This window comes from Magallana gigas, chromosome 3, assembly GCF_963853765.1.
Source record: "Magallana gigas chromosome 3, xbMagGiga1.1, whole genome shotgun sequence".
In the NCBI taxonomy this organism is placed as follows: domain Eukaryota; kingdom Metazoa; phylum Mollusca; class Bivalvia; order Ostreida; family Ostreidae; genus Magallana; species Magallana gigas.
The window spans coordinates 52,836,325-52,965,838 of NC_088855.1; the positions used below are offsets into that span (position 1 = coordinate 52,836,325).

Genomic DNA, 129,514 nt, shown 5'->3' on the forward strand with positions numbered 1-129,514 from the left:
AGATCATAAAGTATGATTTTCATTTAATATGATAAAGGTGGTCTCATAAAGGTGAAGTCTCATAAGGGTGATGTCTCGTCTCGGTGAGCTTTGTAATCTGTGATTACCTATGTTTATATAATGAATAGAGAAAAATCTTCTCACAAATACTAAACAACAAAAGGGGCTTGGTATTTACCATGAAATATTTGGATAAAAAATGGACAGATTTTCAAACTTTTGTGCATGATATATTGTTCTTATTTTTTAACATATTTTGAATTTTATACTGTAATGCAAATTTGATCAGCTTTTGTTGCTAAGGTGAGCGATGTGGCCCCTGAGCCTCATGTTAAAGATTTTCTCTAACCAACGGCTAAATCTTGATCAGAAGAAAAAAATAAATGGATGACTTTTGTACACAAATATAGAACAAACCCGTTGTTCATCACTTAGAACTGCGCAGCTGCAGACGAACTAAAGAACTTGGAAGAACTAAAAACCTGAACAATCTAAAAGATGGTTATTTGTGTCAACTTTACAACCATTTGTCGAGCAAAAGATTGAATTTTGCTCATTTATTTTGTATAGCTTTGTCGCAAAATTGGGTACCATATTTTTACCGCAATGGATCTGTTTTTAAAACAAGAAACAGAACTCCTGTGTCAATGGATGCACATTGACGTTATATTTTCATAAAAAAAATATTTGTCAATTCAAAATAATCTGTGTTTTAAAATGTGACAGACATCTCTATACCAGTCCCAATGTTGTTTTTTTTCAATCCCCTATGTATAAATTAAATTTTTTTCAGAAATAGGAAAGGGGGTGAAAAAAATTGTCTTGAATAAAAAATATTCCTATATTTTCCACTGATAATATATTTTTAATGTACCTCCGTAGACACAGACAAATAAATCTCGCACCAAATTTTGAGACAAAGCTACAACTTTACTGGGCATAACTCTTTTTCACAAATGGTTGTAGAATGGACACCATTATGACCTCCTTTTATATTTTTCTGAGATTAAGTCTGCAGCTGCGCAGTTCTAAGGGATGAAAAGGCATTGTTCTGGTCTTGGTTGCGTAATTTTCCTACAAACAAACATCTAAAACCATAAAAATGTATGTTTACATTTTGTTCCTTAAACGTACAAGACCCTTTAGTATATTGAAATGAGAAATAAGGTTTTAAGAGACTATGGAATAGTTTATTCATTTTATTGGTCCGTTATTTTTATCCATCTGTGTCCCACTACCATTGATAATATTGAAAGGGAGAATTTGTTTTTATAGAGCTGTATATTCGTAGTACAGAGGTTTTGCAGGCTGCAATCAGTCGTATAAAAATAAAACAACCGGCTTTTATTTGAAATAGGAAGTCCATAATGTATTAAACTTCATATTTAAGAAAATTACTATTGTTGATGTAAACTTTGTTGATAATATTGTTGATAATAATTTTTAACAATAGCAATAATAGGAATCTACATGTAATAGGAATGTTTATTGGTGATACGGAATAGTAATCCACATATATCCGGGGGCGTTCGTCAGCGTGACGTACTGGTACAATGGCCGCAGGTTGTCATAGGGACTGCACCCCGAATTACAGAAATCACCAAGGCAACAACCCCCGCACATCTGGTGAACTTTACAATCCTAATCAACAAAACAAAAATAAAACTGAGAAATATACAAAGCTATTTTTTTATGTTCAAAAAGATGAAATAAAAAGATTTAGGAAAAGACATCGTAAAGCAGAAATTGATTGTACGGCACCTTGCTACGACTATAGATAGCATTGATAATAAGAAGTGTAATGAAGGAATATAATTATATGTGTATTTAAAGAAAGTAAGTGTAATTATAAAACTATGAATATACTGTTTAATTTGATATTCACCTATTCTGTCATCTTCCCAAGTCAAGGGTTTCTGATCCACACCTCTCCCCTCCTTGTTGGGAACAGAGTGGACCGAAAACGCTTGGCTAGCGAAGATGCTATTCTGTTTGATTGTTGAATTCATTTGTGAGATTATCTCGTTATCCATCTCTTACCATATTTTTACTATTACAATAATTTTTCGTTTTATTAATTGCATTTATTCATATGAACCGTAATACCATAGATAGTATAGTATAATGAAGTATTTGTAAGTCCTGTCGTGTTTATGCGAGTACTTTATAGTCTAATCCAATGTTTTTTGGGGATCTGTTTTTAATTTTGCTTAAAATGCCAATAATTCCGTGGAATTGTTTTTAGGCGAATAGAGTTCTACAACTTTTTATACCAAAAGGTTACAACATAAAGTTGCAACTTTAGCAAAAGAAAAGCAAGTCGCAACTGATCTGCTCGTAAACTGTAAGTCAGGACCCCTATTAAATGTGTATAGTAAATACTTTGTACTTAATATTAGGAATATACATGTCCAAGTTAACAAGTCTATAGTACTACCAAACGGTGACGTGGCTGCATTTTAAATATAGCGTGGTCAATTTAGCACTAGTAAATCAATAGAGTACACATTCAAGTATGGCGTGGTGAACTGAGTATAACGGCGTGTTTAAATGAAGACGGTGTCCAGAAATCTTCGGTATCCTCAATAGAGTACTAAACAATTATGGCGTAGTCAATTCAATAGTACTAAATAACTATGACGCAGTCGATTAAGTACTAATAAAAGTACCACGTGGTCAATTGGGTACTAATATAAGTACGGCGTATATATACAGTGGGTGATAAGAAACCATTACCGTCAATGACCGGCACCCTGAGTGGTAGGAGACGCCTTGAGCTTGCTGTGATTCCTCAAAGTAACAGACCTACAACAAAGAGCAAGCAGTACTAATAAACACCTCCCCTAAAGTAACAGACCTACAACAAAGAGCAAGCACCACTCATCGTTGTCGGTGACAGACACAGGGTAGGTGAGAAGAACACCAACAAGTCGAACAACAGACAGATGTTATAAGGTATGCCCTTCACAGACATTTTGTCGGTAAATCAGCCTCTTACAATTTAATTCCCTGCACTAATAGTTTGTCTACATGTATTCAAAGAAAACTTAGTCTCCCAGGGACAAATAGATAGGATTACACGTGTGGTATACGTCAATTAAAATATTATCTATTTAGAAATTATTTTTTTTTTTACGTTTGCGTTAAATAATCCCATGTTTAAAGAACTTTATTCACGAAGTGAAATGAACGCACGTTAAATAAACTGAATAACTGCTTATTGTAGAAAAAAAACTATCGAATCTGGCAAGCAGAGGAAGATCATATATGATTGAACGAGCATTAACTGTATGAACTAAAATTTAATCAGACCGATAGATCTTTGACGTTTAAGGTGGTATGAAACACCTGTCGATATTAACAGATAAAAGTTTATTATAATCAAAATACATGTACGTATGTACTGTCATCGATTTAGATATTTCAAATTTTACAGTGTTTGTCCAAAAAAATATGTTTAATTTTCTTTCTTGGAAAAGTAACAAATACAAAAGCCCTAGCGGGATTCGACCTCATGTCCCCTATCACCTTAAAAATGAAGTACTTGGTACCACATATTAGGTATTCAGAATTTTTTCCGACAGAATGATACATAAAATAGAATTGTATGAAATTTTGAAACGAAATTTTTTTTGCACCCAACTTTAAAGACAAAAAGATAAACTTTATAGGATGATTGGAATGAAGTATATACACACATATATATTTATTTTACAAAGCTTTATCTATCAATAAAATGCGATCTTTGGTGGTTTATGCCGCACTGACTGCAGCGAACATTGCAGCAAAGTACATAACTCGTGTGCAGGTTACGTAATGTCACATCCCTATCTTCATTGCTGCATGAACCATGTACTAGAGAAAGCATTTTATTGTTTATATTTTACATCTTTTTTCTAATCTCTCTTAATTTATTCATACAAAGTGAGAAAAGTACACAATCGTTATTGTCGATCAGTGCGTTACATGGAAGGAATGGCTAATTTAGTTGCTATTTTAAACTGTGACCTAAGAGCATGGATTTTGTTGCTAAAAGTTTCGATTGATCATAATGAGTACCCTCAAATCATGTTAATATCAACCGTAATAATAAGCAATTGTACATAAAGGCTGCAACTGAATCCACCACACACTTTCTACAAATGGTGCGTTTGAGGACAATAAAATAATCAACGTCTAATATGTATATTCATATTACGCGTTTGGTAACTATTAAATATCAAGATATAAATAAACATTAATTGTTGCTAGCTACTGGTATTACCTCGTCTTTTTGGCATGTTGCAACATGAGAGCAGTTGGATGGCGATTTCATATGAACGCAGTTAAAGCAAAGGTTATTCCCACCAGCAGGAAATCCTACAAAATTAATGTAGTTTGAATAATTGATTTTTGTAAGTTGTTTGTAACAGTTACACTGTATGGTGTATTATGTTTTTTTTTAAAAGATTACCGGGAAATCCACATCCGTTCGCATTGCAAAAGTTTCCATCACAACACTCGGAGCACGTGACTGTGACGTCAGCAGGCGAACTTCTCTTTCTGCTCACACTGCATTCCTACAAGAAGGTGAACTGGCATAAGAGCAGGAACCACCCGATTCAATGAAATTGTCTGATGGGATAAAATCTTCTTTTGAATTGAAATACAGCCAATTGGATTGAGGTGACCTCACCGTTTTGGACTTACAACCTGACCAGAAAACAACATCATCCAGGAGATCTAGCCCCTTTTCAATCGAACACACCTTTAGAAAAGAACAATGCTAATGGGAAAATAGAATTTTATTTTTTAATCTTAGCATTAACTAAATTTAAAAGATAGCGTCCAACGATCACATTAACATTGGTTTTCTTCCATTGTTAAATGGACACTAATTTATTTTTAAAACACAATATTAGGTTAAAATCAATTAAGATTAAAATCACTTTGTATTGATTAAATTCTCTTTGTTTAAAATCAATGTACCTGTTCGTCATACCTCATGTGGACCACACGTGACGACGTTTGAACACGTGGTAGGAAGCGCCTCGCGGTCACACTGGAAACACGTGGGGCCAACGTTCTTAAATCCAAATAAAATTATTTGAAAATAATAAGAAGGTGGGTTGGTCAGTAACCCATCCAAAAAATATACACATCTCTAATATAGGTTCAACTGATCTGCAAAACACTAGCATCCTTTCTTGAAAACTGCTGGAGGAATTATCCGAACAATAGGGATACCCTATATGCAATATTATGAAATAAAAAATACTAATTTCAACAGGTGGTATTTTTATCATTAATGATAAAAAATCAAATTCAAGTAATATGCTGATATTTTCTGATATATCTACAATTGATCTGCAAATCAAGAACTTCCTATCTCGAAAACTGTAGGAGGAGTTATCTTAAATATGGGTACCCTTCTGGCTGCCGCCCGCCCGACTGACCGTTTTAAATCCGGTTATAAATCCAAAAATTTAGTATAGAAGAACTTGTTTTACAAAAAAAAGAAGAAGATTTTTTACGTATTAAATATAATCTATATTCCAAGTATTCAGGGTGTTTGCATACATTATCATGTAAATCACAAAATATATAGCATTTAATTTCTTGCTATGAAGATTTTTAAATATTTTTCCAATGTAAAAAATTCAACCCCCATTTGAGCCCCATCCTACTTTCGGGGATCATTTTTAAACTGACTTGCACTGAATCTATCTACACTTTCAGATTATCCTTTCACACAAGTGTCAGAATTTCTTGAATAATGTTTTTTGAGAGGTTTTTTTTTTTTAAAGATTTTTGTCTATTCATATCTATGTAAAAATTCACCCTCTACTGTGTGCACACTCAAAGGAGTCGGCGATTTTATCATTTGTTGTAAATAAATGAGAAACAAGCAAAATCCTACCAGTGAGCTTCGCGAGCGCGCTCGCTACGCTCACGAAGCTCACTGGTAGGATTTTGCTTCTTTCTCATTTGTTTTCAAGAAATTGATAAAATCGCCGACTTCTGTGGCACACTCTACCCCCAGTAATCAAGATATGAACAAATTTATTTATACTATACCTACCTGAGGATGCTTCCTCACAATTTTTAATTTTTGGAGAGGAAGAGTTTTGAAAAATGCCAAAAAGTTACATTTCTAATCATCTCTCTTTGAACCTTCATTTCAACAAACTTAAATCCCCTATACCCAAAGATGCTTAGAGCTAAGTTTGGATGAAACTGGCCCAGAGATTCTAGAGAAGAAGTCCAAAATGTATAAAGATTACAGTCACAAGGACGCCAGACAGAAGGTTTCTTTATACAAAACTTAAAAAAAGCAACAACATTGGAACTGATTGTTTTGTTCTTGTATGCGTAATTTGCATACAAAACAACATATAGAACCTTATATTTATTGCTTTTACATGCATTTGACAACAGTTTGGTCAGTTTCAGGCAGAAGCAAGCGAGTTCAAGAAATGGTTTTACACATTTTTATTCTCAAATGTTCAAGATGGCCGAACACTATCTTTAAGTTATTCAACAAATGTTACATGTTTATATCTGTGGAGTGAATTCAATCGCGACGTGTCCCTATCAGTACATTTTTACATACATGTACCAGACTTTACACGTAACACAGCACGTGTATGAACTTTAATAAGCCGTCATATAGCTAACCTTTCACGATTCGTGATGGAATATGTGCTTTTGTGAACGTTAGACACGTAGGACAAATAAACATTCTATATCTGTCATTTAGGGTAACATGTACACAAGTACTATGTAACGAAACTTCACTGGCCTTCTTGTCTTTTAATTTGAGATGTTTACCTTTCAGTTCTCTTAACATCTTACCAAAAATTGCTAAAATAAGAAATAGAAACTAAACACTGGACAAAGCTCTAGCTACTCAAACAAGGACGAATAGAGTGGTACAATTTGACTTCTTGCCCGATCTCCTATGCAGAGTTGCTGTTCGTTACTCTCTCAAACAGAGAGTTGATATACTAGTAATGCTTCTGACCTGGGTAGAACCTCTTATCCATTAGCATTAGACAGAAATTAACAAATACGTCTTAATTTGAAGTATTTAATTTAATTCAATTTAATGGAGTTCTCATTTACCAAATACCTTACCTTATCAAACGTTTGACAGACATGCATTATACTTACCTGAATTAGACAAAGAACATGCTACTGAGTCAAAGACCAGGATATTATAGGTGACAGGGGGGTAAATTTAGGAAAAGATTATCCCTGATATCAGTCTCCGCACAACCCCCAGATAATAAAGTACAAACATGGCACTTTCTAATGGATGGAGTTCATTGTGTATACCTTTTAGCGTGGTCAAAACCACACGGACATGGTCTACATGTACTTAAATATTATCAGTCTCCGCATATTTCCCTTGATAAAAAAACAAAAACACAGCATTTTTTGATTGACGTAGTTCTAAACACTGTGAACCGTTTAGCTTGGTCAAAACCACATTGACATAGGCTAATAAGAATAAACCCGGACTGGCGATTTCTAACCCGTTAACTGGTTATTCGGTCGAAACGATGGTAACCTGTTACAAACAGTACTAGGTTAGACGTAAATAATATAATAAAGTTGTATATTCTGACGCAATTTCATTGCAAATTTCTTTTTATTTCTTTCTGAACATTGACGTCTGAAGTTACATGTGAATTGAATACAGTTAAGGTGCAGAGATGATAGAGGGAAGTTAATTAATTATAATGACTGCTAACATGTACATTCATTCTAAACTAAGGATAATAGTTTTAAACAATACACAGCTTTTACTCTTCCAAACCAGTTTTCTCTGTTTGTCATCTTAATAGTAATTTACAATTGCACAATGAAAAGTTTCCGGCATGAAAATTGCACCTCATATCGCTTTAGTGAAATAAAACATTATTAAAACTAGATTTTAAAAAAAAATCATCATAGTCTTCGCCATCTTAGCATTTTGTAAACAAAAAAAATCATCAATTTGCAATACATACTCACTGAGATGGCATCCATACTGTTCACCATTACCAGCCAAACAACCACACCACGTATCATATCTGCTGGAGAATATTTGTAAAAATAAAAACTAATTGTAATCAATCATAAGCTTAATATCATCAACTAGGACATGTTTCTTATTATGAAAGCCACCAGCTTTGGAAAATATGTTAAATACATCACTAATATGCAGAGAATTTATTTTTGGCTTTATCAGCGAGAGTACAAAATACATGTAGGTAGCAACAGACGGAAAGTCGCCATTCTACGGTTTTGAAGAAATATATTTTTTCATATATCTAAAGAAAAATTAACCTACAATGGCCCGCCCTTTTTGCCTTGTCTTTTCATTTTCAAGGTCGATGCTACATGCCTGTTAAGACCGCTAAAACTGCATATTAATTTAAACACATTTTATTGAGTAATCAAATGGATTTGGCAACAGGCAAAGCCTATATAAACCCTCTCCAAAATAAAAAGTCAAGAAGTGGTGTTATAAAATAATCATAGAATATAGTATATAGTATGTAGTATAATTTACCAGTTTACAGAGTGATATATTATTGATATATTTGTATACAAGACAAAGGATAATTGGATAATAAATAATAAGCTTGACTTTTGTCATATGATGATAAATTAACTTGTTGTTTAACATACACATGAACACATTCATTCCTAAATTTATAAACCCATCACCTCATTCATTCATACCGACAGACAGACATAGAATATTGGTGTCATGATCCAGCCCATTTGAAGAAAAAAAAAATCAAAAACGCTTAGAAGCTATAATACAACTATGAACATAAGAAACAATTTTACAATTTAAGTTGTATGAAAATTCAGAACTACCATAAAGAATATAGTTAATATGAAAAGGTACACTAATGTCATTAAATTGATTAAAAAGTTTAACTCTTTGTTGAGTGTATCTTGGACACTCAAGGAAAAAATGTTTATTACTTTCAGATTCAGATCCACAGTTTGTACATCGACTATCAGCAATTAAAAAATCCTTAAATAAATGAGCATTTAAATTGCTAGCTTTATTCCGTAATTGACATAAAATAATATTTTCTTTCCTATTGCCAAAGCTGTAGTGTTTGCAAGTTTTGGGTATATTTTGGTTTTTGAGTTTTGACTTAAAAATAGACAAAGATGATGAATGTTTTATTTCTGCATCAAGATTATTCCATAACTCAATTGTAGACGGAATAAAGCTATTGTAATAAGAAGTAGTCCGACATAGTGGCAGAGAGTAAAAATGGCCATTAGACCTAAGATTATATGCATGTTCAGTTGGAAAGTATGGTTGAATTAAGTCTAACAAGTACTGCGGTGCTAAACCATGAATTATTTTGTAGAAAAGAATAAGCTTATGTTTATCCCTTCGAGATTGAAGGGTTTCCCAGCCAAGTTCGCTATATAAAATACTTCTAGATGAGTTAACTCTCAACCCTGTTATTATTCTGGCTGCTTCAATTTGTACTTTTTCAAGCAATTCAGAGTTTTCTTTGCTACAGTTACCCCACACAACATCACCATATTCCAGTATAGGTCTGATAAAAGCCATATATATTTTAACCAGTGTTTCTCTATCAATTGTATGCTTGAGCAATCTTAATATATTCAACCTTTTGCATGCTTTTTCATAAATACCATTAATATGATTGGACCAACCACCATCAGACTGTAGATGCAAGCCTAAGTGTACATGACTTTTTTTATTGTATATGATTTCACCATTATATCCAAACAGAATTGCAGGATAGTTTATATTTTTTCTCGTAAAGTCAACATTTACAGTTTTATTTGCATTAAAATCTACAGCCCATGTGTTGGACCAATTTTTTATTATGTCAAGGTCATTAGTAATTGATAAAGTTTGTTGTATGGCATCATCATCAATAATAGCAAATAGAGAAGCATCATCTGCAAATAATCTAATATTGTTTGAAATGCCATTAGTAATGTCATTAATGTAAAGCAGGAATAGGAAAGGACCAAGTACTGAACCCTGAGGAACCCCAGCATCTAACATCTGAAATGTAGATGTAAATCCTTCTAGTGTTACTCTCTGTTGTCTAAGAGTCAAATAATCTTCTATCCAGCCTAATATGTTACCCCCAAAACCTAGCCCCTTAAGTTTATGAATAAGACCAAGATGCCAAACTCTATCGAATGCTTTAGAAGTATCACAAAAGATAAAACGAATATCTTTTCCTCTATATGATATAATTTTATCATAAATTTCTACTAGTTGGTTTACAGTTGAATCCCCAGGCTGGAACCCTGACTGAAATTTTGTAAGTAGCTCATTGTCTTTAATGTAATTAAACATATATTTGAACAATACTTTTTCCATAATCTTACACAATGAGCTTGTTAAAGAAATAGGTATATAATTATTAAGACTATCAGCACTACCCTTGTTCTTAAACACAGGTGTAACATTAGCTTGTTTCCAAATATATGGTAGACATTTTTTAGTAAGAGATAGATTGAATAGTTTGGTTAGAGGTTTATATATAGAAGAAGAAGTTGCTTTGAGAATTCTTGGAGAAATACCATCTGGTCCTGGAGGTTTAGTTACTGCATATTGCTAGGCTGCTAGCAAATGTAAAGGTGAGGGTTATCGAAAGAAGTCGTAGAAATTACTTTTTCAACGAAATTCTTAATGTATGTAGAGAAACTGTTGGGCTACGCGCAAAATTGCATCCATGTTAAATTCTAGGAACTGGTACATAGTCTGATAGTACTCTACGTATTTAAAGTTAGGTACCTTTGTAATTTTTATACTTTGAGGTAAACTCCATCGCAGAAACAATGCACTGTAAATATGATATCTTATCTATGACTTTCCTTTCCGTACTCTATAGAATCGACATGAGGTTAGAGAAGAATGTCTTGTTTACAGAGATTTTCTAAGATACACTTCTGTTGTTGGAAGTTTGAATGTTTCACACACGAAGAGATTCCTGTATCTTTTAATATTTGAGGTGTTTTAGTGACTTAGTTTTAGTGACAAAATTGTTACCCAACAGCGTGGCGCAATAAGTTAACTACGAATTTGTAAGTCACGAGTTGGGACTTTTATCATTTTTACCTTTTAAAACACGTTTTTGTCAAATGTTGGAAAATATGAAAATTTTAAACTGGTAAAAGAATTTAATAATAATGTACTTTTATCCAAATTAATATCGATAGGTGGCGTAAATGGATTAAAAATACGGAGATTGGATCTTACAGAAAAAAACAATGATAAAGGAAAACGTTCTTGCCTGCTTTTATAATATATATGTATATTTATACAGTGTAATATGAAGCAAACAACCTTAAAAAGTTGTGACCAGTTACGGCCGAAGAAAAAACTTCTTGTGCACCACAGTTTTACAATAATGAACATTCTGAGTCGTTAGGAACGCCAGAAAGCAAGACTATTGTTAAATTTAATATAATAAACACCTTTAACCAGTTTATTTGAGCTAAAATCCTTACTAAGTTGTGTTTACAATGTTTACACGTCGATCAATTTGATCGTTATTGCCGACTTCATCGTCGCTTCTTCGGCTACATCATCGTTTTTTATCAGTACTGGTGGCTCAAACATGTACGACTGAATAATAAGATTCTTTTAATTTAGTCAGCATGTAAAAAAACAAAACAACGTACATAGTGAATAAATGTCAAAGATAATTTGTTTACAATCAGCTGTTCGAAGAAGGTCGCGTGTGACGTTACTGTACAACGTGACAAGCTATCTAATTAACGAGTTTTTAAACGATCGGGGCTATAATTTAAATTGATATTATGGCTAATTACCGCTTTTCTACCGTTAACAAACTGTTAGAAGTAATTATTTGGTACACAAGGAAGCCAAAAAATGTAAAATGTCCCATACTTTAGAAACATGCGATATGTCCTTCAAGCTCAATATACACAGGAAATCAAAGAATTTAAATCACGTCAGAATTCGCACCCTGGTTGATAAGTATTACGTATGGCAGTGTAATATCAAGTTGAATTGTGCATTCTATGATGAAAAATGCGAATTATACTTACAAATCATATTGGAAGGTCCACTAAACCATCTTCGTAATTTTTCTTATCTATATTATAGACACATAGAGCTCAGAACAGACTATCTTTATCGTATCTTAATCCTACCGTTTATGTACGAGAAGTTTCCAAGACTCGATAGATGCAGGACCATCAATTTTCGCCCATTTTCTGTGAAAATACTTTTCTTTATAAGAATGAATAATATTGAGGTATATTCCAATATCATGTTTAGGTTTACAATATATATCATAGCTGACAAGAGGACCATGGGCCACATTGCTCACCTGAGTAACAATAGACACTATAAAATCAGCTTTATGGAGTCATATGCAAAATAATTGGACATTGTAGTATAACAGATCCTGTATTTAAAAAAAATCAACTTTCCCCCGGACATTTCATTAATCATTGAGCTTCTTATGTCACAGGATGATTTTATAGTCATATCACATAATGAGCAATCAAGAATATTTGAATCAAATGGTATATACACCTACATCAAACTTGTAAAGCCCAAGAATTGTTCAGGGGCCAAAGTCAGTTTTAAAGAACCAACAATATTTCAAAATACTTGCACATAAGTAAACCATGCATTATAACATTTGAGTTTTTGTGAATAATTTAAAATGTTTTTCTTTGTTAAAGTGAACCTCTCAATGTGGCCTCACACTACTCCTAAACATATTTCTCACGAATTTGAATCTACATAACCTGGGGTTACTTTCACTATGGTTGCAGGTTTGCTAGGCAAATGTTTTCTTTCTTTTCTTTATTTATACCTATGTAAAAATTTGACCCCACCCTACTCCTGGGGGTCATGATTTGAACAAACTTTGATTAACCCTACCTGATGATGCTTCCAAACAAGTTACAGCTTTTCTGGCAGATCGGTTTCCGAGATGAAGATTTTTAAAAGTTTTGCTCTATATATTCCTATGTTAAAATTCGACCCCCCCCCTATTGTGGCCCAACCTTAACCCCGGGGATCATAATTTGAGTAAACTTGAATTTACCCTACTTGAGGAAGCTTCCACACAAGTTCAGCTTTTCTGGCCAAATTGTTTTTGAGAAGAAGATTTTTGAAAAATATCAACACATTTTCAATTATTTTTAATCATCTCCCCTTGAAAAAGGGTGTCACTGCCATTCATTTTGATCAACTTGAATCCTCTTCACTTAATGACGCTTTGTGCCAAGTTTGGTTAGAATTGGCTTAGTGGTTCTGGAGAAGAAGTAGAAAATGTAAAAAGTTTACAGACGAACGGACAAACAGACGGACGCCGGACAAAAAAGTGATCAGAAAAGCTCATTGAGCTTTTAGCTCAGGTGAGCTAAAATGGGTGCTATATGACAATATAGGAATGGATTTTTGAATTGTTTTAAAAAGAATGCAAACAATTTCTCTAGGTTGTCTTTCTTGTTTCATAATATGATACCGCGTTGATTAATTATTATCAGTAAATGAATGATAGTACAGATGTAAATATATAACTGTTTATTGCATAAGCAGTGTGATAAAAATATATAACATTGTTATATAAACAACATTTTGAAATGGATTCCTTGCAACAAATATTCAAAACATGGATTTCATCTACACAGTTATTCCAGCAATAAAAATTTCATGGAACAAAAAGTAATTGCTGGTGCAAAAAAAAAATCATAAAAACTCGTTATTCTAAAATGGATTTCATTTGAACTATTGATTAAAATTTTACTTTATCAGCTAAGAAACTGAGTTGTAAAACCAATGTAAAGTACAATATTCTATGGTGAAATAGTGACGTCTTTTACACCAACCATTATGCATGTATTCAATAACAAGACCGTTTTGATATGAACGGTCGGGATTTCACCGATTTCTCACACACGCTCAGTTAATGTTACACGTTCAAGCACTTAATTATCACTCTTGAGTATGAGATGGTGATGACGTAACAATCGAGAGATCGCTATATGATAGGACGATGATATTTGGCAGATGAGCTCAGAGGTTTTTGCTAAGGAAGGCGACGAGTGTCATGGCAACCAGTGTGAGAGTATTGCATATCACCATGGAGACGCCCTGCGTTCGGCATTTTATGGAGTCAAACCTACAAAATATAAAAAGGCGTTGCAGTGATTCTTAACAACTTTCCAACTTAATTAAATCAACCAAGCAACTCTGACATTTTGTTAAAAAGTTTGAATTCTTTATTACCCGTACCAATATATCTTTAATATAATTTTAAACTTATATGCTTCTTAGAATTGATAAAACGTAAATTTGATACATCCGTATCAAAATATGAACTCATATTTGACAGAATAGTCTTGTCTAACAATTCTTACAGGTTGAAGAGGCCGGCCATTTTCTTTTCGTATTCGATGTCTACCAGCGACCCCTGGAAGAAGTTCCGTCCGTCTCTGAACGGGTACTCATAACCTTGACGACACGCGCACTTGTAGGCACCCCGGGAGAACTTGTATCCGGCGATGGGAGAACACTGAATTTGAAAAAACAAATAGATTTATGATAAATGGACAACTAGCTAGTACGTTTGTATGTGGAAAGGGCCTAGATTGTGTTACATATGGATCGATGGGAAACCAAGGCCAAATGCCAAATAATATATATGTTACATTAAAGTTTTAAAACTCATAGAATTTAAAACTATCTATAGGCCTAACAATTTAAATTATTATAGATAGTTTCAAATTCTCTGAATTTTAAAACTTTAATGTAACATATATTCAAGAATCAATCGATTAAAAGTGTGTTTGAATATTTGTATATCAGTTCCAAACACTTTTCTATTTTATTTTCAATATTTGATGAAGCTATTTGACCATAGCAAAGTATAAAGCATGACAGTATCTTGTAAGTAAGCAATTTATTAATTACCATAAATTATCATGATATTTTAGATTATTTTTTCAAACAATACTGTCATTTCCTACATCAACAAGGTTAAGCTTATAGATGTTTCTTACAAAAAAAAATTTTGCTCTTTAATCTTAAAATTCAATAACATTTAATTCATTGAGTCAAATAAACTCTGATTTTTTAGACCCTCTTATTTAAAAAACGGTGTATTGTCCATGTTTCATTTGATTTCAGCGTTTATTTTGTATTGCTGCCTCGCCTGCCTTTAATAAAATTGAGTAGCCTGTCTCGTCCTGCACACAATAAGAGGGTAGTCTAACAAGTTCATTTGTGGTACTCAGAGTTCAAATCTCAAGGCTAAATTCGAGTCAAATTATGCCGAAATGACGCGCTATATCACCAACAGACGTTCAACGTCGAAAAGATCAACACAATTGAGCCTAATACTGGGTAATAATGTCCGGATCAAACTGGTCGCAAGTATCTCTTTAAGAGCGGACCCCGCCCCACCGACCCCTCACACCTCTCCGTGAACCTTTGTATCCTAGCTCATGATGGCCCTCTAAACATTGATGACTCCTCAAGCATACACGACCACATGCATAATTAGACCTAGTGTCTTGATGACTATGACCTATATAATTTATTATATAATAGAGATAAACCGCGCTACGTTGGACCTCTGAGTGACCAATACCCTCGCACTATGGATAATTTAAACCGAGTGCAAGCAGACATTTCTTTTGTATTTGTATCTAATGCTAGCTATGCGTTCTTACAGTGTAAGTGCAGTACAGCAGACTCTCTGTAAGTTTGTACCCAGACACTAGTGCAGGTAATGTAAGAGACTTAGTGGTCAACAAAGTAACTATCAGATTTACCTAAGATTTTAAACCTGATATTTAAGCTATTATAAAGTATTATATGGTTAAAGAAAAACTCCCATGTAATTTAGCTCAGAGTCTAGTAATTGAATATTTTGGAATATTCTAATATAGAGCTCTTCTTTTCAAGGAGAATAATATGGTCTAAAAATGGCAATGAACATTCGGCCCTCTTAACAATCAAGTCCTAAATGACCTGGAAAGCTGGATGTACATTGTTTACTTTAAAGAATGGTAAACTCGTTGGCTGATAAACATATGCGTATTTGAATAGCTGTTGGATGATAAACAGCTAGTATTTCTTATGAGACCCAGTACTTTGGTTGGTATACTGTAATCAAATAAGCGAAATATCGTCAGAGCAATTTTCATTTCTAAATTTAATTTTGTAATGAAATTTGAAATGTAAATGAAACAGAGTATTGTTTTTTATTTCTTCCACGCACTACATGTAACCTTGGCTTGTTTTGTGCTTTACCTCCTGTTAGGTCAAACTTGAAGTTTCACCCACCGGAATTATTTTCTCTATTTTTAACTTAATTGCGCATAATTTGACTCTTTTATTTTATTTTAATTATATCAGTAGCAAGAAACTTTTTCTTTTGATATGTATGTATATAGTCTGTCCCAAGATAGTTATTCTGCACATTTGGACGATTTTTAAAACACACATACCTGTGAAAGAAGTACAATTGGAATCGATGAAAGGGAAAATTTCCAAGATAGCTTCATTTACACATTAACATTTTTCCCTCGTAAAAATTTACAGGAAAGTAAACAGATTTCCTACGGAGATTCATAATGGGAAATGTTTACATCTTTTCTCCATTGGGAAGTCACTCGGATTACCTCGCACAATTTTTCAACATTATCATCCGGGCTGAATTATGGCTGATACAATGCAAAATCCCAGTAGACTTTCTATTTTTAGCCGTGTATTGAAACCTAACAAGTTTGAGGGGGCGTTTCAAAAGTGATATAATTGATATTTAGGTTAGATATCTTATATTTAGAATATACATGTACTTTTTAAAAGGATTTACGGAAATGTTACTGATAAACTTTGCTCATACTTGGTGATATACATGCTCATGGTTTAGAATCTGTAACTTAAGGTATAATGCAAGAATTGCAAGTTTTGTGTGATGACTTAAGGATAACTTTTTGAGGAGGGAGGGGGGGACTTACTGTTTGTGACGCGTAATGACACCTGGCAGTGTTTTTGAAGGCGTTCTGGATGTTGTAGGACTGGTAACACTGATTGATCTCTAGTTCCTGCAAAGGCACGTCCACCGTAACCACGCCCCTACAACGGTCAACATTACCGAAATAAAGCCTCGCTAAACACAGCAAATATACAATCAATTCAAATCACTTTCTGGATCCCGAAAATCTATATCGTCAATAGTTTCCACACATTCAATGAACACTTACTTGAACTGGAGTTTTGTTCGCAAGCGATCCATACCAATGAATGGCACCGCATATGTCATTACCCATGCGTCCACGCGGCCGTCACATCGGAAGTAAGGCTGACTCCATATTCCGTGTGTGACACTTGGCGCTTTGTATCCCATTGGGTAGTACTCAAAGTTGACTGAACTGGATCCTTTAATGTCAGAGCGCACCTGCCAAAAACAGTTAGTTTTGCATTGATACCGAAATATAGACAAATGCAAAAGAGACCAGAGAGTAGTGAAGTAGTTAAGGTTTGTAAATATTGAGTGATATTTTAGATGTGAATACATTAGATGCTATTGGTTGTGAATATGGAGTGCGGTAATTGACTGGGACCTCATCATTTCCACTCTGTCACTGTGAACACTGTACCTTTGCCTTCATTCTGTACTTGAGAAGACCCGCCGTGTTGGTTTGCCATCTCTGTCGAATCTTACTGTACCAATCCTCATCCGTGTATCTGGTTTTGAATCCGGCTGTATCAATAGCAAACGCATTATTGTCCCGCTTGTAAGCAAACGGACCAAAATACTCCCGCGATTTCCCGTCCCAGTCCTCGAACACGTGTGGTTCAAAGTAAATCCCACTGGACAAGACCTTGTAATCGGCCATCACGTTGGCGAGCACCTCGCCGAACATCAGCTCGTGGTGGATCCTGTTTCCTCCTTTTAGGTAACCAAAGTTTTCGCCAGGAATCACGTTCTGATACCAGTTACTCAGCAGGTGAGAGATTCGAAGAGCGAACCTTGCCTGGGGGTCAAACTGTGTCTCCACGCCATAGCCCACATCCCCGGGTAGGAGCCTGGCGCGGTTAGAAAACGTTTTACAATTTTCTTTGTTAATGTTTTTGATTTTACGAAAGATGGACTGCATTCTATCAAAACTTATTTGATCAAACTGTGCTTCTCGCCTCTTCCTCTTCTTGTTCTTCTTCTTCATTGGTTTCTGTTTCTCATTGAATTCCTGATCAATATAGTCTTTCTTGACTGGCTTTCTTTTCACTGTTTTGACCGGTTTTTGACTTGTTTTTTTACTGGTAGGTCCGTTCATCTCGCTCGCGTTGATGGATTTGAGCTGGCGTCCGGTGTAGGGGTCCGTCAGGAATATATCGGATCCGGAATCACCCTCCACGTTAACCTTGATGGAACTCGTGTCAACAACAGGCAGTACACGAAGAACTAGAAAACGTGTTATAAGTACATAAACGAAAAAGTCAATCGATGCTCATTCAAATAAGGAATATTCATTTGAATTATTGGGGGAGAATAAATAACGATGAATAAATATGTAAGCTGATTTAGATCATACAGTAGTTCCGTTTGATTTGCGAGAAGGGTATAATTATATAAACATTCTTCCACGAACAAACCGTTCAGTTAAGGTGCATTACTTACATCCAGTTGGTCTGCAGTTGTAGCCAACGTTGATTTCGAATTCAGTCGCTTTCTCATAATCTCCACCTTTCCAAGGAGGACCAACCCTTGGGGGGTAACTGTATCCGGAGTTACAAATGCACACATATGCCCCTCGCTTGAATCCTTTCCCGGATACATGCTTACACTGCGACAAAAAACGTTTATTTATTTTAGATACACGTGGTATGGGAGATACTGCAAGCAGGGAAATTTCCAGATGAGGTGTGAATTACACCAAATACACAAGGAGAAATTATTTACTGTCATAGGGGCAAGAAATGACTAGCTTGCATATAATTTCTTATAACATACAACATATAACATAACATATAACATACTTTGAAATGAAATATAGGTATGATTTCTCTACTCTGGATTAACGTATTCAGTTGAAATATCCACGTTTGCAGTATAAATTATATGAAGCTATTTTCATTCATAAGACTTACTTGTGTGGTCTTGGTTTTACATTTACTGACTCCAGACAGGAAGCTTGGGCCAGGGTTTCCAATACTGACCGGGCAAGCGTTGAAGTCTACCTTAAGGAAACTGATGTCCATCACTGTTACACCGACAAACCTGCAAATATTTAACAATGTTGTGTCATTCAAATCATTTTTTTATAAAGGAACATATTGGGTTACGTTCCTTTTGATTAAAATGGTGTATTTACCAATAGCTGTGACGAAGAAAAAGATAGAGACCTACCTTGGTCTCCTTAGATGGGTATAGTTAGAATATCTCGGCATAAAATCTACAATCGGAGCCACGGCGCTTAGAATCCATTTGTTGGACATTTTACAGTCATAGTAAACGTCCGTAAAACGGACAGGCATGTATTTGTCATCAGTGTCCCCGATACCAGGAGAATTTGGTCCAAAAAAAGGCGTGGTCTGAAATTCATCGTGGAGGAAGCGGCCGGTGCCATTGGCGTACTTCACGTTCCACGCGTAGGTAAATTTTTGCACTGAATCTAGTGTAGGTTCGTTATCTGGCAGCCAAAAATTATACCAGGGCGCCATCTTATATCCTTTGTGCGTATAATTTCCGATAGCACCTATATCTTGTACTAATGTTGTTCTTCCCGTGGGTTCACGTAGTATAACTCCCATATCGAAAGTATCGTCAAACCGGAAAGAGTTAACGCCGAACAAGGGGAGCGTTGTGTTGAAGTCAAGGTTCGTCATCCAGTTTGGATAGTGTGTGTGGTTGTCGAACATCACAGCGGAGCCGTTAAAAATGCCCTTGTTGCCGTTAACGTCGGCTGTAGTGGACACGTACATATAGAACCAACCCGGCTGGTACTGGAAGTCCGACTGAGATTTGTTCAACTTTTGAAATATGTAGCTAAAGAAATAAGCCCTGTTCAGCGCCATGTTGTGCATATGAACAAGAGAAGATCTGTTTGAGTACCAGATTTTGTTTAACAGCTGATTGGCTCGAGGAATCTGTGAGACGGTGTCTTTGGGCAGAGTCATGGATTGTTGGGTTTTACCCTTGCAGTCATAAGATTTCTGTATGTCGGTCATCAGACCGTTTATTTTACCGTAGTTATCTTTCGGAACCCAGTCGAACACACTCTTATCACACAGCGTGATGGTCGCCATGACGACCACGGCCAGGAACACTACCTGATCCAGCCTCCAAGTCATGGTTTGGATTTGTCGCTCTCCCTGTAAAAATAACAGTAGATGTTAGCATTGGCCACTGATAAAACAAGGATTATGAGTATTAATAAGACCAGCCGCATTGTTTTGTTTTTGTTTTTGTTTGTTTGTTGTTGTTTTTTTGGTTTTTTGGTTTTTTTTGGGGGGGGGGGTTGTGTTTTTTAAAATATTGCTATGTAGAAATATAAACATTCCTCACCAAGTAAATTGTGTTTAACAAATAATTTCATTAGATCTATGGTATAACTGGGATTTAAGGGGGGGGGGGGTCAGAACGTTGCACAGTAAAATTATGTATCAATAAAATGTTCAACGTAATGATATCCTCTACAATAGTATTTTCGTGGCCCCATTTCTTGTCTTTCAGCGGAAATATTTTGATATGACTTATCCCCTTTCCTGGCATTATGATCAGAATATGTCAGTCAACTAAAAGAAGAACTGAAAATTAGTTTTTGGGAGTTGATTTTAATCAACTCTCCTATGCAGTTACTCACACAAACCGAAAGTGAAACAGTGTTTGGACCTCAGCACAAATCATCACCGCTGACAAGACTTAGTTCTTAAAAATAATCGATAAATTCAATGTAATGTATGCTGAAGCATTCTTTTTCAAGGAAACTTATTTATAAATAACCTGAAAGTAGTCAGATTTTAAATGGTACGAACAATTTAAATATTTTTTGAAGTCGTATGTATTCCTACGCCAGAATTCAATATTATTTAGTCTCGTTCAACTCGACGCTCGGCTGTCCCCGTAAATCCTTGTCGGAGGTTTACGGTGTCAGCCGAGCGTTTGGTTGAACGAGACTAGAGTTCAATATTGCTTGGATCAATACAATTTTCGAAAAACATTTCTATTACTGATATATAGTTTGATTGAATAATTTTATCTTTAAATATTATTTAACATGATTCATATGGGGGTTTCTCGACATTCTTGTCGAAAAAGTCCAAAAATTCATATTATAAAAATGTGCGTTATTCAAATTAGAAACTACATGCAAAATAACATATCATTGATTTTCAAATAAATAAACATCGACAAAATCAACTCCCGTCAGTTCTTCAGTACTTTGATTTAAGTAGGGCACAAATCAAAATGGAGATGTCTTCTTTACATATTGTCTTCCCACAAATGTTTATTTAAAAATAAAAATTTGGTATTATTACTGTTTAAACAACAAATTTTATTTTTAAATAAACATTTGTGGGAAGACAATATATAGATTAAACAAACGATTGAAACAACTTGACTTCTACAATTTTTATTAACTGCCATGTGATCAACAAAAGTCACGTGAATAACGCCTTGTCTCTCCTTGTGTTGAAAAGATACATCAAAGGGCTAGACGGTCAAACAGTTTACACGTCCAGTCTGCCTGAGCATTTTATATGTTTCAATCTTTAAACTGTTTAAGTAAAGAAAGGTATTTTTTTTAACTCAGATAAAATATGAATAGTTCCTTTTATCTCTGTACAAATCTCTCCATCAAAAAAGGTATAAATACAGTCTTAAAATGGCCGCTCTCCTATTTACTGGTTCTGGGTTAAGGTTACTCTCGACATGAAGTGTAAATTAAAATGGGGATACTGAGGCTACAAATGCTATAGAAAATCGCACACACGATATCAGAAATAATGGCCTTCAAAACAATCTTTTAATGTCCCAATATACTGAAGTTTGAGTTGAATGACTACATAATCGGCGAACTGTTTGAATATTTCCATATATTAATGAACTGATTCTGATATTAAGGCGGCGTCTGAATGTCACTTTCACGGTTGGTTTCCTGGGTAATTTGAGTTGGTTCCCTGTAATTTGAAGACTCGGATAACACATTTATTATTCATCCAGCATATTGCTAACTTTAGGCGAAAATGGACGAGGCTATAAAAAATGTTAGATAGCAAACAAAAAAAATGTACCCACCTTATATTACAGAGAAATTTTTAAAATGAGAGCCATCAACGAAAATTCTTTAACTAGGGTGTATGTGTATTTGTATGTGCACATGTATGTGCTGAAACAAATTTGTGTAATACTTATATTTAAGGTGAGAAAATATAACATTTTCTGAACTTATTTGTTCACTGTGAATGGGATGTTTCTCATTCATAACCACGTTTTCCTGTCCCGAGGACGGCCATGTGGCTGATTCGGCGAAGGGGGGGGGGGGGGGGCACCTGTTATTTAGTCGTGGAGATACTGGTTACTGCAACAACAAGTTATTTGTGTCATGCGCGTGGAATTGCAAAATTGTCCGGTTTTGAATTAATTTACAAAGTCATAAAAAGTCATCAAATTCAGATTTTCTTTAAACGTACGGAAAATTGTTTGTTTACATTCTGAAATTCTTTGCTTTTTATCTTTTAAATTCTTTAACTTTTATTCATTAAGAAGTTTTATCATTATCAAATCATGAATTTTTATTTGTGTAGCTTACAATTAAAGATGGTTAATCTCAAATTCTGGGATATTTTCGCCTGTGTTGGATCCATATACTTAAAGTTGGTGACCCTTTTCTAAAAATTGTGAGACGTTAATTTATGAGGACAACTCATACACGTATTTTAATGATATGCATACTTTTTTTTAAAGTTCCAGATCGTATCTTTACGGTAAATGGTTCTATTACACCTTTTCCGTGCATTAGTTTAACATGGAACCTCAGATATAAAACCATTTACACTTTTTGATCTATATTCTTTTTTTTTCTTTCCTCTGATTATTTTTCTAGGTCAATATCCCCGGGACAAACTTTTTTTTTGAAGTGCGTAGAATGTTGATCATTTTTCACAGCTTTTAAACAAATTCTAAGTTCTTTAGTAATTGCATGATATTTATTTGACCCTCAGACGTCACATAACAGACAGGTCGATTAAAGTCAATCTCAGCTGGAAATCTAACCTTGATTTTGCGTCGGGCATCTTTTTAAATAAGTGTTATTTTTATTTCAAGAAACTAACACTTTGTAATAAAAATTGATTGAAATACTCGAGAGATGTAGGGAGCACTGTGACAATGATGGCGAGATAGTGCTGCATGGTAGCCCGGGGAAACATTTTTCGTGTGAGATAAGAGGAGTTTTGTGTCTTGTCCGAAAGATCGGTGATTTCATCGAATGTATAAACCATGGAAATGTTAAAGAGGACAATTAACAATTGAATGACCTTGGTATTTATACACGAGACGCAGTAGCTTTATCATTATAATCATGGACTGGTGGTTAATTGATATTCAACCCTACACTTCCCTGTAAAACAAACTATTTCAAAATAAAGGAGAACACCATCATGATTCATATTTTGTGAGGGAAATAACAAAATAATGACGAAAATAAACAAAGTGTTTTATTTGGTTAATCTGAACAATAAACCAGACAGCTAGAAAGCTTCGTATCGAACAATATAATGATGAAGTTAAATTATTGAGCGAATTGGCCAAATTATCAATTCTTAATTAGTATACATCTCCATTCATTCTCCGAAGCATTCTTGATTTGGTAAACTACATGTATACAACAGACACGACTGCAAACTTAATCATGATTTCTGCGGAAAACTGGAAAATGTGTTTGATTTCTTTTCTTAGTTCTCTTCTCTTTTTCCTTTGTAAAATTATTATAATGTTTGAAACAGTCCTTTTGATTGAATGTTATGATTCAAGGAATAAGGAATCATTCTTTGAGTATTATGATCGAGTTATCAAATACGGTCGGAGTGATCAAATCCAATAAAACCTGGCGGGATTTATGATAGATTTGATAACGCGCGACCGTTTTTGATCACCTCATGCATATTCAAAGAATGATTCCTTATTATTTTTATTTATATAATTTTAAGCAATCATGCCATAAAGTATTAAGATAAACATTCATTACAAAATCGATTCGTAGTGTTATCACAGACAAACACACTGGAAAATGTAAATATTTGAATTTCAATTGCTATAAACTTGCTTTTATGTGGTAATGGCGAACTTCTTTTAAATATAATGATAACATTTTTCGATGCTGTTCATAGATTGATTAGTTAACATGCGTAAATTTATAAGTAGTTTTTTTTTCGGCTAGAGGTATACGTACATATATGTAAGTGTGCATTAGCAATTCCTGTGATCATTGTCTGACCCAAGCCGGCCAATGAAAGCCTCGGGCCCACTAAAAGGCTACTGTAAAGTTGACTCACGCTGAATAGATTTCTATAGGTTTAATTGACACTCTTTCAACTTTCATTGTTCGCGACTGACCAGGACTAGTTTATTCTCACTGGTTATTTCACACAAAAAGGCGCTTGTGTGTTTGATTAAAAATATTCAAAAAATTCCTTAATCAACATACGAGTAAAAAAACCACCTTTTTAATCTTGATTTTTTAAATGCTATAGATTTGGTTTCAAGTGGTTTCATTTAAATTAGATGGGGACAAACTGGGAATATTTAAAACCTAAGATTATGTAATAATCCTGCAGATGGTTTTAAATTAGGTTGAGTTATTTAATAATGTAGTTCTACGTGACTGATATCAGAAGTTGAAAATTCTTTTTCAAATCTAAACATACACTAAGTTTTAAAAACTAAATATACACTTTATTTTAAAAACTAGATATACACCATAGTATCATTTGGCAAAATTTTAAATACAAGGTAGATTACTTTTAGGGAAAACCATTTAGATTTGCCGGGAATTATACTTTTTTTCAACAACAAAATGAAACTACATTTTTTTTTTAATTACGATGTAATTAAAATTTAATTTATAATGTTTCATATCCAAAAGAAACTAAAAATAATCCTCAGTATTGAATGTAATTAAAAATAATGGATTGGATTCTAAATATAACTTACCTTAATTCAAAATTAACATTCCTGAGTCTAGAAAATCAAAATTTTCAGACTTTGTAAAATTCTGATGAAAGAGGTTCAAACACACATTCTAAGATTTCTTTTTTTTTCCTCCGATTTTAAATGAAGAGATGTCCAGCTGAAGATTGGAAATGCTGAGGAATTGTGGGTAGGCGCTGCACGTCTGTCTTTGGCTCTCGGAATCTACCCGTCACGCTCCAGCAGTTAACTATAATACTTGCTAAGCTTGTAACAATATACTTCAGAGACCCAAACAATCGTTAAAATAGAAATTTAAACTCCAACACAAAGAGGCAGATTTCAAGGTTATTGGTGGGTTTAGATTTTGGACAGAGTATGCAAATAAACCCAGTGAGATTAAAGTTTATATAGAATCTTTCGCTAATTGACACCGCTGAAAGAATTCACTGATGACACTTAATTGAGGCATATGTCGGTAATTATTTAATCAGTCCACCCGATGTCAAATTCAAAGAGTGATAGTGTTCAAATTGTAACAGTTGTTTTAATCACAACCTAAAATGTTATGTGAAAGTCAACTAAATAAAATAAAATTCACGGGTATTTGACATTTTATTACCAATGGGTTGGACTCAGAACAAAGAGAGCTGAATAGTCCTCTTTTTGTTGTTACATACAAGTATATACACTGTGTATCAAACCTTCACATCTGATCGATGATAAAGCAATGTCAGCAAAAATATAAGTACATATTATCAGATATTTTGGTTTTTTAAAACTAGAAGTCAACAAATCTATAACAAGGTTCTTTCGGTCACATTTTTAAAGTTAGATGGTACTATTCAATTTATAGTGCCAAAAGTTGGAAAGATTTGATCACATTTAATAGGACACATGCATACATTACACCACAGACAAACAACCACTGGTTTTGGTTTTTTTTAAATTTAGATGAGATTTTTTACAGCACACTTTCATCAATGAGAAAAAAATGGTTTTTGATATCATCGATGCAATAACGTTCAACAGATTTTGTACAAAAAAAGCTTACTTGACATGTTTTTTTAATCTATTGACTTTTATAATGATAACATTTCTTTAAACCCCACAACGCAGCTAGCGTGAAAAAAAAAGCCGTACTTTATGCACAGTTCGCAATGTATCTGAATCAGTCGGCCGAGAAATGTCTGGTATAACCGTGCACCTTGTGTTACAGATTACGCAGGCGGGTGACACTGGTGTGGGCCGGTAATTCACGTTATCATGTGCAATAACATTCCAAAACATCTACAAATACACACACATGACACAAATAAAATCTACAATACATACCGTCAACAAATATTGTTTGAAATATATGATAATAGAAGGAACATAATCACTCACAATCTTGAAGTAATTAAAAATTGTTTGTTAACTTATTACATCGTCGAGGCGTATATTATTTATAATGAACAATTCTAAATTAATCAAACTTGTTAGGAAATCTAAGTAATTAATTTCAGATGATAGAGAAGGTGCATGGATGTTTTTGAAGCAGGTTAAAACTTTTGGTAAAGGTAACATATCTAAGAAACAACAGGTCCTAACCAAGTTAGGTTTGCATGGTTGGTGTATAGATCTATAGCTTTGGATACGAAGATTCATCTCATTTATTCGGCTGCCAGTCATATTCAAATTATTTAAGCAATCCAAGGTTAAAGTCTTGTAATTGGTTACACTGAAGTGCCTACTGGTCTTAACCAACTTAGCCTTGCGTGGTAATTATAACTATGGATATCTGATATGATCTCGATTTTTAGGATGCTAGGGCATTTAAATATTTTTGAAACATTTCAGTGCAGGTTTGAGTGTTGTAGCTGTTAACATACTACAGTATATACATGTCGCAGCTCAGGAAAAGCTGATTGCATGAATTGCATGAAACTCATTCAATGTATTTAAGAAACATATTCTTTTATATGTTAACATATGTTATAAATTTATACTATGCCTTAGTTATGTGTAACACTTGTTGACTCAAAACTGTATTTTCAATTTGCATATAATTAATACATTTAACTTACTACATGTAATGTGTGGAACTGTGAAACACTTGATCATGGGTTTCACCCCCCACCCCCCCCCCCCCCCCTTTTAGACTCCAAAGAGTCTAATGTTTATGTTATATTGTAATATGTGAATTTTTGTAAACTGATAGGCTGTATTGCCCAAGGTTGAATTTCTGAATAAATATAATAATTGAATTAAATGAGGAAGAGGCCCAAGGGCCACATCGCTCACCGGAACAACAAACGCGATAACGTTGATTAAATCTACATCATTGTATCAAATACAAATTATCTTAACAACTTAATAGAAGATATCTTACTTAAAAAGAGCTTTAAATTTTATCTGCACATCTTCCAATGTTAAATATCAAACCCCTTTTGTTTTGGTTTTTTTTTTCAGTTTTTGATTTTAATAGTTTTTTTCTCTATTTATTCCGATGCAAAAATTCCCCACTGTGGCTACAACCTACTCCCGGCGACCATGATCTGAGCAAACTTGGATCTACACTACATGAGTATGCTTTCACACAAGTTACAGCCGTTCTGGCCAAAAAGTGATAAAAAAGCTTACTTGAAGTTTCAGCTCAGGTTAGCTAAAATCCTTCCGATTTGAATGGTTGATGTTTCTATGAACCTGATCTAAATTTTTTTGATAGTAGTTTGTGAGTAAAGTAACTAATGTTAACAACAGGTCTTGCCTCACTCAAACTTGCTTCCTTGATTTGATTGTTAATGTGTGATATATACATCATATGATACCAAATTGAATGATGATGCATTATGGAACATGTACGTATATGCAATAATTATACAATGTGATATATCATTATTACATTTAGTTTTCACATGACATTGGATCAAGTTGCTAGTATAAAATATTTCAGATTGAATACGAACAAAAAAAAATTAAGTTAAAAGTTATTCTTAGTGTAAACCCTCTATGTATTTATCAATGCCGGAGAAGGACAATTCACGCACTGAGGCACCAACAATTGCTTATTTTTGTGAGGAGATACCAGTATGTTTTATTTGTTACACCCATAGTTCTGAACAGAATTTGATTAACATCTGTGCTCTCAATCAAATTCCATATGTTCTACTTTTTCATTTATTGAATAATTGTTGCATTATACAACATTTGAGACAGCTGTTATTTGACACATTTTATTTTGATACCTGTATTGGTCGGTACATCTTCGCTAGCCAAGGGTTTTCGGTCCACTTCGCTCCCCATAAACCCTTAGGGGAGCAAAGTGGACCGAAAACCCTTGGCTAGCGAAGATGTGGTCGGTAATTACTGTGATAGTCAGGAACAAATATGATCTTTATCACGTCTGTAGGGCCAAGTTTAACATTGCCTATTTGTGCCCCTGTAAATTGCATGCACTTATTTGTGTAATAATAATGAAGTTTAATGAAAAACAAAAGCAAATCGCTATTAACGAATAGATAATAATGTCACAAGATGATGAGAAATCTTCATCAAGACAGAAAATTATCGGCTACCTGCAGTATACATGTACATTTTGAACTCAAGAGCAAAAATATCCCTTAATATGAAATACACCATGTTTATGATTAACATACTTTATTTTTTATTTTGTTCGACGTATGTGGCCAAATCTTTTTGAAGATAAATATGTTGTAAAATAACTTTTAGCAATTTTAGGGAAAATGTCGGCGACAGTTCCTATTTAAATGCATGGCATGCCAAACTCACAAAAATGGGCTAGACATAGTTTAACAGATGGATTCAAACAAAAAATGACGTATCATTAAAAGGTGTTTAGTTAAATTGTCATTTCTCTTGCAATTGTACAAACATTTTTGAGAAAACTTATCAGGGGCCAAATAACGCTATATTATATACGTGACACTATAGTTCTTCGAGAGTCTTGGGTTAAGGTATTTCACTCCTCATGTTTTGATTTCATTGCGCAGATGATCATTATATTTAAAATGAATATGAATTTATTTATTTAATCATCACAGATAGATTATTATTTCATAATTACACAACATTCATAAAGAAAAATCCATTTGAATTCAAGAAACAAACAAGTTTTTTGGGGAACTATTTTTTCGTGCGGAAGGTTTTTTTAGACGAAAATGACAGAAACAAGCAATTTTATGAATTTTCAATATACTTTTCTTTTTATTATACTTTATTCATTATTCACATTTTTAACATTTGATAGGTTTGTAACATATTTTATAGGTTCTGTGTGACATGTACAAAATCAAATCTTGAGAATGTGATAGCCGTTTAGCATAAAATCATGCAAATATATAGAACATGTCTGAATTTTTTAAGCCAAATTTTGCGAGAATTTTACCTTTGAAGCCCTATATCTAAAATTTGACATCACTGACCCCCATGTTATATTATGTCAAAATGATACTGAATACATATCTAAGCAAACTGGATTAATCTTATAAAATTCTTGATATTCAAAAAGTTTTTATTTCAAATCAAATTGTAACTATTATAGAAATTGTCTATTTTAAGTGCAAAAAGGTCACAAAAAAATTTATGCAGCTTCGTACAAATTTTTTGTGTAATCCCTCTATTCAGTGTGACCATTGTGCATAATTAAAAACAATTTTTGAAGAAATAAGTTTGCATAATCAAAAATACTGACAACAAATCCTATTCAGGATGAAATTGCATTTAAGGTGCGAAAAGGTCAAATTAAATAGGCCATAACTCAGATGGATGGATACTGACCCCCCATTATCTTTGTATTTTTTAAGTATGTTTTGTCTACAGATTTCAATGATATACTTCTCAAGAAAATCTTGATACAACAACATTGAGGAGTGGGATACCTTAAGTTGGGTTTTTAATGGAAACCAAAGAAACCCACGTGTTTTAGTAAAATGAATACTGAGTATTACAGATACAGGGTATCCCAGAATATCTGATGCCATTTACTCTTTAAATAATCTTTGATTAAATTTATTTATCAAAAAGTCAAAAGCATTTTCATAACTGTATATGATGTAAATTTTCACGCAACGTAAGTTTTGACGAATTGAGCATTGTTTTTTTTGGTTTTTTTAAACACAACAATAAAGAGAGTGCGTCAAAATGACAACGTCAATTGAATGAGTAAATTCCTCACAACAACCACGGTAAGGATCCCATTTTCTCAACTCCTCTCACTATTTAAAGAATCTGTTGCTTGATGGGGTGTTTTTCCCCAGGGTATTCATTTTTCATAATTCATACAACTATATCTGGAGTCTGTGTTTGAAAATACAGCTTAAAAGAAATATGATGCAATTTTATATCATTATTCAATGCAAAGCACGTTTTTCTCCTAAACTGTTTTATAGGAAAAAATTGAACTATTTTACTTTTTATTTGAATCACAATTTTACAAGTTTTTGCCAAACTTTATTTAATTCATTTGAATTTTAAATGGTATCATATATTCTAGGACACCCTGTACAATTTTCCAATTCTTTGATTTGAAATAAATACATATAAGACATATTTTAAATTGTTAGAAAAAAATTACAAGCTATATAAACTACATGTAATGCTTCGTTAAGTAAACCCCCCACAAAAAATCTAGCTTTAAAAACTGAATATTTTCTATACCTTCCCACAGAGTTCTTATTTTACATGATTAATATTGTCTGAAAAACGATTATTCAGCCCTTTTATGATGAATTATGGTCAGTGAGTTGAAATTTGTTATGACTATCATTTTTATTCTTTGTTTAATTCCTGTCACACGCATCACATGCAATTTTGGGTCTAAAGAAAGATAACCCGTTCTTGACAAGCGAAATCGCCAGGCGTATCATTTTCATAGTGTATTGATTGAGGGGATTTCTCGGCAACCTTTCGAATCTAGGGGCGTCTTTAAATCACCTTGACCAAAATATCTTCATAGTTGCGATACTTCTACAGCTAAAACTAAAAATGTTGGACTTTTATTATTTTCCAGAGCGCTGAAATATTTTTCTTTCCTTATCATATCTTTACGTTATCAAAAATACATTTTGTGTTCTGTAGTGTAGGTGCATAAATAATCTGTTTTAGAAATGTTTGTTCATCAGTAAGTTTATCAGGTGCGGTGCTCCGGAGATGGAGCTGATGGAAATGGTCGCTGTAGAATGGTACAATAAATATATATTTAATAAATTCTTCGTATAAAATACAGGGTTTTTGCACCCTCGCCAATATCAGCTCTCTGGCCTTCATACTGGAGTCTCGGGTTGGTATGGAGTTTGATACAGATTGTGCCATGTATTATTCTCTGCTTGCTTATTGTCTGAATAGTCAGTAAAAAGGTATTTAATTATACCGAAGAAAACTTTAGATAAACCTGGATACGTGATTCGACACTTCATTTACGGCTACTGCACCTTCTTTGTTGAGGATCATATAAAAAGTATTCACTTACTTAGAACAGGAGAAAAAAAATTTCCGAGACAGAAATTAAGTTAAGTCAAAGAGAGACAAATGGTTCTTGTAACCATTACATCTAAGCACGAGATTCGGTGCACGGCACTGCACGCAATGTGAACGCATTTCTGTCCTCTCCTTCTTGTATGGAGTTTACTTATTTGTTGAGCACTGGACTAAATAAAATGTAACACATTAACCATAGGACCCCATTTCCATCTCATCACTAACTAGAAAGGAAATAGAAATTGAGAGTTTGCTTATCATGAACTGCTTGGAGACTGCCCATTGGTCGCATATGTATTTTCTTTTATCATTAGCTGGCAATTTAATAATTGGAAAAAGCCACATTAAAATCAAAGGCCGGAACGGCCACAAAGGCGTCGAGCTGACATTTTCTTTTATAAAGATTGAAAAAAATGATAATCAATAGTTTGAATTTTTGTACTAATAGTCGTATATCAAATAATATATATTAGAATAAAAAAAAGTAAATGAATTATGTTTTGCGTTCTTTAAAAACAAAAATCACTATATTTCCATATAAAATAGGTTGTGATGCGTTTATAATACAATAACTCATCATAGTTACAAAAATCAAAGAAATTTCAAAGTTAAAAAACAATTATATTTTCTTTCTGCTTTAAACAGTCTTTGAACATTTTTCAAGGTGAATACATTGATTACAGTGTGTCTCTAATTATAATAATAAAACATACTTTTATTTATTTCAATTCCCGTTTGAAACAAGATTACCTATGGTATGGTTGTTTACAAACAAATCCACAACACGTGCTATATTTTGCTCGACCAAACCGACTGCATTATCGTGTTTATTTATTGCAACAAAATCACTAGATACGTTTAACGCTTACATTCATTTTGGAGGCCGTGCCCGATAACAAATAAATTTACATATCAAATTTTATTTCTATCGGGCACGGTCTCCAATTAAAATGTAATCGATAAACTAAAATAATATTTAGTGAATGTTTACACCTTTTGTATTCATCCGCCATTCTTGAATATTATGCAAAGAGTTATCAATAACCAGGGAGGCAAAGTTGGATTTTTTGTACACAATGTAGTTGAATTAGTGGAATAAAAATCTTGTAATACGTTTAATACTTTAAGGAACTTATTTTTTGTGCGCATTTAAAAGGCGGTGCAGTGCATGAATTTTTGGACGATTGCCAATCCAGACGATCGCTAGAAGGCTGCCGAGCATTAGCTCGACGCCTTAAAAACCAACATTGAACCAACAGTATCAAACATTCATAATTTATTGGAATTGGACAGAAATGAGAATAAGTATGACATCATGACAATATCAGATGATTATATACATCTATCACAAAAATTAAAATGTTTATCAATAGGAAACCATTACTAAAAATCAACAATAAATATTAACCAGGACAACAATGGACTTGCCATAACAAACATGTATAAATGCAAAAGAAAATCATTTAGGATAAGACATCAGTTGTTTCCAGTTGAACAAAGTGGTAAACAATTTCTGTCCCATCCTCCTGAAGCTTGGTGAGGGTGACTGGCTGAATACTCCCCCCAGGGGTCTGCATCAATAATCCCTCCCCCTCATTCTGTCGCCCCACTACCTTGGTGCCCTCCACCTGGATCTGGAGAGCTTGAATGGTGGACATAACATCTACATCTACAACCTCCGATGTCTCAGATACAGTAGGAACCATACTTGTCACAATTTTTGAATTCTGGGCATTTTTCATAATAAACCCCATAGATTTGGAGAGATCTTTGGGTTTCTTTTTTGTATCTTTCCCTTGACCATGCTGTTTTTTCAGGTGTTCCTTAAGCTTGTCGAATCGAGTGGTGCTGAAGGTGCACTGATCACACTTGTAAGGTCGATCATTGGTGTGTAACAGCATGTGTCGTTTCATGTTTTTGATGAGACTGAAGGACTGTCCACATATCTCACACTGGTGAGGTTTCTCCCGAGTATGGGTCAGCAAATGGTATTTCAAGTTTTGTCTTCGTGTCGCTTCAAAATTACACTCTGGACATTTAAAAGTCTCCCCAGTGTGGACCAGTTTGTGTGCTTTAAGCTGACTTTTGTGAGCGGTGGCAAATCCACACACGTCACACAAATGTTCTTTCGTGGTGCTGTGGGTCACCATGTGATTTTTTAGCGCATGCTTCCATTTAAATCCAGTGTCACAAATTTTGCATACAAATGGTTTTACCTTAGAGTGTTTGGGGTGATGAAAATTCAATTGAGTTTTAGTTCTGAATCTCTGATCACAGTATTTACAAAAATATGGCAGTGGATCTTCATGCTTTTTCATGTGATTTTCAAAGTCCTCCTTAGTTTCACCATTATACTCGCAAAGGTCACAGTGGTATTTTTCATACAGGTGCTCCTTTTTGTGAATGAGTAAATCTTTTGCTTTTTCACAGGTAAATTCACAATTGTCACATGTGTACTTTTTTGTACTTTTCTCGCGTTTATGGGACTGGCTATGGCGCTGATAATGAAACAGAACATTTGTTGTATATGGACAAAACACACAATGATACCTATCTCTGATTTTGTCAAATCCTAAATCTGAAATGGGATTGTCTTTGGACTTGGCAATAGATTTGAGTTCTTTCATTTTGCTTGTAAGTTTTCTTTTTCTGCCACTTCTTGTTGGAGATTCTGTAACATGTATTTCATCCTCTGTGTTTTCATCATTCATTTCTTCATCTGACTGCTCCATAGCACAACAGTTTTTCTCATTCAAAGGTACATCTTTTTCTGCTTCACTTTCAACAGCCCTAATTATCTTTCTTGGTCTACCTCTTTTTCTTTTAGGCTGGCAAGATTCACTCTCATCTTCAGTACACTTTGATACAATGGGCACACATTTGTCAACATGATTCGCTACTGCATGTTCTTGATTACAATTTCTTTTCTTCTGAGTTTCATCAGTTTCAAGAGGTAGGTGTTTTTCACTCACTTCCGATATATCATCTTCATTTCCCCCTTCTTTTTGAAACCACTCACAAAATGCTGTTAATTTGTATAAACACATAATTTTAGATATTTCAGCAATATGATTTATAATGTTTGATGTCACCGTGATTTTTCCTGAATAGAAGTAATCTACAATAAGACAAACAGCTTCACCATAAGAGTCTTTGTCACCAGTATTGTCAATATGGATTTCTATAATTTGTGGCGTGTTTTGAGAGAAAGCTCTTGGGTCATCTTCCCCCTGACCAAGGAAAGCGTGGAAGTAAGGACTTGCTGCCGCCAAGATGTTGGAATGCACACGAATACTGGTATCGCAAACTTTCAGAACAACATCACAAAACCTACTGCACTTCCTTTGCTCGTCTAATCTATTCATAAGCTTAGAAACAAAAGAATTTTCAAAAAATCTGGATTTTTTCACCTTGGACGCCGCCATTTTGGTATGCTCCCCAAACTTTTCTCTTATAAATCTGTAAAGATTAAACTAATCATCTATAAACTACGCCGAGAAAACACACTTGCAAATAAAATAAATCATAACAGTCAAATTATGAACTTTACCTTCAGTTATGCTTATTTTGCAAAAATAAATTGTTTAAAAAAAATGGCTGATCCCGTTATAATGTTCGTACATCGTTGCGCAGACGCAATTATCCTTTTCTGAAAAAAAAAACCCAACAACAACGCCGCGCTGAACTCTGCCTGGCACGCGTTTGAAAGTTATCTATTTATACTTATTAAGCAATATTTTATACATTTATCACGTATCAACGTTTCATTTTTTTTCTTTAAGGCTTAATCACCAACTTGAAATAAAAAAAAAAGTTAAGGATTAATCGAACGAATTATCAAAACATCCGTTGAGAAAATGAAAGTAGACAATCAAAACAAATAACGCGCTGATACTAAAACAAGTCCCACGGGGAAAACAAGTCCCACGTAAGTCCCATGTAATCCCCACGGCAAATGCGGCTATATATCGATATAATTATGATTGATTATGATTATATGTGATAAAATAATATTAATTCACACAACAAAATATTTTTATAAGCTTTTATTACGGATTTATCTACAAAAAATCAAAGATGTTGGTAAGGTAGATAACTCGTACGTAGAATTCATACGGTAGCAGAAGAAATCTATATGCCCGCCGTTTAATTGATGGATAATTTTAATTTTCTCCAACAAAATAAAATCTAATAGCAGTAAAAAGTTGACTTTATATTCATTAATTAACACAAACTAAGTAAAAATCAGGTAAGTAGACAACTCCTACGCAGAATGCATTAGCCCGCCGAGAAAAGAGCACTCCTGCCGCTTACCTGATGAGTTATTTTAATATTTTATATTTTCCAACTTAAAAATGGTCATATTAATAAAAAAAAAAATTATTATGCCTGTCACTGAGGCTTTTATGATAAATTATAATACAGTGAAAGATTTAAGAACTAGTCTATACGAAACACACAAGCCTGAAGGAATGTACATGTGTACGCTTAAATTACCTTTGTCGAATACCTACCTATATTAATGGATATGATTTTTTCATTACCTTAGTTTTTATTTTTAATCAACTGTACGAGGGTTGTCAGAAAACTTCGCAGACAGTGATTTACGGCAAAGTTACTGTGAACTTTGTAGGATGGCGTATGTTTTATTAAATGACTACCATTTGAAAATAAGTATGCAAAAAATCATATGAATTTAATTTTTTTTCCCCAAAAGATACAGCGATTTTTACTTTGCGTGAATTAGATTTACGGAGCAACATTTCGTATTTCCACGAAGTCAGGTAACGTCAAACAACTGAAAGTCAAACATGTTACTCTTTTTCAAAGTAAACACCTTTCAGTTCCACACACTTTTTAAGACATTTAACCGATTTATAAAATGCACGTTCATACCATTATTTGTCAAGCTTTTGTATAATGCCTTTTGTGGCATATCGTAGATCATTTAGGTCCAAAAATTTCTGTCTACGCAGTTTCGACTTTAGATGAGGTAAATAAGCGAAATCTATAAGTGCAAGATCGATCCGGCTGTGGGGGGGGGGGGGGGTGCTGCAAGGGCTAAAAAAAACCAGTTTTTCCATCTGTAAACCTCTGTGATTCAAGTTGTAAACGTTTTTCCTATAAAAAAAAAATAGTAGCATTCATAAGAACCCTTTGGTCTCCATCGGAGATTTTCCTGCGTGTTCACAAAATTAAATGACGGCCCGGTGCTCCAAGATGTCCATAAATAGTTTATGACTCATTTTTCAAGCGTTGTTCGTCCAAGTTCGGCGATAAAACGGTCAGAAATTCTTCAACTTAAAACTTTCATAAAATGACCCTCATAAGTTATTGTGATGTCATATGAAATATCGTTTATTTTTATGCACTTCAACGGTACATTTTCTTAATAAGGAAAAATGCGTACAAAATATGAAAAGTTAAAAAAAAAACAACTGACAGGCTCCGTGAAGCATATTCATCAAATAATTAAGCTGTATATTTTTTATGGTGCATTTAAAACAAACAAATCGTTTCATATTTCTTAGAAAATAAAAGTTAAATCTGAAAAGTTTCGCTAGTATTATGTAAATAGTCCGCTCACAATTTTTAAGTCAACTTGTCCGCGAACTTTTCAAATAACCCTCGTATACATTAATAAGAATTCAATAAGAATTATTGTGTTTTAAAAAAGTATACTGTTAAATATTATCATAACTTTTTTGTCTGACGCGAAAATGCGTGATCTTGATATCATTTAACTAAACCAATTAACGATTCAACAAATAACTATCAGATTATTATTAATATTAAAACGTAATAAAAACCATCCGTTCATCCAGAATATTTTTGAGGGGTATATTCAGGTTTGTTAAGGGAGGGGATCGAGGAAATCTAAGAAATTTGATTTGTTCCACGGGGGCGGAACTCCAACTCCCCCTCCCCTACCCCCGAATCCCATCTAGATTCAGCTCATGAAAAGTATGTGATCGAAAATCATCTACAAAGAAAAATTCTTACATCTTCTCCAAGTTTTTCAAGATGTAAACAGTTACTAACATTGTACAGAACTAATTATGTATATACGAAAATGTGCGTGCACTTTGCTTTAAACGTATATTCTTCCTCCATATAAATTTACTAAAATTATGAATTTTGGAGAACAAATAATTATAAAATCTGGAATGCTTACACAAGTACGTTAGCCTGTTCTTTTTCATATCTAGATCTAAGACTTTCACTGCCTAGTTCACCAAACTATATGTAAATCTTCAAGTCCTGATTTTGTTTCTAAAAACAAATATTATATACGTCATTCATAAGATTGTAGCAAAATTTTACATTGCATGATATCAGTGTAACCATTTTGGTTTCAATTTTCAATGGAGGTAAAAAAAAAAAAGCACCCGGTTCAATGTTTAACGTTGTAAAATGATTTAACTCAATGACATGGCAATCTTCTTGGTTAATAGATGTCTGGTCTGTTTCGTAAATAATAATGAATTATACTTTCCTTTGCAAAAACAATTTTGTTTTTCTGTATTTTATAAGCTTCTCGAAGATAGTAACACACATGTTTAAATGTTTACGGTTATAAATGTACTATAAAAATTATACTTAAGTTTGACTAGTTAAAACACTGATGGCTTATAATATTTTTTTATTAAGTGTTCAGTGTAAGTGTACATGAGATATATAAGGATTGAGTGTTATTCGTCTTCAATTTCATATAGATTACATAAAGATTACATATAAGTTTTAATTGGGTGTCAGAAACTCTGATAATCCTGTTGCATGTAGCGACCTTGCTCTATCAACGGGACTAATAAAAGTGGACTGCATAGTATTTTGAAACATAACTTTTTTGTGTTTCGTAGATCTACTCGTTCATAACTGTTATTTTTCCTAGTCACCTAAAACATTAGAGAGAGAGAGAGAGAGAGAGAGAGAGAGAGAGAGAGAGAGAGAGAGAGAGAGAGAGAGAGAGAGAGAGAGAGAGAGAGAGAGAGAGAGAGAGAGAGAGAGAGAGAGAGAGAGAGATGGGGTGGGGGTTGTGTACACGGTGTGCTTCACGGTCGTCTCCCAATATACAGGTAGGTAAAGGTCTATTGTTTCCTAAGCGACAAAAAACCCGTTCAATTCACACAGAATATACAAGAAACTAACACGTGTATATATACACGTGTATATGTAGATCCAACGATCACCAATCATCTTTGGACATGTAGCCCCCCCCCCCCTTCCACTAGCCCCACATATTATAGTAAAGTAGTAAAGGAAATAATGAGCAAGTTATTTTGTAATTAGTACATGATTTATAGAGATAAAAAAAAATACATTAATCAACGTGTTCGTGTTCAGATTGTGACAATGGTCCCGCTTCTTTTTTTTTCTTCTTTTTTTTTATACAAAACTCTGCGTGTAACCGTTTGAGGGAAAGTGAAGTGAATGATTGTTTGTCGTATGAAAAACATATGCACATGTCAATAAATACATGTATATACATTAAAAAATCAATTATAATTGGCAATGCAGCAATGCATTATTCTTACATTATTCTTGACTTTCTTTTTATCAGGGACGTATATACTAAGAATATACGTCCCTGTTTTTGTCAAATGTAAAACATTTCTCGACCTTCGATTCATTCTGTTCAATGTGATTCATTAAAATTGTCGGAATGACATTTTGCGTTTCGAACATTTAGAATGTGAATGTTGCAGTGGAACTCTTACCGACTCGCTACAAAAATATTAAAATATGTCTATCAGTTTGAAAATGATTGATATATTGGCACAGATTTTTTGTGCATGTCCTATAGCTATTTATTTTCAATCCCGTTTGCTTGATAGTTTTCTCAATAAATGCATTTTAATTGTATTGAATAAATACATGTACTAGAACAGTTAAACGCAGGTTCATCTACACACACACACACACACACACACACACACACACACACACACACATATATATATATATATATATATATATATATATATATATATATATATATATATATATATATATATCTCGATGTTTGTATGGTTTTTCCGTTCATGAAGAGAGAAAGAAAGAGAGAGAGATGAATGGAGAAGACGGAGAAAGAGATGAAGTGAAAGAAGGAGGGAAGACAAAGAAAGAGAGAAAGAAATGCATGTTTATAAATATACATACTTGTATACATATACGCTTGTGTGATTCTAGCAGTTATTATGAATAATTCGATAAAATAAGAAGTCGAAAACATTTATTTCAGTAGAAAGTTACTTTTAACATATGTATAGATTTCCATAGGTTTCCAAATAAATTGGGGGAATATAATGGAAATCTCGAGAAAACAGCTTGATTCATTGCTGAAAATTGACAAGCAAACAACTATATATTTATACATGTTTTCAAAGCCTTCTCTTTTATCATAAGGGTTTCGAAAATATGACGATCTCTGCTGGTTTCTATTTTTGAAACACGATTTTTCATTCATTATGTAGAAAATCCCCCATTTAAAACAGAGTTGGTCTTTAGACCCAAAGATCGTGGATCAGTCTCGTGAACGGTAAGCTGCCGTGGACTAGAATGTTCTTGCTGACAATAACAATTTAATAACAATACATGTATATGTTAGTATAACTCATGAACTTCCATCAAATATTTATTTCAGTCATCATTCTTTTTTTTTTTTTTGGAGTAGATGCAAGATCTTTTCTTTGACTTTTAGGAAGATTTTCACCACTACTGACAGACTTTTCATGAGCTGATCGAGATGGGATTCGGAGGATGTGGTGGAACCCCCCCCCCCCCCTCCCCCCTGGAAAAAAAATCTAATTTCGTAAATTTTCATCGTAAAATGACCAATAATATGCCTCGACCCCCTCCCCGGACAAACCTGAATACCCCCCCCCCCAAAAAAAAATACTCTGAATGAAGGCATGGTTCTGTCATGTAAATTTTGAATTTACTGGGTGGGTGTGAATACAAAATTTCCAACCTGTGTAAATTTTGTATGTAAACCCACCCAGTAAATTCAAAATTTACAACATGACGGTTCTTAGAGAGAGCAGAACTGGGTCAAACTTAAAAGGAGTGATATACGGACTATATAAAACTCGTATCACCCAACTTCATGTAATATAATAATTTTTTTTTTTTTAAACCTTTTATTGTCCCATCACTTAATATAAAGCAATATGTTTGGTGCCAGGGTTGGGGCCCTGGGATCACCAAGTACTAAGTTACATACAGTTATATATAAATATATAAACTTGTACACTTTCGTGAGAGGTTTTTCTCTTTAACATTTATACATCATTCATCCAAACACATGCATATGAAAATATGTAGACAACTATATTTTTACGTTAATCTTGCTTTTGCAATAGATAATTGTATTACATCATCTGTAACTGCATAAAAAATAATGATCCTTTTTCTTAAAACATTATCAGGTTCCATCGCTTGTTAAAACTTTCCATGTCACCATTTTTTTTATAAATATGTTTCTCACAGTGAAAGTAATAAACAATTTCCTCTTTAACCCTTTCAAATGAGGGTTTACAATTCTTGCTCCTACTTCTATAAATATGTTTTTTAATTATGCATATTATTAAATTAAATATATTGTAATACTTATAGTATTTTCCTAACAAAACATCAACTTTGTTTAGAGATATATCTATTCCAAACTGTTCTTTGAACCAAATCAATGCATTTTCCCAAATATTTTCAACAAATTCACATTCCCAGAAAAGATGACACAGTGTTTCTGGATATATCTTACAAAAACTACATAAATTTGTATTGGTAATGCCAATTTTACATAAGAATGTATTCGTTGCTAAGATTCTATGTATAATTCTATAATTGAACCATCTTAATTGTATATCATTGGTTATCTTAAAAAACAAAATATTTTGTTTTTTCCACCAAGAGTTGTCAACATTTAAGTTTAAAATATTTTCCCATTTGATTTCACTTTTTGGCTTTCTGTACTTCTGATTAATAAAAACATCATAGAAATCTCTACCACCTTGTTTGCTTTTTGTAATCAATTGTAAGAATTTTGGGAAAAAAGGTTGACTTCTTTGAATATTATCATAGTCATAATTCAAATGTAATTTTCTAATACAATCAATTACTCCAAAAAATAATGTAAATGGTGTTTTTAAATCAAATTTTGTACAAAATTCATGATATCCTAGCAAGGTTCCGTCCGTATTGTAAAAATCAAAAACAAACTGAATACCCTTTTTTAACCATGATCTATAACAGACACTTTTGCTGTTTATACATATATCTTGATTATACCATACTGGACTTAAAACAGATGTCAGATTATCAATGCATAGCCTTAAGTCTGATAAAGCTGAGAAAACATCAATCCAAAAAGCATTCTTGACATCTTTCTTAAACTTTCTATAAAAATCTACACCATATATAGCTAGATAACTTATATCTGGAATTAAATCCTTTATTAAATGCTTCCATTGTGAACTACAGGAATTATCAAAATATCTGCGAATCCATGTGATTTTTAAACTTTTACAAAAAGAGTCAAGACATGTCATTCTCATGCCGCTGTATTCATAACTTTGGCATATAATGTTTTTAGCTACCCTTGCTGTTTTGTTATTCAATATATAATTAAACAATAAGTTCTCAATTTCTTTGAGTTTTTCTTTAGGTGGGCTTGGTAGCGTCATCAATAAATGACTGAATTTGGGTATAAGCAAAGTCTTTACTACTGTTATGCGGCCTGCAGTAGTTAAAATCCTTCTTGACCATGATGATATTAATTTCTTAACTAATTCAATTTTTGGCAAAAAATTTAAATCAAACATAGTATTTGTATCTAAGTCTATGCAATATGTAACACCTAAGACTGTAAATGGTTCCTGTGACCACATTAGGTTTTTGTATTTTTCATATAAATTATTGCCAGTATAAGCAGTAGATCCAATCTTTATACATTGTGTTTTATCATAGTTTGGTTTCAATCCAGAAAATTTGGAATACTGGTTGACTAAAGATAAAGTTGACCTGATGGAGTCCTCTGACCCATCCATGAATAAGACAGTATCATCAGCATATTGTAATAATTTGTATTCCTTATCTTCAATAACAATTCCCTTAATTAGATTATTATTTCTAATCATTATACCCATTATTTCTGCGCAAAGTAAGAACAAGTATGGTGAAATTGGGTCCCCTTGTCTACAACCTCGTCCCATATGAAAAAAATCAGAAAAAATACCATTTTGAATAACACATAATTTAGGCTCTTTAAACAAAATCTTTATCCACTTTATAAAATTTTCACCAAAATTAAAAAAATGCAATACTTTGTAAATAAATTTCCAAGAGATAGAATCAAATGCTTTTTCAAAATCGACCAGAAGAATAAGACCAGGATTATTATATTCCTTACAATAGTGCATAATGTCATACAATAATCTAGAGTTTTCTCCTATGTATCTACCAGCAAGAAAGCCCTTTTGATTTTCGTGAATTATTTTCGTTAAAGTTGGTTTCATTCGATTCGCCAAGACACTAGAAAGCAGTTTATATGTAATATTCAGTAAGGTGATTGGTCGCCAGTTTTTTAGAGATTCCCTTGGCTTATTGCCTTTTGGGAGAATAGATATAATTCCTAGCTTTTGATTATAAGATAACTGTCCCATTTCATAACTATAATTAAAAGATTTGAGAATATAAGAATCAATATCCCTCCAAAAGAATTTAAAAAATTCTGCAGTAAAGCCATCTGTTCCAGGTGTTTTGTCATTCTTAAAATTTTTGAGGGCTTGAAGCACCTCTTGTTTTGTAATTTCTGCATCTAAAATTTCTTTTATTTTATTATTTATTTTGGGGACCTCTACTTTTTGTAGTAAATCTTTTAGGTTTACATCATCAAGATCTTGATCTTTATTTGCATACAGTTGTTTATAAAACTTTTTTACTTCTTGTAATATTTCTTCTTGTTTATTTATATGTTTACCCTCGATATCCAATTTGCTAATATTTTTGTTAACATAATTTCGTTTTTCTAAAGCACAAAAATATTTTGTAGGTTTTTCTCCATCTTCTATCCACGTACAATGACTTCTTAGCAAAAGCCCCTTTAGTTCATATTTTCTTATTTCTTCCAGATCTCTCTCAAGGTCGTTTATCATATCTAAATATAGTGGCAAATGGTTATCAGAATACATATCATGTAAAATTTTTAAATTATTACTAATATTTACTTTATGTTCTCTCCTTTCTCGTGTTAATTTTGACGACATTTGTATTGCCATATCCCTTATTTTCATCAATAAAACATCTAAAAATAAGTTGTCTGGAATTTCCAGTGTTGATTCATTAATACGGTATTCATTATCAGTTTCTTTAATAATTTTTTTAACATTTGTTACAAAGTCTTTATTCTTGAGTAGTGAATTATTAAAACGCCAGAATCCCTTTCCCTTTTTAAAGTCATTTATAGTGATGTCTAATTCAATAATAGAATGGTCAGTCCTATAACCGGGTAGTATGTGTACATTATCAATAATTGATAGGAGTTCCTCTGACACAAGGAAAAAGTCAAGTCGAGCTTGCTTTACAGGATTTTTTCTACTCCATGTATATTTTCTAACATTTGGGTTTTTGATTCTCCAGGGATCTACTAGATTGAACTTTGATTTTAGTTTTTCTATTTCAATTTTATTTTTTGGATTATTTTCTCTTAGATAATTAAAACAATCTAATTGGTAATCTTGCACAACATTCCAATCCCCACACATAATTATAAAGTCAGTATCAAAAAAGTCATTTATTTTATCACTCAACTCAGAATAAAAATTAGGATTATCCCTATTGGGCCCGTATAAATTAACTAGCGTAATTGAGTACTTGTTATCTATCATTATATTTGATATAATGAAATTTCCTTCATTATTGCTAAAAACTTTTAAAATATTTATTTCATTTGTGTTATTAAATAAGGTTAATGTTCCTCTTGCATCCGATTTACCCGGGCTTATAAGCGTCTCATTACCCCATTGAGCATAAACTGAGTTTTTATCTAATTCCGTACAGTGAGTGTCTTGTAAACAATAGATGGATGATTCATGACTTCTTAAATAGTTAAGAACATCTTTTCTTTTCATGGGATCATGTAACCCTCTGCAGTTTACAGAAGCTATTTTACACTTAGTCATTGATAAATTGTAAACTGTATTGCAAGTAAGCACCTATGCATGATACATTCACTCAACCCTTTCACACATGCGTCAAAAAAGACAAATACTTCCTGTATGGTAATGTAACAAAACATGTCATGAAAAACTATATAATGTACAGATTTGGGTCTCGCTAGTTTAAAGTATGTTATGAAATTCTAATTAAGATAGTAAACCTTATCTTAAATACATTGAAATGAGAAAACCATGTAATTACTTATATAAACTCATACACAGGGGGACAGAAAAAAACAAAAACAAAAAAAAAACAAATGTAAGTCCCCATGCGTCGTTACTACATATCAAAGGGTATGTCACCTTTATTTTAAACATACTTCAGGGCACAGAAAAAAATAATAACAAGTGTAAGTCCCTATGTTTAGTTACATTATACTACATATCAAAGAGAATACCTGTAAATCTTAGTTTAATAACCAATACCTTGGGACTTGTAAACTGTGTAATTGCTTATATAAACTCATACACGGGGGACAGAAAAAAAACACAAGTGTAAGTCCCTATGCGTCATTACTACATATCAAAATGTATACCTGTAACCATTATTTTAAACAATCATACTTCGGGGCACAGGAAAAAAACAAATGTAAGTCCCTATGTCTTGTTTCATACTACATATCACATCCATGAACACCGGAATATTACATCTGTAAATTCATACTTTGAGGCACAGGACAAAGAGTATACATCGTTATAATGAATAACGCACTTGCAATAGATTTCTTCTCTTAAATTATTTGGTATTCTCTACTCACATCCATGAACACCGGAATATTACATCACAAAATTATCACGTTTTGCGTAACTAAACAGAAGCCTTATAATATAATAAATTAATCACAGCAATACGTAAACTTCTCTTCTGAACATAATCATAAGGCAATATGTTAACATTACAGCCACCTGAAATAATTTACAAATAAAATGACATAACTATAAATGGCAGGCGTGCATTTTCAATCCACAGTCGTAAGAATTCTGTGTAGAGTTTTCCCTTTATTTTTAAGTCATTCGCGCTTTTTTTTCTAAATTTGCGTAAAGAAATTAATAATTTTATCTATGCATTTTTTAGTACAATGAAATAAAAGACTAACATACAAAAAATAAATAAATAAATAAATAAATAAATAATAAATAAAATAAAAAAATTAGCAATTAGTTGTTTAGATTATGGATTCTGCGTTATTTTTTTTTTTACTTTCATGATTTTTACAGTGAGTGTTAATCAATAAATGTGGTATTTTTTTTTTTATCAATATTAATAGCGAGCGCAGCTCGCCGGCGCTCAGCGCCGGTGAGCGAAACGAGCTCTAAGAACCAGTGTGCGCGGGAAAAAGAACGAGCTAAACTTACAGTTCTTCAAACAAAATTTTTTGTCTACGTCCCATAATGCTCTCTAATGTTTTCACCCGTGGTGCTATGCCAAAAATGGCCGACTTTTAACTCGTGACTTAAAGTTTGAAGACACGTTTTGAGTGCCGCATAAGCTTTGGCGAGACCCAAAGGATTTGTTACATGCTTCCATACCCTCGTATTGAGTCGAGAAACGTGAACAAAGACGAACAAAGTCATGGATGACGTCACAGTGCACTCGTGCTATATTTCCCGCGATAAATTTAGAGGCGGATCAAACATCTGTAATGAGTGTACTAGCTATTTCAGTAAAGACTGCGATACCTGCCTCATTGACATATGATTAATTTTGTTTTTAATTTGTTTTAATATAGAGATTATATAAATATATACTAGCAAGAGCCATACTTTACTGTCATATCGATCCATTTAAAGCTTATTGTACATGCATGTACAGTAGGCAGGTATATATAAGTATATGAGAAGGGAGGAAATAAACAATGGGACATTTTGAACTAAATAAAAAGGAATAAAATGAAAAATAAATAAACAGTTAAAAAATTTATGTAGATATTGCATATAGTCAGGCCATTAAATTTAAAAGTGGGAAATTACACACCTACAAACAGGGACCAGGCTCTCTCTCTCTCTCTCTCTCTCTCTCTCTCTCTCTCTCTCTCTCTCTCTCTCTCTCTCTCTCTCTCTCTCTCTCGGGGTAGGGGTTTGCGCTGTATATGTATCATAACCATTAAAATTAATACTTTAAGCATACCTATTGTAGAGCAATACTCTCTCAAAAATTCTTTAACGTTCGTTGATACCTAAATAACACTAGGTTGACAATGATGCAAGGTATTTGTAATTCTTGCTGCGCTCGCCAGAACGGTAGCACCGTAACACATATTATGATCATTTTTTAAGTTAGAAAATAAAAGTAAAACATTAAGATCGCCCATCAGTTAAGCGGCAGGTGTGCTCTTTTCTCGGCGGGCGAAAGCATTCTGCGTAGGAGTTGTCTACTTACCCAACTTTTACTTAGTTTGTGTTATTCAATTAATATAAAGTCATTTTATTTTATTGCTATCAGATTTTATTTTGCTAAAGAAAATTTAAATTATCCATCAATAAACGACGGGTATACAGATTTCTTCTGCTGCCGTACAAATTCTACGTACGAGTTATCTATCTTTACCAAAATCTTTGATTTTTCGTCGATAAATCCGTAATAAAAACTTATAAAAATATTTTGTTGTGTGAATTAATATTATTTTATCACATTTGATCATAATCAATCATAATTATATCGATATATAGCCGCATTTGCCGTGGGACTTACGTGGGACTTACGTGGGACTTGTTTTCTCCGTGGGACTTGTTTTAGTATCACCCCAAATAACGAGAAGTTTGAATGACGATATTGTTAAACCACGGATGCTGTGATGTAAGCGGAGAATGAGTTTTATTCGAGATAACCGTATTAGTCGTGGTTTAAAGCAGGCTCTTGACTCTGTTGAGGATGTACAGGACAGGTTCTTAGCAGAGGAGGAAGAGGAGTTTGAAAATTTCAGCGAAAACTTAACTCTCAAAATAGATAACCAGGAAGTACCAAAACAAAGTATAATGCTTGTTACCAAGTAACATTCTAAAAGATAAAATTCAACATAGTAATGGGTTTAGTGACGAAATATACAATGATAGCTGGTATAATAAAGAGAATCGTAATCTTTGAAAAAAGATATCATCAGTTCTTTATATAGTATATATATTATTGATTAATCATATGTACACCCTTTTTCATCAAAGAGTCTAAAGTTCATTTTCAACAACACTTGATTATTTTTAATAGTGTTGATAAATGTTTAATATTAGACAGCTTGTTCCAAAGAGAACAGAATCTTTACACTGTAATTATTGATTTGATGTTTAAATGATAAACCGAATGACATTATCATTTAACAGTTGGACATTCTTTCTATACTCTGTCCCGAGTTTTTGCTTCCACCACTTTTTGCATGATATTTCAATAATAGTATTAAATACCTTTGTGCTCAAACTACGTTCATCCACTAATATAAAAAATGTCCAGATTATCTGTTTTGAAACGCCCCCTCTACCGCTTCAGGTTTCAATACACATCCCGAAATTGAAAGTCTACGGAGATTTTGCATTGCAACAGTCATTAATAAGCCCGGATGATAACGTTAAAAATTTGCGCGATGTATTCCGAGTGTATTCCGAATGGAGAAAAGATGTAAACATTCCCCATTATAAATCTCCTTAAGGAATCTGTTTTCGTTCCTGTGAATTTTTCTGAGTGGAAAGGGATAATTGTTCAGTGAAGATATCTTGGGTAAATTCCCTTTTAACGATTTCAACTGTATTTCTTTCACAGGTATGTGTAATTTTATTAAAAATCATCAAAAAGCGATGGAAGCAATAACTTGGGACAGACTATAATAACATGTAATTGTGGAAGTTTTCCAAACTTTCAATAGATGTTATTGATTAATTAATTACCAAAAATGTTAACAACCATGCATGTATAACACTCACATAGAAATTTGCACTCAATTAATATGTAGATATAAAACTACCGGTATGTAGTCATGGACTGTTTTGTAGGTCAATATTCTATGAAATTACTTTAACATTACATTTGATATTATTTTACAGAGCATGAGAAAAATTCCTGCATTGTTAATGTTAAGGGAGACAACCCAGGAACAAGAGCAGTAATATTTGAGGTGATCAAAGCAGAAAAAGTGAAAGAAGGAAGATCTTCTTTTGTGGTACTTGTTTCTTTTTTGATATTTTATATTGAAAAGGGGGGTGTTGTGAAAATTATATTAACAATTTCATTTTTTATACAAATTAAGAGATTATTAGTTATTTGTTTGTTTGTTATTTCAGCAATATACACTTTCCATTGGTTCAGAGGGAGAAAGGGACAGCACTCCTGGAACAATAGAAAAAAGATATTCTGATTTTAGTGTTCTAAATTCTAAACTTAAGAAAAAGTTTCCAAAGGAAATGGAGCATATCTCCTTTCCTGGAAAATTGGTAATTGGAAATTTTACCAGTGAAACAATAGCACAGAGAAGCAGGGCATTTGAGCAGTACCTTACTCACATATTCACAGTAGATTGTCTGCGGTTTTCTGATGAATTCAAGGATTTCCTTTACCAAAGAAAAATCCAGGAAGGTATTGAAAGGTTGCAGAAAAATGATTTCTCTCATTGTGTAAGCATTATGGAAAAATACCTCCCAGTACAGGAGAGCATACAGGGCAATCAGCACAGCGATGTTGTGTGCACACTCTGTGTGCTTTCACTGTGCCACCAAAAACTAGGAGACAGAGAGGCAGCACTAAAATATGCAGAATCCGCATTGTCCTGTATGAATATCAGCAGCACTGACTGTTTCCTGGTGCCCCTGCTGCACCACACCATCTATCTGTGTTGGTTGTTGAGTCGTGAGAAGTCGCACCTAGAGGCCAGGCTGGCTCATCTAGGGGACAAGGGAGGTAAATCTGAAGAACTCATTACTGTGATTTTAAATTATACAAAATTTGATTCGGTGTGGTATGGTGAAAACTGATTTTTTTTTCTGTTGTGTTGAAGGTCAAGATCTAGTAAATGAGTTGATACTGTCTTGTTTATGATACATTGTACAAATGTAGATCCATTATGGTAATGTAATTGACTTGTCCAATCTTTACAAGCTGTTAGTGATATAAGAAATGAAATGTTTTCTTGGCAACCTATACACTCAGGAAGACCTTGATCATGCCAAGAGGTAAAGGGAAAGTAATTGATGCACATGTCTTTGATATCTTTGTTAGTTTGTAGATTGATCACATTTTATTATATAAAAATTTCTAAACTATTCATAATTTGGTATTAAAGAACTTTTATGAACTTTAGAATTAGACGTTGTAAAATGACATAATCTGAATATACTAATAAAGGTTTTTTTTTCAAAATACTGACATATACATATTATCAGAAGATGTGAAATGCTATTAATGGTTGCTTTCTAAAATACTCTCAGCAACTTACCAGTTTCTTTCCAACTGTAATGAAAATGCCAGCATAAAACATTTTTTATCACCTTTACATAAAATTTATGCTTTGATATAACTTATTTGACAAGGTATATATTATTTTACATATATATTCATATCTCAGGTTGCAGAAACCTGTAGGCACGGTACCTTTCAATGACTAGATCTTGATCGATATAGTCTGCAGGCCATGGAAATGGTTTAGTATTCTACATCAAATGTGTATGATTGTGCAAATTACATTTAAATTTTATATAAGTATTAAACTGGTGCATATTTTTCTTCATTGATATTTGCTTATTGAAGTACAAGTAATACATGTGCATTATGACATTCTTACGAGGTGGTTGCATAATATACATATTTATTTTATGCATGGTAAAATTTATATTTTACAAGGTTTATTTTAATTCATGTGTGTACAAATATATTACAGTAGTATTTTTGACATGTTATTTTTTTTCTCAAATCATACAAACTCTTCAATATATATATACACAGGTATACATTATTTTTCATTGCCATACTATAGAACATGAACAAATTTTTATTGTAAGTCTAGGATATTGTTACGTCTATTATAATCAAGAAACTGCAAGAAGTATGAAAACAGTAGATTTGTTATACATGTAAAAAATATTGCTTAACATTTATTGTACATTTAGAATTGATCTAGTACATGTTCTTAACACTACATGTACTACACACTACAAACACTGAAATACAGATCTGAAAGAGTCTACATGTAGTATTAATAAATTGGGTGAAATGCAATATTATATTATTTTATTATTATAATTGTGTTGACTCTTTTTATGCATTGTATAATGTTTTGACGTCACAATGTTTTGACGTCATAATCACGTCTTCAACAGTTTGTTTGTATAACGTTGCCTACCTAACGTCACGAGATTGACGTCATAATGTTCTTGTTTACTTTGTTTTTAAATCTACTGAAGAGCCCGGTGGGGCGAAAGCGCTATAGATAAAAGTTGTTTGAGCATTGGACTTATATATATATATATATATATATATATATATATATATATATATATATATAGAGGATATCTATATTGTGTGATTTTATATTTGCTTTATCTAACGAGTTGAAATGGTGTACATATATTCGCGAGGCTTGCCGAGCGAATATAACCATTCAACGAGTTGGATAAAGCAAATATAAAATCACACACTTATAGATGTTCTATTTATCTCATACAATTTGATTTATATTATGAAGCTTTTGAGACAGTCCCTTATGTGACCCGAATTGGGTTTTTTTTCAAAGATAAAAACGATGATGCAACGTTGTGTTATGCGGCTATTGTGACCTTGCGCAATACAATTTTGTACGTCATTCCTGAGATAAATCTAACTGTTTTAATGTAAAGTTTCACTGAAATAAACCTTAAAATAATTTTTTAGCTCTAAATAATTTTTCTTAGAGCTTTTTCACTTGATTAAATTGAAATTCCGATTAGAAGACTTGAATAATCAAGTTTGTTTACATAAACAAAGTTGCGAATGCTCGTTAGTTTGAATTGACTCGAACGAAGAACAGTTGTTGATGTTTAATAAAACAAACACTAGGCTAGCCTTATGATTCGAAATTGAAAATAGTGAATAAGGATGCTTACTGGTGGTGGAATAAAAGTCTTATGAAACATTATTTCGGTAAGTTATTGTATATAAACACAACCAGAGCGCTCTGTTTTCATCGCGTCGCGTCGTCAGGATGTAGCCTAGCTACTCCTTGATAGTTGTTTTATTAACTTCACAAAGCAAATTGAAAGTTGGAAGTGGGCTAAACTTATCAAAAATCTTGAAAAACAAGAAAAAAGGGTCTTGTGGTTACGGTTATGAATAACTTTGCAAAAAAGGTGTGTGTGTGGGGGGGGGGGGGGGGGGCTACTCAATTAAACAACGTGAGGAAAGCAACAATACCAAAATTCCTTTTGTTCTCACCCACAACCCGAGGAATCGCAACATGTTTAAATCAGCCAAACAGTTTTTCCCTATTCTACAACAATTGGAAAACTTAGAAGAACTGATCCAGCCTAATGATATACTTCACAGCAGACGGCAACCTCCTAATCTGAAGAACATTCTTACCAAAGCCAAATTCACTTCAAACCACGTAAAACCAACTGTATCTAAATGCGAGGATCCACGATGCGGGACTTGTCCTTTTCTACAAACCGGCCCATCCATAATGTTCAAGAACGGTATGCATTTCAACGTTAATTCAACAATGAATTGCAAATCCAAGAACCTGATTTACTGCATGACGTGCCCTACTTGTGGTGACAACTATATAGGACAAACTGGAACCAAACTGGCAGATAGAGTGCGCGTCCACAAGCAGCAGATTAGAGACCCATCTGTGAGGAACACACCATGCAGCGGCCATTTCGATATATGCGGAAAGGGAATGTTTTATATTTTCCCTTTTTATAAAGTGAAAGAAAACAATGAACAATTGCGTAAAGCTAAAGAAAATCATTTTGTTAAACTGTTTAAAACTAAGTTAAATTCTTAATATTTTGTATTTTTAACACCTGCATAATGTATATAATTATGTACAAGAGACACTGGACTTTTATTATTATAATTGTGTTGACTCTTTTTATGCATTGTATAATGTTTTGACGTCACAATGTTTTGACGTCACTATGTTTTGACGTCATAATCACGTCTTCAACAGTTTGTTTGTATAACGTTGCCTACCTAACGTCACGAGATTGACGTCATAATGTTCTTGTTCACTTTGTTTTTAAATCTACTGAAGAGCCCGGTGGGGCGAATTAAGAAATGAACTCAATGTCTACCCAAGTTATACTCGTATAACCTGGGTTGGGGCAATTTACGCTTTATAATCCGCGAAGCGGATTATAAAAAAGCGTAAATTGCTCCAACCCAGGTTATTTAAGAAATGAACTCAATGTCTACCCAAGTTATACTCGTATAACCTGGGTTGGGGCAATTTACGCTTTATAATCCGCGAAGCGGATTATAAAAAAGCGTAAATTGCTCCAACCCAGGTTATACGAGTATAACTTGGGTAGATATTGAGTTCATTCCTTATAATTTAATTTTCTGGAATTTGCTGTACAAATTGAGTCCGTTTTACTTTTAAAAATGATATAAATCTGTTCAAAATTCAAACGTAACGTCAAGTGAATTAGCGTTGGTGCATTGTGACGTGTCTTGTGACGTGCAAACCAGGTTATACAAATTTAACTAAATTTTTCTATCCAATCAAATGCCGCGTTACAACCAGAATTAAATTATACGAGTATAACTTGGGTAGATATTGAGTTCATTCCTTATAATTTAATTTTCTGGAATTTGCTGTACAAATTGAGTCCGTTTTACTTTTAAAAATGATATAAATCTGTTCAAAATTCAAACGTAACGTCAAGTGAATTAGTACGTTGGTGCATTGTGACGTGTCTTGTGACGTGCAAACCAGGTTATTTAAGAAATGAACTCAATGTCTACCCAAGTTATACTCGTATAACCTGGGTTGGGGCAATTTACGCTTTATAATCCGCGAAGCGGATTATAAAAAAGCGTATATATATATATATATATATGTAGATAAATAAAGCCTTGGTACAGCAAAAAATACTTAAATAAATAAAACAGAATGCGACAGTACTTAAATAAATAAAACAGAATGCGACAGTATATATATATTTATTTATTTATTTATTTTATACTTAGGTGTTTGGCTTTATATAATATATGACATTGATTAATTTATTGTTATATTCAGTAGTATTTTCTCACTATATAACTCTATATAGATGAATAGTTAATAATTGTAATATAAGCTCGTCCGAAAAATATTGACCAGTCAATATTTTTTTGATATTGACCGGCTAGGAATAATATCTAGAGAACATTCCCTCTATTTCAAATAATCGCCTCTGATTTGTTGATTCGTAAACGATGACGCGAATAACTCTTCGCGACTCCAAAACAAGGTGACGTCATAAAAGACAGTCAGTCAAGGCAAGTAAACAACGGAGGCGCAATGCGACGTTTTGCTATCATAACGGATATAAGGATTTGCGAATTACTGTGAAGTAAAATCAGGTAGAACATCAGTATGTTAATTCTTACGGTCGGTGGAATATCACCAGTGGCCGTTTGATGCTGAGGATATTTGGGAAATGAACTTTGCACAAAATTGAATTCGTGAATTCTTTGTTGAGCTGAGAAAATTACGGCGATCTGTTTTCAATTAATTTCTTAAATTTAGGTTTGTTTCTTCATATAACAAAACAAATGTTGACTGTGTTTTCGGGCAACATTGATTATATTAGCCCCCTTGGGACGAAAATATTGCCCTCCGCTTCGCGTCGGGCAATATTTCGTCCCTCGGGGGCTAATATAATCAATGTTGCCCTCAACCCCAGTCAATATTTGTATACTGTTATAGATTTCAATGACCTATCCCCTATATAAAATTTTCAAAGTACTGTTATATCTTATAATTAAAACCATGTATTGACTTGCAGGCACGTAGCATCGTTTTTGAAAGTGGGGGGGCCAGACTCATCCAAAAAATCTTGACAAGCCCAAAAAAAAAAAAAAAAAAGAAGGAAAAATTTAAGTTTTTCAAAATCCTAATCCGGGGGGGGGGGGGGGGGGGGGGCTGGCGTACTATATAGCTTCAATTTCACTACACATTTCCTTATTCTCATATCAATTTTTTACATACTCCAAAAAAGTGGGGGGGGGGGCAAACTCAATGATAATTCCATTTTTCATATGTAAATTTTAAAAAATTTGTTGCTGCGAGAAAAAGTGGGGGGGGGGGGGGGGGGGCAGGGGGCTGGCGTACTATATAGCTTCAATTTCACTACACATTTCCTTATTCTCATATCAATTTTTTACATACTCCAAAAAAGTGGGGGGCAAACTCAATGATAATTCCATTTTTCATATGTAAATTTTAAAAAATTTGTTGCTGCGAGAAAAAGTGGGGGGGCCAGGCCCCCCCCCCCCTGGGCCCCCCCCCCCCTGATGCTACGTGCCTGACTTGTGTCACCTTTATGAATATAAACCATTCTTGGAAGTGAGTTATGTATTGTTGTGAATTTCAATTTAACAAAGAAGGTGCGGTAGCCGTAAATTAAGTGTTGAATCACGTATCCAGGTTTATTTAAAGTTTTCTTCGGCATGTTTTGATCATTAACAGCTGGATGGTCGTGGCCATTTTTAGGCTATATTAATCTCCCTAAAAAGAAGAGCTCTGTATAAGGATAGAACAGGATATTAAATTTTCAAAACTAAAATTTATGGATTTATCTTTACTAAACGATAGTTTATAGTTAAACAAATCGTATATAAAATCTAAGGAAGATCTGATGGTAAGTGTGTTGACCACTCGGCTTCCGTACACATGAAAATAAATTTATATCTAATGAATATTTCTCCGCGTTTTCTTAGAATTCCAATTGTATTCATACAGCTACTGACGAAATCGAATCACGATAAAACCACTTTCAACAATTTTTTCCGGGTATGAACATAGCCTACGCAGTCCTTGAGTTTTAAAAACGTATTATCTAGCATTATTCAGTTATATTACTTATTTATTCAGTGAAAATGTTATTCTAAATACATGATAGATAATACGTACATCGGTCAATGTTGTTTAGATTTAACTGTCGGGGTCAACTATACATGGACTTCTTTGTGTTCAGTCGAAAATTAGCCGAATTGAAGTACGGACTTCAGTTTTATCGCGCATATACATGTAGTAATAGTGTATTAAGTAGAGTTTATAACATATATACGTCCCTATACATACGTCAGATTTAGCCGTTCCTTCTGTGCAGTTTATTAAACGTACTAATCAACAATAAATTATGTACATGTGTATACACTTTATCAACACTGTTCTGCTATGTTTCTCACGAGAAAGATCCTCCAAACATTCTACAGATAGGTTAAAGTCCGCCCTTCAAGTCATTTCCTAACCGCCAAGGTCCGACTGAATTTCTGCATTAATTTCTGTAAATTAACTGTTATAACCTTTTCTGTCTCATTCCACTTCATCAGCGACTGTAGGTCACATAATGATAATAAACACGAATATCATTTACCAACTTACTTTCATTCTTTTACTGGTGACATGTCGTTTAAGTTTTAAACAAATGGAAGAAAGATAGAATCAGGTACATTCAAATCGCACTTTGATTACAAGGCTGGTTTTACAAAAGAAATTACAATTTCTTAAAATTTTAAAATGATCTTCATCAATGTACAAATGTTTACAAATTCATTTATTCCGAACTTACTAGTTAGTATTTAATTGCCATTAGAATATTTTACCGGCTTATAGTTGAATCTTTTTGTAGCTGATGAATATTTCCCATTTATAAATTCGGTCTAAGGTCATTAGTTGTCTTGCAATTGTACGCAGCTTAATTTCCACAAATCATCTCTGAAGTTGTGCTGACTGTCCTCAAGAACTTTCCAAAAGTGGCAAAGAATCTAAACTCGTTAAAGATAGGCAAAAAATATGATTTATCGCAAATTCAACTATTTTGTGATTTCAAGTAAATACTGAACATCATGAAGGCCCTATCCCCTTAATTAACATGAAAGTCATACATTTCCTGTATTTGAATGAAAAATATTTGATAAATTAAATGTTTTGTTTTGAACATATTTTATTGATTAAACAAAGGGATTAGAAACAAGTTCTAACAACGTACAAGTTCCTCTCCTTAAATATAACAATAGTTATCATGCATATAAATTTAGAGCAAAAGAAAATATAATATTGATATACACAAAGAAATATTATTTAAATCTCAAGGAATTCATCTATAAACTTTTGTACATTTGTTGATATGAAAAGGTAGGTTGTTGTTGCCATAAAAAAGTAAATTAGTATCAATATATTGACTAAATCTAACATAAATAATTGATCAAACATGTTGTATTAAATGCTGAACATATAATTTCGGGGAGAACGAGAGAGTCAAGGAAAATTAGGTATCTAATGCATGGTAATTACTTAAAAACCATTTTCAAAGAAGAGAGAACGTCTCAATATTTATTTCCTAGAAATGTCAATGTCAGATAGGAGACATTATTCAAGGACCTTACAAGTTTTTAAGCATATTTTAACAGCTAGAGGAAGACGCGTATGCATCAACATATGCCATTAAATGTTGTAATTTTTTTGACAAATTTGAATCTATGCAAGAGTCTGTCATTAAAAAGGTCATGCTTTCTGCAAAGTAACACTGGGCACTCAGATTCGTTCGAGGTTTCTACACTAAAACATAAATCTTTGCTTATCTTCGATATTTCCTGGCTCCAAGACATAGGGTTAAGTAGCGACTTGTAATTTTCAATCTTTAATATTTTTATTAACGTGAATCGTAAATGAAATAAATGACAAAGCTCCCCCACCTTGTTTGATCGGACGATAGCTATACAGACCTACAACGGCTTATGAGAAGCATTGCCAAAGTTAATTTGGACTGAGATCTATTCTCAATACCTGTATGTTGTCTTTAGGGCTAATCTCCATCGCTGCAATTCTACATAGACATAAGAACAAATTTTTTAAGTTTCCTTTGTTAATTCATTTTTTTCAATTATGTATTGTTTGAATGCAAGTAAATTATATACTAGATGAGAAAACTCTGGGTAAATATTAAACAGTTTATCTATAGAATACATGATAAAGCACTCTGAATAGCATTAGCAGATCAAACCACACCTATCAATTTTATACTTGAAGTACGGTGGAACATTTACGACATATGATTGATTGTAACAAAGATAAGAACAACAAAGTACCAGTGGAACATACCGATTAATGAAATTATCGTGTTTTCTTATGCTATTTTAGATGCTTATTGTGCAAATTAGGAAAATACTTGTTTAACCAATTGATATACAAGTGTCTGACTGCAACGTCCTAACCGGGAGGATGGAGCTAGGGGTCTTAGCCCCCCCCCCACTTTTGTTTTTAAACATAACTCTTACCCCCCTCCCCACCCTTCCATTTTTTGGGCTTGTCAAGATTTCTGATAAGTCTAGCCCCGTCCCCCGCCCCCTTGTCAATTGGCTTCCGACGACACTGTAGCCTATAATATTATGAGTACGAAAAGATAATTATCGTTGTGCACACGAATTATTTTGTCAAAAGAACAAGATATTACGTAGTGTTTTACACTTCAGTATTTCACATTCACATCATAAACTATATACTTTTTAAGATTAAATGATTGATGTAGGGAAGACTTACATGTATTAGTATTTTTCTCCGAAACAAAATGCTTTTTTTTCATTCTATTAAAATAAATCAGCCCCCCCCCCCCAAAAAAAAAAACCATATAAAGTGCACTTATTCATAAATAGATAATATACATGATTTGATATACTTGGCAATACTGTTAACAGTTGTTGGGATAAATGGCTCTGGTATAGAGAGTTGATGAGAATGACCACAGGTAATGCCAACTATGTTAAAAAAAAACATCCACGACGCTTACTTAATTAAGTCTTAATTCGTTGATTATTACTATGTTACGAAAAAGAAACGCACACACAAATTTCTATTTTTTCAATAAGGCAAATTTTTATTTGATAGAGACAGTGAATTTACTTTTATTTTTAACTTGTTATTTTTTCCTTCTATTTAGAGTTTGAACTTTTATTTGATAAAGAAAACTTACACACTGGAGCAGCTTTACAGTAAAAAAATCTCCAAAAATATCGATATATTCAGCTAAGTAGTCACGCATTACTTATCAATAGAAAAGCTACGGTAAAATAGGCCGCTAATTAGACCCTGAGATGTCATATTATGTCATCTAATAAAAAGAGTTTGAACACTTATTGGAAAAATGATAGAGAGATCATAGGGACGCAAATTTGCATAAAAAGAGTATCCCAAAATATCAATTAATGTAGAGAACTAGTCACGCATTACATCACAACAGAAGGGCATTTGTAAAATAGGGCACTAATTAAAAACGTATCTGTCATCATTGCGGGAAACGTTACGCGGTGCTATGTTTTACGACTCTATTATTCAAATACTTCACGGATTAATAAAACAAAGCATACCTGGGAGATTTAGTGGGCATTGACTTGGAGCGATGAAGCTGTCCATCCTCACCTTTCTGCATCTAAGAGATCGTTTATTTAAAAGCTTTATAGAAGATGGTAAGTTATTTTTGTTTTCTTATGTGAATCTATTTTACTGTTTATTGTTTCCTGTCAATAATAACACAAATAACAAAGACGGTATTTTGCAAAGTTGACAATTTGGTAAGTTGTTGCAACTCTGAAATGCTGAGTCATTTTTTTCGCTGTTTTTTTTAACGATGCTTGAAATTACTGGACAGACAACAATTTTCTAGCTCACTTAATTATGTAGAAATCAGCTTTTTCTAATTATTTTATTCAATTGATATATTGTCTATTGTAAAAAACAGTGTGGTAGAATTAGTAAATTTGACACAAGCGTCAAAAGAATTACCACAAATGATGAATTATGTTTCTTGTTTCATTTTGACAATGCATATTTCTAGGGAGGCTGTCTACGATAAAATAGAGGGGGGAAATGAAAAGTGTATACTCTCTTCTCATTATATATCGCGGGTTCCGTTGTATCGCGGTATATTCCAAAAAATAGGAATCCCGTTTTTTTCCGCGATTTTCCACTAAGAGTTCATGCATCAACTTCAGGATGAGTGGAAAGAAGATTGTCAAATATATCGGCAAATAAAATTTTTCTCGCAAATAAATTTTTTTCCGGAGAGAAAGCAAGTTCAAAAGTCCACAATATATCTAATGAAAAAAAAATAAATCAAAAGCATAATAGAATGTATATTTCATTCCCTAACCAGTTTAAGTGACTTTGCTTTCATGAAGAATCATATTTTATTTTAACAGAAATAAAAACTGCCCGTTATAATAGAACTCTCTAATTTTGAAGGTGAAGAAGACTTGTGATTTAAAAATAGCACACAAAATAAACTACGTAAGTTGGGAAATTAATGTTCCTCAAAAAAGCTAGTCTAATACAAGCTTTTTGAACAGCACTTATGACATGTGAAAATGATAACTTGGTATATCTTTTTTTAGGGAAAAAAATAAGTACCGCGATATTATGAGACACCAGTATAAATGATTGTTCTTCGTATTTCCTTGAATTCAACAGGATAGCTCATATAAACGTACCACAAAATTACCCGCATACTAACTTTACATTTTCCAGTGTCTTTGTGATAAAACAAAACTTCAAATGGAACTGTTTAGATATTATTCATCGATGTACATTTTTTTTTCAATAATTCAGCCATTTTTATGGAATGCATTTCGATGTACTTTCAATTCTAAGATAATAGACAGGTGTAAATTATACATTCTAAGAATCTCGTAAGTTACAAGAACTTGTGTTGGAACCATTTGTATATTTTATGCAATACAATATGTTCAACAACGACCAATCAAATCTCGCTTCGTGATTAATTGAAATGGTCTGAAATGGGCGTGTTCAACAGCATCACGTGATTGCTTCGCACCACGTGGTAATGCAGTGCAATTTCAAATTAATTGGACAAAGTTATTTTTTTATAAAACAGGTACACAAGTACGCATAGGCGTCGGAACCAGGGGGGGGGGCTAGGGGGGCCTTGCCCCCCCCCCCCACTTTTTTTGCAAAGTTAGATGTAACCATTAGGCACATATCATCATAGAGGGTTAAGCCCCCCCCCCCCCCCCCCCCAATCACCTTTTTCTCGCCGGAAATGTAATTGTTCCTAAATTTACCTTGAAAGATTGAGAAGTAGGAGTAATAGGCTTACCTTGAAAGATTGAGAATTTGGAGTAATAGGCATACTAGGGGACCCCCCCCCCCCCACACACACACACACGGAATAGGAATTTCATGATTTGGGAAAACAATTTGGGTAGGTAAATTTATTTTTGGAAGCATAGGTAATCCCCCCGCGGATTAGGATTTACATGATTTTGGGAATAAGTTTTTTTCTCAATATTTCTGAGGATTAGTCTAGCCCCCCCCCTTTTCAATTTGCTTCCAACGCCAGTGGTACGTATAGTATTGTGGTGTGACCTTTGCTCAGGAGGGAGGTCAAAGTTATCTGCTTGTGACTACAGGAACGTATATATACTAAGTATAAATACTTACGTCCTTGATGACTGTATTACAAAGAAGGAGGTAATTCGGTCACACATATTATTCATTTCTTATCAATGTAGGCCATTTCGGCTTAAAAAAGGGGGTATTTGTACAACCAAAGAAGATCCAAGGACATCAAAACCAGCTAGTTAAAGATAAGAAACGAAAAATTGTGTCTTGGGAATTCAAATCAAGGGAAATTGCCTTTTTTAAAGTCTGAATGTTAGTGTAAAATATTAGTGTAAACATCCAATCTTTGAGCGCTTTCTGTGACGGCGATGCTGGTTCATACTCCCAATTGTTACTTAGGTTATATACAAGTCACAAATATATATAAACTGTTTACTCTTTTACCTAATATTTACACATACAGACTACGTTCAAAATACTTTCTAATTACTGAAATTATTTCAGAAGTCATTTCCTTGGCACCACATTTTTATCAGTACAAAAAAGGACAAAACACCTGAACCCTTTACAAAGACATAATTAAGTGTCTGTGGTTTTCTATTGAGTTTATTCTCCGTTAATGGGAAGGGGTCTGTTCATTTAATGTAATATGAAAATTTACTTGAGAATATTTAGCTGATATAAAATAATATCCACACGAAAAATCAAATTATTTCATGAATAATTTCAATATAAAAACATTTTTATATCAGAGCTTTTCCCTTTTTTAATTAATTACTCATATTTTATTAAAAGAACAAACAATCTAATATTATTGATAACACCAGTAATGCTATACAAACAATATTAGTACTTGTTTTGATGTTTATACCAGTTCTCATCTCACCTTGATTTATCCCAGAACTTACTTAGGCTTACTAAAGAAGTTAAAAGGCGAAATGGGAATAAACTGTCTGTTGACCTGTTCCACTGATAAAGGTGCTGTATTTCCGCCGATATCCTATATCTGTAAGCAGGTAATTCTTGTGTCCATACCCGCCCACTGATTTGTTTATACTCGCTATCAATGGGCTATTTAAACACGTGCTACATACAATGCAGTTTACATTATCATTCCATTTGTAAAACCGAAGCCAGATATTGATGATGCATTTCACAAGTAAGTTGAAATTCAAACTTTTATAAATTTGGTGAAATATGTCCATTGTTTCTATGTAGAGATACGCAATATTATTTTCACCGAAGTTATTGTAAAAAGTTATCGCGTCTTTTTAGATTTGCAAAGTTAAGAAGTGTAATATCTTTGGATAAATTTGGTCCCACGGGGTTTTTGTCCATGTTTGATATAAACGATATTTACGATTATAAATCTTTCCATTTCAACATTTTTGTCTTTTTTCTTAAAGAAAAATAAAGAAAAACTTGTTTGCATTAGATTGAATTGATTAATCTTATCAAAAAGACAAACTTTTAACAAACTGCATTCCAAGCCCATGAGTGTAGAAACCGGGAATCACGGTCACACAGAGCACGCCAGTGACCGAGGCATTATGGAGTAGATAAACGCAACGAGATTATTCTATAGTAAACCTATAATAATACTGGGATATGATTATATTGTATCGGCCATAAACGAAATTACGATATTTTATAATTGTAGGACCCTTACCCATTATTATTTAGAGCTATCCATGTTTATTGATTCATCACTTCCAAATGAATTCAAATGAGAAAAAAAAACGATAAGAAGTGTATTTATTGATATAAAAAAATTGAAGTTGGATTCTTATGTAATCTATAAAGAAAGGCGGAGAGATATTGTTTTGGATTAGATTAGAATTTTAGACTTTAAATCCGACAGATAAAAGACTATATGAAACTTTTGAAATAAATTTCTTAGTAAACTAATGATAGTCATGCATATGATACATGCATTTTTGTGTCAAAAATATCCCACAGACACTAGTCTTTGCAATTTTTTCAACTTAATCTCCAGACAAATCAAAAACCAGTAAACTGTACATGTTATTAAGACAGTAGCCATGTGCAGTTATCACAACTATACGGCTGGGTGATTCAGTCTATGGTTTTTATCATTACCAATTCTTGATTTCCTTTTGAAAGAATAGTATTATGATAATTAACACAGATTAGTTTGGAAGTGTAGAGTTGGTGAAGGCGTTAAGTCGGACCGTCACAGCCTGCTTATAGCCGATGTAACATCGGACTTTCTGTGCTGGAACATTGCTTCGTACTTAGTGTCTACTTTTCAGATAAAAATTATCAACTTGCGTCAGACATGTCAGTGTGGAGAGAAAACACTCTCCATTTTTTTTTATCTATTTAAAGCTTGGAACAACTTTTACATATATAGCTGCGTTGGGAACACTTCACCATAGCCTCATACTTTATTTTAATACATTATTAATACCACAATTAAGACTCTATACAGTTAGTTACGTAACGGGTTAAAACTGTGAGCCGTATGACCACACCAGTGCATATTTTAATTAAACGTTTTTGTAATGAAAACTTGCCAAATTTATTATAATTCGCATATAAAACAAAAATGTCAAAATTTTAGAAAGTTTTCAGTTCTAGTTTTAATTTTAAAGAGACATGGTCACGATTGTTGTCAAAATTTATTTATCCGTTTTAAATGTTTACAATGCTTTAGTAAGGCATTTCTAATAGTCAACCATTTGAGTGTCAGTGGTTGAGTTAATAAGGGAGATACAGAGCTCACAATTCTTTGTTTTGTAAACAAATTTTTTGTTTACATTTTGAAAGTTGATAAGAAAATTCCAGGTTTAGACTTAAAATGAATGTGACAATCGTTAGGGACTATTTATTTATGTTTAAACAAATTAGCAGATTAAAAAAAATCAACTTGAAGAAGAGTTTTTATCGGCATATTGAACCAATGTAAACAAAAACATGGCACGAGCCTTGTTTTCATAACAAAGAATTGTGAGCTCTGTATCTTTCTTTGAATTCTACGACTGCCACTCAAAATATGACTGATCATTAGAAATGCATTACTAAAACATTGTAAACAATAAAAATAAAAAAATAAAATTTGACCCAAATCGTGACCATGCCCATTTAAAATGAACGTTATACACTTCTATTTTCGGACTCCCTGTGAAAAATACGAAGAAGTTCCTTATACATTCAATGAAAAACTATAATTATGGATCATTTCAGAAAGAAAGTCCCGTATTCGATCAATATCGGAGACCAATCCTGTGTTCACCATTGAAGCGGAGGTAGAGAAAAGCATTGCTGTGACTGACCCATCTCGGAATTTCTACAAAAGTTCAAATGATCGGAGCCCTTGCATTGATTCAGGTGACTAAGAGCTTTGATGTGTACATTACATACTGCAAAACTCTGATCAACAATATTTATATTATCATAAAGTTAAGACATTATTTGATGTGTACATTATATACTGCAAAACTCTGATCAACAATATTTATATTATCATAAAGTTAAGACATTATTTGATGTGTACATTATATACTGCAAAACTCTGATCAACAATATTTATATTATCATAAAGTTAAGACATTATATTATATAGTATAGTTTATTAGCTCAAAACCACATGGTTTATAGGCATTGTATAAATACTTGTAAATACATAATTGTAAATGTATATATTTCTATATGGTGAATTTCGAAGAATTTGATAATAGTCAATATTTATTTGTTTCATTTATCAACAATTTCCCATTACAAACTGCTAGATTTATAAACTCTGCATACCAGCTCAGGAAGATAATATTCAAAAGTAGATGTGTTAAACCATTGTACATCAGAAATGTAATTTATCAATGTCCAAAGGTTAATATAATATAAATTTGAAATCATGCATGTATAAAGTTACAATTGTATACAGTGACTTATACATGTAGGTCCAAGGGGCCGGGTGCAAATTACGATTGTTTGAAATATACTTTGTATAATATAAATGTCATACACAATGTCACTCTAATAAACAATTACTTACTTACTTACTTACTTACTTACAGTGTAAACTTTTCAACAAAGTGGGTTTTTTTTCATAAATTTCATAATTGCAAGTTACTTTCCCGCGACATCGGGTTCAACGTAATGTATTTTTTTTTCCAAAATAATAATATTTATAAAACTCATTTAATAGTTAAATTTAAACATTTCTTAATTCATATCAAGTTATTAAAATACAACAAAATCTTGTATTATCGATAAGTATGCAGCAAAGTCAATGGGTTAGTAGTGAAATTATACCTTATTCAGTAAAGTCTTGCATATTTTTGACCTGATTACTAGCAAATAATAAGGCAGGCCCTATCGTTGTTACGGTTGCTAGTTTTAATAGTAAAATACCTAATAAACATATACAAGCATTTGACATCGTACTTTTTAAATATTTGAGAATAAATATACGTAATTATTCACAGTTACCTTTGAAGTCAACCAGTGGGAAACAGAGAGTGGATATGGTAGCTGTCTTTCCTCCAGAAAAACTTCTGCATCGGGTAGCCTCACAGAAAGTGGGCATGTCAGTTGTCCTTCCTCCAGAAAAACTTCCGCTGCATCGGACATCTTCACAGAAAGTGGGTATGTCAGTTGTCCTCCCACGAGAAGAACTTCCGCTGCATCGGACATCTTCACAGAAAGTGGGTATGTCAGTTGTCCTCCCACGAGAAGAACTTCCGCTGCATCGGACATCTTCACAGAAAGTGGATATGTTAGTTGTCCTTCCTCCCGAAAACCTTCGACTGCATCGGATATCGTCACAGTTCCCCCAGTGTCAGTCACTGCTACAACCCCCGCGGGTAAGTTTGTCATCTCATAAATCCTTAACCGCCCCCCCCCCCCCCGCCCCCGGCCCCGGCCCTTTGAAGGTTTGAGTCCTCAAAACTATATCCTTGGGTGTCTTTTTATAATTTTGTCTTTTAATGACATTTTATTTTCGTGTTCACGTGTGCCGTGTATATTGCATTGATTGCATTTACGGTAATATGAAATCCGAGTCGTTTGGGAATACATTTGCTTTGGGTGTACGTTGTTTAGTCCCGCAGTAAATTATCATATCACTATTTGAAACATGTCAATGTTCATTTCCATTACAGAGGTTAGCTTCGCCAGACAGGTCTCCGGAAGTGAGGAAATTTCTTTCGATGAATTAAGTGCACGAAGGTCAACTCGGGGAAGATCGTTGTCTAATGGAAGCCTTGCGGTGTCAAAATCAGGTGAGCAATTGCTTCTGATATGCATGTATACATATAGTGCATTGAAACTACACGTATCAGACTCAAATATTTAATTTGGGTGCTTACAGGTAGACAAAGTGACCCCCCTTCCCCAAACAGACTTCCTGATGCTACAGATGATTCTGTTAGGGAGAGTTTTCAAAGATGTCCGTCAGAAAATTGTATTTCACCGGGTCTTTGTGAAAGTTTTAGAAGAGGTTCGTATATTTAGAATGGACAGAATATCGGGGATAATTTAATAAAATTTGGTTGGAATTAAGTTTTCTATAAATTGAATCTTCGTGAATGAAAATATAAATACGTCTAATGTTGTTGCAGGTCCCTCCGTGGGATTCAGACAATTCAACAAACGAGAAAGGCGTTTCTCTGTCTGCTCTGACAACATCGACGCAAGTGGAGTAAATGTCAATCTACACAATGTAATTGGCAAAAGAGGAACCGGAAAAGGACAATTCCGCAATGCTACTTCCGTTTCGCACGTCAGTTCCGGTTCTATTGTTGTTACAGACATTATTAATTGCAGGGTGACTCTTTTTCATGGAAGTGGGCGAGTTATGAGTGAAATTCAAACTGGACCCGGGACGGAACCGTGGGCAACCGCCGTCCTTCCCAATGGAAAGCTCGTCGTCTCTCTTCAAAGACCTGGGTGTCTCGCGATCTTTAGTGCAAATGGAGAGTTTTGTACAAACATTGCTTGCGATTTGCTAGTAAAACCATCTGGGGTAGCAACTGACAGGAAGGGTAGAATCATCGTTAGTGACGTAAGCACGGATTCTGTCTACATATTGGACCAGGATGGAGAGGTACTGAAGAGACTCGGAGGCGAACCGGAAGTACCAATAGTCTTTGAGGAGCCGCGGTACGTTAACGTTACCAGTAAAGGAAAAATTCTCGTGTGTGATTCCGCCAAGCATTGTGTACACGTGTTCGACTCCGAGGGAAATTTCCTCCACAGTTTCGGATCTTACGGCCAGGACTCTGGCCAATTCCGCTTCCCGTACGGTATAACATCAGACTTTGAAGATAACATCTATGTTGCAGATTACTATAATAACCGTGTGTGCATGTTTGCTATCTCCGGAGAATTTCACGGTCATATTCTAACACCCTGTATGAAACTTAAGCGGCCTCAGGGTCTAGATATTAGGGACGGAATGACAGACTCCATCTTATACGTCAGTCACGGCGAAATGAAGGCACAGGAAGTGGTGGCGTTCAAACTCATCACGGGGTCCAAAAATAGACTCAAGAAGGCAATCGAAGTCCATCTCTAATTTTTAAAAATTATATGTATATTACCAAAACCTTATTCAAGAGTTCTTGATTTCATGTGTTTCGATTCGATTACTAATAGGAATGATCTTGTAACTACTATGTAGTTTTTAACTGTGGTGATTCATAAAAGATAATAATGAAAGTGTTGTTATTAATATATTATGTTACCATGACTATAACGGGTAGGTTAAGGATCCATAAGGGCAATTTAACATCTAATTTTGACTGTAATATATAAAAACGTAAGATTTATTAAAGATTTTCGCGTTACGAAGTACAGCGAAAAATAATTGTCCTGACGACATGTAAACAATTACGAAAGTGTGGGGTTACAAAGTTTAACTCGTTATAGAGTATTTAGCCAATAAAATTTCAGTATTGAGTGTACGTGTTCAAATTGATTCATGGGTTGTCAGTAAGGTTCATTTTCTAGCACAGGTTGTCCCGAGCAAATCGTGTTTTTTGTTTTGTTTTATATATATATATATATATATATATATATATATATATATATATATATATATATATATATATATATATATATATATATATATATATATATATATATCTGTGTGTGTGTGTGTGTGTGTGTGTGTGTGTGTGTGTGTGTGTGTGTGTGTGTGTGTGTGTGTGTGTGTATTTCATATTTCCTATTTTTATAAATTATTCAAAGAGTGAGCTGCCGCCACTCGCATGTTTGCTGACTCCGCATTTGGCCGCGGATACACAGGTTTCCATAGTATTTTCAAATCATCTGGGTTTTTTTTATCTATGGTTTTTCCTGGGCGGCAGAGGAGGCTTAAATCATGTTATACCATAGTATTATGGATGAACATATTGAAATTTTATGTTACTCAATATTAATGCCTTGTCCAATGGCTTGTTTATGTGTTTGAAAAATAAACCTGTTGTCAGCCTGCTCGGTGCGCTGCAATGCAATTAAAGGGTTTTTTTTTATTATGTGTAGTTATGAAATGAAGTGTGGACACTACTGTTTTGAATCACACCAAAAATTGAGAATTTTCCGTTTAATTAAATACATGCCATTGTTATCAAATCGGGTAGTACAAACATTAAACATATAAAGAAAAAGCAAAAATCAGCTTTTTAAAAACTATACTGCTAAAATCCTATATTCTCCTCGATTAAATAGCTATTCATCTGGTTCTCAGAAAACCTTCCCGACTTTTATACCGTTTGCACAGAAAACGGTGTTGTTTCAAAGCAATACCGAACACAGGATTCTATACTTTGTTCAAAGTTTTTGCTTCCACCACTTTTTGCGTAATATCTCGATAATAATAAATACCTTTGTGCTCAAACTGCATCCATTCACTAGAATAAAATCAAAGTACTGAAGTACTGACGGGAGTTGATTTTATTGATTATTATTTAATCTAAAGTCAACGATATGTAATTTAGCATGCAAGTAGTTTCTTTGCTGTATTTGAATACTTTCAAACATATTTTGTTTAAAAAATTGTATTCAAACAATTTTTTAACAAACAAAATAATTAAGTCTAGTCAACACCCGTACTTGTCCTATCTTTATATTGGATAACCTGCCCTTGATAACAAACGCTACCGCTGTAGAAATGGTGCTTTTGTTAATCTGGCGTAGGAATATATACAATTACGACTACCGGTACCATTAAAAAACTGATTTTTTTAAAGTTATTTATAGATAAGTTTCCTTAAAGAACATTGCTTTTGAATATATTACATCGAATTTTTTGATTATTATCAAGTACTTAGTCTTGTCAGCGGTGATGGTTTTCGATTCATGATTGTGCTTACATGCAAGTCCAAACACTGTTTCACTTCCGTTTTGCCAAAGTAACTGTATAGGAGAGTTGATGAAAATCAACCCCCAAAGATTATCTGTTCTGAAATGCCCCTTCTACTGCTTCAAGTTTCAAGTTACAATACACAACCAAATATAGGCAGTATATGAAGATTTTTCATTGCAAAAACCATCGAGTATCCCGGATGATGACGTTCAAAAATTGTGCGAGGTTTCCCGAGTACTTCGAAATGGAGAAAAATTAAACATTTCCCATTTTGAATCTCCCTACGATGTTCCTTTTTGTTCATGTGAAATTCTCCGGGTATAAACAGATGATGTATAAACAGATGATATTCTACAATGTCTCTTTCATTACTCCTTACTAAGATACTAACAGCAGTTATGGAGAAACTTCACAAGTACTGTACTACAGTATATTAAACAAGTGGTGTAAATCAGATGTATATACTTAAAGACTCCAAAGAAATTTTACTGAAATCATAGCATCAAAAACTCACGACTTTTCTACACTTTATACAACCATTCACAACAATAAACTTGTCCATTCTTACGTCGACTCACTATACCCCAGTGAACTTGAAATAAAAGATACCACAGAGTCTGAGTCATCTGTTTCAAATTTAGATATATTAATAGAAAAAGACATTAATGGTAACTTAACAACAAAACTTTATGATAAACGAGATGAGTTAAATTTTTCTATCGTCAACTTTCCTTACTTATGTAGCAATATACCTTCATCACCTGCATATAGAGATTTTGTCAGTTGATTCGATACGCAAGAGCATGCTCTATGTATTATCAATTTCTAAAACAAGGCAAGCTACTGACAAACAAGTTGATTAAACAAGATTATCAACAGTCTCGATTGAAGTCATCATTTCGTAAGTTCAATGGTCGATACAATGACCTTGTCAGCAAAAACAATCTTCCGCTGGGTCAAATGCTGACTAACGTTTATCATACTTATTGTTAGGCCATTATTATTCACCGCATTTTCTACGGATTTTTTCCGTTTGCCCGATTACGACAAAGAGCACACGGCAGGTGTGACCGATCAACAGAGGATGCTCACTCCTCCATGACACCAGATCCTGCCTCTCATTATATTTTTGTAGAGGTCCTTGTTTGCTCTGCTCCTGATTTGTGTATTTTTCCTTTGGACTTTTGATTTAGAACACCGTTTGTTATCAGCACATTTCATGGAGTATCGATAAAGAAATCTTTGATTGTTTTCACTTTTAATGATTGGAATTGTACTTCCTTGACATGTATTCTGGCGTCATGGGTTTCCGATAGTCTAACACTGATCGATTCATCTTATGACTGCCTCTTTAGTCAACAGTTTTGAAACTACTACATGATTTTTAACCCTAACATAGCATCAACAATCACCGATACTAATTCAAAGAATCGTCGTCATCCTATCCAGTTTCTATGTATAAACAAATTTGATGCTGCATTCGACCAATAAAAATAATGTGTTTCCGATAGTATGATTCATCAACAAATTTCTTCAATAATACTTATGCATTTATCAAACTATTTTGTAAGTTTATTGTCATTTTCATAATTATTATAGAGAAACACAGGAAAACGTTTGCTGAATTGTTAAAATGAAGGAAAATAATTGTTGTTAATAGGAAAAATACTGCAGTTGTTACATATAACACTTGAAGCATATACTAATGATATGGATAATTAAACTAATTATAAACTCAGAATACACCAATTTTCTGTAAGATGTAAGTTGCACACATTGATATCTGGCAGATTCAAGCAAGCACACACCCTTTCGTACACTTGCACACGCTTGCACACTTATATATATCAGAATACTTATATACATGTACTTATATCAGAAACAAATTTAACATTTCACATGATTTTATTGATATGTATCTTTCAACCTTATATTTGAAATTAATATGTTGTAATAGACCCTTTCAAGTAAGGGGTCTTATTTGTTTCAAACAGTTAAAAATATACTATTTGGTATACAAATTTGTTACCCTAATTTAGAGGTGTTTCACCAAATATTACATTAGAAACATTAAATCCAATTCTATTTGTAGTTTTACAGTATATAATAATTATATGTATGCTGTGTGTATTCCATGAAGGCGGTATTTCTAAGCATTTAATGAATACATGTGGAATTGTTTCTACATCTTCTTTGCTAAAAGAACAATCATCAGACTGGTGCTTACTTTCATTTTTTAAGATAATAATTTTTAGGTAAAATTCTCAACAGAATTCTGTACTGAAGTCATTGTACTGATATATCAGTGCGTATTTTGGTTGATTCGAACATTGAGATAATATAAATACCCCAAACCATTATGTAGATACAAATTCAGTTCACTTTGTGACATCCAATTGTATCAAAATGCTTGATAATATTGCACTATAACTAAACTAAGATGAATGAATCAATTTTTATTCAATATTCAACAAACATTTCAATAGCACCAAACACATCAGCACAGGAAGATTTTATTTGAATTCTATCCCCTATGCCCACCCTTATTCGTGTTTAATGACAGAGCAAATTCGGCTAAACCACGCCAAGATTCCCGACAGTTAGGTTCTATCTGGTTCGTCGGAAGTACAAAACCATGCGCACCGGTATCACGAAGTTCAATGGTGTAGGAATATTTGACGCCAGCGCCACCTTTGGCCCAATCGTCTGATCCGCCGGCCGCCGAATCTGAATATTGGAAACAGTAATTACAATCATAGTAAATATAAATATCAGCTCCAACGTTAAATTCACATCAGAGGTCCGGGGCTGTTAAATTTAACCTAATTGAGATGGGCACTTTTTCGGTAAGTACATCTCCAGAGCAATGAGTACTTACATAGAACGTTTGTGGATGAACCGACGACGTAGTTGGTGCCGTATAACTGGGCCAAAGCAGCTGTCCCGACCTTGGCAGCAGAGTCCTGCAATAGAGACAGACAATGCTAAGCAAAACTGTCTTAATGCAAGATTGCGTAAATTTCTCTTTCTCTTTTTACAACATACCGTGAACACATTTTCTCTAAAGATATTTCTGGTAAGTGAATATGTAATTAGCTTCTTTAAGATAGGAAATGCCTGAATTGACCTTACATTCCACACACCTACATGTATATAAGAACTAAATATATATTGCAGTATCTGAGAACGTTTCCGCCAATTTCCGGCCCAATCCGGTTTTCTTTGCTTGTAAATAGAAATAAGGAGTAATAACAGTAATTTAGCCCCCACCCCTACCCCCACCCACCCCAAGAATTTCTTAAGCCCCTCGTTTTGAAGCCCTCCTTTATAGATTAAGAACTGACCAATTCCTGCCAGTCAGCCGGCAGACTTGAGGTGTATCCCCAGGGGTAGAGCCACATCTGACCATAGGAGTGGTAGGTGAGGTAAGCCATCATGTTCTGTCGGTTGTTCATTATGAATGTCTCCACTGCCTGACTCTCCTTCTCGGAAAACGCCTGCGATCCCGAGTAGACGTCAGAACACACATTGGTACTCCCGCCCACAGCTAGGGGATAGATCAAGAATCGGTTGAAGAAATTTTATACGTTTACAATATACTTGAACAAAAACTAAATTCTAATTATGATTTCTACAGCATTGAATAGTTAATACATTTGGTAAGATATTATGTACTGAATAAAGAAGTATCAACCGACTCATTCTTCCAACAAATACTTATGGAACGTCATTGCTGCCTTATAGCATAAAACTATAGGTTCAATTATCATTACATTATGTCAAAGTCAATTACGTGCTGTGAATATATCTTTACACTAGGTCAAATCGTTATTACGTGATGTCAAAAGCACGTTAGGTGAAATAAACATGTCTTTACATGATGTCAACTTTTTACGTTGTGATGTAAAATCCTCCTTAAGTTATGCCAACATCGCACAACCGAAGGTCAATACATCATGACATTATTTCGACAATGTATTACATGGGGCAAATGTATCCTGTAAAATCATCCTTACGTTATGCCAACATTGTACAACCGAAGGTTAATACATCATGACATTATTTTCACAATGAATTACATGGGGCAAATGTATCCTTACATTATGTCAACAATTTATTACGTGTACATTTAATTTCATGATCAAATTATTTCCATCGTAGGAAACGCACGCACATGACAATCTCATGCTTACATATATGTACTTATCATGGCGTAGGCGTGTTTTCATCAGATTTATATTTATTCATTATTTCCAATCGATCAATTCATGATACATGCATTCACACAGTTTGTGAGATTCCCATCACCAAGGTCTGGGGGTGCTCAATTAGAATAGGATAGCAATTAATCATTAATCGGGTGAAATTTCAACCAGCTTACCCAAAGTCAGTTGGTGTATGCGAGACTGACTGTGGGTTTCCGACGATTAGTTACTACATAAAATAGACAATACAAGATAAACCCACCAGGATTCCATTGGTAACCAAAGTTTCTATTTAAGTCTGTTCCGTAGCAGTTTCTTCCTTGCTCCACTCGATTTTTTCGCCAAAGTCTATACTAAAACATAAAACACCTCAATGTATCGAAATTAAAACAGTATCTTCGTATGTAATGACACATTAAAATAAGTTGCTATTTTAACAGATGCATGAGCATATCTTGTGCTTTTAAACAACCAAATACGAGCGGAAAATTGGAGTCTCCAAAAAGTGATATTTAAGTTTCTAGGCCTCTTCTTTATTTTTATTACGCGGTATAATCTCGGTGGTAATTATATTGATAGCAAAAGAACTACTCACTGTGGCGTGTGAATATTCATAACCATCCGGGTTCAGAAGAGGTGCGAAGAACCAATCAAATTTGTCTAGCAACTGAGGGGAAAGGTCAAATTCGTCTCCGTAAACCATCTGATAAAATAAAATTGAATTTTAAAGACATACAATTGATAGTAGTAATCAATGTGTATGCATGATTTAATTCATGTCAAATATCTACCAGGTTTGTTATTTCAAATGCACCTGAGCATAATGGTGAACGCGTGCTTTACTTAGAAAAAAACACTAATGAAGAACACCAGTCTCAAATCAGACCCCCTTTTGCATTTCATATAAATCGCTAGCTTTTATTTTATGTAGCAATATACATGGCGAAAGTATCAAAGGATCTATTTTTATGAATGAAAAAAACCACGATTTTGTTATGATAAGTCACGTACATGTATTTGAATTCTACTGGACATGTAACGACATCTACACGTGTGTATGTAAGCAACAGGTGTCTCAATGTGTATAGGTTATGTTTTCTGGCCATTAAACCTAGAACTACAGTAAGCAAATAGCGGGTATCCTACTGTATTTAAAATTAGGCAATACTATCCCATTGTTGCTTGGCTAAATCTATATCACCTGGCCAATGAAATACAGGACTGTTGCTGGGGCTATCCATTCTCGGGCGTGGATCCCACCGTCAATGAACACCGAGGGGCGGGAGACACCATCTCCTCTTGAGATCTGCACATACAAACATGTTACAATAAAATTGGATTGTTTCGAAGTCATACCACACGTATCAACAGTTTAGAAAATAAGAAAAGATTATGACTTTGCGAGAGTTACCTACCTTGATGACTTTGATATCTCGACCCTCCGCACTGAACCCTATGGTGGTCAGGCTGGCATTGACAGTAGGCATGGAAGCCGTGGCAGTGACCACGTCTTGTAAATACTGATTGATCTGAAATACATGACGATTTACTTGTAAATACTGATTCATCTGCAACACAACGCTTTACTTGTAATAACCAATTGATCTGTAATACAGCACGCTTTACTTGTAAATACCGATTGATCTGTAATACAGCACGCTTTACTTGTAAATACCGATTGATCTGTTATACAGCACGCTTTACTTGTAAATACAGATTGATCTGTAATACAGCACGCTTTACTTGTAAATACCGATTGATCTGTAATACAGCACGCTTTACTTGTAAATACCGATTGATTTGTAATACAGCACGCTTTACTTGTAAATACCGATTGATCTGTAATACAGCACGCTTGACTTGTAAATTCCGATTGATCTGTAATACAGCACGCTTTACTTGTATATACCGATTGATTTGTAATACTGGACCCTTTACTTGTAAATAACGATTAATCTGTAATACAGCACGCTTTACTTGTAAATACCGATTGATCTGGAATACAGCACGCTTTACTCGTAAATTCCGATTGATCTGTAATAAAGCACGCTTTACTTGTAAATACCGATTGATTTGTAATACAGGACCCTTTACTCGTAAATAACGATTAATCTGTAATACAGCACGCTTTACTTGTAAATACCGATTGATCTGTAACACAGCACGCTTTACTTGTAATTACGATTGATCTGTAATACAGCACGCTTTACTTGTAATTCCGATTGATTTGTAATACAGGACCCTTTACTAGTAAATAACGATTAATCTGTAATATAGCACGCTTTACTTGTAAATTCCAACTTATCTGTAATACAGCACGCTTTACTTGTAATTCTGATTGATCTGTAATAAAGCACGCTTTAATTGTAATTCCGATTGATTTGTAATACAGGACCCTTTACTTGTAAATAACGATTAATCTGTAATAAAGCACACTTTACTTGAAAAAATGACTTTTTTGTAATACGGCACGCTTTACTTGTAAATTCCGATTGATCTGTAATACAGCACGCTTTACTTGTAATTACCGATTGATCTATGATACAGCACGCTTTACTTGTAAATACCGATTGATTTGTAATAAAGGACCCTTTACTTGTAAATAACGATTAATCTGTAATATAGCACGCTTTACTTAAAAATTCCGACTGATCTTTAATACAGCACACTTTACTTGTAAAAACTGACTTATCTGTAATACAGCACGCTTTACTTGTAAATTCCGATTGATCTACAATACCCTCTGCTTGTAAATACTGACTTATTTGTACTACACCGCGCTTAAAGGCCGAACATTTTTACCGGGTGGTAAATCTCAGGTGAGGGCGGGGCTTAATTTCTAGAGGTGTGAAAGCCTCCGGGGCTTGCAGTCTACCTGCGGTCGTGAACGCTGCTAATCGCTATACACAGGAAGCAAATTAATACACAGGAAATAAATAATTAGTCAGAATTGGTCTTAGTTTGAATATGTTATTGTTCTAATGACCATACGAAGCGATTTTATACAGAAATGTTTTGCGTCGTCCGAATTTTCTCTAACCACACGTGTGTAAAGTACAATTGAAAAAAATTCAGTAAATTAATTCTGCTTTAAAAATATAAGTCGGTACATTGAGTTTAGCCCTTGACATTGTTTAGGAAGGTAATTTTAATAAATATAATTGTATAAGAAACCATACGATCAGTTGGAATATGGAATGTAAAGGTATCCATTACACAGTGAGAATTAATGGAGTTCGTTTTCCATGGAGTGACGTTTTCGTGCAACAAGTTCCAGTTGAGTGTATTACCAGTAAATACAGCTTTAGTAGCTCAGAAGAGTGTATGTGCCTTGGAGCTGCTCATGCATCTTCGTAGAATTTATTAGATCACATGCATTCAACATGATTGAAATATAAATTACGTATTTTCAATTACTGAATAATTGTTTTTCATAAACAATGTTAATACTGGTAATGTTAAAAATTCAATTTTTAATCCCCCTTTTAATACATGACGGAAGATATCAAAGATAACGTTGTTAATTGCTAGTAAACAGAAATCCGCGGACCTGGCAAGATTACGCTCGGACGATCACGTCAATCAAATTGGGTGCTATTGTTTCAAACTTGATTGACAAGCGGCATCTTTTTGAAGTTTGTACAGGTAAAAAAGGGGGCGTTTGTAAAATGTTCGGCCTTTAACTTGTAAATAGCTTTTAGATCTTTAATACACCGCTCGTTACTTGTAAATAGCTTTTAGATCTTTAATACACCGCGCGTTACTTGTAAATACCGATTGCTATACAATACGCTGCGCTTTACCTGCATCTTTACAATACGTACACCAATCCCGTACATAAGATCATAGATGGATACCCTGATACATGTATGGGTCACCACTTACTGCTGAGTATCTATGGTAGACAAGGTGATTGAAGCCCTGGTTGCGTCCCTGAGAGGTATATGGTAGATGAAAACTTCTTTTCATGGAAGACTGTTCCTCGTCTACGAGTCTGTAAATAAAACAAATGAGACTCGTTACCTTAAAAAAGTATATTTTAGTAAGATTGCTGACTTCCAGGTAAAGCTTTTCAATAAATGTAAACGTCTATTGGATTTTTTGCATTGATCGCGACGTACATTAAACATATTTTTCCTTTTAAATATTTTTATATAGATGCCTCTTTAATTAGTTTGCATGCATTAGTAACACCATGATGATGGCGATGATGATGATGATTATGATGATGATGACGACGACGACGACGATAATTAAGATGGTGAGTGAGGATAGAATTAAACGCGTACGTGTGAGGATAGTTTTGACGAGAGCTGATTTTCTCTTACTTTTGTAAATCGTCGATCCAGATTTTGACATGGGCCCCGATGTCCTTTAAAGCGCCCAACACCGGCTCCAATTTCTCGGGCTCGACATACACATCCATCGAGTGATTGCCCTTCCTGGGGTGGCGCCACATGTCAAGCTGTAACAAGGTTAACAAGATTTTATTCGACTTGGATCCACTTTAAATGGCTACACTGAATCTTAAAAAAAATCTGATTGCACATTAATTTTACATCATATTGTTCATACTGTATTATTCCACTTACTGTAATGTTTGATACGTATGTGATCGTTGTTTTTAAAAACAAGCCTTGAGTAAAGTAACAATTTATTGCTCTTCAAACAATAAATCTTTTCCTTTTTTCTATAATAACCATAATATTCATTTAATCAATAAAATAGATCTCCTTATTTCATAGTTATTTATATTATGGAGAGTTTGCCTCACTGGCGACAATTTACACATAATTGTTAATGGGGTGCAATGCCTGTTTTAGACCTTCCTTGCAAATCAACATCAACATTGTATGTAATAAAAGGAGAGACATAAATTTTCCTTTTTGTAGTTTAATTGATAAAATGAAAGCAATACCCAATAAAACAGAAAATAAAAAATCGATTTTAGACTTAGAGAACTCCAAATGTATTAATTTTTTATGCACGATAAGAGAACACATGCTACGCACGGTGTCACCTTATGTATTTATTGGGTTTTTTTTAAAAACATCTTACATTTAGAATTATTGTTTTCATGAATGATCTTAGAAATCATCACATATTGACTTGGACTTAAATATATAAAAAACAATATGTTTCCTTGAAAAACGTACAATAAGACACAACAACTTTTTACCGACACTTCTTTGAAATTATCTAAGACAACTAGCTTATATGTTCAGCAAAAAATGGCATAGTTACTAGTATGGCATCATTCTCTCACTTCGATAACAATTACAATGCACCAAATATCGTCACAAACAGTAAGCATTTTTCCATTTACATTTATATTACATTATATTACATTACATTATTACATTTAAGCCATATTCAATAAATATTATGGAATTTTTATTGAAACTCTAAAAAAAAAACAAAAAAAAAACTACCTTTATGTAATTTTTCAGTGTTTGTATTTTTTATACCTACAGTTCTCATTAACAGGAAACAACATGTATGTCTACACTATAGATAAATACTTACATCGTAGACATCGTGTAATGCGAGCACCTGTTCCAATTCTTGTAGTGAGTTCGGCAAGATTTGTAGTACCTTGTGCCTGAAATGTAACAAGTCGATTCCTTGTATTGGTAAAATTATAGAATATCTTGGTGACACTTATTTAAGGTTTGAGCACTTTATATTTATAAACAATTTGTGGCGTTTTATTTTGAAAAGGACAGAATTATAAGTATTTGACCCTTTATGCTAAGGTTGAGAACAACTTTGCTAGTGTTCAATGTGTTAATATATAATTCTAAATCAAAAACGAATGCAACAAGCTCGTTAAATCGATAATCAACCTGTTTTATTGTTCATTTCATTAAAACTTGCTGTGTTAATTCATTTTACATGTATTTGATATAATTGTTTGTGCTATGTTATTATTTGAATATGAAGTATGGATATTTATTTCCAAAAATATACAACTATAGAAAGAGTTCATTTTTAAATTGGATAAAAACAAGCGGCTCTCTATTGTTATTGCATGGTTCATGGTTAACTCGGTTGAAACCGGATGCAGAAACAGATGACAGACAGATGCGTATTATCAGACTCGGTAAGAAGTCAAAAATAACAAAAATCTACTTATACATGTCTTCTAACATCTTGAATATTCCAAACAATTGACGACTCTTTAAAATTTTGGAAAAATTATAACTGCTGCACTGCAACCAAATGTCAAAATAAAATTTTTTACTTGAATTGGATTCTGACCTGCAAACTTCCATAAAAACTACAAGCGTTAGAATTTCAAGGATATGCTAAAATTCAAACGAAATCTACATACAAGCATCCTTCCCAGAAGAGACGATATCATCGTAAATGTATAAATTTTGAATCTGTAACCACGACTCCCAAGTGAAAAAATAGAACACAAACATTGCAATTTACGTAAAAATTATGGCGGTGAATTCTACTTTATTTTAACTGCAAGTCTCCTGACGATGCAAGAAAACAGTGCATAGGACCTAAACGAACACGCTTTAACAATATTAACACATAACGGCATAAAACTACTCCTTCATAAAGGCACCAACTGCTGACTGAAATACGATGCTCATATGATAATCGCATTAATCTATTATAGGTTTTTGTTTGTCATGTGTTCATGGGAAAGTCTATTTATTATGGCCCGATTGAAGCAAACTTACACAACATGTAAAAAAAAAATAGTTTGCCATTAAAAAAAATTCCAGTCAATTTTTGTGATCAGTATACACGATCACATTTCCCAGTATACGTGTATTTTTTACATAAAACTGTGAAATTCGATTGTGATTACACCCTGTTTCGGGGAAGGGAGTGTCGATGTCTAATATGAGTTGGAACTGTTATCAGTTATCATACACATGAAATGAAGCATATTTCTTAATATTTACATTTTCCAGTGTTTTTGCTTGCGATAACACTACGTATCGATTTTGTACTATATAACCCATAACTTCAAACGACGTACAATTGGGGCGCAAGCGGGATTTGCTTATTTATATTTAAATATTTAATCGTACAATGACTTAACATTATATAAATATAAGTAATAAGGAATCATTCTCTGAATATTATGGGGTGATAATTTCGGTCGGGGCGTGATCAAATCTATCATAAAGCCCTTTGGGCTTCATTTGGTTTGATCACGCCCCGACCAAAATTATCACCTCATAATACTCAAAGAATGATTCCTTATTCCTTAACCCATTCATTCATAATTGTGCAAAACGTTCATACAATATTATATTTTAACTCAATCTTTAAATTCATTAATGGGCATGAATCAATAATAATGACAGAAAATTGGATGAAATACATTGAAGAGTCAGATTTGGGTTTTTAACTACACGTTGCTTGCGTAGATATAAGTAAAATACATTTAAAGCATCTTAAAATGTATTTTTTTTTTTGGCTGTCTTCGAGATCGAAATAAATGAATAGTTTTCGTTCATCGAGTTTTGTAATAAAAAGTAAAATATGTTTTGGAGAGGGTGGGGGGGGGGGGGGGGTACATGTACAAATCATTGTAAATTAATTAAAAATATAAACACGGGAAAGTCCCCGCAAGAAAATCTTCTTGATATCCTACGATTAGTAACCCCAGTATGCTCTAAAAGGCAAGCGCTGAAAGCATTGACGGTTCTTATCACTATATAACACAATATTGAACTACTTCATTTGTTAGTTTGAACATATTTCATTATATAAAATTATAAAAGAATCAATATACGCACAAAGCTTTTTACAAAGGTCATGCAAAGAATATAGTTCAGAAGGTAAGTAATACAATATATGTGAATAATAGTATAACAGGTAATAGAAGAAAAAACCCCCAGCGATAACACCTCTTTTCAAAACTAAAACTAATACATATTATGTTACGTCACACCGATGAAAGGTACTCCTATTGTCGAGACATTGAATTTAACCCGTTTATTGACGTATTCAATTATTGGTTCAGTGACTTACGATTTTTTGCCTCATTTCATATCTTTATCATTTTTCCATCATTTTTTTTTTTCGAGTCTTAAACTGAAAACTAGGATGATTTTATATCAATTTCTTCCTATGTACTCCGAGTATAGATCTCACAACTACCACAATCAAAATAATAATAAGTTGAAAGTGATATTCATGAAAGTTGAATAAAAGTATTCAATCTAAAAGCACTAAACTTGAACAAACCATTAGGAAAGATTAAGCATATAAAAAATAGATATTTTTCATTTATCACAAAGTCTTGAGTTTTAATCAAATGAAATTTCTCTGGGTCCAAAATACGCTTCAGAGAAAGGGTTCGCGGTGAATTTATAAATTTATACCCCCCCCCCCCCCCAACCCCCAACCCCAAGAAAACAAAGCATAAACTTACCCATCAAATCGCGCGGGGTCTGCAGTCACATAACCGCAGAATAGTAGCACCACCGATGACAAAGTACTCCACATGTCCACCCAGAGTGAGTTCTGAAAATAAATACCGAGGTATTGGAAAATGTATAGGTCTTTATACACGGCATCATTCTTTTTCTACTCATTAGTTGCTGTCTCCAACTTTCGAATCTGGTGCGTCACTAGATCTCACGAGATTTCATTTAAGGTTGTCACATCTGGCTTTGCAGTTCCGATATCATTAGACTCTTATCATTTCCGATTCTGTTGGTACATGGTTTTTGTTGGGGTAGGCTCCGTTTCAGTCACTTTCCATTCTTCAGAGAAATCAACACAAACCAGGAGAAAGCAATAAACCTTCATTTCCCCCAAATATTCTTCGTAATAAATCAAATTACGATTTTCGTGTAAATAACGGAATTGAAACGCAAAGGTTAAAAATAATAAAAACCAAAAATTAACTATCGCTTTTTTATCTTTGTTTAACATATTTACATGTCTTACCCACTTGACCGGCGACAGTCAACTGATACGGTGGTGACACCAAGGCCAGTGTCTTTGACCCAAAGATAAGATTCGCGTGATAGACAAGATTAATATCAATATCACGGCGCTTTTCTTGCAATATACTTTTCAAAATACACCTTTATAAATACCAATATTGTATTAAGGTCTACAATTTTGTGTTTTAAACCCTGAAGCGAGGTTTTTATGGCATAACTTGTCAGAAATGAATAAAAAAGAAATATAAAAATATGATTCCCTGAATTTCAATCGAGTATTGTTTCCATAAAGATGCATAAATAGTTATAGTTTTTCATATACATGTATCGAACAATATCAAACATATATGGAGAGATCGATTGCTTCTTTGTGTCTTTGCATCTAATGTTTCATTGAAACGTTTTTCTTTGATTTTCATACAGGTAGGAAGGAAGCGAGTACAACGATTTTAAGCATCCGTCTTCATGTGAACAATGAACAAACTTTTATTTTAAAAAAAATTCGCTACCTTTCAAAATTCAGACATTGCGTTACATAGTATACCTTTAGAGTCTAAAATTCAGTCGAATGTTGTGACCTTTTTATTTTAATTTTAGAATAAAAATTAGTAATTACAGGACATAACTTAACTTCCCTAAACCAATCTACTGGTAATAAACCGACATTTCTATATATACGATCGCTGTGAAAACCATCTTTGGCACGGCATTGGAGATATCAGTTCCATGATTTATGATATTCTTAGAAGTTATTGATCTTTGGAGAGAGAGAGAGAGAGAGAGAGAGAGAGAGAGAGAGAGAGAGAGAGAGAGAGAGAGAGAGAGAGAGAGAGAGAGAGGTATCACCATCATGATTGGAAATTATCCTCAGTGTTACATAGGTATGAACTGTACAGCGTTACGTTGGTTAGTATATGGCGAGAGAGAATTTGACTTGGTGCTACAGGGGGTGTAATGAGGTGAAAATTGTAACAGGTGTTACGCTTCTGTGAAACATTCACTGGTAATGCTGTATATGACGTCACATAGGTGTTACACGCAATTGTTATTTCTTTGTCAAAAATATCCGTTTAATTTGAAAACGCCTATGCCGTTCATCGACTATATTGATAATAATAATTAATAGCAAAGGGAGTAATCATTTTATTTATAAAAAGGGGAAATATTTAACGCCAAGTGTCTGTATGTTAGGTTAAATGCGAAGAGTTATTAGAAATCTGTGTTCCCCATCAGTATCGTACACACCCTGTCATCAAGGTTGATGGTCTACGTCGATCAAAGTGAGCCCCCACCCCCCCCCCCCCCCCCCTTTTCAGAGAAATGTAGGCGAAAACTTTTATAGATAATACCATTTTTATATTAAACTAAAACAAACCTGATGTCAATGGCACTGCGTTTACTTCAGATTCCCCCCTATACCTATTAATATATGTATATATGTACATGTAATTCATTTCTTGGTCTGAGTTTCTTTCACTACATTTATTATCTTTACTTGAAGTGAAAGTGACGATAAAAAATTCATTTATATTAAAACGAATGCAAATAGGTAAAATTAAATCAAAACTCGATAAAAAATGACATTAAAGGAGACTGGGCGGTTAACCAGGGTTGGCAAAAAAGCGGGAAATACTCATATTTCCCAGGACGGTGGGAAATACTGGTAATTCCCGGGAAATACTGGGAAATAAAGTACAACTACATATTAAAGTACTTCATACTCAGTCTAAATCAAATCTGTAAGGATGTAGACAATAGTACACTTTGTCAGCATTGACATTTTATAATTGTCTTTGATTTTAACAAGTTTTAAATGGCCAGTAATGCATTGGTTATCTTCTTACATGAATACTCCAAACATGGTTCATTCATACACCATTGTTATTTGTTTTTAAGGTACGTAAGTCTGGTACATGTATAGGTGTATCTATAAGTTGTCATAAACATGATATCAAAAGTTCTGTTTTCTAGTTATTTGATGTATGTGAAAATGGGCCAAGAAAATTATGAAAATTAAAGTGTGACTGTGTCACTACCTCAGTATGCAACACACCCAAGAAGAAGCCAATTAACCACACTCATAGTATATATCTCCCCAAAACAGGAGCACAAAACTGTCAGGAGTCATTATTCATTAAAACAACATGTATGATTATTTAATTGTTACTTGTAATACCTACAGTAATTATAACAGTTTATTTTGTGCTTTGAATTATAAATCTGTAAAACACAAAACTTGGGGTTCAAAAAGCTGGACTAAAATTTGCTCACTAGCAGCTATAGAAGTCTTTGGGAATAGGTGATCTGGTGAATTTTAAGATTCATAAACTGACAGTGAAATGGCAAAGTATGCTAAATTGTGTTTTGATGCTTATTGTTAATATCTTATATCCTAAACATACGTTTTACTTTGAACAAATTAAAGAAATTAAGATTAAAAATTTGTATTTCCCAGTATTTCCCAGTTTAGTGAAAATTAGTAGTATTTACCGGGACGGGAAATACCGGTATTTACCACCGGTAATTCCCAGCACTGGTATTTCCCGGCCAACCCTGCGGTTAACAAACTTACCATCAGATCTGGCTAAAGTTTAAGGCATGATTTGTTTTGGCTATCAAATATTAGTAAGTAAAGAAAAAATCCATATATTTCACCTTTTTTGTATTTCACCTTTTTTTGGTCATTTTCCTATATTGTTATACAGAGCTTTTCTTCTAAAAAAGAACGATACAATCTAAAAACGGACACACCCATCGAGTCCTCTCAGATGTGTCTTTCTGAATTTTCGTCAACAAAGCAATAGGCTTTCTTTAATTTCCTCGTACATTCATTCAATATGACATTTTTCTTTCGATAGACCCAAATCTGTTTGAATAATTAAGTTTCAGCATACACTTTCCTTATTTAGATTAAATCGACCCGTAGGATAAATTTTAATTGGAAAAAGAAGATAGATATAAAACAACACCCTTAGCATTGATATACATGAGACGCCACAAGTCAAATGAATGTTTCGGTTTTTGGGGGAATATTCTCTGCCAATGACAGATAATCTAAATCCTATGAGATTGCAAGACACCAACGCTCCTGCAAGCTGAATAACATTTTTCTCAATGAACATCTTGTATTCACTGACATTTTCTAGAATCACAAAAATCTATTGCAATGTCGGGAAATCACTCATACCTTTAAAAAATCTTTCATTCAGAGGCAAGAATTTAATTCATCAAACAGCGGGACGTCTGGCATGCGCTCATAAAAAGCGCCAAAAGTTGTGTTTTCTTTTCCTAGCCATTTCTGGATAACCATTACAGAATATATTTTGAATTTCAAGGGGTATTAATTATAAGTGATAGAAACCAATTTTTCAACATCTGTACTTACATACATATATGGATGTCCAGTAAAAACATTTGATTTTTTAAAACTCAGAAAACATGTAAGCCATTTATAAGTAAAGTATTTGTACAACACACACGTATATATATATATATATATATATGTTTTAGTGATTAAAGAACGGCTGATTTTTAAAATAATTATATATGTTCTTATAATTTTCCAATGTATTTTAGTCGCTATTCCAAAGACTAGAGCAATCCTCTAAAAGACAAAACAAAATAATTTTCTTTCGTGTTAAATATCATAAAATACAATTAATGGTTGTTCATGCAGTGAATTACAGTTCTACAGTCAAAATATTTTGATAAACGTTGTTTGGTTGTTTAAGATTCCATTGCATTGCGTCTCTTTTCTGGACCCCCAGCGCTATTGTACAAAAACTAGGACGAGAACATTTCTCTAGGTTTTTTGGACATTACAAAGCCGTATTAGCACGAGTTCAATTGCAAAATTACTTGCAAATATCAAGGTTTTTGTGCAGTAAATTGTATCCTTTACGATTTTCTTATCGGAATTCATCCTAAAATTATGTCTTTATTGCTGTGAGATGATAGATGCGTTATCATTTTTTTTGTGTCCGTTTTTGTCCGTCCAAAGATTTTTTTTATGAAGAAGTGAGAGACTATCGACTTTTCATTTTTGACGTTCACACATCATTAGCGGTCCTCTCAAAACCGCCATCAGAAAGTTGATGTAACTGTCATCTGGGGATAATATTTTTAAAGGGAATATTCTGGTGTATGTGCGCTGAAATCAAATTTGTATGGTAATCAGACTATTTATGTTTGTACCTTATAACTTTTAAACTTTCTCTATTCGACAAATGAAACTCGCATTGTTTTGTAACGATTACTTTTTTTGCATTTTTCATTTCTGTGTACAATCGGTTACATAAGTTCTCCAAGTCTGCAGTCTCTGTATCTCAAGTTTTCTTGTAATATGATCACTTACTCTCACAGACAAAATTAGCTGAAAGTTGTACATAATTTGTCTTTGTGTTTCGATAATTCACTGTATTAATATATGTACTTTAAAGTTCACGAAAATTGTCCAAAACGTAAAAAAACGTAAATAAAACCATCTTAAGATTTTCCAAATCTTCAGAATAATTACTTCAAGTAAACAATAATGAATCAAACATAATCAAACGGAATAAAATTTTGTCAAACAACACAGTATGTTTGTGAAATTTATGAAATACGAATAGGGTTACACAAAGAATTATTTTAATCGCGTAATAACGAGAAAAGATCTTGTAATAACGAGAAAATTATCTCGTTATGACGAGAAAAAATCTCCTTATTACGCGATAGTTATTTCGTAATAACAAGAAACGAGAAATAGAGAAAAGTTGCATAGCTATATAGCTCGTATAATTTATACGAGAAAAAAATCTCGTAATTATGAGAAAAGATCTCCTTATTACGAGTTAATTATCTTGTATTTACTTGAAAATATCTCGTACTAAAGACAAAAGACCTCGTAATTTTGAGAAAAATATCCTATTTTAAAGAGAAAATGACGATTTTGTTATTAGATTAAAAGATGCTGTTATTACGAGAAAATTATTTTGTAATTACGAGACAAGATATCGAAATAACGAAATACTTATTTACGAGATAATTTACGAAAGGTATTTACGAAATAGTTATTTCGTAATTACGAGACAAGATCTCGTTAGATAGATAGATAGATAGATAGATAGATAGATAGATAGATAGATAGATAGATAGATAGATAGATAGATAGAAAGATAGATAGTTAGATAGATAGATAGTTAGATAGATAGATAGATAGATAGATAGATAGATAGATAGATAGATAGATAGATATATCTTGGAAATTTTTCTTCAACAAAATGTGTGAAGAGGACGTTGACTTCTATATTAAACTAAGAGTATTAAATTCTAAATACATATTACATTAACAATGTATAAGCGTTCTATTTATAGATGTAACTAATTTTTTTCAACATTCTAACTTTATTTCATTATGAATAAATATCTAAAGAACTCGATATACACATACAGTTTAACACGCTTTTATTCTACTTTCTTTTACAAAAATTAAACGGAAAAGAACACATCCATTATTTTTAAAGACAAAATCGTTAGTTTTTAAGCAATTAATCACTGCATCTTTCTTTTTTTCACCGATGCTTTTTTATTATTCTATCGATATAAAACGATTTGTGGTGTTCGATTGCGTACCAATAATCGATGCCGATCTAAAACCGATTACCAATCTGAACACCACCCCCCCCCCCCCCTACATACACATAAAGACCAAAACCCTCATCCTTAAGTCTTCTCAGTACGACAGTTATTGCTAGGATGCAATTTATTTAATGTATTTCTTTGGATGTAGACTTTTCTAAATAAAGATCTAGACGACCTTGACGAAGTACTAAGAGGCTACCTGGCTGGTTTTTTCACCAGACTTGGTCTGCACGAAGCTTAGAACAAAAGAAACAGATTTCAATTATTCCAGGGAACAAGGAGATAACTAATTCAAATTTAAGATATAGGTTTATTTTTCTACTGAACAATTGCAATATTCTACTGATGAAGTGATGGAGACGCACTTTAATCCTCTCAGGTTACACTGCGTGCTCGATTGATACGATTCGTTGTCCTAATGAACTCCGATCACAAAGATCAAGGGTCGGTGAGGCGAGTGAATATACAATTCCTGGTCAAAGGACCATTTATTACTTCGAATATGGTGGATGGTTGAAATAATATTTTTTTTTAAATTTTGAAGACTAATTCATTATTGAAATGTTGGAGTCCTACAAAAAAAAATCAGTGACTTTTTAAGACACATCTGTTAGGTACGTAATAATAATGGATTGTATTAGATCAATCTTTTAGATATTGTAGACATTGCAGAATGAGACTTGTTTAAATTTGATTGCAACAAAATGGCATCCAATGCTTAATGATAGGGTTAAGGTAAAAACTGTAATTGAAATTTTCAGAGTTTGGTTATATCATTTACTTTTGAAAGCATTTTTTTTCTTGAAATTTTCGTCATTTGCAAATAATTTTGAAAAACATCAAACTTGGCTGATTCGTTTAATCTTCGTACAATATTTCAAAAAAGATATTGATGAAGTCTCTGGTTGACTTACAAAAAGATATTTTTTCAATCGTACATGTTTATTACACAAATGAAATAGATTCGAAGATTCATTCACTATTAAAAAGGGCTTGGATTCCCCACTTCCCATAAAACGTCAAATTACCAAGCATCCTAAAAGTCGAATGAATGAAACCGAACAATTTAAAATGAGCAAATAAATCAAATCAATTTATCATAATGTTTAAATTATTAGAACTGCCCGGATGCAGGTTTAAAATTGGTGTAGAATATAGCGTAATTGTTGATATTAGATGATAATGGCGGCCATTCAGCAATAATGTTCTTGTTGTGGATCATTGCGGTCGGGGATTTCCGATCTCTCATTAGAATGAACTCGTTTACCCACCCATGATCTGTCGCTCGATGACCGAAGCCATTCCAGTCAATAAACAATTCCCCGTGCAATATAAATTGAAATGTGTATGATATATGGTTAATTAAGTAACGACGCAATATACACAACATTGTGTTAACAACATTGTTCCGTGATTCACGACCAGCGGCGACTGTTTGATTGTGCAGACGTTATGTAAAACGGTTCATCCCTGACCCATATCCTTGACTGGCAGGATCAACGGCTCCCGCAAGACGGTGGCCCTTCGACAGGGACACAGTTCAGGCACTGACCCCCAAAACCAATTCATTTGAAGGAAAAAGAAAAAACAGAATTCTACCCATGCCCATTCCAAACCGAAAATAACAAGACGTCTGACATTCAGTCCAAACACAAGTCGGGTATTCAGAGCAGGAAACACCGATGTTTAATTTTTCCCTCCCATTCCAATGTTAAAGCTATTTATTCCTTATAATGTCTTCCAATGCATGTTTTTTCCCGTTTTATATTAAGCTCTAGGGAGAAAGTCATGTTATCTAAGACAATATATATTTATATTCTATTCTTTTTTTCTGCACGAAATACTCCAAGCCATTTTTTAATTGATAATTTCAAAAATCCAAAGGAATTTCAAAACTGTAATAAAATTACAGGTTTTTATAAAATTGAAATTCTAAATGAAATACTGTGAATGGGATTATCAATCTTAATGGCTTCTTGTTTAAATCGTTTGATTTGGTTGCACGTTCCGGTTGAGACCGGAAGCACTACAATGATGTGTTGGTTGAATTCAATATCAATACATTGCCAGTCATTGTAGCCCCGCTTCGAAAGAGAGAGAGGTATGCTGTTTTACCCTCGTGTGTCTTCCGTCTGTCTGTCTGTAACAAATTTCTGTCGCATTTTTCTAAGCAACTTTTAATTGCAGATGCTTGAAATTTTAACACACTATTTAGTTAGGTATATTATATGGTGGATTCATTTTCGTTTGTTCCAATCAGACGTCAACTTTCTGTCAAATGACGACATTGTTTACTTTTGATCTAAATCTTCAAACAAATTTTCGACAAAGATTTTTCAGCAACTATTAATCGTAGATGCTTGAAATTTAAACTCATTCCTTATGTAGGTATGCCATGTGATGGGATTCATTTTTGTACCAATCAGACGTCAACTTCCTGTCAATTGATAGCTTTGTTATTTTGTATAAGCACATCAGAGCAGGGGTATCAAAATCTTGGAAGTGGATATTCCTCTAAGTAGCTGTTTTAAATTAGTTAGTGTATGGTATAGACGTCTTACAAAGAGCATCTATCTTTGATAGAGAATTGAGAAAACGGCACAAGCCATCTTAACTGTTGTCTTTCTGCATCAAAACCATATTTCGCAATTACGGGGGATGTGCGGCCATCCAGTACATTTGAGGATAAGAATGTAAACATTTCCTGAACTGCCTTGTTTTTGCCTGAAACTGACCAAAACTGTTACCAAACGATACAAAAGCAAAAAATATTAAATACTACATGTTGTTTTGTATGCAAATTATGCATACAAAAACAGGACAATGCCTTTTTAATCACTTAAAACAGCTGCGCAGCTACAGACTTATTTTGAAGATTTTGAAATCTGAAAAAAATATGAAGGGGTTCATTGGTGTCCCCTCTGTAGCTGCGCAGTTCGACAGCTGTTGTAAGAGATTAAAAAAAAGGCATTGTCCTGTTCTTGTATACATACTTTCCAAACAAAATGACATGTACATGTAGGACTTCATATTTATTGCTTTTGTACGTTTTGGCAACAGTTTTGGCCAGTTTAGGGCAGAAGCAAGCCAGCTCAAGAAATGTTTACATTCTTATCCTGAAATGTACAAGAGGCCGCACTTCACCCTTAAAGGGGATAGATGGTTTGGCCATTTTTAGACTCAATAAAGTTTCCATAAAATAAAGAGCTCTGTAAAAAATAAAATTTTAAACTATCAAGCTTACATATATTTTCTTTATTAAATTATTGTAACAGGCCAAAAATATCATATTTAATTTTCAAGTTAATATGATGGGTAATTTGTTAAGCATCCAATCTCCTTCAAGCAATCTTTTTTTCATTTTGTACAAAGAACACTGTACACAAACACCTTATTGAGCCAGATTGGAAATGAAATAGTTAAACCTGGTACAAATTGTCAACCTTTTTAAATGTCATTATTTTGGGACTTGCTACAAGAGCTACAGATCGTTATGTGAAAAAAAATACTTGGTGGGAAATACAAAAAGAATAGCTACACTATGTGAAAATTGACATGCGTGTATTTCCGTAAACCCGCAAAGGATACAAAAGTAAAAATATGTTACCTTCATGGTGACCCCAAAAGATTTTCGAGAAAAATATTCCTTATAATAATTGATCTCTTAAGGACACACGAGACATTTCTCGATTTTAGATAAATTTCCATTAAGACTTTTTTCTTATTTATTTGCACCTGTTTATGCCAAAAATTTCGGGGTTCATTACCAGGCTATTTTTGGAGTTAAGATACCAAGCTCTACAAAATATATTATCTTCAGAAATATCTATAATAATGCATAAAAATTTTCAAGTCTGAATTGAATTAGGTAGATATCTCAAAGCACGAAATTTTGTCACTTAACGTGGATATTTCACGATTTTATCGCATCTGTGACATTACTTTTGGATCAACCCTCGTATTTTGAATTTTATACTTATTAAAAGCACATAAAATGCAATTGAATACGTAGAAATGAATGCAAAGTCTGTCTATCTTTTCCATTGAAACTACATATCAAAATAGAAACGTATCGCTTAAAATCAAATATGATTTCAGAATAACTCAGTGGAAATCTTTTTATTGCAGAGATTAAAAAAATGAAAAAATAATGGAAGGTACGTCTCGTGTGTCCTTACAAGGTGTTGTTAGAAAGAGGATGGGTGAATAAGATGGCGCACTTGCCCAATTGGTTTAGTTGTAAAATGCAATTTCAAATTTAACGTTTTTTTCAATTAAATATATTTGATATGTTATAATGCAAGTTTACAAAAGGGTAATTTCTAACCATATTCAGTTTGAAATATTTCAAAAAACGATAAAAAAAAAATATAAAATATTCTAAAGTAAATTGGTGGTATCGAACCCACAACCTAAAAACCCAAGTTCTATAAATTTATCTTATGTCTGGTACTCTTTTTTTTTTTTATCTTTTATTGCGTCTGGTACTCTAACCACTGAGTCATTTCATTCACAACAAAGTGTGTTGTTTAAATGCTATATGAGACGTTGGTCACGAATTTACGGACTTGTATTATTTTTCTAAAACGTTCAATTTTTTGGCTACAAAATGATATTTTGAAGTATAGTGGGTCATCTCTCCACATTTTTGTTGATTAAAATCGGTTTAAATTCCATTAAACCGCATTTAGACTATGACAAAAATGTGGAGCTCAGACCCACTCTATAAAAGAAAAGTCATTGAAGTTATAAAAATGACACTATTTGGAGGTTTTGACACGCATACGCCAGTTTAAATTTACCTATTTCAAGTATTTTACACTGTTTTCAATTATTTTTTTAAAAAATTAACAGATTTAATGATATTTTAATTTTGCACTGTCTAATAATTCCTCATATGGGCATTTTACACGCCTTATTCAACCGTCTTCTTTGATTATCTATGTCGATATAACCAGACTTAGTCTAACCAGTTCAATGAGACGGCCTTATTATGTAAACGCCATTTCTACAAGACCATGGACTTTGAGTATATACTATTATATAAATAGTAGTTGTGTCAAATATTGGTGTGACATTAGCCTGTTTAATTAATCGTCAGACATTCAACCATGTTTCAAGCTTGTTTTTTTTTTAAATATATATACTAAAATCAATCAGACAATTGATACCAAATGGAGATAAATGATGAAGGCATTGTTACACCTCCGCCTATCTTTCTGTATAAAAATGATGAAAAAACGTGTTCTCTATTGTTAGATTGTGACGTAATATATTCAAAGTCTGATAAGTCTTGCGCAGACGACATTATTTGAACGATTTGCGTCGCTAACGAAAGAGTTTTAGAGATACTGGGTCAAATAATTGCTACAAACTAACTGAAGAAAGTTACATGTAAGAGCGTCAATAACATTTTTAGTGAATATTTCAGAGCGAGAAACCGTGCATATAATAAAATTACCAAACTCAGTCAAGCTGAAAATCTTTGGTTGTCACGACACACAAAAAATTCTATGTTGGGGTCCGAAACAAGACAAACCATGGAAATATGAGGACACAAGCCAGAGAGTTCTGTTCGTTTGTACATGAAACGCTGGGGAAGAAAAAGCAAGGAGAGATTTATAACAAATCGAAAAATCGGAAAGTGAATCTTATGAGCATCAAAAGATCAGTTAATTTTCTTGTATTTTCACAATTAAGAAAATCTTACTATATTGTGGTTGTCTTGAGGGATTTTCCGAAAATTACAAATGGCCCTTACATGAAAATGAGCAAAACTTAAATCAAAGGTCAGTGATGAGCAATACACGGTTTTTCATTCCCGTCAGGGTGGGTTTTTTCCATTCTGGGTGAACGCTACCCTTAATATACTTTTTTATTTTTGTTTTATATTTCAAAGACTAACTGTTCTTGTTTCATTACATAGATGTCAACGGATTGTTATTTGCTCTTCACACCCCAAGAATTTTTTATGAAAGTCAGTTCTAGTAGTATGTTTCGAAAATAAGCTACACTCGATGATTTAAATCAAAGAAAAAGAAAGGAAATACTTTGAATTGTAGGAAAATAAAAGTGATATTACGTAGCAGCTTACGTTAAAGAAATCTTACCTTTCACAAGTCAAAATGCCGTTTTGGACAGAATGGTTTCGCCATATCTATTTGTCCGATTACATATTGCTTAATGTGATTTAAATTCAGTTTTTGGCGATTCGTTTTGAGCACATGTACAGCCCCGTTTGCAAATAAAATGCTGTCTTTCGGTGGTTGCTGATGGAGTGTAATGGCTCAAATTACCAGCTCAAGCAAAATATTGCCTCGCAAACATCAATTACCACTTTATTTAACAAGTTCTGACGTGTGGTCATATGGGGATTATTGCAAGGACAGCCTTTGCATGTTAAATGACGTGACGTCATAGATAACTTCGATTCGTTATACATACTTATAGGCTATGTTATTAGGTCACAAAAAGTGAAAATGGTGCTAAATAATGAAAGCTTGGGTTATGAAATAAAGAATTGTTTAAAAAACTTAAAATGAAGTTATGCAATGTCATGTTGTGGGCGGAAGTTAATAGTGACCAAAAAGGTCAATCGTATCGGAGGACGAAAAAAAGCTATGGATAATTTTTTGGAATTGAGTACAAAGTAATACTATTATGTTTTAGCTCCTCTCTCTTTGCATGAATTTTATGTCATCAAAGAGGCAAAAGTCCGATTGTATGCTCTGTTCCCTTATTATTGTCTTATACTCGTGTTTAAGGGATTATACATCGTCATAAACATTTGAGAACATAACAATTTTCCTTCCTGTTATTTGTCTGTGATATACTGCCGCCATTATAGGACACAGATATCAACCCTGGTCCCTGTGGTCAACTGAACCCAATAACACAGTCTCAAGGCCGAATAATGAATCTCTCTCTCTCTCTCTCTCTCTCTCTCTCTCTCTCTCTCTCTCTCTCTCTCTCTCTCTCTCTCTCTCTGATCATTACACTTCTGTCACTATATAATGGACGTTCAACTCTCTCTAGGGTACTGAAGATTTCCTTTACAAATCCATAACATACAGTATATGGTAGAATGCTCTTAGGACAGGCACTTTAAACCTACATAGTTAGGGCAGTGGCTTTTAAACTTATTGAAATATGATAAATACTAATCAGACATATTTGTAACATTGGCTTATAATTACTTAGATTGCATGCGGAAAAGAAAATTGTGTTGATGATTTTTTCGGATTTAACTGAAAACCGTGTTCCAAAACACCTAAGAAGGATCGAAATGCTAAACATATTCATTGACCGTGTTTTTATTCCTAGAGAATTCATATTTTGTCATCCTGTGAAATGTATATTGTTGTCATGACAACCGTTTTGTAATTTGTAGTAATAAATTTTTTTTTTTTCATATATCGATGTCACTTTTATCAGGTTTTTAGGACTCGGAGTACAACACAAACTATTCCTTCAAAAGAAACTTAATCATTTGAAAATCAACGTAAAAAATTGTCGAAATAGGTGTATGTGTACCAAAATCTTCAAATAGCATCATTTTTAACTCACCTCAAATAATATCTTTTGAATCAACTGAAAATAGAAGTATCAAACATTTCATATTTCTTTCATATAACCGTTTTCTACTTTGATTCTTTAGAATCATATCGATTTTTAGTGCTTATGCAAGTTTAATATTCGAAGTACATTGGTACAAAGTGAAGTTTATGTAAGATTCAGGCAAACTTTTCTGATCACCTTTTGCCCGTTGTTTGTCCGACAACAATTAATTAATCAATCAATCAATCCGTTAATAAAGTTTTTAAAAAATGACTTCTTAATCAACGCCACTTCGCTAGCCAATGATTTTGGTTTATGTGGAGCAGAGTGGACCGAAAACCCTTGGCTAGCGAAGATGAACCAAGGTAGCCCAAATTTAACTGTTTAACTTAGTACAAAACATCCTTTTGGGATTTGGAATCTTATCTATCAAAATCAGTGGATTTTCAAATGGAATATGTCACAAAGTTTTAATAAGTAAGGAAGAAAAAAGTGGATGTCTTGAAAAATTTTTCTTAAAAACCACTACACTAGAAATACTAATAACCAAGCATCCTCGTGTAAAGTAAGTTGTCCAAACCGTGAATTCTCAACTAATACTGTTGAATCAATATGGGTTCAGAGTTCAATATAGAAATAAATAGGGAAACTCTACGGCCTCAGGCGGAGTTTATATTTGAAAGAAAATCAGAAAATCTTTCTTACAAAAGAGACCCAATGAGGGATGTCTAATGAGCAAACAAATATTAATGTATATGAAAACCATTTTAAAAACAAAACATGATCTCAAGTCATGCAACTGTATAATTTGTGACTTTAAAATGCAAACATACCTTAATACCTACTGTGGTTTCATTGATATTGTGGGTATCAACTTACGAAAAAATCAGAGCAAACGACATTCAAAACGGGGAAATTTTCAGCAAAAAAAAAAAGATAGTTGATCAAAGACCTTCCTTTGAGTGTATAAAAATGGCTACAGATAAAAAGATAAGCTTGTGGCCCCTTGTTTAGGAATGCCGTGAAATGTATTTTATTTTAAAGATCTAAGAGTTCATATATTCCAATGTACTAATATCAAAAGGGGCAGTGTTTTGAAAAAGAAGATAATTTTCTATGATCTTGCTCTTCACATAAAATCGTCATTTCTTAAGGTGGCTCTATACACCCACAGTTTATTCAAATTTTCAATAGAAGACCACAAAACATATACTTATCAAATATTAAAATGACGATAGGGATACTATAGGTATTTTTAAAGAATTTTTTAATGTTTTTTCGTGTTTTTGTAAAATATTTTTTAAAAAGACAGCTATCAACAAATTGAGAGAAATTATTGTGTCATATGATGGATATTTCCTTCGGACACATAAAAAAAAAATATAACACTTCTTAACATTCAAAAATGTTATTATTGCAATTTTTTTTAGTATTTCCCCAAAACAAATTTTTTCATATTTTCTTACTCTGATGACAAATCATCTGAAAAAGTTGCTTGATGGTATAAGAAAATGTATTTTAATAAATGTGAAATAAAAAATTGAATGAAAATAATTGCAAATAAACACAAAAAATATTTAAAATTTTATTTGGTATGAAAGTTCCTCATGTAAGGGTTATCGTTCCTAAGTCCCAAGGCCCAAACACCTTGGGGACTTTTCATTTCTGAGTTGAAGAAAATTTCCTAAATATAATGTTGGAATGATAAATACATGCATATTTCATTATAGACTTTGCCCTGTATAAGTGAATATATTCGCTTTAGTGCAAAACTAAGTCAAATAAATAAAGAGGAACATTGACTAGGCTAATAGAATTTATGTATCCCAACCTGAGAGAAATTCAAAGCAACCCTCTCATCCCCGTTAGGTGTCGATATTAATGTGCATTAAAGTATATTATAATTGAAATATTTTCACCTGTTTAGAATTTTCTTTCACGGTATTCAACCAAAAAATACGTTTTAGAAATTTTTGGAAAGTTAAAAAATTTATTGTTCTCAACGGGAATCGAACTCATGACCTACTGGTTTGTAGTGAACCCACTAACCCACTGCGCTACGGTGTAACATATCGATGATGCTAAAGAAACTCTTTAAAAATTTATACTTGATTTTATTGTTTATTTCGATAAATAATACCACACAACGTGAAGGTGTCACATACCACATTACTTGTAAGTAATGAATTTTCCAATTATCAAATTAAATCTATCCATTTAACACATTTGTCAAAATAGCGGTTCCCATACAATTCACCTCAGTTTAAATCAGCCAGTACCGGAAATGCATGTTTCCAGATTTACTTTTTTGCGTACTGCGTCATCAAAAAGTGGTGTATAGAGCCACCTTAAGTTCTATTATTACATGCAGTAGCGTTTGATAATTCTTTAAACGCTGAAGTCCATATTAACAATCTTATAAACTGAAGATTAAGTTTGTCTGCCTCAAAATTGGTATGGAAAAGAATTAAATTTATACGCTGTCAACCTTTTTGGCTGATATATATTTATACATATTAAAAATTGAAATAATAACAATTGGTATTTATTAGTATAAAAAAATATAAAAAGAAAAAAAAATCACTTACTAATTTTTTTTGGAAACTGTATTAAAATGGAGCCCACTGGAACAATCCTTATGAAATAAGTTGGTGCATCACCTCTCTCTTAGCCAAGCCCAATTAGTTTTTTATTAAGCGACACGCTCGGGATTTCTTCTATAACCCCTCAGCATTTCTCCGAGTCTCCCATTTCCCGGATTTCGTTGTTTCTCTGCGGAAGCAACTTCACGCTAAATAATCGATAGGAAATCCTCTGATTGTATAAAAGTTAATCTCTTGATTTGAATAATAGCATTCTTAAACCAATTAGTGTATTGAGAAACAATTTTATTTTCAATGACAAGCGCATGCCATATACACACGTTTCGCATTGGCGGATTTAATTGGTGTAGTGAGTTTCTGCCACGCCTCCAGGACATGGTGAGTATTTTGTGTCCGTCACATGACTTCTTGGAAATTAACTGTACCTTAAAGGCAGATGATTGTGAGATAAGATATACTTATTAAGCAATAGGAAAATTCGTCCCATAAGGCTACTTGGAACAATTCACCAGCATGAGCAACGATTAGTGATCGGTAGAAGGTAACGCACTGCCTGCAGCCCTCGGCAACCCTGAACAAACAATACAACGTAGATCTAAAGCAACTTTGACTCACTTTTATTGAACACGTGCATTTATTAATTAAGAAAAAAGCAATAGTACGAAAGAATTTTTATAATGTTTCATGCTTCGGAAACTGTATTAAGTAAGAACAATATATGAGATGTCCAAGGTCGTTTAGCAAACGAAATTTAAAAGATGAGCTATAGCTTTCAGTGTGAGCTATTGTCAGAGGTTTTCTGTGACGGAAATTAGCGCGCACCTGCTGTCGAGGGGAGCAGCGCCCCCGTGTGACTGTAGACCGGAATCCTGTACTATCGGTTGCTTTGGGGGAAACATACTAATACACTAGGACCATTCAGGCGCTAGGTACAGTCCGCCTATATGTCAATTTTTCAAATCAATTATAAAGATGCTTTATATTTTTGGGAGGAAATTGATGAATTTTCTCGGGGAAAAAATGCACCGAGGACCAACCCATAAAATGAAGAACTGAAATAAAAATTGTTATATATTTTTGCAACGGATATTTATTTTCCTAGGCTACTGAAATTTTTCAAAGATCAATCACATGGGTACTATGTTTGGCATTTATATATATAGGATCATGACCAACGACATTTTTAGACCTGGTTAGTGTGTAATCTAAAGGTCTAAAAATGTCGTTGGACTTCACATGATCGATTTGATAACAAACCAAACTAAGATCAAGTGCCAAAGAACGGCCTACTATTCTTCTTGTTTTCTTCTTTTTTTCGGGGGGTGGGGGTCTGTAATATGTATAATCTGTACATAGAAGTTTTATTTTGTTTAAAAAATATAATTTGAATTGCTAGTCTATGATAAAACGACCGTATAATCTAAGAGGAATTGTAGTAAAGTATTTAATATTTGCATAGAAATCACACGAATCGTCAATTTACAAAATCAATGTACATGTAAATGCTGATTTATTATTGCCCTGTAAGCAATCGGTAAAATGTGACAATTATTGTTTGGCCTTTGGTGGTTCATGAGGACATGAAGGTAGCTAACATTGTAAAAAAAAAAAAACTCTGATAATTTCGTGCAATAATTGCAACCTTCAAAATACGCATGGAAAATGTTACCATTTATTTGGAGTCTCCCTCAAATCATTGATGTGACGTTAGTAAAATTGTCAACAATTCAAAACAAGTGTTATTACAGTTACATAATCAGAATGTTACATAGATGGAACGGTCAAACTCTTCAATGGTTCTAAAACTTTATCGATAGATCTCGAAATAGTCCGAAAATAATATTTTTCAAAGACACGATTTTTAACGACATGATAATCAACAATATTTCAAATAATTATTTAAATCAACAAACAACGAACAAAATTGAATTAAAATTGACTTTTATAATGAAATACAAAGAATCACAGTACGTGTATATATGCATCAAGATATATCATTTTCCTTAATTAAAATCAAGACGCATCGATTACATTTGACTGATCACTCCCTGCTCTCAGTTAAACCGATGATGAACAGGGAGCCTGTAGCTCCATGCTATCTATTGCTCAGGTTGCGCGATAAAAGAAAATTGTTCAATGATCGAATAACAACTCGTTCATTGCATTGAGCTCACCCGGGCATTCTTTCTGCGTCAGTTTGTTCGTCTGTCTATAAACTTTAAACTTCTTCTCAAGAACAACTAGGGTTTTGCTAAAAGTTTGCTAAAATGAAATGCCACGTCTTTTTCAAGGGGAGATTAAGAATTATTATGCATGCGCATTATTTTCAGAATCAAAATTATTGGTCCAGAAAAGCTGAAACCTGCATTGAAGCATCCTCGGGTAGTGCAGACTCAACTTTGTTTAAATTATGAACACGAGGTAAGGTGGGGCATTATGAGTAATTAAACAAATTAAGACAAAAATCTTCTCAAACCTCATCAGCCCAAAAGAAGATATGTGGATAAGGCGTGTAAAATGCCTTTACACGGACGGATAAGATACTGAAAAATTGAAATATCAATAAATCTGATATTAAAAAAAAATATTTTCAAAACAAAATATATTTTAAAACATATTATCGATTTTTAACCTTTAAGTACGTTTAATACTTGGAATATATTGACTCAAACAGGCGAATGCGTATCAAAACCTCCAAATAGTATTTTTTTTTTTAGAACTTAATTCGATGCCTTAAAGTTTCTTTTATAGAGTAGGTCTGCGCTCCATTCTCATAGTCTGAATAAGGTCTAATGGAAAACAAACCGATTTCAATCAACAAAAACGTGGAGAGATGACTCACTATACATTAAATATATCATTTTGTATCCTAACAATTGAACGTTTTGAAAAAATAATGCAAGTCCGTAATTTGTGGCCAAAGTTACACATGCTATTTAAAGAGCCTACTTTGTGGTTAGAGCACAAGAATTTAGCTAATACTATATAACTTGGGTTTTTATTTTTTCATTTTTTTTAAAACTTCAACCCTAGTTAGTTTTTAATAAATAATGAAAATAACTAGGTTTTTTATGTTGTGGTTTCGATACCACTAAAATTTAAGGCAATATTTTTTTCTTATCGTTTGTAGATACATGTATATTAAAAACTGACTTTAGTTAGAAATTGTGCTTTTGCAAACTTGTATTATAATATATTTGAACAGATTTAATTGAAAAAAAAATAAATTCCAAAATGTATTTCAAGACTAAACCGAATGGGCATTTGCGCTATCTTATCCCCTCATCTTCTTTGAAACTTGTTTGGAACCATCATAAAGTAGTGTTCAAGTTTGTTCAAATCATTATATAAGGAATGGGTGGGTCCAAAATAGGACATCAAGTTTCACTTAGGACCGTATGCAAAATATCTTTTTTCAAAACCTTTTTGATCAAAACATTTAAATTTTTCAGAAGCATCCTCATGTCCTGTAAATGTTAAAAAATTGTTCAAATCATCATCCTCAGCCAAATACCAATCTTTTGGTAAGTAAATCATGGAATTTCATGCGCAATATTTAATGTTTATGTGCCCAAAATGCATAGTCTTTTTTTAATGCATGTAATCAATAAGAAACAAAAAAAAACCCACACTTTGCTTTATGTTACGGTTTAAGAGATACTCAATTATAACTCATTTAGGTCCTAAGATTCCGCCTAATTCTAGAAGATTCCGCCTAAGTTTAGAAATAAATCAAAGTAATGATAGTGCTGAAAAGCGCTAACCCAGCTTCTGTATTTATATAACAGATATATCATTATGTATATAACATTTCAGCTACGCACTATATTTCCTCATCACTGCATGACAGTCCCTGCAATGATGTATGTAAGCCCCGTACATTAAATTCACAATAGCCCGTAAATTAGACTCACAATAAACCGTGCAGTTATGTGCATAAACCCCTGAAACTGGTTCCCTAACCAGTTTAAATGATGTATACTTCTGCTCATAGGGGGCGGTTATTCTATGCATCGGAAGTTGAAGTCTAACGACAATAAAGCACAGAGCTATGCTTAGCGCTTTAAAAAGGATATAATATTAGAAAGAATTGCCAAAGTATCCGCATTATCTTGCTAAGAATGAGCTGCCATACTTCGCGTGCACATCGAACACGTCTGTAGTCCATGCATGGTGAATAACTTCTTCGTCATATTAAACAAGGGTTTAAAAAAAAACAAAGACAAAAAGGTCACAACTTAAACATTGAAGTTTCATTCCATTTGATGAAGAGGTATAGTTGTTTCCCGATTTTATAACAAACATGTTTTGACCCCAAAGGCCAAAACATGGCGTCAAGATGACGCATGCACAGTTTATAAAATGCCGTATCAATATCCAAGCTTAGTTTCTTGTAACTTTTCCCTGCATTTTTAAAACGGCTATAGGTTATTTGACATCTTATTTGCTGACAATTGTTCATTAATCATCATTCATAAATACGCATTATTTCCCTTCTATCTCCGACTACCGCCATATTAGTTGTCGATTTCTATTGTTCCGCTCATCGCTACACACCCCTATATCAGGCCGAAAGCGCTATTCATGCTTCACCGCATTCAGGTATTTCATACACCCGAACACGTTACCGTGGACTAAAAGACATGGAGAAACGCGTTTTGAACAAATATAATATGACAACCACTGCACTGGCCAGGAATATCCAATGAACGATGAAACAAGACAGACTGAAATCCAGGCACATATACTTCAAAAATCCTCGATAATTGTAGACCGTTTTCCTGTTTATGTTATAACATTGCACATGCGCAACCACACACTGTGGCAGATCGAACAATGTCAATGATCGCATGGATTTTAGAAACGGAGCGTTTCTGTAGAAACCGATGGAAACGAGTCGAGTTATTTTCTTGGATTTACTATCATTAGATACTGGGTTGGATGTAGTGCCGCCGGGCTTTTCAAAAAGATGCAGACGTTGTGCACTCTGTATGGACGACACACGTGTTCGATTTGAATGTGAATAAGGCAGCACTATCTGTACAAAATAATACGAATACTTGTACCTTGAAAATTCTTTCATAGAATGAAAATATTTTGTATTTTATTATTGTTTCTTTTATTCTTTATAACAAACATTTTACTATAATGTGTAGTTTATGCATTTAGAAGTCCGTGCAAAGTGAATGCCTCGATCGGAAAGCAACCGACCGTAACTTTCTAACCGGTTTATATATATATATATATATATATATATATATATATATATATATATATATATATATATATATATATATATATATATATATATATATATATATATATATATACACACACACACACACACACCCCAGTGGCAGTAGAGGAGCGATCGAAACTAATATGGCGACCAAACGCTTTTATGAATTCATGTCAGCTTTAACTTCCCCCTGATAGTCTTTTAAACACCATCACCAGCCCCTTAAAGTGACGTGGTGCAGGTTGTTTACATGTAAAACTGGCGACTTTCGATATAAAGAACAGGGGCGTACAATGCGTTGTACGCCCCTGTTCTTTATATCGAAAGTCCCCCACTCGAAGCAATGAAGACTAAAGAATTTCAATTAAGTTAGAATATTAATTTTTGGCTTCTATGTATTGTTTTTAGCATAAATTTCACGATTGATGTTAATATTGTGCTTTCATTCTTTAGACACGACAGGTATAGGTTTCCCAACTAAGCTGCACAGCGTTTAATACAGAATTCTTGGATCATACACTGTTCTAAATTCCAAAATTTAGGTAGAAATGGGTCTCGACTCCATCCTGAAAGTACTTTAAGTTGAAGAATAAGTTGATATTGATTTTTATTACAGATTTATTAAAATGGAGTCTAGACCCATAATGGGCCAAATTCGTAGTTTTCATCAAAAATGTTTTACTTTATCAATTATTATCAAACAGTTAAATTTATTCACCCGCACTCTAATGTGTCAACGTAGCTCACTGTGATAGGCGGAGACTCGTCGTCTCTCCCTCTCGATGTAGAGGGTATTCGAATCGTATAAGCGGCGTTTTATTTTTAATTCATTTGCTATCAACTATAACATTTTTTTGCTTTTTTATTGGATTATGAAAAAAATCTAATACCATTTATATAATGACAACAATTACGTAATGTTCATGTTCTGAACACACAATGTCAGATAAAAATAGCGCTAGCACAGATATGAGATCATGCTGTAATGTTTAGAAAGCAACAAATAAAACAAAGGATATAAGTACCAAGTACATGTATTATATAAATAGTGCCTGTTTGGGAGGGTAACAGTTGAAATTGACACCCCGAGAAAACCATTGTCAACCGACGCGAAGCGGAGGTTGACAATGGTTTTCGAGGGGTGTCAATTTCAACTGTTATCCTCCCAAACAGGCACTATTTATTTTGTTATACTGAATGTCTTTTTTAAAAATTTTAAGAAAATTTTACTGCTTTTATATAGGAATAACGTGAATTCTACAACGAACCGTACGCGCATAATTTTCGCGCATGTAACATTTTTTAATGTTACCCGTTGCCAAGTGCGTTGCTAACGCTGAGGGTAATAGTAAATATTATTAACTGCGTCTTAGCCAATCAGATTTCAGTATTTAACATGAAAGTATAACAATAATGTATATTATTTATTTCTCAGAGAATGCAGTTCTATATTATACATGCACATGTACTGATGCAAACTTTCAAATGTAAAGATTTTTTTTTAATGTTCAAATGCCATTTCAAAATCCTGGGTACTGATGCACACTTTCAAATGTAAAGATTTTTTTTATATTCAAATGTAAAGATTTTTTTTAATGTTCAAATGCCATTTCAAAATCCTGGGTACTGATGCACATTTTCAAATGCAAAGATTTTTTTAATGTTCAAATGCCATTTCAAAATCCTGGGTACTGATGCACACTTTCAAATGTAAAGATTTTTTTTATGTTCAAATGCCATTTCAAAATCCTGGGTACGGGGGATTTGTCAGGCCTTGTACACTCTTGTCCTTTAAAGGGACATGGTCACGAATTTGGTCAAAAATTATTTTTCCGACTTTAATATCCAAGATGCTACAGAAAGGCATTTTAAATAGTCAACCGAAATTTGAGTGTCATTTGTTGAGTTATAAGCGAGTTACAAAGCTTGAAATTCTTCGCTATGTAAACAAAGCGTTTGTTTACATTTTGAACGTTGAAGTAAAAATTTCAGTTTTAAACCTAAAACGAATGTGTTAAACGTTAGGACCTTTTTATCTATGCTTAAAATATATAAAAAGATAGACAAATTAGCTGGAACAGGATTTTTTTACAGGTATATTGAACCTAGGTAAACAAAAACAGGACACGGGCCTTGTTTACATGACAAAGAATTGTGAGCCCTGTATCTTGCTTATAACTCTACGAATGACTCAAATTTTATTTGATCATTCGAAATGCATTTCTAAAGCATGGTAAATAATAAAAACATAAAAATAGAATTTGATCAAAATCGTGACCATGTCCCTTTAACATACTTGATTTTCCGAGGTCGGTAGTATGTTCCGGAAAAGTCTGAGGCAAGTAAATAGATGATATCAGTAGTAAATTGCATTAATTTAATGGTACTAATTGCCTTCAAAGAATTTGCGTATAAATAAGGTTAATCCGTCCAAAACTAGCGCACGTTTTTTTGCACAATAAATACACAATTTTTTCAATTGGTGGCCTTGTAGATCTCAGGTCGTCCATCCGTGTAGCTAATGGCAACCAAATTTTATGAATTCATAGGTTGTGACGTATTATTTACCAAAATAAAATCAAGAATAATCTTATAAAAAGATTCTTTCCAAAAATTGTCACCTAACAGCGTTGCGCAGCAAGTTAGAGGGTTCACTACGGATAAGAGACAAGAGTTCGAGTCCTGCTGGGGATTTTTAATTTTTTACCGTTCTAAATATTTTCTACAAGTACTTTTTGTTTAAATATCATAAAATTGGAAAACTCTGAAAGAATGTTTATTATAACGTACTTAATATCGACTGATGTCCCATACCACCTAAGGAAAAGGCGATCAAATCCTACAAAACCTAAGGATTCGGTTCAACCCGACCGCATTTTATCACCTCATTAAGTTTTACATTTACTACTGCACCTTAAAGGTGCATCATTTAATTGACTGTTTCAACTGCCTGTAACCCAAAGTAATTCGTAAAGTTTTCAAATCATGCCTACTTTTAGCACTCGATTACAGTGAATTTGAAATCTGTCAAAGTTTCGAGTGTTTTAGACTGCTAGACGCATAGAGCACTCGGATCAATGACCAACTAAGTTTTAGTATCTCCGTCGTCCTTGCGATATACATTTTTTGGACCTACGAAAGCAGTAAACTAAGTTTTTACCGTCTCCGAAGAAAAGCAACTCCCCCATAGGCTTGAGGAAAGACTGATAACACAAAACCCCCTTGAATAATAGGACATTGCATTATCATTCATTACAATTTTAATGGCATAATCTCATAAACAAAATCACAGATCATAGACATCAATATAAAACTTCTTAAAAATATCAGTCTGATATTTCTTCATTTCACCCCCCACGTACAACACGGGGCACACACATTATTCATGTCTTGAAAATTCTGGTCTGATTTCATTAAGCATGGTATTTAAATAACCTGTTTATCCAGCATTTTAATGCTATGGCACTAAATTATTGTTTGGTAGACATTAAAACTATAAGAAGTTACATTGAAACTCAGCTCAATCATAAACCATGAATCTGTTTAAACAAAAATTCAGAAGATTTTCCAGTTTTCAAGCAGGGAATTTTAGATCAATTTTGAATAATTCAGCAGCAAATAAATAATAATTACACACACTCAAAACTACTTCCTTTGAAATGAAACCATCCTATGGATTTGCTTCCAATTATTGCAGCATTTGGCACAAAAGAAAAAAAAATTTGTATTACCATGGATCCTAATTAACAGCTTTTTACTTCAATCTGGGAATTAAAATACTTTGAATTTATAACAATAGAGAAATAAATAAAGATATACATAAGTCATTCAATTTTTCACCCAATACATATAACTTGACCAATTTCATACAGGGAACATTCTCGCTTAAAACAGGGGTACTAAACATTTTAGCACAACATATTGCCATACTAGAATAAAATAAGGGCAACATAAAATTTAAAAAGGTTCATAAAATAACAATTATTGACTCGAGTACATAAAAGATGACAGTTATTATAATCATAGATATCACAAGTTGTAGCTGGTGTTGGGGTCTGTATCCAATACTCGCTTTCCGTCCTCACTCACACACACAGACACAGAGAGATGAACCAGGTTCCATAATATCGAGGATACAAGAAGACATTGCATATCACCTGTTGGTCCCTGAGTCGCACACTTAACAACCAGGCCGGCCCATCTTACACGGGCAGCTGCAAAATAACAAAGGAAAATGCATTACAAGGCGGCATTGATTGTGCTAAAATAGATTTTGGAAATTTCCATTACTTTGACCAACTCACTGTTTCTATATCTATATCTTCAATGGCATCGTCTTCATAATCAACAAGCATGGTATGCTCTGGTACAGGATTGGCAAAATATCGGACATCTCTGTCACCATCTGCCTTCAGTCGTTCCAAGGTGCTCAAAATTTCTCTCTGTTGTGGATGGCTTTCTGAGGTAAAAACATCTGCAAAATTTAATATTTGTTTAATCAGGCATTTTAATTTTAGTTTTCATAAAAAAAATATTTTCAAGTTTGAGGTCTCTACATACATCATCACAATCTAGTAATTAAAATTAGCATTTTTGTAGTAAAACACTGGATGTCAAGTCAATCATTAGTGAATCCTTTAATGGCCAACTTATCTTCACAAGCCTATCCTGCTCAATTCAATGAAGAAATGGACCAATCATTTAGTTTGCCCTTGTTCACTCATGTTACAGTCCTTTCAAACTCACCTCTAGGAATAATTTGTCCTGACATTACTCTGGACAAGGTTAGCCTAACATTGGGAACAGGGTCATGGCTAATGTTGAGCAAACAGGGAAGAAGGTGCTTGGAGAACATATCTAAGGGAAGTGACTGATCTTCCAGCACCGCAAGACACATTTGAACGAAGCTGTAAAAAAAATAATAAGCCATGTTAAATTATTCGTAGAACAGTCTAATCACAAGCACAGTACGCCTACTATTTTTCCTTTTTGATTAACTTACATTTGTCGTCCCACCCATTTGTTGCTTTTGGCAAACTTTGACACCAGTTCATTCAAAAGATTTTCTGTTAATTTTTCATCTTCTTCTGCTAGCCTCTTGATCATAGCACTTATCTGAAAATAAAAAGATTCAAGTCAAATTTGAAAAGGTGTGTCCATAACAGACACATAAGCTAAATCAACTTGGGTTCAAATTGCTGAATGGCCAAAGGAAAGTATTGAAAATTAATCTACAATTTACCCCAGTTTGTTATCAAGTCTTTATATAAAATGGCAAATGGTCGGCTTGTTTGTTGAAAAAAAAATCAGCCTTCTTTAAATTAAAAATTTAAATCCATGTAAATTTTTTTGACATGACTAATATAGAATAATTATCCAAGTCAATAAGAGGAAATAAGCTAAATTATTACTACGATTATGATTTGACTTGTTTCTACATCAAAACTATTGACCAGCTTGTAAGCATCAAGTCTACATCAAAGATACTGACCAGCTTGTAAGCAATAAGTCGGACTTCAGCCACTTTGTCCTCCATCAGAGACAGACAGATAGGTAGCAGGTGCTGACTGATCTCCACTGAGGAAAACAACTCCGAAGTCATAATAAGCTGCCTGTAAACAGTCAGTTACTAGTTTAACATTCAGGAACTAACAATGTACATAAAATAACGTGTTAAGCAAAACTTTCTATTAGCTTACTCTGCAAGTTCTAGTCTAAATCTCCAGTTTCTAGTGTTGTCAGTGTTCAGAAAGCCTGAAAGTTTGGTCAAGTACTGCCTTCTGACATCTGGTTTTAAGAGCTGAAATTTTAAAAATCATCTTTTTTAACATAAAAATCTGGCAAGAAAAGGAAATGGTGACATTAAAACTACATTTCCTGTGTTAAAGTTTACCACAACTGGTTCAAGTTTTTAATTTAAAGCACTGTCTGTCCTCTCACAATTTCTCACAACCAGGTTTCAATTTTTCATAATTGGTTTCAAGAAAAAATGAATTTTTTTTTCTAGAGCTACTATAATTGAACTAGATTTCACACATACCAAAAACTCAATCATTTTATTCAGACATATGTCCATTGATTACAAAAGATGGTCAGGAAAGGGCAAACAGTATTCAATGGTGCCTCAGAACACAATATGTTAGTCTTAAAAGTACTTCAATACATTATCTCTTACCCTCAAGAAATCTGCCAAATGTTTCAAAACACCTATTTTTACTTCATCTAAATCCTTCAAAAATCCATCAAAAACAGGAACTAGATCTCTGTGTGTTATCTCATCTCCTAGAATCAGGGCCATCTCGTGTATAGAAAAGGCAAGAGTTCTTCGAACTTTCCACTAAACAAAAATTTAAAAAAAAAAACAATAAAAATTTAACCAGATGTGTTACTATTTGTCATCTGATGTCAACAAATTTCTCATCAATTGACAAGCATTCCAAATTTACCTGCATATCAGAGGCTAGTTTTTCATATAAAACTTTAATGCAGTTCCAGTTGCTCCTGCCCAATGTGTAGGCTACGGCCGGCAGATTGTAGGCACAGTGTTTTGTGATCTCTGTGTCTACAGTCTGGGCCCGGGAAGGGTCCACCATACCAAGGTAACTCTCTAACAGACTCTGTGGAACAATGTCCTAGACGAAAATTTAGTTAAAATTCTAAATTCCACAACTATCATAAAATATATGTCAAATATCAAAATAAGGAATTTTGCTTACTAAAGGCAACATTCAAATTTCTTTCACAAAATACAATTTTTAGGTTACCACTACAGAATTTTCTTTTTCTTTACCTGCATCTGGGCAAGGGTGGCTTCATCCAGTGTTTCAGCAATATCCGGGGAGCTATCACTGTCAATGTAGCCCAAACTCGATCCACTCATATCTGCAAGAGGCAATACAGACAGTTCAGAAAAACTGTCAATAAAGCCATAATCTGGAATAAATATTGCATTGTGTTTGTGTTTAAAGCTTTGCTGCTATCAGATCTTGAACCATTAGTGTTGAAGATATCTACTGTTCTGAGATAATAAATTGAACTCTAACTGCAAGATGCACATACCATGTACCACACCATCCATGACTTCATTCAGGTTCTGACCAAGTACATGAGTACTGCCGATATTGCTGACCGATTCCTCGGACACAGTGCTGATGCTTGCAGTATGAATCCTAACCCCTGACTCTCCATAAAGCTGATTTGTTGCACTGACTGGAGTGTTCATAGAATTGGTCAATGACAGGCTACTGTTGATTGTTTCACATTCATTTTCTGTAGGCTTTCGCATGCCTCTTCCTCCCTGTTCCACATCTTGATTGTCACTCATAACTTCTAAATCTAAACTGACTTCTGGTAAAGGATCACGCCAGAAGGTAAAGGAATTGAAATCATCTATAGGTAAATCAGAATGTATATGCACTTCTTTATCCTCTTTATTATTGGATTTGTTCTGGTCGACAGAATCACAAATGGCTTTGGTATCTTCCGTACTTTGCTCGAGAGGTGTGCATATATTCTCTGCATTCTCCTCTCCTTGTCTGAGAATGCCAGCCTCCTCACTAGCACTACATTTATCACAGCTATCCTCCACTTTCTCCATTGTCCCACTGTCGGCCTCCTCCCCTTCAGCCACAGCTGACTGTGAGGGAGTGGACCCTTCCTCCTTTCTCCCATCCCCTGATGACGTCTCTTTATCTTCTGAGGAAATGGTAGTTGTAGTTTCTGAACTCTCCTCCTTGGAATCCTTTTGACCCTGAGCCGCTTTCTTCGCCAGATACTCTTGAGCTCTAATTTCTTCTGGAGACAACTCTTCTTCTGATGTAAACTTTGTGTTTGTTGCACATGTTGAAACAATGATTTCAGTGTTTCTATCAGTCTCACTGAGGTCCATGTTTGTATCACAGACATTACTTGTTTCCACAGATCCTCCAGGGGGATATTCTTCTTTAGACTCTTCATCAGTTTCTTCTGTTAGTCCACTTTCTTGGATTTGTTTGCTCTCGTGCTCCAACTTTTCTCCAATAGCTCGAATCTTTTCACTTAAGTAGACATATACAAATGATTACTTAAATTCCTTGTTCCGTGTACTCGGCAAATGAAGTATTATCTTAGCGTACACTGATGCATTGCATTCATATTGTAACACATAACTATTGGAACAATCACCAACTACTTACATATTTTGTATATGCTCCATTTGAACACTAAGAATGCCTTCCTCATTGACATACAGTCCAGTTAACCCTGGATCTGCAAAAGTTGATATGAATGGTCCCAACTGTTGAAAAGCTGCCATACGTACCTAATAAAAGAATCACCGAGGACATATACTTAGAAGAATGAAATGGACAAAATTTAACTGCTGTATATTGAAGTTTCATATCCTTTATAGGCAACAATAAACGGAAATGCAGCAACTTTTATTATGGTTTGGCTTTTATTACCAAAATTCATTGCATCACTGAAGCCAATCAGAGACCTGTGCAGCAGGGCATGCACTCCCAATTACATGCCAACATTTGTGTTACAGTGAGAGAAAATTTTGACACACTGGCTTTGCTTTAACAGGTCTCTGACATTCCAACATTTCATTTAAAAAATATGGACCTACAACATTTCCTTGCAAGTTCATTACATTAAAGAAATGAGAAAACCAATTTTCCTTTCTACTTAATGAGGCAGTAAACTGATGACTTACCCATCGAGAAAGATCACAAAGCAGATTAACAAAGAGATTGGCAAGTTCTCCTTTCCGGACATCCTGGGAGCAGGAACATGACACCACCATAAAACACTCAGCACATGCTTTCCTCACCCCCCACACCCCATCCTCACACAGGTAGTAGAATTTAGGCAACTGGACCAACAAAAAATTTAAAAGTTTTATTTATATTCAAATGAAAGCATTAGGCCTAAGAAAAAAAATTGTTTCCGCTTTCCCGACCAACCCTAGCCTGTGTTTTCTTAAGACCAGCTTAATAGTCAAGAATGATATTGAAAGTATTTCTCATTTTATACCATTCAGCAGTGTCAGTATCTAACCGACTTGTATGGATACTGCAATATTAAAGGAAAAAAAAATTTTGAAAAAAAAATAAAAAAAATTCTGACCGACTGACCCTACTTTTTTTCAGCATGAAAGCGGAAACAAAACTATTTTTTTTGTTAGGCCTTACACATTGTTTTCAAAAAGCATTTCCAAGACTTTTGAGTGGATTCAAAGCTTACCAAATGCTGTTCCGTGTTGTCTTGTCCTACAACTTTACACATATCACCAAAGTTTGCAGCACACACCTATGATAAATCTTTTGATTAGATCTCAACTATTTTTAATTGCATTTTAGACAAATATCACAAATTTTGACAGAAGAAGAGGCTTTATTACCTTTCTCACATGAAACAAAGGATCTGTACACATCTCACAAAAACGAAGCAAGAACAAGCGCTCAGTCATATCTTTTCCAAGAAGAGGGGCCATTTTGCTCATGAGCTGTGAAAAGGAAAGAGAACTCTTGAAAATGAATTTCATGTCCATCTAAGCTAAATATAATGTTTATGAGCATTTGGTACAAACGTTGTAATTTACTGATTGCCAATAATTACTTCAGAATGTTGACTATTTAGCTGTGAAGATTACTTGCCTGTCATCAAAGCTGGCTGTGATATGACAGTACATCAGCACATCACTGCCACTTCAATGCTAGCCATGCAATCAGTACTCATTGACAATAATCAAGACATGCACCTTACTTCGTTTCAAAATCAAACATGCAAAAATCACAAATAAAATGCACATTAAATGCACTCAGCCGAGTTGCACATTGCAAATTTGTGTTCTTCATATACCAGTAAAATTAACAATTCTTTAATTCACAGTCAAAGAACTCGAAACACAGCTTTTGTGTCAACTTTCCTGTAACTTTTCATTTTACATTGGTCAAGATAATTATAATTTTTAATCCATTTATATCTTTCTTGATGAATAGTTCTACAGGCTATTAAAACATTACCCACTTCAATACAAGGCAACTCGGCATTGAAGCATGCAAAATCATAAATTGTTAGTCTAACAAATGTGAAAGCTGTACTTGTGCCTTGAGCAATCATCAGACTTTGTTTCCCTCCCCCTGCCGACAGCGACAAAATTCAAGCTCATCAAAGCTGGCTGTGATACGAACATGACAACACATCACCACCACTTTGACAACTTCCATTTGTCTCTTTATCACCACGACTTTAACAACTTCCCTTTGTCTCTTCTCCATTCCTGTTGATCTTGGTACTCTCTGTACATAGCATAACATCTTTTCCTTCCAGCAAAGCAAGCTCATCAAAGCTAGCTGTGATATGAGCAAATTTAACACATCACACCAACTTTGATGATTTGCATTACTGACCATTCAAATTCTGTCTGATGTCTCTTGGTGTGATAAACAAGACTTGAAGCTCATCAAAGCTGGCTGTGATCTGAGTTGGTTATACAATTCACAGCAACTCTGTGAGCCCCACATCTTATAGATTATGTCCTCTTTTATCCTTGAATGCTATCTATCAATCATCAGAAGTGTTAAAACATTGGTGTGGCTTGGTCATTAAATTTAATGCATCTGCACATGCTCACACTGATAATGTTCAATTATAGCTTGTTTCCTTACATTTAGTTCTTGATTCATTATATCTCAGTTGCAACAGTTGGTACACTTTAATTATACCTGCTAACAAAGACTGAAATGGTGTCAGACAGAAACATGAAGCTCATCAAAGCTGGCTGTGATATGAACTTAATTCAACATTTCACAGTCACTTTGATGGCTACACTTTTTCAAACTTCCAAAAATATTGAAATAGTCTTGCATCCCAACAGCCCTCTAGGGTATGGTTTGTCCAATTGTTCCAATGATCTTTTATCCCATATCAGGACGTGACTTTACATTCAAGTTTCAGTATATATCACCTGTCTTTCACTGTTGTCTTTAGGAGCACTGGTTCGGTACTTGTAAACAGGCTCTGTTGACCAAGCAGAACACTGTACTGATCCAAGCAGGCTGTGATATAAGTAAATGATACATCACAGCCACTTAGTCAGCACAGGAACTCTGCATCTCAGGATAACAAGTGTGCAGGCCTCTGGTGGTCCAGTATACTGTCAAGCAGTTTGCATCTGACCTGGCTCATCAATGCTGGCTGTGATAATACAATAGCACTACGACATCCCACATTGACCGCCTCATCATCTGCTTTACCATCAAAAACTAAGCATCTCTAAATATAACACATGCTAAAGCCAAAAAGTAACAAACTGATCATCTGATGGAATTTCCTGACCTCATGCAAAAGACAGAGTAGCAAGGTGACCCTTAAAACATCTCACTACCCATGTCTTTCACAACAAGTCAAGCACTTTACCCCAGAAAAATTTACCTCCATAGGTTCTATTTGCAATACACTAGCATTAATATGTCAATAAATCATATTAACTTAAGGCAAACTGATAGAAGTACCTACCGCCACAGCCTCTGTTCGGTAGTCATCTAAACTATCTGGACTGGCAAGGTCCAAAATTACTCCAACAACTTGTTCTTCTATGTCCTCTGTAAAGTTAAAACATGTATCAAGAATCTTGTTTTTCATACTAAGTTAAAAACTTAAAGTACATTTACAAACAGTATCTAAAAAATTAAGAAAATTTATTAAGTAGCAATATTATAAAATTGATGGCCTCTCATGACCAAATAACACAACAGCAGTGATTTTTCTACACTCAATTTGGGTCCGAATATCGACCCTTTCCCCTAGCAAAAATTTCCGATTTTTCCCAATTTGATCTGGGTTTTTTTCCCAATGAAAAATGAGTAAAATATTTACGTTGTTGTTCTCATTGACTTGAGATTTCTCGTACGACTTATCTACAATTGAACGCAATGAATCTCCGTCATTCAGACTCTTCCATCAATAATGAAAATACAGGTGCTATATGATGCGTATAAAAAGACCAAGACAACACACATGGTTCAGGGGGGAAAAGACAAAGTTTTTCATTTAATCTGTCTGAAATCATGTAGCATAATGCAAAATATTATATTAAGCGACTTCGCAAATTGGATACAACTGGTCTGACGAAAATCTCATAACTCCAAATACAAGCACAGGTATAACTATTCAAAGTGTCTGTCAAGATATTGTCTTGAGAGACTGTTTTCCCTCTGGTAAATCTGATCATCTTTACCTGTGCTTGTATTTGGACTAACAAAATTTTTTTTCATACATTTGTAATAAGGGGATTTTCGCTTTTGTCAAATATTATCACAAAAAAAGAAGAAATAGGCTCACTGAACATATCAAATTTGTTATTTTTATAGCAAATTTATTAAAAGATTATAAATCTCTTGACGTATATTTGTATTTTACAATCAATAAGATTTAGAAACAATATTATCAATTTTCCCCAAAATTGTGAAAATGTCGTTGATTTTTCCCAATTGTAAAGGTCCAGGCCCCATTTGAAAAATGTAGAAAAATCACTGAACAGGGCATGTCTCAAAAACTTTCTAATATTAGAATTTTAAATAAAATTCAATTGTTTAAAGTTTAACTGTAATTTCTACATAACTTTCACTCAAATCTTGGAGTAGAAAAAAAAAATCTTTTCCTAGCTAACCAACAAAAACTTTTAACATTAATTCTGGACACGGATAACAAATGAATTTCCTATGGATTTTCCAATTAGGTTTCCTTACACCAAGATCTTGAAATTTTTTAAACAGCCCTAGATTTAATATGCACTCACCAAAATGTTTTACAAGTCTATTAGATCAAAAATAAATAATGCGACACAAAAACAAATTCTCATTAAATTTCCCTACCTTTACAAATGAGCTCCTGTTCCATCAGAACTAGCAGTGCTGCCTGACTTGTTTTTCGAACCTAAAAGATAAAAACTTCTATCATTACAGAGAACATGAGTGACACACTTTTTAAAGTCTTACAGTGATGACTGCTTGAAATCAGCATCATTTCAAATTTACCTGATTATTTTGGTCATTTAAGTATCTCACAACCATAGGCAAAAGGTAAGACGATATAGCTTTGTCATAGAGATCTAAATTGTCTTGACAATACACAGCCAAATGTGGAACCTGTTCCATCAACTCAGAGCGAACAATGGGGTCTGAAACATTAAAAAAATATATTCTCAAAATGCTGTTATATTAATCCTAATGCAATAAAGAAAATTAACAAAGAAAACAACTATTCTACTGACCTGAGTCTTGTGAAAGTTTGACCATGGCGTTGAAGACTGGAAACACATCTTCTTCCATCTCTTCCACTGCCCGCAGTGTGTCGAGAAGTCCACGTGCCACCATTTGCCTAATAAAGATACATTTGAGAAAATATAAAGATTGCACTCTAGATACAAAGTTTTAAGATTCACAAAATTAAGTTCTGGGCATTGCACTGACCTTGTGTAAACATTTTCACTCTGCATATATTTTTCAAGCTTCTGAAGTGGAGTAAGTTTATAGTCTGAGTTATAAACATCATCACCGTCCAAAGAATCGTCAAGACCATAACCTATTTAAAATTTAAACAAAAATCATTCAAAATGTGAACCATAAAATACCACAAATTTTAGTACATCTGAATGCAAGCCAAAAAAACAAACAATTCACATCCTGGCATGTATCTTATTTGACGACTTACTAACCACTTGAATACCATTATAAACAAGTGAACTGAAAACTTGATGACAACAAATCCCATGTGCGCGGATCGATTTTTTTGTGCTAGTTTCCCACACAAAGCCTTTGTCTGTCACGTTGACTCACGAAAGTAAACAATAACAAAAACTAACTTTATACTCCAGAAGAATGTTAAACTTTCAGCAACAAATAGTCTTTCAAGACGAAATATCTCCGAATATATAAATTGGCGCGCATGCCATCAAGAGCAAAGTGTCAGGAAAGCCAAAAAAACAAAGGCGAAAACATGACCTACTTACCATTTATGCTAATGATACAAAATCGTTACTCATTCATGACTAATAATATCAAGCTGAAAATCAATATCACATGGAATAATTACTATTTAAGCTTTGGTCATTCCCTTTTATCCCCAAAACTGCAATGGCGGTTCCACCACATCCATTCAAACCCCTATGCGCGGGAATAATTACAGTTCAATAGGTCAGCTAAGCCCAGGTCATGTGACCTAACCATCATGGCATCAAATTCTCGGGAAAATTCGGCGTCATGTTTGAATTTTAACCCACATGCACGTGTTTCATGAAAACACGTAAACAAATATACATATACATCATTCAAAACATTCACAAAAACAAAATACGAAACATGAAACGGTTGTTCTTTGTTTATCTTGATTATAATTTACGAATAACGGCGCGAAAGAATACAAATCACAGACTTCGGGACGTTTTCTTCTCCGCAGCACTAAATAATCACAAATACAAAAACTCAGAGTTGTTTGGATTAAACTTACCGTCATCAGGACCATCATTGCCTGGGTCAGAGTAAAATTCAATATCTGAAATGACAAGATAATGTTACTAAGACTATACGCATGGTATCTCTTCCAGGGCAAATAATTATAATGTGAGGTGGACTCACCCGCCATATTGGTAAAAACTACCAACTGATTGTAACGAGGAAGATGATTGGTCGAAAGCCACCCAGTGCGTGTTTTTAATTGGTTGGTTTTTTTTTATTTTGTTATGCGAATGGCCACGATTTTTAACGAGCGACATGACGGAACAGCCCGATAGCTCCAAAATGTCGGACATTCAATATTTACGAAAAAAAATTACAGTTCCTATCAGTATTTAGGTTATGCTTTATACTGTCTTATCAGCTATAAATAATTTAAGTGTAGTTATGCTTAATACTTGGATAGAACAATAAACGGATAATCCAATTTATATTTGTTCTTTGTCGCAGATTTTAGCTTGGGTGTGATTGGGCAAAGGGTGCAACCATTGTTGGGCGCGTCCGCTACAAAAAGTAGGACCACGTGCTTTTGTTATGCAACTTGATAGGTGCAAGTTTTTGTTTTCGTTTTATTTGTAACTTTCACAGAAAGTCTGATATAGTTTTTATAACAGATTTTTTGCTGGGGAAAATTAAAGTTGAATGGACAAAAACTATAAATGTTTAAAAGTCGCTGTAACACAAATGTACTGTATATTTTTTGCATAGGCGGATCAAAGGACAGTGCTCATGGGACATGGTGAATGTTATTTTGTTCGTTATAATAAGCACGCAGTGACGTACGCGTTATCTGGACATGTTAAGACGTTTCGTGCAATTTCATAAAAACATACCGAAATCAGTTTTATGCATCTTATAAATTTAAATTATATTTTTCATTAAAATATATACCATCATTCGGTAACTGAAAAAAATTCAACTGAAAGTACTGGACAAATGAATAAAAGAATTTCTTTCAGCACACTTGTTTAAGTTTTAATATAATTTTTTTGCTCAAAACGGCTATCAATATATATAATACATATGAGGGACACGATATGTACAATATATATGTGCCGGTCGAACAGAAAAATAAATAGAGAGGAAAAACTTTTCAAAATTAACATACTTCATTTTAAACGTAAAGCTCTAGATCATTTAAATGATCTAGAGCTACTTAAAAATATAATTCCAAAAAATATTTAATGTTAGGAGCAATTATAATTTAATAACGTTCGCTTTTCTGATCATGCACTGCATGTACTTCTTCTGCCCATTTCCGCAGCAAGATGATGATGTGTATATTATATATTTCAACAGTTTTAATGAATTTACTTTAACTGGACCAGTATTTTCCTTAATTGTCCTTAATTTTCAGAGCAACAATGTCAATATTGAATAAAAGTAGCGTTCACATTCAAAGCTTTCTGAGTTGTTATGAAGGACATTTAACGGCTTTATACATTCTTAGCCGACTTTAACTAGCTGCAATAATGTAGCCCTCTCCGATTTTTTAATATCTGATGTTTACCCCCCCCCCCCCCCCCCCCCCCCAAAAAAAAAATCGGGAGAGGGCTACATTATTGCAGCTAGACTTTAACATTTATTTCATACACATATGATAGAATTTCAATTGATTAAAACTCCTGAAACGTCTTTTTTAAGGTCTCTACACGTGGAGTGGGTGGGATTATTGGAGTGCATACTCACTGTATGGTAGGTGTGAGTTTATGCCGACCTTATGTCGCGACTCCAATTATATCTCATTATTAGGGACATTGTTAGACTATATATATATATATATATATATATATATATATATATATATATATATATATATATATATATATATATATATATATATATATATATATATATATATATATATATATATATATATATATATATATATATATATATATATATATATATATATATATAGTGTGTGTGTGTGTATTGTATTGTTTGTTGATCAACAGTTCAACGACATTTGAAGGACATTTGATATAGACATGTTGATATAAACATGATAAACGGGTCACTTGAAATGGCAAATTTATATATGAAATTTTCTGAACTTAATATATTTACCTACATTGCACGATTTTTTACAGTTTGTGATGACAGTATTTGAATAAGTCTAAAGACTTTGGGTTTAATAAAGTAAAACATTCTTAAGGAATTTCTCTCTTAAATTACAATAAAAGGGACATTTAAATATTATTAAAAATGATATTCATCATCTATCTCTGAAGCACATAGAGGATATTAGCGTCTTTCTAATGGAATATTGTTGTATTTATACATGTATATATTGATATCCATGAGAAGACGAATTTTGTATATAGATGAAGGAAAACATTCATAAAAACTAAGATATATCAATTTCTAATAGTTTAGAATTTGAATTCCAGGTTATATCTGATGGGTAATTATAGTTGACCATCCATTGTATTTTCAATTGACCTCTCTTTTTTTTTTAACAAAATGAGGATTCCATTTTTTTAGCTCAAATATTGCAGCCCAAAAAGTAAACCTATGCTGAATATCGAAAGCAATGGACAGGAATACGTTGTTTTACAAACCCGTTGCAGGGACAGAGGATCGGGATGCCATGGTGTTTTATCATCAGATGTAATTTTGATGTGAAGTTTTATTCACAGGTGCCCCCCCTACCCTACCCAGATATTCATTTGGGGCTTCCCAAATTATTTTTTTTGTTGATGTATGCTACACTAAAAAATCACGTTTAACGCAAAATAAGCTATGTACTAATATCAAAAATATGTGATACCACTGGTATCAAAAGCTTTTTATATCAGTGATATATAATTTTTTCTTTTTTTAGTGATTTATTTCGTTGTGATATCATTAATAGTCAACTCTGTTGATGTGGTAAGCTCGAAGACACTTGCTATTATTTTTTCACTTGTAAAAAATATAAAGAGGCCAGAAATGTTCTGCTTAACGAAATTTTCAATATTGTAAATTAAGATATTGTAATACACATGTCCTTCTTTTGAGCGACAGCGCAATCAGTGTCAGCAAAAAAAAAACCAAAACATTTATTTCCTTTAGTTTATCGTTATATTAAAGAAACAAAAAGATTTAGTTGATGATTGTACACCTTTGAAAATTTATATATAATGTCGTATGATCTGTTGACCTTACATGTTGTGTAAACATTATTTGTATTGTACGTATTATATACTTGTATTGGGAGAGGGCGGTCTAAGTTTTTGAACTTGTGCCCAATCCCAGTTATAATTTTGTACAATAAAAGTACGTTTCACAATTTTTTCTCAACAGGTGAATGGCATCGATCAACAACACCCCCTCTCCCCTATTGGAACCCACGGGTTTCTATCCCGACCAGTTACACTGCTGTGCAGATATCGGAAAACTCGTTAAGTTATTTCGTTTATCTTTTTTTTCCTAAAACCGATATATCAATGAAACAAAATATATACTACTATATTAAAATAATAGACTCGAATTTTGTGGCTTTAATACCAAGAAATCAGAAGAGTACTGTCTTTTGTTTTATATATTTTTAAACATCATTGGTACGTACGAAAGCCCATTGAGCTCATCGTTTTCGTAGGTAAAAAAAAAAGAATAAACGCGAAACTTTCGCGATATAACGCGTTACTTTCGCGAATAAACGCGAAACTAATTCGCGAAAGTTTCGCAAATAAACGCGTAACTTTCGCAAATAAACGCGTAACTTTCGCGATATAACGCGAAACTGTCGCGAATAAACGCGTTACTTTCGCGAATTAACGCGAAACCATTATAAAAATATTGTCATTACATACAAGAACCCTTATGAAGAAAAACGATTGAAAACAAACACTTTTTAAGTTTTAAGTCATAAATTATTATCATATAATATTATTATTATTATAATATCCGTGTTACGTTGATTTATGAAGACAAAATTATCTTTTATACATATAGATATCAATAAATCTGATAAAACTTTATAACATTTTTATATGTTATGTGTCCCAAGAAGATAATAAGTTAATTTGAGCATCATTTTTTGATTTTCATTTGTTCGCCGATCCTGTGTTCGAACATGCATTCATTAATTATCTTTTTCTTATAAAATTAATATAAATTCAACCGTCGGAAACCTTTAAAATCCTAGTATTGATTTTCATATGACATATGTGATAAATTTAGAGGACGAATTTACGTCATCAAGATTTGAACAATAGCTCAAAAATTTCAATTCACAGCTTGACTTATCTTTCTGATATTAAACGGCGATATGACATATATTATAACGTTTTAAACAATGATATCCTTTAAATTCTAAAATGATATTTAATAAAACTTTTAATTCGAATTAAAATTGTTATTATTAAAATATGTTGCTGCCTCATTTTCAATAATACGGCACCCATTAGAATGTGAGAAGCGCGATGCCTAAATTGTGTCCTTTGAAAATTAGTACTAAGGTTTTAAAGATTTTCTAAGTTTGAATTTATATCAATTTCTCTAAGGTTAAACCTGATTCATTTACATCTTTATAAATTATCATTTTGTTTCATTTTAAATCAATATCTTTGTTTTCAGTAATTGTTCTTCATAGGGGTTCTTGTATGAAATAACAATAATTATATTTAAGTTTCGCAATAATTCGCGAAAGTTTCGTGTTTATTCGCGAAAGTAACGCGTTATATCGCGAAAGTAACGCGTTATATCGCGAAAGTTACGCGTTTATTCGCGAAAGTAACGCGTTATATCGAAAAAAATACTTTTTTTACCTACAAAAATGAGCTCAATGGGCTTTCGTACGTACGTACTTGAAGATTACCAATTTGTTTTTATTTTCTCTCAATCAAGCTTCGCTTTTTAATAATCAACGAAATTCCTTTAAAAAATCCGGATATCATCTGGATTTTTTGGATTTTACAATCTTGCGCATGCGCATTAGGTTCACTCTAAATCATGGGAGGGTTTTTAGTTTATGTTTCCACAATATCACATTTGCATGGATAAACTCAGAAACAATAATACAAATACGTGTAAATTTTCATAAATTCCCCTCCCCCCCACTTTTTTTGCAAAGTTAGACCTAACCATTAGGCACATAGCATCAAAGACGGTTCAGCCCCCCCCCCCCCTCCCCCCCCCCCCCCAACACACACACACTTTTTCTCGCAGCAAAGATAATTCTTCCAAAATTTACCTTGAAAAGATTGAAATATTGAGAAAGTGCAGTACTAGGTATACTTGCCCTCCCCCTTCGGAGCGATTCTGCGATTTTTTGCTACATTACGGGTATATGGGAGGCACTGGTGAAGGCCTGTCCCGAGACACAGTTAGATTATTCTAAGCAGAGTGTAGTAAAATTGAGTAATAGCATTATTGTAGGCTTAAAGCTTGGTTATGTAAATGACAAAAATATACGGTATGTCGATGCATCTATTTCGTAAATGTCCGATATCATATGCAATGTCAACCTGTGCACGCACGGGTCAAAGTCTAGTTATATATATTACTATATCCTTGATACAATACGAAATTTTTAAAAAAAAAATCTAATCAGCCAGACAGCTAGTACAGAACAATCGACTATGTCTAATCAACCGGGTCAGAACAATCTTCAATGTCTATTGAGCCAGACAGCTAGTGTAAACCATCTTCTATGACTAGTTAGCCAGGAAATGCATTAGTACAGAGCAATTTTCAATGTCTAATCTGTCACACAGTTAGTACAGAACAATTTCCTAAGTGTAGTTAGCCAGAAAACTAATGCAGAACAATCTCCTATGTCTGATAAGCCAGACAGCTAGTAAAGAAAATTCCCGATGTCTTTATCAACCAGGCAATTTCCTATGTCTAATAAGCCAGACAGCTAATGTTAAACAATCTCATATGGCTAATCAGCCAAGCAATTAGTACAGAACAACCTCCTCTGTCTAGTTAGCCAAGCAGGTAGTATACATAACAACATCATCTGTCTAGTTAGCGGGGCAGTGAGTACAGAACAACCTCCTCTGTCTAGTTAGCCAGACATCCAGTTAAGAAGAGTCTCCTATGTCTAGTTAGCCAGAAATCCAGTTAAGAAGAGTCTACTATGTCTAGTTAGCCAGACATCCAGTTAAGAAGAGTCTCCTATGTCTAGTTAGCCAGACATCCAGTTAAGAAGAGTCTACTATGTCTAGTTAGCCAGACATCCAGTTAAGAACAGTCTCCTATGTCTAGTTAGCCAGACATCCAGTTAAGAACAGTCTCCTCTGTCTAGTTAGCCAGACATCCAGTTAAGACAAATCTCCCCTGTCTTGGTAGCCCGACAGCTAGTTAAGAACAATCACCTATATCTATTCAGCCACACAGCTAATATTAAACAATTTTCTTTGTTAATCAGCCAAGCAAATTGTACAAAACAATCTTCAATGTATATTAAGCCATTCAGATAGTACCAAACAACATCCTAGTTTTTCTAGTTAGCCAGAAAGCTAATGCAGAATAATCCCAAATGTCTAATCAATCAGAGAGTTCATACAGAAAACTCTCCTATGTTAAATAATCTAGACAGCTAATGCAAAACAATCTCCCATGTCCAATCAACCTGACAAATAGTACAGAACAATTTCCAATGTCTAATTAACCAGACAGAAAACCACCCTATGTCTAATCAGTGAGATGATTAGTAAAAAACAACTCCCTTTGTCTAATCAGTGAGACAGTTAGTACAGAACAACTCCCTATTACAGAAAAACTCCCTATGTCTAATCAGTGAGATGGTTAGTACAAAACAATTCCCTTTGTCTAATCAGTGAGACAGTTAGTACAGGACAACTCCATATGTCTATTCAGTGAGACAGTTAGAACAGAACAAACCCCTTTTTCTAATCAGAGAGATGGTTAGAACAGAACAACTCCCTATGTATATTCAGTGAGATGGTCAGTACAAAAAAACTCCCAACATCTTAACAGCGAGAGAGTTAGTACAAAACAAACTTCTTTGCCTAATCAGTGAGATGGTCAGTACAAAACAATTCCCTTTGTCTAATCAGTGAGACAGTTAGAACAGAACAACTCCCTAGGTCTAATCAGTGAGATAGTTAGTACAAAACAACTCCCTTTGTCTAATCAACGAGACAGTTAGAACAGAACAATTCCCTTTGTCTAATCAGTGAGATGGTTAGAACAAAACAACTCCCTATGTCTAATCAGTGAGATAGTTAGTACAAAACAACTCCCTTTATATAATCAGAGAGACAGTTAGTACAGAACAACTCCCTAGGTCTAATCAGTGAGATGGTTAGTACAAAACAATTCCCTTTGTCTAATCAGTGAGACAGTTAGTACAGAACAACTCCCTAGGTCTATTCAGTGAGATGGTTAGTACAAAACAACTACCTACATCTAAGCAGGGAGAGAGTTAGTACAAAACAAACTCCTTTGTCTAATCAGTGAGATGGTCAGTACAAAACAATTCCCTTTGTCTAATCAGTGAGACAGTTAGTACAGAACAACTCCCTAGGTCTAATCAGTGAGATGGTTAGTACAAAACAATTCCCTTTGTCTAATCAGTGAGACAGTTAGTACAGAACAACTCCCTAGGTCTAATCAGTGAGATGGTCAGTACAAAACAACTCTCTTTGTCTAATCAACGAGACAGTTAGTACAGAACAACTCCCTAGGTCTAATCAGTGAGATGGTCAGTACAAAACAACTCTCTTTGTCTAATAAGCGAGACAGTTAGAACAGAACAACTCCCTAGGTCTAATCAGTGAGATGGTCAGTACAAAACAACTCTCTTTGTCTAATAAGCGAGACAGTTAGAACAGAACAACTTCCTAGGTCTAATCAGTGAGATGGTTAGTACAAAACAACTCTCTTTGTCAAATCAGCAGGACAATTAGTACAGAAAAACTCCCTATGTCAGAAAAACTCCCTACGTCTAATCAGTGAGATGGTTAGTACAAAACAACTCTCTATGTCTAATCAGCGAGACTGTTGGTACAAAACAACTCCCATTGTCTAATCAGTGAGACATTTAGTACAGAACAACTCCCTAGGTCTAATCAGTGAGATGGTCAGTACAAAACAACTCCCTTTGTCTTATTAGCGAGACAGTTACTACAGAACAACTCCCTATGTCTTATCAGCAGGACAATTTGTACAGAACAACTCCCTATGTCTATTCAGCGAGAGTGTTAGTACAGAACAATCTCCTTTGTCTAATCAGTGAGATGGTCAGTACAAAACAACTCCCTTTGTCTTATTAGCGAGACAGTTACTACAGAACAACTCCCTATGTCTTATCAGCAGGACAATTTGTACAGAACAACTCCCTATGTCTATTCAGCGAGAGTGTTAGTACAGAACAATCTCCTTTGTCTAATCAGTGAGATGGTCAGTACAAAACAACTCTCTTTGTCTAATCAGTGAGACAGTTAGTACAGAACAACTCCCTAGGTCTAATCAGTGAGATGGTTAGTACAAAACAACTCCCTTTGTCTAATCAGCATGACAAATAGTACAAAACAACTCCCTATTACAGAAAAACTCCCTACGTATGATCAGTGAGATGGTTAGTACAAAACAACTCTATGTCTAATCAGCGAGACAGTTGGTAAAGAACAACTCTCATTGTCTAATCAGCAAGACATTTAGTACAGGACAACTCCCTGTGTCTAATAATGCAGGCAGTGAGTACAGAACAATCTCCTGTGTCTTCACATCTAGGCTGTAAGTACATAATAATCTCATGTGTCTATTCACCCTAGCAATCTCTGATGTCTGATAAGCCAGACAGAAATAATATCTTTGTCTAATCAGCAAAACAGCTAAGTATCTGTTCCTAATATTCTCCTGTGTCTTACACTCATCAAACAGAAGTAAGTCCAGGTCTGTATCTCTGTCTTGAAAGTAAATGTACAAGGTCTGGATAACACATAACTATAATTGATGTCAAGAAACATCTAAACATATACATGTATGTACTAGTACGTGTATCAAGTTTTCTTCTGAATTGGATGGTGTTTTTTTTTTTTTTACATTTAAAGGATTTCCTGCAATATGTACTGCTTTTCCAAGTGGAAATAATGAAGCTGAATGATAACTTTGAAAGGTATTAATTTAATTGGTGTTAATTCTTTTTATAATTTCAAAAAAATGAAATACTAGTAGTCATTTTTAGAGGATAATTCTAAAATATGAAAAACAAAGCAGATAGATTAAGTTTTCTGTCAATATCTTATATAAAATTAACACCTAGGGTGAGCAAATTTTAATCAACCTTTTATGAAGTCTGACTTGATATAAAATGAGAACCAGTCCAACAGTTTTTGAATTTTGGAGTTATAGGTATACTACTACAATTGAACCAAGTCATATATTTGACAGTCCTAGGGAGTTGTTCTCCATCTGTATGTTGTCAATATATCTCATAATGTTGGAATCATGCAATGCTTAATATTTCCCATAGGAAATCTAATACTACTTGTAGATTTACTGTAAACATATTATATTTAGCCTGTATCAAGATATTTGGCGGAAAATCATTTTTCAAGACATTAGCGTAAATTTGAATTAATGATTTCTGAATGTTCCTGTTCTTATACATATATGAATGGCATTTTAATAAAGTCAATGTACTTGATTAACTGGAAGTGGCTTTCGGCCAAAAATGCTATAAAAAATACACAGCCAAACACGATACATTTACAGCACTTCAAATAATTAAGTCAATAAAAATAAATAAATACCACAAAGTCAAAATCTTTAATCAAATAATATTAAACATGTACACTTTAATAAAATGAAGAAAAAAAAGTTTGACTTGATGCATGGTTTAAATAACAATACAAATCAAGTACAAAAGATGCCAATGTTTATGAAAGCCCTCAAAATATACTATACAGTATGTAGTCAGAAAACTTGTACATCAGTTTTCAATAATTAGTATTTAAGACAAACACGTACAGAAGGGGAAAACCTGGTGCTAAGAACCCTTTAAAAAGTTCTTCCAAAGGTTTTATCTGAAGGTTATGTTTCGAGAGCCTCTCCATGAGTTCTACTTCTGTCAACTACTCTATGTCAGGAGAGGGTCTTTCTGTGTTTATACAGTGTATCTAGACAATCATGTCTCTAGATAGTGAAGCAGAAATGTGAAGTTACCAAGGTAATGATAAAGACCAATGGATCATCACAACAGAGAGAAAGTCAGAGAGATTGTACTTGCATGTGCATCAATATGGCAACTACCGAAATTAAACGAATAAAATGTAATTTACATAGTAATGAATTAACCGGTCTTTCCTTTAACAACTATGCCGGAACCATATCATAAATAAATCATATTTCACTTACCCTTTCATAATTACAAGGACTGTGAGATATCTAATATAGACCTAATTAGAGGTACATGTACTAATGAAGAAATCACTCTAATGAATTAGACATAAAGTCTCCCTAGTATTCAATTATCACAAAAGATCCGTTAAATGACAAACATAATAATGGGAAATGAGGCATTGAAAAAATGAGTTCAGGGAAGACAGGAAAACCATAAGCAAAATGTACAGATTACTTGATAATTACAGGAAATCTTTCAATCTTTGCTGTGTATTGCTTTATGTGTATTCAAGTTCCAGTTTTTTTATATAGCAAGTGATTAAATGAAATCCCTTACCTTCCTATGACATATAAACAAATATCACAGATTGAGACGACTACAAATGTTTGTCATCATTCAGTACACTGACATTAAAGTTTGCTGTAGGTATAATGTTTTTACAAATAAAATCTGAATGTATCGTAAAATTGAAATGCACATGACATCAGCTTACCCGATACTTCTTTTAACATGACAAGTTAATAAAGGAATAATAGTCATTTATCAAAAGACAAATTATATCTCTTGAAATCGGTAAAATGTACCTTAATCTTTAAAAATAGAATCAACTGTGAGGTGTTCACTGAGACAATCAACTGGACTAGCTATGATGTATTGTCTGTGGCAGAAATTTCAAATTTAATACATGTAATGGGTGCTCTGATTTTTTTCATTAGAGAAAACACTGGTCATAATTATTCATATATGGTGGAACTGACACCAAAATTAACAAGACAAAAAAATATCTTAAACATTTGAAATTATTTTAAAAACGATTATCAATTTTTTTAGTCTCTTGTATT

General features: G+C 33.6%; 7 protein-coding genes across 16 annotated transcripts; 2 read left to right on the plus strand and 5 right to left on the minus strand.

Moving 5' to 3' along the window:
• Positions 1–1,471: 1,471 nt before the first annotated feature.
• Positions 1,472–13,396, minus strand: LOC105331831 (uncharacterized). 4 transcript variants are annotated; one of them, XM_066080314.1, is made up of 8 exons: positions 12,169–13,396; positions 7,999–8,057; positions 4,982–5,065; positions 4,676–4,747; positions 4,454–4,559; positions 4,265–4,359; positions 2,737–2,805; positions 1,472–1,641 (listed from the first exon to the last, which is right to left on the minus strand). In XM_066080314.1, the coding sequence occupies exons 1-8, from the start codon at positions 12,338–12,340 to the stop codon at positions 1,486–1,488; spliced, it is 813 nt and encodes a 270-aa protein (XP_065936386.1). In that variant the 5' UTR covers positions 12,341–13,396; the 3' UTR covers positions 1,472–1,485. The 4 variants fall into 4 exon arrangements, with proteins under 4 accessions (XP_065936386.1, XP_065936388.1, XP_065936387.1 ...); XM_066080316.1 differs by lacking the exon at positions 12,169–13,396 and adding an exon at positions 12,064–12,155; XM_066080315.1 differs by lacking the exon at positions 12,169–13,396 and adding an exon at positions 12,064–12,155 and having other exon boundaries at positions 7,999–8,060.
• Positions 13,397–13,541: 145 nt separating this feature from the next.
• Positions 13,542–25,418, minus strand: LOC105331830 (uncharacterized). The gene is made up of 9 exons (XM_034480311.2): positions 25,203–25,418; positions 19,395–20,359; positions 19,136–19,265; positions 18,666–18,831; positions 17,644–18,449; positions 17,248–17,441; positions 17,002–17,119; positions 14,395–14,549; positions 13,542–14,156 (listed from the first exon to the last, which is right to left on the minus strand). The coding sequence occupies exons 2-9, from the start codon at positions 20,336–20,338 to the stop codon at positions 14,051–14,053; spliced, it is 2,619 nt and encodes an 872-aa protein (XP_034336202.2). The 5' UTR covers positions 20,339–20,359; positions 25,203–25,418; the 3' UTR covers positions 13,542–14,050.
• A 7,499-nt stretch (positions 25,419–32,917) lies between these two features.
• On the minus strand, positions 32,918–35,355 carry LOC105331829 (putative zinc finger protein 66). The gene is made up of 2 exons (XM_011434188.4): positions 35,209–35,355; positions 32,918–35,117 (listed from the first exon to the last, which is right to left on the minus strand). Exon 2 carries the CDS (start codon positions 35,081–35,083, stop codon positions 33,122–33,124), a length of 1,962 nt encoding a protein of 653 aa, XP_011432490.3. The 5' UTR covers positions 35,084–35,117; positions 35,209–35,355; the 3' UTR covers positions 32,918–33,121.
• A 99-nt stretch (positions 35,356–35,454) lies between these two features.
• LOC105331828 (sorting nexin-20) lies at positions 35,455–51,292 on the plus strand. Its single transcript, XM_011434187.4, has 4 exons — positions 35,455–35,535; positions 47,618–47,843; positions 48,902–49,017; positions 49,139–51,292. Exons 2-4 carry the CDS (start codon positions 47,681–47,683, stop codon positions 49,823–49,825), a joined length of 966 nt encoding a protein of 321 aa, XP_011432489.3. The 5' UTR covers positions 35,455–35,535; positions 47,618–47,680; the 3' UTR covers positions 49,826–51,292.
• Positions 51,293–62,402: 11,110 nt separating this feature from the next.
• On the plus strand, positions 62,403–68,311 carry LOC105331827 (serine-rich adhesin for platelets). 2 transcript variants are annotated; one of them, XM_011434185.4, is made up of 6 exons: positions 62,403–62,548; positions 64,597–64,740; positions 65,838–66,215; positions 66,513–66,632; positions 66,722–66,850; positions 66,972–68,311. In XM_011434185.4, exons 1-6 carry the CDS (start codon positions 62,533–62,535, stop codon positions 67,925–67,927), a joined length of 1,743 nt encoding a protein of 580 aa, XP_011432487.3. In that variant the 5' UTR covers positions 62,403–62,532; the 3' UTR covers positions 67,928–68,311. The 2 variants fall into 2 exon arrangements, with proteins under 2 accessions (XP_011432487.3, XP_065936381.1); XM_066080309.1 differs by having other exon boundaries at positions 65,850–66,215.
• Positions 68,312–72,154: 3,843 nt separating this feature from the next.
• LOC105331826 (carboxypeptidase B) lies at positions 72,155–94,714 on the minus strand. Of its 2 annotated transcripts, none has more exons than XM_034480315.2 (12): positions 94,583–94,714; positions 82,331–82,422; positions 79,450–79,525; positions 78,252–78,388; positions 77,809–77,917; positions 75,339–75,452; positions 75,125–75,229; positions 74,519–74,626; positions 74,186–74,276; positions 73,063–73,265; positions 72,597–72,681; positions 72,155–72,445 (listed from the first exon to the last, which is right to left on the minus strand). In XM_034480315.2, the coding sequence occupies exons 2-12, from the start codon at positions 82,402–82,404 to the stop codon at positions 72,243–72,245; spliced, it is 1,305 nt and encodes a 434-aa protein (XP_034336206.2). In that variant the 5' UTR covers positions 82,405–82,422; positions 94,583–94,714; the 3' UTR covers positions 72,155–72,242. The 2 variants fall into 2 exon arrangements, with proteins under 2 accessions (XP_034336206.2, XP_011432484.3); XM_011434182.4 differs by lacking the exon at positions 94,583–94,714 and adding an exon at positions 82,852–82,906.
• Positions 94,715–107,113: 12,399 nt separating this feature from the next.
• Positions 107,114–118,584, minus strand: LOC105331825 (serine/threonine-protein phosphatase 4 regulatory subunit 1). Of its 5 annotated transcripts, none has more exons than XM_066080305.1 (21): positions 118,493–118,584; positions 118,365–118,409; positions 117,329–117,440; positions 117,130–117,236; positions 116,894–117,036; positions 116,732–116,792; positions 115,374–115,459; positions 113,254–113,358; positions 113,097–113,162; positions 112,567–112,725; positions 112,046–112,170; positions 110,931–111,907; positions 110,662–110,804; positions 110,318–110,503; positions 110,047–110,208; positions 109,571–109,671; positions 109,363–109,483; positions 108,874–108,986; positions 108,618–108,778; positions 108,176–108,330; positions 107,114–108,085 (listed from the first exon to the last, which is right to left on the minus strand). In XM_066080305.1, the coding sequence occupies exons 1-21, from the start codon at positions 118,497–118,499 to the stop codon at positions 108,074–108,076; spliced, it is 3,147 nt and encodes a 1,048-aa protein (XP_065936377.1). In that variant the 5' UTR covers positions 118,500–118,584; the 3' UTR covers positions 107,114–108,073. The 5 variants fall into 5 exon arrangements, with proteins under 5 accessions (XP_065936377.1, XP_065936376.1, XP_065936378.1 ...); XM_066080304.1 differs by having other exon boundaries at positions 108,176–108,345; positions 118,493–118,583; XM_066080306.1 differs by having other exon boundaries at positions 108,176–108,345; positions 110,662–110,753; positions 118,493–118,582.
• Between the last annotated feature and the right edge of the window lie 10,930 nt (positions 118,585–129,514).

Coding starts and splice junctions, on each gene's coding strand:
- LOC105331831 (XM_066080314.1), bottom strand. CDS start 12,340: ATGTGGCCCATGGTCCTCTTGTCAGCTATGATATATATTGTAAACCTA. Junction 8,058..12,168: donor AAACTTCTCGTACATAAACG/GTAGGATTAAGA, acceptor ATTCTCCAGCAG/ATATGATACGTGGTGTGGTT. Junction 1,642..2,736: donor CAGGGTGCCGGTCATTGACG/GTAATGGTTTCT, acceptor TTTGTTGATTAG/GATTGTAAAGTTCACCAGAT.
- LOC105331830 (XM_034480311.2), bottom strand. CDS start 20,338: ATGACTTGGAGGCTGGATCAGGTAGTGTTCCTGGCCGTGGTCGTCATG. Junction 18,832..19,135: donor GTAAAACCAAGACCACACAA/GTAAGTCTTATG, acceptor TTTTTGTCGCAG/TGTAAGCATGTATCCGGGAA. Junction 18,450..18,665: donor CAACTGCAGACCAACTGGAT/GTAAGTAATGCA, acceptor CACGTTTTCTAG/TTCTTCGTGTACTGCCTGTT.
- LOC105331829 (XM_011434188.4), bottom strand. CDS start 35,083: ATGGCGGCGTCCAAGGTGAAAAAATCCAGATTTTTTGAAAATTCTTTT.
- LOC105331828 (XM_011434187.4), top strand. CDS start 47,681: ATGAGTTTTATTCGAGATAACCGTATTAGTCGTGGTTTAAAGCAGGCT. Junction 47,844..48,901: donor CCAGGAAGTACCAAAACAAA/GTATAATGCTTG, acceptor ATTATTTTACAG/AGCATGAGAAAAATTCCTGC. Junction 49,018..49,138: donor AAGGAAGATCTTCTTTTGTG/GTACTTGTTTCT, acceptor TTGTTATTTCAG/CAATATACACTTTCCATTGG.
- LOC105331827 (XM_011434185.4), top strand. Junction 64,741..65,837: donor GAGCCCTTGCATTGATTCAG/GTGACTAAGAGC, acceptor AATTATTCACAG/TTACCTTTGAAGTCAACCAG. Junction 66,633..66,721: donor CCTTGCGGTGTCAAAATCAG/GTGAGCAATTGC, acceptor GGGTGCTTACAG/GTAGACAAAGTGACCCCCCT.
- LOC105331826 (XM_034480315.2), bottom strand. CDS start 82,404: ATGTGGAGTACTTTGTCATCGGTGGTGCTACTATTCTGCGGTTATGTG. Junction 74,277..74,518: donor ATGAATATTCACACGCCACA/GTGAGTAGTTCT, acceptor TTTATGTTTTAG/TATAGACTTTGGCGAAAAAA. Junction 73,266..74,185: donor TGGTTACCAATGGAATCCTG/GTGGGTTTATCT, acceptor TCTATCCCCTAG/CTGTGGGCGGGAGTACCAAT.
- LOC105331825 (XM_066080304.1), bottom strand. Junction 117,237..117,328: donor AGTGAAAATGTTTACACAAG/GTCAGTGCAATG, acceptor TATCTTTATTAG/GCAAATGGTGGCACGTGGAC. Junction 112,171..112,566: donor TTTGTGATCTTTCTCGATGG/GTAAGTCATCAG, acceptor TTCTTTTATTAG/GTACGTATGGCAGCTTTTCA.